General features: G+C 39.4%; 1 long non-coding RNA gene across 9 annotated transcripts; it reads right to left on the minus strand.

Moving 5' to 3' along the window:
• Nucleotides 1-1,712: 1,712 nt before the first annotated feature.
• LOC131903789 (uncharacterized) lies at nucleotides 1,713-100,799 on the minus strand. 9 transcript variants are annotated; one of them, XR_009377601.1, is made up of 8 exons: nucleotides 100,546-100,799; nucleotides 98,487-98,627; nucleotides 76,499-76,654; nucleotides 54,619-54,761; nucleotides 54,168-54,307; nucleotides 38,866-39,020; nucleotides 37,740-37,890; nucleotides 33,725-34,057 (listed from the first exon to the last, which is right to left on the minus strand). It is a non-coding gene; the product is annotated as an uncharacterized LOC131903789 (long non-coding RNA). The 9 variants fall into 9 exon arrangements; XR_009377603.1 differs by lacking the exon at nucleotides 100,546-100,799 and adding an exon at nucleotides 100,035-100,159; XR_009377607.1 differs by lacking the exons at nucleotides 76,499-76,654; nucleotides 98,487-98,627 and adding an exon at nucleotides 38,318-38,372.
• Between the last annotated feature and the right edge of the window lie 43,380 nt (nucleotides 100,800-144,179).

A 144,179-nucleotide genomic window follows, 5' to 3' on the forward strand; every position in this document is an offset into this window, starting at 1 on the left:
TGAGAAGGAAAGGTGAACAAGGCCAGAGAACAAGCCAGTAAGCAGCTTTCCACCAAGGTCTCTGCTTTAGTTCCTGTGTCCAGGGTCCTGCCTTGAGTTCTGGATTTGGCTTCCCCCGATGATGGGAACATGTAAGCCAAATAAACTCTTTCCTCCCCAAAGCTGCTTTTGGTCAATGTTTTATCACAGCAACTCTAGAGAAGCCAATTATAAGAGTGACTAATACTTTGTGACTTTTGTTACTAAAACCTCAGTAAAAGAATCAGTATTTTGTAAGTACAGAGACTCAGACAACAAATACTACACACATATCTATTTATAATTTCCTTGGCTTTTTGATATTGTGGTAAGTTGCTGGCTTAATTACTCCTCACATGATTTCTTTCTTCTGAAGATCCCTGGAAGTCTGTGTCACTATTACTGCTCCTGTTCATATGAAAAATGACAACCGTGTTAAGCCAGCATTTAGTATACGGGAAATTAAAACCAAAAAAAAAAAAAAAATGTTGGATTTTTCTATAGCATGTTCTCCCACTTAGTTGGGTGATTTTTTTTTCATATCTTTTCTTCCCCAGCTCTTCCCTGTAGTAAAGGCTGCCTTGTTATAGAACCCCAGTAACTTAATTTAAATATAATTTACTCAACCATTCTCTTTACAAGAAATGTGAATATGTACCATAGTGAAACGCATGGATCATTGAAAGTCTGAAAACAAATATACATAATTTTGAGTTACATTAGTATTAGAGGTAAGACAATCTGTTGTAGTCAATAAAACAAATACCGCACCGTGAACAACAGAAATTTCTTACAATTCTGGAATCTGACATCATGGTATTGGCATGTTGGGGTCCTCCTAAGGCTGTTGTGGATGCTCCCACCTTCATCCTCACTCTGTGTATCTCCTACTACTTGTCTAAGGACATCACTCATTTAGACAAGAGCTTCACACTTAGGACCTTACTTCACCTTACTTTTCTTTCTAACAGTCCTTTCTTTAAATACAGTTACAGTGGAAGTCAAAACTGTCACATAAGTTTCTAAGAGACATAAGTTATTCCCTCAAATCCTTAGGAATCACTCTAGGAAGACATACAACTTAAGGCAAAACCTGCCATCTCTATAACATCAACGAATAGCTGATATTATTGGTGATGCTACATTTGTGCCTCTCTTCTCCTGCTGACTGATGAAAGATCTAGAATGGTCCAAGTTTATTTGTGAATTTATCCACTGTCATAAAAGCTGAAACAGTCCCTGAGTATCAAGTGTATTGATATTGAAATATGATCTGAGTATGAATGCTTATTAGGATACTGTCAGCTGTATGAGTTTGTTCCAATTATTGAGTATCTTAGAACATCAGGTCATTCATCTTTAAAATTAGAAAAATAATGCCTATTTTATAGAGTTGGGTCAAAGTATCAAAGAAATGATGTGTGAGTCATATAAAGCATCACTTTCTTATTGTTACTGCTACCTGGTTACCACAGTCTAAGTATCTTGAGGCATCATTCATTCTTTTGTGGATCTAGAAATCAGAAACTTGAGTTGATTCTTCTGGAGTAAAAATAAAGCGATTGATAAGACTTTCACTTCTGCATCTCTGAAAAATAATTCATTTCTGGCCTTAGTTAGCTCCCTGAAATGCTAACAGTCCTTGGCTCACAGTCAATGTTTCTATTTCAAGGCCTCTCCTTTCTGACATCTCACCTCTGTCTTATGAAGATCCTGGTTATTATGTTCTGGCCACCTGGATGATCCTGGATTTCCTTGTATCTTCATGGGGTCTGGAAAATATGACATAGTTATATGTTTGGGCCATTGTTCAACCTACTATTTGTGGCTTATTGTGGATTGGAATGAATATTAGTTGAGTCTGCCTGCAAAATATTCCCTTTAATTTATGAATGGAAATATGGCTATTTGGGTTATAGCTCCTGCTCCTCCTTTTCTCCTTTACTAGAAGCATGTAGCCAGGCTTTTGACATATCCAGAATAGAAGGAAGATTCTCTTTAGCTCACTGATGCTTGACTTGGTCATGTGATGCTCTTGAAACAAGGTTTTAAATGAGTATCATTATCTTTTCTCTTGAGAAAAGGATGCACTAGGTATCTTGTATGTCTAACCCATATTCTGAGCTTGAACTGCCCTGGACAGTGATTGGCAAATATAAAGTGTTTGTTATGCTAAGCACCTAAAATATGTCTCTTATTTGTGACCATTGTAGGAATAGTTCACTAATTAAAGTATCTAATTTTTCCTTTGGGTAATCCTTATAGATTGGGTTCCTCAGAAGCAGACCTTCTCCTAAGGACTCATGGAAACATGATTTATGAGAACATACTTCCCAGGCCAATCTATAAGAGTGTGGCTAAATACAACCAGGAACGATACAATGTCATAGTCCAAGTAGATTAATTTAGTGCACCTCTGCAAATGGGTGTTCTGGGGATACTTTAGATTACACTTCAGAGAACTGTCTCCATCAAGAGAATGAAGCAGGGCTATTTATATCTTGCTCCTACCATCTCTCATAATGGTTGTTCTTAGGAAATGTAAGTTTTCTGGCTCTACATAAATACATGCCAAGCATGCTCTGGTATCCTGAATCAGCACAGAGCAGTCAAATGTTGTTTGTAATCCTGAGAAATAGGAGCAGAATATTAATGACATCTACTAGCCTACACTTCTTAACTCTCCATCCATGAATTCTGGTCAAGTGGATTCTACTCCCACATTCAGGGTAGATGTATTGTCCTAATCTGGGCCAATCAGGTTATTCCATGCCCCAGTTTGACCCATCAGCATATTCCATCCCCCTAGCTTCCTTTGTAGATCAAGGGTGAGTTCATCTTTTAATTAACTCTTTAAAAAACACCATGGGAAATTTCATGGGTTGGCTAGAAGAAAGTAACTGTCCCGGTGCAAAGTAGCTGTGGTAGTAGTTGTATGACTCTCTTTGCCTAGAAACAGAGACAACCAGAAATTGTTAGCAGAGAAGGCCCAGGAGCAAAGCCTGCTGGGAGTCTCTGGGCTCAACAATAACTGAATCATGTACTAGTCACTGTAAGTGTACGCCAAATCATCCACTATTTGTCCAATTTATAGGGTATTTCCTAGAGACCTCGGAAATCTTGATAAAGGCAGATTCTTTCAGCCATTAAAGTTTGGTAATCTAAAACCCAGACTATTCAGTCTCTTTACAAACTGAATTTTCTGAGACAAATAAATATTGGGTATTAATAACTACCATTTGGTAAAAAGAATGTAAAGTAATCCCACTTCATAGTCGATAAATCTGGGACTCAAGAGTCCAGACTGCCTAATCTGGGAGTCTGTTTGGCTGAGTTTTAAATCCATATCTGCCTGGCTCAACATCCATTCACTTTCTACAGATAGCATTTTGATTGTTTTACCTAAAATAACTAGGGAGGTCAAGTATGACCAAGTATTACTCGCTGTAGGACCCTATGAACATCTTCAATACTACTTTTAGAAACTGTACTCATCTTTGAAGACACTGCTCAAATTATGTTACCTTAAAAATAGTTTTGAAAAATTAAATAACATAAGATATAAGGATGTTTCTACCACAAATTCTGCAGTGTATTATGTGAATAATAAATATTTACATCTACTTGTAGATTATTAAAAGTAAACAAGTAGCCCAGTGGTGGCGGCACACTCCTTTAATCCTGGCACTCAGGAGGCAGAGGCAGGCATATCTCTGTGAGTTCACGGCCAGGATGGTCTACAGATTGAGTTCCAGAACAGACAGGGCTGTTACACAGAAAAACCCCATCTCGAAAAACAAAACAAAAGTAAAATAATTGTAAATTTGTCTTTACAAGCTCATTTCCAGATTATTCCAGTGAATTATATATTTCAACATGAGCATTCTCGGCTTATCTTCCTTACCTGTATAAGCAAGGGTGAAGAAAATCAGCAGCATTGCTTCACCCCTTTCTAGCCCAACAGTTAATCTAGAGACTCAAAAGCACTTACTGGCAAGTATGGATGGAAGGAGAACATTTACTGTGTGCCTACTATGTGTTAAGCACAAGATTCAGCATTATGTAAATATTAACTCATTTAACCGTCACAATTGTCCTCCTTGAGAATACTATTAACTTTACCCATCAGATGAAAAAATTAAGATTCAGAAACAATAAATAAATTGCCCAAAATAACGCAAAAGAACTTTTAGATGGTAGGTGAAAGGAACAAAAAATCCTTTCAGTTGTTGGTTATCTGGATTTGGGCCATTAATTTTACATTTTCATGAAAAGTGGCTAAAATGTCTATGAAAACTCCATTTGTGGTAGCTATTACCACAAATTATCAGGCTGGCCTCGAACTCACATAGATCTGCCTGCTTCTGCCTCTTGAGTGATGGGATTACAGGTGTGCACCACTACCACCTGGCTACTTGTTTGGTTTTAAAAATCTACAAGTAGATGTAAATATTTATTACACAGATAGTATATTGCAGAACTTTTGGTAGTGTATTAGTGACCTTCTTTCTCCTGTACAGGAATGCCACTGACTTGATCACAGTTCTGTCTGATTCAAAAAGCTATACTCTTTGCCCCTCTAGTCTCCTTGCAACTAGGAGAAGCTGACTTGTCCAAGTTTGAGCATGCATTTGTTCACAGTGCAGGGCTAAAACTAGACTATTTATTGATTGGTTAGTTAGTATATAAATGACTTCCTAAATGCATCTCATCTACTAAAGATTCAATTGAAATTATTATCCTATAAGCATTTATAAATATATGGCATATGCAGCGCTAATAGAAACAAATTAACCTTGCTTCTGTTTGATACTGCACAGGGCACTGAGAGTCACGTCTCATGTAATGCATCTCTTCTGTGGTTGCAATCGTAACAACTGTACCAAATGACTCCTTTTGTGCCTGTGATAACATCATAATGGAAAACTAAATCGATAGCATATTTTCCAACCTAATTATATGCCTTGCATTTCTAAACCCATCCTAATGAAATACAATAAGTGGTGGTGTGGGAATTAGAAATGGCTGAAAAAACAATAGCAGCTTCAAATTGTACTGTTAGTGACAGGGATAAAAGTCTGAACTCTGCCTCTGTGTGTGAACAATGGCTCCCACAGTGGCTATGCCATCAAAAGCCAAGGGGAGGGGCCTTATCCAAACATACCACCATTCTCAGAAACAAGAATTTTTACAGAACAAGCCATGATTACATGAATTCAGAACCTTATGACGAGCAAAAGTCAACTACGCAGAAACCTTTCATTTCTCAAGTCACAGGCCACCACCTCACAAACGTGGTGAGACTTTTACACAACATCTAAATTGCTCCTTTCTCTGTTTTGTAGAATGATTCATGTTTGTTAGAGCAACCTTGGGATGTGTCAGATGATACAAAGGAAAAAACTACAGTAACTCCAAACCTCACACCCAGACATGACAAACATTTTCATACATTTCCTTAAAATCGACACCCGCGTTACAAACTTGAAGCAATGGAATAATTTGATTGGATGCATAGTCAAATAGTTTGGAATAATAAATATCCCACAAATAGTAACATGAAAAATTGTTATTTTTAGAAATTCTGAGTTCTTTTTCTGTTTTTACCATAGCAAGGTGCCACAGATGGTGTGGCCCTAACACAGGAATCTATCTTTCTGGAGACTGTAACTTTAAGACCAAAGAAAACAGCAGACTTGTTTTCTCCTGAGTTCCTTTCCTTTGACATGTAGAAGGCTGTCTTCTCCCTCTACCTTCAAGTCATCTTCCATTTGCATGTATCTTTGGCTAAATAGCCTTTTCTTTTTTCATTCTTTAGAAACGTATGTGTGTGTTTGCCTACACGTTTAGATGTATACCATGTACATGCCTGGTGCCTGCAAAGGATAGCAGGGGATCCCTGGAACTGGAGTTGCAGACAGTTGCGAGCCTCCATGTGAGTTCTGGAGCCAAATGGGGCCTCTGCAGGCGCATCAAGTGCTCTTAATAACTGAGCCATGTTTCTAGGCTCACATTTTCTCTTTTTATATGGAAACCTGCTATATTGGCTGAGTACCCAGAATAACAACATGATTTCTAATTCAGCATCTATTTGAATACCATGCTTATAAATAGAGTCATAATTTGAATTTAGAATTTCAAAATAACAATCAGAGGAGGATAAAATTCAAGCCTTATCTATCTACAGCTATGTGTAGCAACACAAATCTGCTATACATGTATATGTGTGTGTGTGTGTGTCTAGTAACATAAATATATTCCAAAAATAAAGCCCAAAGTATTTATACTTTCAGCAGGGTCATTCTTTTTATATATCTTGATCATAAGGTCTTTCATTTACCAATAGTAAAATAGTGTGCAAAAGAAATATCATTTAGTAAGTAATTAATTTATTATTTTGGGGAAATTCATCAATGCTCACTTTATACCACACAGCAAAATAAATTCAAATTCAAAAATAATAAACGTGAGGAGGAGGAGTAGGGGAAGTAAAAAGGAGGGTTAAGGGGACATTCAAGAAGAAAAAATTAGGAAATGAAAGTGAGTTTTATCTGTCTGACCTGTGAATGGGGTAGGTAGTTTGCCTTTAATTTAGTCATAGTTTTAATAAACATTCCTTGACCAGCTATCACATGCTAAGTGTTGTACAGCATGGAACATTTTTGTTAGTGCTTATGCACCACAGGAGTTCCTCAGATTGCTAAAATGTAAATATAAATTCCCAACACTAGTGCCCTGTTCTATATTGTCCCCATCTATGTGCATCAGCATCGCGAGCTGAGCTGCGTGCAGTAAATAGGTCCTCGCATAAGTTATTTTCAAAGCACTCTTGTACATCAGATCCTATTAGAAATGCACAAAGAGGCTGGCTGTTAAGAAGCCCTGAGGGAACCCTGTGTAAGAAACATCCCTAAACAAAGGGAAGGCTGCTGCCTTGATTGCAGCGCTGTACCTGTGTCCTGGCTTGCAGGTTATGCCTGAGCGCTCATCTGTGCTCACACTGTCTGTCCTGCTGCCTGGGACTGCAAACCCCTGGAGGTTGGTGCACCACATCTGTTCCCTTCATTGTGACCAGTGCAGCAATGAAACACTCATAAAGAGATTCAAGCAAGTGCTTTTAGAAGATAATGATGCAGAAAAGGAGCTCAGCAGGCAGGATCTGTGGGGCCATTGAGAAGACGCCCTGTGTGTGCATCCTGCCTCTGATCAGTCGGGTCCTGTGTCACACATGCAGCACGGCACGTGCAGGCAACAGGACCCACTATCCTTTGGACCAATTTGTGTTCCAAAGAGAAAAGAGAAATCCTTTGATGAATAACAAAAAAAGATGATGAGAGAGTTTGAGACTTCGCGGGACACTTCAGGTAGCTGGGACTGGACAGTATTTGGGTTTTCCCCATTGACTGCCTGAAGAAGGTGACTTTTGCTTCTAAGACAGAGTTCTCTCCAATAGGCACTGACTGGTGTCAATAGCCCATCGCGTCACAGCACACTCTTAGAATCCAGCTATCTTCCCAAAAGAAGTAGAATATCTTGCTTTTATCTTGAGACTTAAATATCTTAGCCAAAACTTGTTTTTCTAATAAGAAAACTTGTAACACTATTGACAGTAAATGAGTAGTATAATTCCCAGATCAACTATTGCTGATTTCAATCAAAATATCTTGATCCCCAAATTCTATTAATTTAATTTTCATAAATATTAACATTGCCTCAGAATTATACTAAAACTATGGACTGTCCCCCAAAGGGGAGATATATATATATATATATATATATATATATATATATATATATATATATATATATATATATCTTTAGTGCAAGTAAGTCATTTGATTCATGTGACTAATTTCTATTTAGCAGAATTTTTTAATTTTTTACTTCTAACTTACTAAAATTATTTTCATGATTATCTCACTGCTTCCCTGGAATACCATACATGAAATCTTTCATTTATTGACTTTAATTTAACTCCAGGTCAGATAAGAATTACTTTTCACATTATGATCTTTCTTTGGAGGCCATTATCAACACTAAGTCTGGTTGTCTGATTTTATTTTGAATTTATAATTTTTATCAAAAATCACTTCAGTCAATCAATATTTATCAATACTTTTTAACATGTTGAATTTTTATTTTTTGTTTTTATTAGGTTAGCTCCTCCAAAAATGACTAACTTCCAAGGCATTTTTGCCTTTTTTAACTTTATGATTTTTCACCTCTTATTTAGTCAAGTGAAAATTTAGCCATTGTTAACTTATTATTTACAATAAAATCCTCTGTCGCTTAAAGGGCCTACACCCATGCTTTCCTGAAAGTGAGAACTGAGGTGTTCTTTTTCCAGCCATCTGGCCACTGAAGTGTAACTAGGTCCTGGAGCCATCCAGTCTCTTCTCTTTCCTTCAGCTCTGATGACATGGCTTGAAAAGTGAAGATGTTGAAATGAAAAAAATGCACTAGGATCACAAGGGAGGGGCTGGAATAATCATGAAGGTTTTGAATGCCATGTTCATGGGTTTGGCTCTACTCTGGAACTGCTGAGAGGAATGTGTGGCCCTACTTGGGGAACTGCATGTTCAGATTTGAAATTCAGAATAATGCATCACGTTGACAAAAGGTTAATAGTTCTAATTATTATTATTATTGTTGTTGTTATTATTATTATTTTGTCCACATGACGTGGACAAGAATCACTTCTAAAGAAGGAACCTCACCTGAGGAATTTCCTTCATCAAATTAGTCGATGGACATGTCTGTTGGGCATTTTCTTGATTAATGAATGATGTGGGTTGTGCCACCTCTGGACAGGTAGCCCTAGGCTGTATAAGAAAGCAGGCTGAGAAGGCCATGAAAAGCAAGCCAGTAAGCTATATTCTTCCTTGATCTCTGCTCTGGTTCTTACCTCTAGGTTCCTACTTCAAGTTCCTGCCTTGGCTTCTATCAGTAACGGGCTATAAATTGTAAGATGAAATAAATACTTTATTCCCCTAACTTGCTTTTGGTTAGAGTTTTATTGCAGCAGTCACAAAGCAAGTGAGGACAGAAATTGGTGCCAGAGACTGGGATATTGTGACGGACCTGACCATGTTGACTTTGGAGAAGATTCATGGTAGGATTTGAGGAGTTTGGGCTAGAAAAACCCATTGAGTGTTCATATCCTAATGAGCTATTGTGAGAGTGTACTGTGGATGGCAGAGCAGCAGAAGTTGAGCTGCCCAAGCTCTTTGGAGCCGAGATGAGTGCATTCTGATGACAGTACTTCTGGATGTTGATTTTACTTGGATTAGATTGTAGCTGTGCTCGGGTTCTTCTTGGAATAAGACAGTATCTAATTTATTTTGGACTTTACAGGAACCTGCAATTCAGATACTCTTGGTATTTTAAAAGGATATAGAACTTTTAATGTGATGAAAATTTTAAAAGACTCTGATACTTCTAAAATTATGTGTTTTGTATTATGACAGTAACATCAGATCCTGGGGATAAACAAGAAAAGGCAGGCTATGCTTTAATATTGATTAATGCCAACTCTTGCATCTACCCAGTGCTCTCGCTCTGCTTTTGCTGGGTTCCTCTCTAGTTTCCAAAATTTCCATACTTCTGGACTGAAGAAACTCCATATTCAAATTCTCTACCTAATCAGATCCAGCATATAAAAATATTTATATGAAATAAACAGAAATAATTCATAATAATAAGACTTTTATTTATTAAGAATGTGCTTTAGACCAGGCATGGTGACACACACCTCTGAACCAAGCATTTGGGAGGCTGAGGCAGGCACATCTCTGTGATTTTTGAGACCATCCTGGTCTATATAAAGGGTTTATTTCATCATATACACTCCTGTTCATCACTGAAAGATTCCAAGGTAAGAACTAGTGCAGAGACTATGCGGAAATACTGTTTAGTGGCTGGCTTTCCACGGCTTGTTCAGTTTGCTTCCTTAGACAATTCAGAACCTGGTAGATACTCAGGGATGGCACTTTCCACAGGCTGAGCCCTCCCACATAAATCACTAATACTAAATAAGTGCTCCGTTGACATGCCCACAGACCAGTCTTGGGAAAAGCAATTCCTTAATTAAGGTTCCCTCTTTCTGGGTTACTTTAGTTTGTGTCAAGTTGACAAAAAGTAACCAACAGAATGTGCTTAATACAATTTCCTTCCTCTAACCCCACCAGATAATGAAGTTGAGGTCTAGGTTTTCTATTTGCTTGTTCAATCTTCCCCAACTAGTAAATAGTAAATTCTTAATTTGAATTCAGATTGGTATTAGAGTCCCAGTGTCCTAATTAGATTTACTACTATAACAGAGTACATGAGACTCAATGATTTATGAAACACAAAAAAAGCAGGTTGGGTTGAGCTATTAGAAAAGCCCAGGAGCATGGTACTGACATCTGCTTGGCTTCTGGTTAGAGCCTTGTTCTACTTCAACTCATGGAACAAAAGGACAGCATGAGCAATCACATGGTTCCTTTCACCATCAAGCCAATTGAAAGGTAAAGATTTGGGCACTAGCAGCTTTACTGAACCGCTATATTTAATTTTGAAATATGTCCCTTGGATATTCCTGCAATTGTAAATGGATTGCTTGACAGAGAAAAAAAAGTGATCATACTTGGACTCCATTCCACCAACAAAAGGCTCCTATGTACATTTTGAAAGAAGCAATTCAGTATGGCTGTGACCAATGGTCTAAAAAGCCTGATGCCCAATGGCCACATTCCCAGTGAGAGCTTACTGGGATAAAAGGGAGAAGGTAACATGGAGACTGCTTCACTTTAACTCTCTTGCTCTTTGCTATTTGCAGCTTTCTCCAGTGCTGAGCACATCGCATGAGCATCATACACTCTTACATCTAGAGTACAACCAAGCACAAGTGGGTTTTTAACAGATGTCCTGAAGGCCTTCACCATGACTGCTCCTCACTAGCCCGTCTCTTCTGCATGGTGTGCCTGCTATCTCCTGTTCCACTTCTTCTCTAGGGCCAATTATGAGACAGAATACACTTTCCTCAGGAAAACGCAACAGGAAAATTACCTAGAGGTGCTTCATTAGACCTTTACATCATCCTATATGTGTATTTGGGGGTAAGTGATTGAAAAAAAAGAGAGAAAGATAATGAGTTTATTAATATGTGCATTATAAAGAACAGTATGGAGATTTCTACAAATATAACACATACACAACACATACACTCATGCACACACATGCATACATGCACACATGAACACATGTATACACACATACATACATGCATATACATATAAAACTTTCAGTTTTACTAATCTTTCTACCTTTTGCTATAGTTTGAGTAAAGGCACTATTTCCCATTGGTCCATATGTATATGCCTACAGTTTTTTGGTTTTTGGGGTTTTTTTTGTTTTTTGTTTTTTTTTTTGTTTTTGTTTTGTGGGTTTTTTTTTTTTTTTGCAACAGGATCTCATTATGTAGCTTTATCTGGAACTCTATATGGAGCAAGCTGAACTCGAACTCACAGAGATCCACCTGCTTCTCCCTTCCAAATGTTGGGACTGAAGAAGGGCACTGCCATGCCCAGCTTAGAGGTTTCATTCTTGACCCTGAACTTTCCATAGCTCCACTTTTCCTACAGAATTTGCCACTTGGAAGGGACTGTTTTGTTGGATGTTAACACTGGCTTTTATTTCAGTGATGAGCTACTTTTCTTAGTTAAACAAAGTTGTGAGGTTACCATTCAAGGCTAGCAGTAAAGTTCCATATTTTGCTCACTGTCACAGGCTCCCTTGGTCATTCATTTTCTATTATTCTGAATAAAGGAAAATCTCTTGAGGATGATCAGGATGTAAACTTTCCATCACCATTTAATATTTTTTTGCTTCGTTTTAATCTATTCCTAAGGTTTCAGCAATTAGAGACTCTTTTTCCATCCTCTATAACATGTAGCTTCCTGGCAAACATATAACACAAAACAGTGGTTTGTTTCTTAGCATAAGATAGTTTCAGGACTACCAGATTTACAGACTTATGGGGTTTGAATGAGATGTTCCCCACATGTCTCAGGCATTTGAATACTTGGTCCCCAGTTGGTAGCTGTTTGAAGAGGACTAGGAGGTGTATGCAGCCTTGCAGAAGGAAGTTCATCACTGGGAGCTAGCTTTGAAGTTTCAAAATACTCTTACAGTTTTGAGTTAGCTCTCTCTGTCTCTTGCTTGTGGACCAAGATGTGAGTTCTCAGCTTCTGCTCCTGCTGCCTGATACCATGTCTTCACTCTGCCATCATAAACACTATCCCTCTGGAACAGTAAACCAAGTTAAACTCTTTTGTTATATATATTATAAGTTGTCTTGGTCATTGAGTTTTAATAGAGCAATACAAAAGTAAATGATATCAAGCTGGTAAATGCTGTGTTTTCAATGACACAGGAAAGAATGGAAGAGCATTTGAAGACAAATTGATGGAAAATCTGGGTGTCTCAGGGAAGGGAGTGGTTTTTATGGGTACAAAGGCAAAACAAGCTATATTGACATCAATGTAAAGGATTTCTTTGAAAGGATGCAGTAGGATGTTAGGTAACTGAGACATTCCCTTGTTCATATTCATAGGGCCTCTTAGCCCCTAGAATATTATCCTAATATGGAAGACCTCGCCATGTCTCTAATGACACTATATATATATATATATATATATATATATATATATATATATATATATATATATAATTGAAATCTGGTAAGCTATGACTACTATCAAACCTGTATACCTTAACAATTATGAATGGGAAATACGGTAATATGGTTCACTCATAACACTAGACTTCTTCCAGTGACCAAACAAGCCAATAAAATACCACATTTCTGCCCTCTTCATAGGCTTGTCCCCAAATGTGTTATGCCTGTGAGTTTGAGGGTGTTTTTTAATTCCATATATTAACAAAATGAGGATTTCATGATTACATATAACACTAGCCATTGCAACAAGCAAGTTATAAAATATAAAAACTCAAATGTAATAATAAGAATAATTTAAAAAAGCCATCTCTTTCAGATATACTCTACACAAGTATCTTATTTTCCAAAATATGGCATTATTGGTGGTGGATTCACTTTAAAATATATATCAGGGGTCCAGGTCTCCTCTATCTCATGTCTTTACCACTTTCAATGTGTGGTTTCCATAATTCCTGTGTTTGTTTCCCATAAGCCAATAAAAAGAGGAAACAATGTGGAAGAACATGGATAAGACACATGGTATATCCTCTAACATTCATCCTGGCTAGGATTCCATCAAACATCCATACTTAGAAGCTGGTGTGTCTAGGGAATGTAGCCTGTCTCGGGCCCATAAAGAAGAATAAATGGGTTTAATGAAAGATTTTCCATGTCTACCAAAATGCCCACTCTGTTTCAGGTGACAGATGGCTGTTCACATAGGCATAGCATTCCCTTAGGGGACGAAGGTTCTGGGAAAGATAAAAAAGCTAAACAACTGGTTACGCCTGTAACCATGGTAATATTACACAGTGCAACTTAAGGAAGGCAATTGTGACCATGACCACAATGTCGAGGACAAGGAATAGCTCTGATGAGCATTATTGACACAGATTTTAAGAAGCTAAGAACTAAATAATCAACAAGAAAAGATAGGAATTAACCAAGTTGTGTGTGTGTGTGTGTGTGTGTGTGTGTGTGTGTTATTTAAAGAAAGAGTTCAATAGTATGAGAAGAACATAAATGCAGGCCCTGCCATTTGTTCAATTGTTCTCCTAGTACTCTGAGTGCCTACTATATGACAGAGATTCAGCCTGTCTCCATGGAAAATTACAAAGTGGAGGAGCCATAATTCTTTTGTCTGTTGCATTAAAGAACTTAGTTGGATGAATCAAGGACTTCTCACAAATAACCTCATTTATTTGGAATAATTTCAAGTATGGAAGGAAGAGGGCCTTTATGCCATCAGGCAGTTTTCCTTCATCTACCTACTAAGCAAATTATTGACCCACAGCCACAATATCAGTACCACACTCTTACTGCTGAGCTCAAGCTCCAGCAATGGCACAGTAGGCTGAACATTCAAATGTGTGTGCCGTACTTATGGGCCCCTCTGAGAAGAGCAGCATGAGACTGGCATGTGTGGTCCTTCTGTGCTAATCATCATGCTACTTTCTTGCTGGACACACCCTGCTCAGATCAGACTCAGGTGGGCACAAAGACTCCAAGGGAAAACAGCAGGAAAACTCTAATTTTCTTCCATTTAGGCTAGTTATATCTTAATAGAGACATTAAAATAACAGTTGGTACTAATGATCTGGTATCAAATCTACTTGAGCAGATTCTATAGTCTAGAGGTATAATAAAAGATAGATTCTTGTCTTTTAGAATGAAACACAAAGGTTATTATTCATAAAAATAAGAACTTTATAAACAGTGATGCTCCCTGTATTGCTCTAGATGGGTAAAGAATTCATGAAAAACACAGAGCTCGCCTCCTAAAGTCTCACACATTTAGAGTCATGATTAATGAAATGGGTCTGCTGGGATCAAAGCATGAAATAACAAGTAGTGATTCCCCGTGGGAAGGGGGGCCCATGGTGTTTGAGACTACAAGACTAGAAGTAACTCAACTCCCATTTGAAGTTGTTTCCTGCTCTCTTATAGTCCCTGTAGCCATGTCTACATACATATACAGACATACATGTAATCTTTCTGCTTTTGGTGATGCTTTGACATGTAGAAAGAATACTGTCAGTGAGAGGCCAATGGACAGAAGCAAGCCCCTTCGGTCCTCAGAAGGGCACTGGCCTGCCCACTCAAGACAGATCAAGGCTGTTAGATATTCTGTTTCATCATGATATTAACAAGTGACTTAGAGGAGCCATTGGCTCCCACTACCATCAAATCTGACTTATCCTGACAGTCATGATTGGGAGATATGATGAATTGGCTCATTCCTTACACTGAACCTCCACTGGCCAAACAAGCCAGGACAATACACCAACTCATCAGCTTGTTCCCAAATGTGTATACAGTGCTGAGTTTCTGTGTGTTGCTTTGTTTTCTTTTCTGTAAGAAAAGAAACTGAATCTTGAAAAGAACCATAAAGCTTTTCTGTAGTTACCTGGAAACCTTTCCATTTCATAGACAAGGCAACTTACAGTGAAAATTCAGTGCTGCTGAACAGGGTTTGGAGGTTTTTTTTTTTGTTTTTTTTTTTGTTTTTTTTTTTTTTAATCCTTTGTTCCTTTGCTCTCTGAAATCAGTGTGATTTGGAGTGATATTTAAATGTGTTATTATGGAAGAGGTAGTGACTGTTTTTTTTAATGGTTACAGAATGGACTTGCAACCCTGGCCCAGCTGCTGTGCCCACTGGGCCACAAGCAGACTTGCAGCATCTTGTCCAAGGCACACATCAGTGCTCCTGGCTGCTGCCTCCCTCCCTCCCAGTGGACAAGCCACCACCTGCTGTTGGCACAGTGCCGGCCCTTCAGGGAACAAATGTTCTCTTGCTGCTGGGGAATAGGACAGGACAGACAACGGAATTCAAGAGAACAAGGGGAAGCCACTGGCCGGCTAGCTGCCCATTCTCCTCCACCCATCTGCCTCCCTGTCTAGCGAAGGCTGCAGTAATGGAAGCTACAGGAAAGTGGATGTTTGCTTCAGACTGGGGTCTAGATTGTTCTGTCTCCTTTGCTCTCTAGCCTTCCTCGGGGCTATTGTTACCACTTATTTATTCAGTCCACAAGCATTTATTGAGCCTCTGTTATACGCCAGGCAATTTGCTAAGTGCTAAGACTGTAGACTTAAACATTTCATTCTTTGTCCTTGAGAAGGTCATAATTTAATAGGAGGTACAAAAGATACATCAACTAATAAATTATGATACAACACCAAGATTTAATAGCAGACTGAAAAACAAAATGCAGACGAGAAGAACGTTAAAGTATCACCCAGGCATGAGACTCAGACTTTGAAAGCTGTCAGCCTCGGTAGAAACCCCTGCCTTTCCTCATACTACTTGATTGATTTACCTTTAATAATCTACCTAATATCACTAATCCCCAGTGATCCATCAGGACAGGACTACATGAGATAACGTAATGAAGCTCTTTAATACGGCATATAATGAATATTTAGTAAATACTGGCCATTGGTACCAAGTAAAAAAATATGTATTTAAATGCATCTACTAGAGATGATGCCGAGCCCAACCACTGTCAAAATGTAAGCCAGATGAGATGGAAGAATGTGATCAGCTAGTGGCCATCATAGCTTGCAACCACAAAAGAATGGAACTACCCATGTCTAAGATGCTATGCTAGAGGCAAGACCTAGTAAAACCTCTACCTAGGGTACCAGACAGGACAGGTGGGTCTGAATCAGAGTGGGGGTGGGGATCTGGGACAATAGATCAGAAATTGACAGTATGAGGAAAATTCCATTCATCAAGGAGCATGGAGTACAGAAGTGGAAGTCTGAGGCAGTGACCATTTCACAGTACAGAGGAAAAAAAAAATCTCAAAGGAGGTTTTGTTCTGTGTGCATCATGCAAAGTGACTAGGAGCTTACTAAGAGTAAAAGTTATGGGAAGTTCTCGTTGAAGGGCAGGCAGCATGAACTTTTGCACAACTACATTCTGGGAAAGAGCAGGGATGTGGCAGTGGCTGGAGGGTGGGATGAAGTGGAAGGAGCCGGGGCAGAAAGAGGACAGGAGCTAACGCATAGAGGGGTGGACAGCTGACTGAGGGAGACTAAAACCTGTTCTCTAAACCAGCACGGTCACAGGCGCTTGTCAAGTGAGAAGCAACGCTCAGGCCATATCACCAAGAGTTCTGCATTGAACTGATCTGGGCGAAGGTCTCCCCATAAGTGTGTTTTCAAGCTCTCCAAGCAATTCTAGTATGCAGCAAGGGTGGCAAGTCAGTGCTACAAGGCGATCAAAAGTCAATGGTCATTTTCCAGGTAAGGCTACAATTCTGGGGAGCTAAGAGAAGATATGCACTTAATTTCAGCAAACGTTATCAGCACCAACTTGGTACCCGGTCTTGTGCTGGGGTAAGGAGATAAGTGACACAGGGTCCACTCCACTGCTTTCTATTTACTTTGAGTAATGATGAATCACTTTCACCTTCACTGTCTTACCAGAGGGACTGCGGTTGCAGCCTTTCCAGGGAGGCAGCCTACATAATCACCTCAGTCATCAGGAGGCCTATCCTGAGGTCTGGTGCAGGGCTGCAGTGGAGAAAATGAATTGAGCAATCTTTTATAGCGCAAAATCAATAGCATCAGAACAGCAAGCACACCAGCAGCTAGGGATGGTGGGAGGAAGGGGGAGAGAAGGGTAAAGAGAGATCAGGAATAACATAAGGGCTCAGCAACAGAGACAAAAGAACAGAGGTGCGTGGAGGCAGGAAGGTAAAGAGAGCCATGAAGACAGGGTAGGAGTGAAGTGGTAGCTTCTGGAAGTTTGGATACTGTCTCTAACCTTTTCTTTAGTCCCCCACTGCCTGCTCTGAGTCCCAGATGCAAGGTGAGGCAAGAAGCTCTGAGGGAGAAGCTAGCACTTGGTACATTCCTGTCTCTGTGCTAGATGTTTTACATAAACTAATGTTAAATAATCCTCCCTGCTTGTTAATTTCACAAATGAAGAACCTGAACTCCTAAAAGATCCAAGTTTCCAAGCATGTGTGTAGTGGAGTCATTTAGCCCTCCTTAAAAAATGCATCACTCGGTGGCTTTGAAAAGGAAGGAGCACTTAAGAAATATTTTGCTACCCCCCCCAGCCCACATGTAAGCACCCTGTGACAGCATCTCACAGGTCTTCAGAGTGGTTCTAAGCAGGGCTTGCATGCAGCCCAAGGGAGATTTCCTACTCCCTTTACACAGGGAGTCCATGGAAAGGGGGAGCATGCCCTCATCAGGCACCACATTTTCAGGCACCTTAATCTTGGAAGAGAACTTCCAGATCTACCAGAAATAAATTTCTGCTCTTTGAAAGTTACACAGTCAAAGGTCTCAACAGTGTTGGGCCATCAGACTTCAGGAATAGGTGGTTATAATTGGGCTTTGAGCAGTTGAAATCTGGGATATATTTGTAAACATTTGCCTCATCTCTTGTCAGTACTGTTTTTATTTATTATTTATTCAAAATTCCTTTCAAACAGTGTATGGTGATCCCTCCCCCCAACTCCCAGATCCTCTCCACATCCTTGCCCACCCAACTTCATGTTCTCTCTTAAGACAAAACTCCACAAAAAAAGCGAAAATCAAAACAAACAAAAAACCTTGTTCTCCTGGTGTCCTCCATCCCCTCTGGGCCTTACACTCTTTCCACCTCCTCTTCTAAGGGGTTCCCTGAATTCTGTGGGGAGGGATTTGACAGAGATATCCCATTTAGAGCGGAGTGTTCTAAGCTTTCTCTCTCTCTCTCTCTCTCTCTCTCTCTCTCTCTCTCTCTCTCTCTCTCCTCTCTTCTCTCTGTCTATCTTTATCTCTCTGCATATTGTCTCACTGTGAGTCTCTTTATTTGTTCTCATCTTCTGTAGGAGGAAGTTTCTCTTACAATGACTGAATAGTGAAGTGATCTACGAGTACAGCAAAGTATCATTAGGAGTCATTTTATTGTTATGTATTTTTAGACCAATAATATTTGGTTTTACCCCAGGTCTCTGAGCTATCTGTTTCTCTGGTTCTTGGTCACCCAAGCGGTGTTGGGTATGGGTTCCATCTCATGGAATGGGCCTTAAGTCAAATCACACTTTTTTTTTTTTTTAGTTTCTCCCACAAGTTTTGTTCCACCATTGCCCTAGAATATTTTGCAGACAGGACAGATTGTAGATCAAAGGTTTTAGGGCTGAGTTTCTTTGTTCACAACCTGCAGAATATCTTCCCCTACCAAAGACAGTGTAAGAGAGGGGTGAAAGTTCTATGATGCAGGCACCATTTCAACTTCTTCCTGTTCAATGACTTCTGTGGGTTTGTTTTCAGCAACAGGGCCTTGTGTCTATTTGTAGTAAGCAACCTATTATTTTGGCAACCAACTGGACTGTTTGGGAATTTCCATGGGACTCCTTTGGCCCACAACTCGATTGAATGTAACCCATTCCTGGTACTGAAAACTTCATTTGGTGACAAGAGATGCCCTATTGGGACCCCATCTCTCTCAGTATTTGGAGACTTTATTAGAATGGTCTTCATATATTTTAGGAAGTTTCCACTGGACTAGGTTTCCATACCACTTCCCAAGTATGTCTCTCAAATCTAGCTGTCTCTACTCACATTTCTTCCCTGAACCCTGTCTCCCTCTAAATCAACTGAGCAAAGCTCATAGAAACTCACAGAAACTGAAGCAGAAAGCACAGGGCCTATAGATAGGCAGATAGATAGATAGATAGATAGATAGATAGATAGATAGATAGATAGATATCCTCTGCATATATATTATTGCATTCAGATTAGTATTTTTATGGGGCTCCTGATGTGTTTACAAGTATGTCTCTGATTCTAGTGCCTTCTCTTGGGGCTCTTTCCTTCTGTTGGTTTGCTTTGTCCAACTTCTATGTGATGGTTTTCTTTTATATTTTATTTTGTTAAAAATAATAATAAAGAAATAATCATGTGAATAACTTAAAAAATAAGACAAAAATTGACAAATAAACACCCCCAAAAAACAAGCAAACAGAAAGCAGAATTCCTTTCATCATGGCCATCTACTCCTGGGCATGGGCCTGCTCTGGAGTATAGTTGATATACCAAGTGAAATTTCACTGAAGAAAATTGATTTTTCCCTTCCCAGCAGGGATCAATTACACATAGATTCTTGGTTAGGGGTGGAATTTTGTGTCCACATCTTTTCAGAGCTGGGATATTGTCTGGGTTGAACCTATGCAGATCTTGTGTGTGCTGCCATAGCCTCTGTGAACTCAAATGCACATCAATCTATGTCTGGAAAACACTGTTTCCTTGGAGTCATCTACCATGTCTGACTCTAATGATCTTTCTACCTCCTATTTCTCATAGATCACTAAACCTTGATAAAGACATACCATTTAGGAATGAATGCTGCAAACCTCTCATTCTCTTCACATTGTCTGGCTGTGAGTCTCTGTTAATTCTCATCTACTTCAAGAAGAAGCTTCCCTAATGAGGTTGAGTGATACACTGATTAAAGAGTATATCAATATGTCATTAGGAGTCCTCATTATGTTCCTTTATCAGAATATAAAACAGATTTGTAATAGTAGTATGTTTTCCCTGGGCCCATGACATATATAATCTCATGCTCTTGGTCATTTTTAGCAATGTCAGGTATGGGTTACATCTCATGGAGGAAAATAAAAACTTTTTTTAAAATGTTGTTGGTTAGTCCAATAACATTTGTGCCACTATTATACCACTATCTTGTAGACATGCCACTGTTTTAGGTAACAGTGTTTATAATAGGGCAGAGTATCTTCCAGAACCATGAATGCTGGTTAATAGGAATAAAGCTTTCAGCTGAGTATCAGTGTGGCTTCTCCAGTTTGAAAGATATGAATGTTTTTTCCTCAGCAGTAGGACACTACTATCTGGTTGTGGAAAACAACTAATAGCTTGGGCAATACCCTGTGATGGTTAGGGCGCCCATGGAACCTCTTTGAACAACAACTCGACAAGATGTAACCAATTCCTAGTACTGAGGGTTCACATACAGAAAAGGCCTTTGACAGAGTCCCTTCATGATAACAGTCCTGGAAAGACTAGGGATTCAAAGGACATACCTCAACATAATTAAGGCAATATAAAGCAAATCCACAGTCAGCATCAACCAACAGAAAGAAACTCAAAGTATTCCCACTATAATCAGGAAAAAGACAGGGTTGTCCATTCTCTCCATATCTATTCAATACAGTACTTCAGAATCTTAGCTAGACTAACAACAGCTGGAGGAGAACAAGAGGGTACAAATAGGAAGGAAGTCAGACTACTATCTTCATTTTCAGATGAAATGATTTTATGCATAAAAGATCCTAAAGACTCTACCAGGAAACTTCTGGAGCTGATAAACACTTTAAGCAAAATAGCAGGATGCCAAATTAACACTCAAAATTGAGAAGCCTTCCTATATCCAATGACAAACATAGAAGACAATCAGGGAATGGTACCTTTTGCAATAGCCTCAAAAAATATCTATGGATAGCTAACCAAGCAAGTGAAACTCTTGTATAATAAACTCTTTAAGACATTGAAGAAGACCACAGAAGATGGACAGATCTACTGTGTTCATGATCAGTACCATGATCGGTAGGATTTGTATTTTGAAAACAACAATCCCACCAAACACTATCTACAAATTCAGTGAAATTCCTATCAAAATTCCAATATAATTCTTCACAGAAATTGACAAAACAGTTTTCAAATCTTCAACTTCATATAGAAACAGAGAGAGAGAGAGAGAGAGAGAGAGAGAGAGAGAGAGAGAGAGAGAGACAGGATAGCTAAACACAACTCTGAATAATAAAAGAACTTCTGGAGGCACCACCATCTCAGATTTCAAGCTGAATTAAAGAGCTATACTAAGAAACATAGCATAATATTGCCGTAAAACAGACACATTAATCAAGGGAATGGAATTGAAAACACAGACATAATTCCACACACTTAAGAACACCTGATTTATGACAAAGAAGCCAAAAATTCACACTGGAAAAAAAGACAGCATCTTCAGAATATGGTGCTGGTCAAACTGGATGGCTGCATGTAGAAGAATAAAAATAAATCTATAAACATAAAAACACAGCATAAGCCCAGATACCCTGAATCTGATTGAAGAAAAAGTGGAGAATAGCCTAGAAATCATTGACAAAGGTAAAGACTTTCTGAAGAGAACACTGGTAGCACAGGCACTAAAGACAACAATTAATAAATGGGACCTCATGAAGCTGAAAAACTTCTGTATAGCAAAGGACACCATCTGTTAGCATTCAGGTGTTTACACTGGCCTGTTCTCGAAGACCTAGCAGGACATGTCAGCAGCAGCAGCCAAGATGTGACACTGTAGCTACTACAGCCACTAAGTAGAGCACTCTCCCTATGCGTGTGTGCTATATCCCTTTATAAAAGGCAAGCCCTTCTCACCCCCCCCTCTCTCTTTTCTTCTTCTCTTGCTCAGAGGCTGCCTCTGCACCTCCCCCCAATAAATTTCCCATGTGAGCTCTGTTGCATAGTGACTTTGTGGTGCCCCTTCGCTCCAACCCACTAAGGTTGCTTTCTGCCACTAAACTATTATACCATCACCTACAAAATGGGAAAAAATATTTACCAGTTGTATATCCAATAAAAGATGAGTACTCATAATATATAAAGAACTAAAGAAAAAAACTGAACATCAAGGGAACAAATAATCCAGTTGAAAATGGAGTACAAATGTAAACAAGAAAATCTCAAACAATGGAACAAAATGGTTGAGAAACAGTTAAAAATAATCCAACATCTTTTGTCATCAGGGAAATGCAAATGAAAACTACCTTGCAATTTCATCATACCCCAGTAAGAATGGCCAAGGTCCCTCCTCTTTCCTGGGGCTCCATACTCCCACCCACAACCCCAGCAGTTTTATTGGAGGCCAGACTGGTCCTAGGGACCCCAGGTAAGACACTGCCCACTGTTCCACTAACAGTCCTTAAAGCCTACCCAACAAACCCAGACTGCATTCCTCCCCTGGGCTGCATATTCTGGTCTACAACTTTGGAAGAAGACTTCAGCTTTCCCTGAGGCCAGGCTGGATCTAGGAATCCCAGTCATGACAGAAAACTTATGCTACAGTGGAGGTCATGTGTCACTAGGAACCCCAGAAGCCAAGCAGGTACACAGATCCCACAGGCCACACAGTTACTTGGAATTACAGACGCAATATTGGCACCCAAAACCCCTTGAATACAGGAATCAGCTCCATTCCACTTTCTGGTGCTCCTTTTCTTGGCAAATATTTTTTCTTTGCTCAGCTTGTGCCTTTTCATCATATATCTTCATTAGAGTTAACACTAGTAACCACACAACAGAGTCTATATTAGGCTGTTTTGATATTTCCTTGGCCTCAGGAATTAATCCAAAACTCTTCATTTTAGCCTCATGCAAAACTTTCGGACAAGGACAAAAAGTAGCCACATCTTCACCAAAATATCACAAGAATGATTTCTAGGCAACATACTAAAATTCTTCTCCTCCAAAACCTCTTGAGCCAGCCCCTGACAGGTCAAATCACTCTTAACACCACAGTCTTCCATGCTCCTACTCATATGGCCTATCAAGTAGTGTTTAAAGCATTCCACAGCTTTCCTAAGCCAAAGTACCAAAGTCCAAATTGTCCTAACAAAAGAATGGTCAGGCCTTTTACAGCAATAGCCTGTCCCTGGTACCAACTCTGTCTTAGGGTATCTATTGTTGTGAAGAGACAACATGACCATAGCAAATCTTATAAAGAAAAACACTTAATTGTGGTGGCTTACAGTTTCAGAGGTTTAGTTAATTATTATCATGGAAGCAAGGCAGCATACAGGCAGGCATGGTGCTAGAGCTGAGTATCCTTACATCTTTTTTTTTTAACTTTTATTTTGCAATACAATTCAGTTCTACATATCAGCCATGGATTCCCTTGTCCTCCCCCCTCCCGCCCCCCATTCCCATCTCCTCCAGGGCAAAGCCTTCCCTGCAGACTGAGATCAACCTGGTAGACTCAGTCCAGGTAGGTCCAGTCCCCTCCTCCCAGGCCGAGCCAAGCAACCCTGCATAGACCCCAGGTTTCAAACAGCGGACTCATGCAATGAGCGCAGGACCTAATCCAAAGGTAACAGGAAGTAATCTAAGACACCGTGTGGCTTGAGCATATATGAGACCTCAAAGCCCAACTCCACAGTAACACACTTTCTTCAACAAGACTATACTTACTCCGAAAAAGCCATATTTCCTAATAGTGCCACTCCCTGTGAGTTATGGGGGCCAATTACACTCAAACTACATTAGCAGATGATATGATGGTATACATAAGCAACCCCAAAAATACAAGTAGGGAACTCCTATAGCCAATAAACACCTTTAGTCAAGCAGCTAGATAGAAGATTAATTAAAAAAAAAAACAGTAGCCCTCCTATATATAAATGATACATGGGCTGATAAGGAATCAGGGAATAACTGGACTTCTGGAGCTCAGCCTGATGCTTGACTGTGGATCTCTGCATCTGCTTCCATCAGTTACTGGATGAAGGCTCTATAATGACAGTAAGGATATTCACCAATCTGATTACTGGGTTAAGCAAGCTCAAGCACCCTCTCCACTACTGCTAGTAGTATAAGGTGAGGTCATCCTTATGGATTCCTGGGAACTTCCCTAGCACCCAGTTTCTTCCTATTCCCGTGATGTCTCCTTCTATCAAGGTATCTCTTTCATTGCTCTCCCACTTCACCCCTGTCCCAGATTGACTATGCCCTTCCCTTATGTTCTCATCCCCCATCCCCTACCCTCTTTTGCCCCTTCTTATTACTCCCAGTTTACTCAGGAGATCTCACCTATTTCCCTTTCCCAGGGTGATCCATGTGTCTCTCTTAGGGTCCTCCTTGTTACCTAGCTTCTCTGGAGCTGCAGTTTGCAGTCTGGTTATCCTTTGCTTTATATCTAGTATCCACTTATGAGTGAGTACATACCATGTTTGTCCTTCTGAGTTTAGGTTACCTCACTCAGGATGATATTTTCTAGTTCCATTTATTTGCCTGCAAATTTCATGATGTCATTGTTTTTTACTACTGAGTAGTACTTTATAGTGTATATGGACCACATTTTCTTTATTCATTCTACAGTTGAGGGGCATCTAGGTTGTTTCAAGGAGTCCAGTCAAAGAGAGGGAGGAGAGATTCTATGGGCAAGGGGCATCAAAATCATGATGGGGAGACCTACAGAGACAACCAAACCAAGCTAGTGGGAACTCATGAAAGTTAGACCAACAGCTGTGGAGCCTCCATGGACTGGACTAGGCTGTCTGCATACGTGAGACAGTTGTTTAGCTTGATCTTCTTAAGGGGCTCCCTGGCAGTAGGATCAGGATCCATCCCTGGTGCATGAGCTGGTTTTTTTGGAGCCCATTACCTGTGATGGGACACTTTGCACAGCCTTGATGCAGTGGGGAGGACTTGGACCTGCCTCAACTGAATATACCAGGTTTTGCTGATTCCCCATGGCTTTACCTTTTCAGAGGAGGGAATAAGGAGTGAGTTAGGGGGGAAGGGAAGGAGGAGAAGGGGGATGGAAGAGAGGGAGATCTGTGGTTGGTATGTAAAATGAATAAAATTTTTTTAATAAAGATAAAAAAAGACCCCCCCAAAAAAAGAAATCAGAAAATCAATACCCTTCACAATTGCTTCAAATAATATAAAATATCTTGGAGTAATTCTAACCAAGCAAGTAGAAGACCTGTATGACAAGAACTTCAAATTGTTGAAGAAAGAAATTGGAGAAGACATCAGAAGATAGAAAGATGGAAATATCTTGATTCTCATGGATCAATAGGATTAACATAGTAAGAATGGACATCTTACTAAAAGCATTCTACAGATTCAGTGCAATCCCCATTAAAATCCCAACACAATTCTTTAGAGACCTTGAACAATACTCAACTCCATATGAAAACAAAACAAAACAAACAAACAACAACAACAAAAAGGATAGCTAAAACAATTCTGTACAACAAAAGAATTTCTGGAGGCATCATCATCACTGAATTCAAACTATACTACAGAGCTATAGTAATAAAAACCACATGGTATTGGCACATAGACAGGTGAACCAATGGAATCTGTATACCTATAAACACCTGGTTTTCTACAAAGAAGGCAAAATTATACAATGGAAAAAAGCATCTTCAACAAATGATGCTGGTATAGCTGAATGTGGGCATGTAGAAGAACACAAATAGATCCATATCTACCACCCTGCACAAAACTCTAGTTCAAGTGGCTAAAAAAACCTCAACATAAATCCAGATACACTAAACCTGATAAAAGAGAAACTGGGAAATAGCCATAAACACATTGAACAGGAGACAACTTCTTGAACAAAACACCAATAGCATAGACACTAAGATCAACAATTAATCAATGGAACCTCATGAAAGTGAAAAGCTTCTGTAAGGCAAAGAACACTGTCAGTAGGACAAAATTGCAGCCTACAGAATTTGAAAAGATGTTTACTGACCCTACCTCTGACAGAGGGCTGATTTTTAAATATATAAATGACTCAAGAAACTAGACATCAAAATACCAAATAATCTAATTAAAAAATGAGGTACAGATCTAAATAGAGAATTCTCAACAAAAGAATCTCAGATAGCTGAGAAACACTTAAAGAAATGTTCATCATCCGGAGCCATCAGGGAAATGCAAATCAAAATGACTCTGAGATTCCATAGTATACTTGAAGGAATGGTTAAGGTCAAAAATCACAAGTGACAGCTCATGCTGGAGTGGATGTGGAGCAAGAGGAACATTCCTCCATTGCTGGTTGGAGTGCAAACTTGTATAGCCACTTTGGAAATCAATATGGAGTTTTCTCAGAAAACTGGGAATTAATCAACCTCAAGACCCAGCTATACCACTCTTGGGCATATACCCAAAGGATGCTCAATCATAACACAAGGACACTTGCTCAACTATATTTATAGCAGCATTATTTGTAATAGCCAGAACCTGGAAACAACCTAGATGCCCATCAACTGAAGAATGGATAAAGAAAATGTGGTACATATACATATGGAATACTACTCAGCAGAGAAAAACAATGACATCATGAAATTTGCAGGCAAATAGATGGAGCTGGGAAAAAATCATTTTGAGTGAGATAACCCAAACCAGAAAAACTAACATGGCATATACTCACTCATAAGTGGATATTTGCTATACAATTAAAGGATAAATGTGTTATAATCCACAGACCCAGAGAGACTAGGTAACAAGGATTCAAAGGGGGACACCCATATTTCCCTGGAAAGTGAAAATAGAAGGATTTTATGAGTGGACTGAGTATTGGTGGGCATGGGAATATCAACAATCAGGTTGGAGGTTTTTGGGGAGAGCTCTGAAAGAGACAACTGGTAAGGGACCACATTTTCAGGTTAGGTAGAAAGGTGGCATAAGAGAATCTCTCAGGAATCTGTAAGGATGACCCCAGCTAAGACTCCTGGCAATAGTGGATATGCACCTGAACTAGCCATCTCTTGTGACCAAGAAAGACGTCGAGTAGAAGGATTGGGACACTAACCCAGCCACATAATCTTTAACCTACAGTCTGTCCTACCTATAAAATGTGCTGCTGTCAGGGTGGCACACAGATTGAGGGAGTGGCCAACCAATGACTTATCTAGCCTAAAACCCATACCAGGAGAGTAAACCCACCCCTGACACTGCCTGCAACACCAGGACTCATGGGCTAGATGACCCAGAGACCTAGAATAGAAGCAAACATGACTTGAGAAAAAAATGCCACTGTATTGGTGCCTAATGATGTTCTGCTATACTCGTAGACTGGTGCCTCGCCCAACTGTCATCAGAGAGGCCTCGTCCAGTAGCTGTTGGAAATGGATGGAGACCCACAACCAACCTTTAAACAGAAATATGGGAATTGCTGTGGGATGGTCCTTGATGTACCTATCATTAGGTAATGTTTCATCCTTCTGGAGTCTTTGATGAAGTTGAAGACTAGATAGTCATAGTTATAATTTTTCTTAACTATGTTAAAAGGTAAATTAAATACAAAACTTTAAACTCACCAAAATAAGATAGATATTTAAATATTTTCTCTGATTTTGTCTAATACAAATAGACTAAATATTATAACTGCAATTCTTGCTTGATAACTGTTTTGTTGTATGTAATTTTACTATGTTAAATTAAAACCTTCCTGTTTGATTAGACAGAAAGGGGAAAATGCTGTGGGATGGTCCTTCTGTACACTGTGAATATGTATTCCCTTCATTGGTTAATATTAAAGTTGTTTTGGCCTATGGCAAGACAGGATAAGGTTAGGCAGAAGAATCAAACTAGGACTCAGAAGAAGAGGGATGGATTGACACAGACATGAGCCAATCACCCAAAAAGCAGGATGCTGGAGAATCAATAAGCCATAGACCATGTGGCAATAAATAGATTGATAGGAATGGGTTAATTTAAATGTAAGAGCTAACTAGTAATAAGCCTGAGCCATCAGCCAAACATTTATAATTAATATAAGCCTCTGTTTGGTAATTTGGAAAGCAGTTGCTGGATATTTGGGACCCATAGGGGAGGACCCTGCAATTACAGGGAGTCCTGCAAAAGAGGGGGAGGAAGGATTTTAGGAGCCAGAGGGGTCAAAGACACCACAAGAGAACCCCAATAATCAACTAACCTGGGCTCATAGAAGCTCACAGAAACTGAATCAAGGAGCCTGCCTGGGACTGACCTAGGCCCTCTGCATATATATGACAGTTGTGTAGCTTGGTCTTCTTATGGGACTCCTAACAGTGAGAGTATGGCCTGTCTCTGAATCTTTTTCTGGCTTTAGGGACCCTATTCCTCATACTGGGCTGCTTTGTCCAGCACTAATACATAGCGAGGTGCTAAGCCTTACTGCAAAATGTTATGCCATATTTTGTTGATATTTATGGGAGGCCTACACTTTCCTGAACAAAAATAGAGGAGGAGTGAATTGGGAGGGTTGGGGGTGGGGAAAAAAGGGTGAGGGAGAGGGTCTGAGAGGAAATGGTAGAGGGGAAACTGCAACCAGGAAGTAAAATGAATGAATGAATGAATGAATGAATGAATGAATAAATAAATAAATAAATAAATAAATAAATAAATAAATAAATAAATAAATAAAACAAATGATAGCACATGCTGGTGAGGATGCAGGTAAAGAGGACCACTTATACATTGCCAATGGGAGTACAAATTGGTACAGCCACTGTGGAAATTAGTGTGGTAGTTCTTCAGGAAGCTGAAGAGCTGAAAAGCTATGTCATTCTTGGGCATGAATCCAAAAGCCTTACTAAAGAGGTATCTTACTATAGAGATACTTGCTTCTCCATGTTCATTGCTATTCTCTTCATAATAGACAGAAATTGGAAACAGTCTAGATGTCTGTCAGCTGATAATGAAAATGTATATTTGCACAAGGGAATATTATTCAGCTGTTAAGAAAAATGAAATTTGCAGGTAAATAGATGGAGCTAAAACATCCATCCTGAATGAGGTAACACAGACCCCAAAAGACAAAAGTTATATGTCTTCTCTTATAAGTGAATGTTAGAGCTTTCAATATAATCCAAATAACCTCAGACGTTAGGTATTGATTAAGGGACTAGAAGGGCAGCAGGGGATCTAACAGGTAAGGAAAAATAGGATGTACTGTTATGAAAAGATAAAGGGAAACTAGAACAGAAGGATTAAATTGCGAGGGGAAAGGAAGAGCAGAATAAATGAGGGAACATAGGAAGGAACAACTAATACCAAAGACCTTTTGATAAGCCATATGGAGATCTACTACTGTGGAGGCTTCCTAAAATTTATATACCTATATGAAATGAACTTAAATTGATTTATCATATAACAAGGGAGACAATGCCCCACTAGACAGTTTATGCCACTGTGTACACTTGTGTTGTTTTTCTGTTAGCTTAGTGGCCACACCTGAATCCACTGATATTTTAGCACCATCTGTACCCCGTGGCCCCGCAGTCAGCACCCCACCATTCAGAATTTCCTGTCCCACCAGCACCTACTCATTGGCAGCCTCCAAATGTAGGTTTTTAACTAAGTCTCTATAATTCTATTGACCAATAAAGACTCAGGAATCAGATGTTGGTGTGAAAACCTGCTAGGTTAGAGAAGCCAAGAAACAACCAGATGACCTTCCTTTTTGGCCCAACAAGAGAAGTGTCTCTCCACCCATCTCAAACCAAAAAGACCATTAATCTCTTGAGTCCCTCCATATTCCTTCTTGTATGTGCATCTCTCTATCTATCTTTCTGGGTCCTCCATACTCTCTACAGCTTATTCTTGTCAACTAGTCACTGGCTCCAAATCCTGATCCAAGGCAAATTTTATAAACACTGCCTCAGAATTTCACAGTGAGATCAAATACCCCACAATATTGCCCCCTTTTTCTCTAAATAAAAAGGAAAGGTTTTAATTCCTATAATACAGTAAAACTATAAATAATAAGAACAATTGTCAAGTAAGAATTACATTCACAATGTCCAGTCCATTTGTATTGGTCAAATTCAGAGAAAATACTCTGTTACATACCTATCTTGGTGAGTCCAAAGTTTTATACCTAAACCATTTTCCATCATAACTTGTATTACTAGACTAAAAATATCCTTTTAGACATTAAAACTTTTTTTAGAGAAACAACTTGAGCTTTTATGTCTTTCAATCTTGTAAACTGTACATCTTTTTTGTAATTTTCCTTTCTGAATTTGGTAACAAAGAAAACGGTATAACTATCTAGTCTTTAACTCCCATCATAGACCCATGAAGGATAATATATTATCCTGAATAAACAGGAAGTGCAAAGCAAACAAGTTCCAAAACTATAGGAATGACAGAGACAGCTGACTGCCTGAACAGTCACCTAAGGATCCTCCTTAAGGTTGGAGCATCCATCTTTGACCTACAAGCCTAGAATATCTGACAGACTTTTCTATGAAGTAGGAATTTTGAAGAATTGGCCTACCTTGTCTTGGCAAAGTTAGGCAGTCGACTTCCTTTGTGTCCTGCTTGTCCAATTTGGACAGTATACTGTCAGCAGTGAAGGCAAAGGGAAGTATCTTGCCCAGTGGCTTGCTTTGCCACACTGAAAGAAAACTCCATAAGGAGGTTCTTCATGCCCCTCATCCTTTTTTGAAATACATTGGTACTGGCAAGAACAAACATGTCTCACTGTCATGAAAAGTCTTACATTATTAAAGCATCTTAAATGTCATATTCTGTAGATCTATGAAGTATTTGAAGACCATCTATCTATCTAAAATGTGTGAGGCTAAATAAAGCTTATTTCTGTCTACATCTAAACCCTTACTACAAGTTTGAGTGTTATCTTAATTATCCTAAACAGTTTGTAATAGTAGCTTTTATGGGTTAGAATTTTATATTAGAATTTTAAATGAATTGCATAGGTACAATACCTTACAGTATGTTGTAATAAAAATAACCCTTGGGTTTTGCTGTTGAATTCTAGAATCTTTTCTCCTTCAAGTTAGAAAACTTGTGTCCATCAGCTGTGCCTGAGCCTCATGTTACACAGACTCTACCTCTAGGAAACTAACTTTAGTTCCACCACTACAATTTGAGAACTGTAACACGAATTGCTAAACAGTCTTATTAAAAAAAATCTGGAGCCAGATATTGGGGTGAAAGCTGAAAGATCAGAGGAATAGCAAAACCCAGCCACAAGTTCTTACCACTAGGAATTCAGCCCAAGAGAGCTACTTTCTGTATACTTATAAATTATATACCTTTCTGTGCCCTGCCATCTCACTTTCTCTCTCTGCCCAGCTACATCACTTCCTCTTTCTGCCTAGCTCTATCACTTCCTGTCTGTCTGTACAGACCTACAGACCTCTATGGTTAACTAGTGCTGGGATAAAAGGCATATGCCACAATGCCTGGTTCTGTTCCCAGTGTGGCCTTGAACTCACAGAGATCCAGATGAATCTCTGCCTCCTGAATGCCAGGATTAAAGGCATGTGCTACCACTGCCTGACCTCTATGTTTAATATAGTGGCTAGTTTTTTCCTCTGATCCCAAGGCAAGCTTTACTTGTTAGAACACAAATAAAATATCACTACAGAGAACTCCAGAGAAGGCTTCTGTAGAGGAGTCTGTTTAGTCATTTTGGAGTGATATTCATTCCTGCAACCAATTTGCAGTGTTCAGAGAAACAAAATCATAGTTGGCAACATGGTAAACCCATCTGTGTCTGTACCAATGAAGAGGAAAAATGATTTCAGAAGTTTGGAGGGAAATGAGATCTTACACTATGTGTCACCAACATGAAGAAAACCCATCAACATCAGCAGACCAAGTTACCAGTGGTGGGGAGGTTCAAAGCATATTATCTACATGCAAAAACTCTGTGCATCACAGAAAAAATGGTAAGGCTTACTCCATAACCACAAAGTACTCACCACAGCAAAGTGGTAGATTGTCACTTTCTTTTCCTTGTTGGGAATAAAGGTATAGTTACCAGTCCAGAGATGGTCACATGACTGACCTCTGACAAATGATATATGGGTAGATCATTTTCAGACCTTCTCCATGCCATCCTGCAGAAGCATGTCCTGTTGCTGTGAGGAGGGATGTAACAGACATCCATGCAAACTGGAAAAGACATGTGTTTAAGGTTGCATAGCTATAGATGGGATGACTGGCTCCTTGAGTCACTGTAAGGAAGAGTCAAACTAACCACAAGCATGCCTACTGTTGTCTTAGATTAGCAAGAGAACAATAACCCTAAGGTGGCAAACACTACAATTTAGAAATTTTGTTTCTTACATTTGTAATGGTCTGCCTTTGTTCATATAGTTCATAAAAGTTCATTAATTTGAATTAACTGCATTTCTATCCATGCCTGTGGCAAACTTGCTAGATGACCTTGAGAAATTGACTTTTCTTCTCTGAGTCTTCTCTTCAATTACATCTATAGTGAAGGATTTTTTCCTTAATGAATAAAGATAATGCATATGAACAAATGTGAATGCTGAATTGCTTTACAACTTCAGGATAGAATATTAAGATGTGTCTCTGGCTTGCCATTTCTGAAGTATGCCAAGATTTGATTTTAGTGGCTTAGAAACCTTTTGAGTTTATCATCCAGTCTCCTACTAATAAAGAATGCAATATAAGTTATACGAATATAATTTCCCAATAGAGCCCAGTAGTTATTTTTACTTTGGATTCTTTAAATAAGTGGTACTTAAACATTTTTATTTTCTAAATTAGCACTAGACAAAAATAGCCTGCTCACCACTCATGGTGTCAAGTTGCTTTTATATCTTAAAAAACCCAAGATGGAATTAGTGAGGAATTTACCACTTTGCCCTTAGTAAATGAACAGTTCCAACCTTGAACCTGTAAATTAACTTCTGACTCCAAGTTAGCATTTCTACCCCACCTTGTAATACCTCTCTACTAGAGTAATAAAACTCCTACAGCCAGTGTGGGGCTCAAGGGAGCTAAGGCCTGGGCTTCATCTCAACCTCACTGCAAACCTTGCAGAAAGACTCAAGTAACCTGTTACATCAACAATTTTCAATCTATGCACTTCCCAGCTCCATAGCAGCCATTTTGTTTGAGTTGTTGCCAGAATACCTCAACTCCTGGATTAACCAGAGCAGTAAGATTTTATTTGTTTTAAATATACATATTGAGTTTATGAATAAGACATCCTTGAACAAAGAGTTCTCTGTTTTTGGCTTTTCTTTGCTATATTTTTTGAGATGAGCTCTCAATATATATATATATATATATATATATATATATATATATATATATATATATATATATATATCTGTCCATCCTGGAACTCTAGATTTTCCTACCTCAGCCTCTTGTCTGCCAGAATTACAAGTGTGTGTTACCATAGCGTACAGAAATTCCTAATCCAAAACAAACAAATAAATAAATAAACAAATAAATAAATAATTGGAAGCCATTGAATAAGATTGTCCTTGTTAATTTCTCACTGTTTTATTTTTGTCTTGCAATTCCAGTGGGGTACACTCCATCATGCAGGGAAAGATGAGGGAATAGGCATGGTGACAAGACCAGGAGGCTGGCTGATCACATTATATCCACACTCAGGAAGCAGAGACCAAATAGGAAGCCTTGGGTTCATCCCCAGTGGTCCATTTCCACCAGCAATTCTCCTCCTCCTGAAAGTTCCACAACCTTCCCAAACAGTGGTATCATCTTGGTACCAAGTATTCAAACATCTAAATCCATGCAGGACAGTTCACACTTGACCATAGCCAGGTGAATTTTGGACTCATACTAGGATGACAAAGAGAGAAAATAATCAGTTTATAATGCCATATATTATTTTTATGACTTTAAACGAGTCTCTTCAAATCCTCAACTTCCTTGTTTCTAAAATGGGAAGTTGAAGACTTGGAAATGAAGATCAGGAAGGAGAAAAAGACTAACTATGTAGGGAGCAGTAAAATCCCAGAGAAAGAGATTTTAAGTTTATTTTAAAATAACATTGAGCTATAACTATGTGATCAGTAATTGTGCAAATATGACATGGAGCCAAATAGCTGTGGTGCTGGTATCAGAAACTTGTCTGAGAGTGAGTTATGTCCATTAGAAAGGCAACAAGGGACTATCAGGAAGCAGAGAAATACAGCAGCTGAAGGACCAAATGGTTCTTGGTTTCTTTGGAGTTATTCCTTCCCCCAAAAAAAACATAAAATCATTGTCTTCATAGAATCCTTTCTATCTTTATCCCTTCAACCAATGGTAGGGGTTAGAGTCAAGGCCTTCCTTCCCCTATGCATTGCCTTTCATTTGTCATTGAACGGAAGTACTTTCCAAATACCTCTTGCATCACATACTGTATGCCAGGCACTAAGAATTCAGAGATGAATTGACTTTGACACCAGCTCTCAGGGTGCTCATAATCTGTCCAGGAGATTTAAAGCACTTGCAACACAATGCACTAAGAGTATGATAGAGGGATGCAGGAGCAAAAGATGAGGAATCTTCAGTGGTCTCTTTACTCATAAGATGCCAGATTCCTTTTTCCCTGACTTCCTCACCTCTCTGCACCTCACCTCTGCCTTTCGGATGCACCCTCTTGTGCTGAATCAACAAGATCAGGTGCAGACATCCAGAGTGCGGGAATAATGAGGGCAACAGAAGGTCAGTGCAAATAGAAGGCAGTCATGTTGCCTCGTGATTTAAAGTACTAAATGGTACATTTATTTCCATTAACTGCAATGAGATGGTGTCCACGTGGCTGGTAACAATGAGATTTCACTGCATCACTTTAGCATACCTGGGACAGCGCTGACTGTATCTTGAGTATTGAATGTTCTTGAAACACTAAGAAATAAAGATCATCATGTGTTTTATCTTCCTTGCTCCCCTCTACCTGATCATTTGTAGCTACAGACCAAATCTTCATTTTCCAATCTTCTAGTTAAACAATGCTTGCGGAGCCTTGGTTCATTCAAGCCACTGTCACTTTTACAGACATATAAGTTCCCTGATTTCAAAGTCCTAAGAATCTCATGAGGGAAACAACCATAATTATTAAATCCATGTGATTGGTGCTACATCAAAGGCAAGGCTACTGTGAGTGAGGCATGCCAGGGATGGACACCCCTTCAGATACCATTCCCAAAAGGCTTCCTACAAGAAAAATCAAATATAATTCAAAAGAGAAAAGCCATGGCTAGTCAAAAAGACAGATTAGAAGATGTGTCTACAGAAATCAGTTTGTTCTCCTAAGCACATTGCCTGGAGGAAATGCCCAAAGTGAGTGTACTAAGGATGACCAGGAACTTAGTATGCCCTGTGCACTCTGGAATGGGAGAGATGGTGTCCCTAATGTTGCTTTGTTCCTTCCTTATTGTCAGATAGGGTTATGTATTGTTTATAGTCTATCACAAGAACTTTCTCACCAATGGCATCAGGGTAGGGAGGATGTCTATGGGGCACAGGGTGGGGACCAGAGAAGAGGATCTTGAGTGAGTCTCTGCAGGACTAAAAGTTTACTACACAGCCAGGCAGTGGTGGTGCACACCTTTAATGCCAGCACTGGGGAGGCAGAGGCAGATGGATCTCTGTGAGTTCAAGGCCAATCTGGGCTACAGAGTGAGTTCCAGGAAAGGCGCAAAGCTACACAGACAAACCCTGTCTTGAAAAACCCAAAAAAAAAAAAAAAGTTTACTACACTAATAGTACAAAGTGTTTGTCTCCCATTTTGCCCCCTATAGCCATGCCACCACCACCTCAGAGTATATCCAACTTGAGACTATGGAGATCTCCCTGACTTCCAGTGTAGCAAAGCAATGGAGGGCACATTACGAGGTCATAAAGAAGGAAAACTGTGGTCAGCCCCCTTGCTTGCCATAACCTCAAGTTGCTGTGTCCTTGACAGAAGGTCAGAAGTCCTACCAGAGATCTTACATCCCTTTTTCTGTTTATCAGACTGTGTAATCTGCTCCTTCCCTTTCTCTCTGTCACACAATGGTAAACACTGCCAGCTGTTCCTAGCCCCTCCCTCTGGGCACTGAACTACCTTTGTTTGTACTTCATTCAATCTAATGACCCAGTTTTGTGTGCCCTCTTCCCTGGCCGAAGTCCTACAAAGGGATCCAGGAGGATATGTTAGACACATATTACTATGTGTGTAGACATGGAAAATAAGTAAAGGGTAGGGAAAAAAAAAAACATTCTTCTAAGCAAAAATTCACACTGTTGACAACAGAATGAAAAGTTAAACCATCTGAGGTCTAAACAAGGGAAAGAGGAGATGGCTTTCCCTACATTTCTCTTTCCACTAAGCTGAGCAAAGAACAGGCTTTATCTTTACTCTGTCCATCTTATGTTGAGCTCAGAAACTGGAATACAAAATATATATGCCACATGTGTTTTGATTGGATTTCCAAAGTAGAAGAGAAGAGGAACATGTCAATAAGCTGAATGGGTAGAATGGGAAAAAATGAGATAAGAAAAATTAAATTACAAATCTGTTTTTGCCACTACCTCTTTACTCACAGCTGGGCTTCTTTTTTAGCACTTAAAGAAAAATTCACTGTGTGGTTATAATCTCAGTTAAAATAGCATGGGTCTGTAGGGCCACAGGGCAAACTCTTCCTCACTTTGTGGGATCAGGATCACAAACTACAATAGGATAGAAGCTCCGTCACTAGTCAGAAGCCCAGCACTGGGTGGTAGTTTAGATCTTGGCAGCCCAGCTCTGCCTGCTCCTGAAGACAGTTAATGATGGGACAGAGACCCCAGTTTCTGGCTTCAGATCTCTTAGTGCTTACTCATCCCTTATAGATATGGACTCCCTGAATCAGACTTAAAATCTGCCTTGCCGAATTCATCTCTAAGAACCCTAAGGTAACTACTTCTTACAGATTCTCTGACTTCTCAGAATAGAGGCAGTATTTGGCTGAGAAATGTGTCTTGGATGAGATCAGGAGGATCCTTTGCCTGGGAAAAAACTTTGGGCCCTGCTCCCACACCAAGCTACCAAGGTGACACCCATTGTAATCACAGCTGTGATGAAGACTGTATTCAAGTTGTTTAAGAAAAGAACTGTCTCCTCTTCCCAAAATGAATAACTGAGAGGCTAGAGGAATGTCAAAGGAGGCAGTGTCTCATAGAACAAGAAGATGCCCAGCAGTCACAGAAGGTATGTTAAACCAGGGTGGTTGTGTAAAGGCATGTACCAGGGGAAAGGTTCTAGCCTATCAGGTGATGCTTGGGTCTGAGAGATGTTAGAAAGCCTTTGATGTCAGTAAGGCCATGGGCCAAGGAGAAAGCAAGGTGCAGTTTCACCACCTCCAGCAATGACCTTGGAGGAGTCACTGCCCCCTCCTTGAAATGAGGAAGTAGGAGGGCCACCTCATTTCTAAAGGTCTTCATGTTCTATAAATCACCAATTCCAAAACACCTCACATTTCTGTAGCTCTTCACAGCTCATAAAGTACATTACCTCATTTCATGCTGCAGCACTAAAGGCAGAACTTGGCAGAGTTCAGAGCTGACCTTACTCTTCCTAGTGACTTGTCAATGGGAATGCAGAACTCAGGGCATCTCTGTGGTTTTGTTTCTCAACACTTTCTCAAGTAGCTCATTCTCCCCCACTAAGAGATAGAGAGATGGGAAGAGATTCTTAAAAATAAAATAATTTCTTTTTAAGAGTTATTTTCAAAAAGTAAGCCACTGTCCCAGCCCATCTTTAACCCCATAGTATCTAGAAAATAGGCATCCAGGAAGGGTTTGGTAATACATATAACATTTCCGACCACAGAATCTGAATCTAGAGTACAGAGAAAGGGATTGCTGATGGGGATAGTCTGAGAGAATGGAGCCCAAGAATACTTAGCTTCCTCAACCTGGAATTTGAGTTGATTTTACAGTTGATTCCAAAGGGCCTTGGAGACACTGGAAAGCTAATGTTTTAGATTTTAGCTTTGCTTGGCTGAATGACCCAGAAAAGTTAATGAATATCTTTGAGTCTCTACACCCTTATTTATAGCATTGAGTTGGTTTAGATGATCAATAAAATACCTTCAGCTTATTATTTCTTCATTCACTGTCAACTGGTTGATCATCTAGCCTGTATCTGATAATGTATAAGACAGAGGGAGATGACAAAAATTGTTATTTAAAATTAAGTGTGTGCATACCCTTAGAATCCCAAGAATATGAAGCTAAAGAAAGAGACTCATGCCGGGCAGTGGTGGTGCATGCCTTTAATCTCAGCACTCGGGAGGCAGAGGCAGGCGGATCTCTATGAGTTCGAGGCCAGGCTGGTCTACAAAGTGAGTTCTAGGAAAGGTGCAAAGCTACACAAAGAAACCCCGTCTTGAAAAACCAAAAAAAGAAAGAAAGAAAGAAAGAAAGAAAGAAAGAAAGAAAGAAAGAAAGAAAGAAAGAGAAAGAAAGAAAGAAAGAAAGAAAGAAAGAAAGAAAGAAAGAAAGAAAGAAAGAAAGAAAGAAAGAAAAAGAAAGAAAGAAAGAAAGAGACTCATGAATTCCTGGCTAGTTTTAGCCACATCTTAGATAAAAATTGAAATATGTGCATTCACACATGTGAACACATTTTCAGAGCTCACCTTTAAGTGGAGAAACAGACAGACACATCAACAGCATATATGGCAAAGAATGTTGCTCAGCAATCGACTATGTTGAGTAAGCACAAGGTAGGCAATTCTTCCTGATAGAGGAATCGAAGAATCTACAGCATGAATGCATAATGTTTACACCAGATCTGAAAGAAATAAACATGGGATGGCATTTCATCAGCAGGGAGAGAGCAAATAGAAACAGGCTTAAGGGCTCAGAATTAATTTGAATCTCTTAGAACACAGAAAGATGAGAAGGATGCAAAGCAGCTAGAGATGGAGACAGGAGTCAGACCATGGAAAACAAAATTAGCTTGGTCAACACAATGAAGGCTTGTGATCAGGAACTAGTCTAAATTCAGTAAATGTCACTCTGGTTGCCATAAGGACTGCAGACAGGAAGGAACAAGACTCGAGGCAAAGAGTCACTATGAACATGAAAATGTCTACACTATTGTGGAGATTGGACCAGCATTAAGGGTGTGACCATGGAGATCTAGAGGAAGGTGTGATTTTAATAGCTTTATTGGAATGCTACACTCAATTCATTAATTTAGCCAATATTTATATAGTTTTCCTATGTACCAGGTACTGTTCTGAACACTTAGAAATATTTAATTATCACATTAAATCTGTGAGTCCAAGACTACTATGACCCCATATAACAAATGCAGTAAATGATACCTAGAGCGGTTTGAATCACTCGGCAAAGCTCTTATAGCTAGTGAACAGGTTTTCTCCCCTCCTCAAGCCATGTCCAGAACCCCCTGAAACTGCACTGACAAGCATGACTTCAAGAGTACTAGCTTAAGTCATGCCATTTATACTGGAAATAGAATAGATTAGGAGAAAGAATAGAGATTATTGGAGAGCATGCTAATCCAGCTTCCTGTGGTACCATAGTAGACAATTCTATCAAGAACTGGGCAGATGGGTATGGAGTAAAGGACAGAGTCATAACTGGAAACAGAGACTTGAAAACCAGCCAACTGTGTAAATGGCAATGGTCACTAAAAGAGTGGCCAGGAGAGCCCACCACTGTCACTGACTAGCACAGCACATATGGAATGACAAGACGGTGTTCTCATTGCACATCTGGTTTTCGTTGCAGGTTAAGAACTGTTCCTCATTTCCTATGGAACATTTGTGATTCCATGGTTGTGAACTAGCTCTCATCAGTGTCCCGAAATACACAGGAAGATTCAAATGGGTTACCGACAGGAAATGAGACTTTGATAGAAAACGTACAATAAAGAATTGAAGAAGTTGAAACCTCTTGCAACCTTTCAAAAGCCTGCTTAATATGAATAACCATCTTTAATATTTTAGAACCTAATTGTTACAAGACACTGGACCTGTAATATGGTCACACCCATGTATTTACATTCCTTTTATTAAAATTTAGTAGAAATGAATAATTGAAAAAACATAGCTTAAAGTGGTTTTGCAACTAAAAGTTAAACCTTGAAAACTGATCTACAAATAATGACTATATCCACTTAGAATTTAAAGAGTGTTTTATATTTTAGAGCCCAACAAATCACAAATGACTTTATAAAAAGCAAAATGAATGTTCATGCTGGCTGTGGGCATGCTACCTTATTGATATGCAGTCCTTTCTAACCTATGCTCATAACAAATAAATGTAGTAAACCTGTTTCTCTGTACAAGACATTGGCCTGTGTGCCTTCTATCCATTGTGAGTTCATAATGCCAGGCAAGGAAAAGTTACATTCTTCTTTTTAAGGATGATGAAACCATATTTCAGAGAATACTCATTTCCTCAACCTCATACAGTGAAGACACGGCAAGCTGAAAACTTCTCAGTACAACTCATTCTTGAGTTGGGCAGTGAGCAGTTTCTCATGCTCCAGATCCCAGCCATGTCCTCAACATCAGAACTGTCTCAGGTGCTCTTTAGAATACCTGAAAAGTACTTTGTAACAACCTGCTCTGATCTTTGCTTCCAGACACATCAAGCCCTCACACCACCTCCACCATCAAACAGCTGGAGATGGCATTGACATCTTTTTTACCCCTTCCTGATTTGGCTGCACCATCTACAGTGTTATTTGGAGCTATGGAAGACCCTATGAATTCTATATTTCCAACAACACCACAAGGTCTTTTCAGCCTAGAATTACAACACTTCGTGATATGGGCCTCTCTTCAGTTGTTTAATATTATCAAATTAACTCAGAAGTGCTCTGGGAAATGATGGGACCCATGATAAATAGCATCTCTGTTGTCCTCTTGGGTCCTGGACAAGTAAGATAACAAACAGAACAGTGGAAGTTAAGGGTCAAGAGTCATTTGTTTTAAATATACCTACTTGTTTTCAATAGACACTCTGGTTGTTCTAAATAACACTAGTACTGCCTGAATGATCCATCCCAACCTTTGACATCTCAGATCTTTGAATCATTCTTGGAGAGTGATTTTCTCATCCAGGTTAACCTTTCTTATATTGCCTCTAACTTTAATTTTTACCTGGGACTTTTATTCCTTTAACAAAACACCCAAGTACTACACTTTATGGTCACTTGATCAGTTTTCATCTTCTCTCACTAATAGTTCCTCCAGTTCATAGGCCACTCTGCTTTCCACCATCAAGTTTCTCTTTAAGTCCTTCCCTACCCAGCCCAAGTTTCTAGACTCCGGCATCAACATTTACTTGAGTCTACAATTACCAATGCATCATCCTCACCAGCCTGGTATGCCGCTTATCTATCCTAATTGTCTTTACCTTCCCTGTAATAAGGTAAGGATTTATTTTTCATTCATTCATGTTTAATTGAAACAGAGTAACTGTTCTTGTCTGTGGGATAAAGTGTGATGACCTGGTGCATGTGTACAAGTGTGGTGTTAAGTCAGGGTGAGGACTATTTCCATCTCCTTAAATGTTTAGTATTTGTGTTTAATGCATACAGATTCCTCTCCTATGGTTCTCATTCCACAATTTCATGCGCGCGCGCGCACACACACACACACACACACACACACACACACACACACAGTGTTTTCAGATTATTCTCACAGCTTACACTCTTAACCCCCACACCTGTGTCCACCACACCTTTTCTTTCTGAACCCCTTTCATGTGTTCATGTCTTTCTGTTTTCTTTTGTGACATGCCCCCTCCCCACCTCAGGACCTAAACCAAAGCCATCTGAATGGCCATGGGTTTAGAATCATCCATTGGAATTTGGTGGACACCATCAGAAGCACAGTTGGATACTATGTAACTCTCTCTTTCCTATCATAAATTGCTTACCATAAACAAGTTTGTCAGTAAATGGCAGAACCCCATGAGCCCTTCCCTCCATAACTGACTAATGTCTTAGCCAGTCTTGTGTAGGCCCAGTGTCAGTAACCACATGTACTATGAGTTCACAATTGCAATGGCTGTATAATACCTAGAAGGTGGCATTTTCAGCCTTTCTCCTAACCCTTTAGCTCTCCCATTCTCTCTTTCACAATATTTTTTGAGCTTAGAATTTATGGTATGAAGTTAGCCTTTATTACTAAGCATTCAACCTTCTTTTTTTTTTTTTTTTTTTTTTTTTTTTTTTTTTGTACCTTAAGCAGCTGTGAGCCTCTGCATTCACCACTGGTCACTGCAAAAAAGTCTTTTCTGCTGAGTGGTGATGGCACATGCCTATAATACCAGCACTCGGGAGGCAGAGCCAGGTGGATCTCTGTGAGTTCGAGGCCAGCCTGGGCTACAGAGTGAGTTCCAGGAAAGGCGCGAAGCTACACAGAGAAACCCTGTCTCGAAAAACCAAAAACCAAAACCAAACAAACAAAAAGTCTTTTTTGATTAAAGCTGAGAGTAACAAATTTTTTTGTTTGTTTTTCAAGACAGGGTTTCTCTGTGTAACTAAGTAGCTGTCCTGGAACTAGCTCTATAGACCAGGCTGGCCTCAAACTCACAGAGTTGCCTGTCTCTGTCTCCCAAGTGCTGGGACTAAAGGTGTGAGCCACTACTGCCCAGCCTGAGAATAGCATTTTTTCTATGAGTATAAGCATAGGTGTTTAGAAGGCAGTTTGATGTCTGCCAGTTTAACTAAGTAGCAAAAATAAGTATGCAACTTAGTCTGAAGATTTCTCAAAACTAGAAATAGAATTAACATATGATCTAGCTATACCACTCTTGGGCATATACCCAAAGATACTGTACATCCATGTTCATTGCTGTTCTATTTACAACAGCAAGTAAATAAAATAAGCCTAGATATCCATCAACTTGTGAATGGATAATAAAACCTTGGTACATACACAATGGAGTTTTATTAGTATGTAAAGAATAATGAAATTATAAAATATGCAGAAAAATGGATGAAGCTGGAAAAAAATTATACTGAATAAGTTAAGCTGGACACAGAAAGACAAACACCACATGACCTCACTCATGTGTAGATTCTACCTTCAAATCTTTATTTTTGTGTGTTCAACTTGGAACACCTGTAAAAATCAGGAAGCTAGAAAGAGATAATGCAGGTGGACATTAAGAGATGTAGATTAGTAGAACATGTATGAAATGAAAGCAGAAAGGAGGGATACCAGAAGTAGAAAACTTGAAGCAGGGGAGAGAATGAAAGATGGAGGAGATGAGGAAGTGGGAGACATAGTTAACAAAAATGATAGGTATGTAAAAAATACTACCTTTTAACCCAAATAAAATTCATAATTAAGCTTGAACATGGAATGTGCCTTTAATCCCAGCACTAGGGAGGCAGAAGCAGATGAATTCCTGTGAGTTTTAGGCTAGCCTAGTCTACAAAGCAAGTTCCAGAACAGGCAAGACTGTCTTGAAAAACCAATAAAATGTTAATTAGTTAATTAATTAGAATTTATAATAAAAATATTACAAGAGAAATATTCTGCATGACTCCATGTTGGTGCTCCTATAAGCTATGAATTTCTAGACAAAAAACTCAAGTCCCAGACGTGGAATACCTTCATATCTCTGTATGACTTGCTTGGGGAGGTCCTGGGCTCTTGCTCACCAGAGTAGATGATGAGACCTCATCGCTGAAGACACCACATACCTTTGCAATACAGAAAGAAATCAAGTGGTTTACAATACTGAAAAGTGCAAAGCTGACTTGTGCAGAAGAAAAGATACCAATCCACAGTTTCACCCAGCAGTAAATCCTATGAACTACAACATCAACAAGCCCATAAAGATAGCCACATTTATACAATAGTGGTACAATTGTTATCAAGGTAACCAACTACTCTCAGACTGTATTTGTGCCCATCCCACAGGACAGAATCCATGTCTGGTACCTTAAACTTGTTCAGAATCACGTGGCTGAAAAAGTCATAGGCTTTAAGGATTTATTTAGTTATCTATAAAATATATTACATTTTAAACTACAATCATCTTTCTGTACTAAAGAACACTAGAATTCCTATAAAAAATAATTTAAAGATAAAGTCAATTTTAATACCTGTATTGATAAGTTGGAGAATAAACACTAACATAAGCGCCAAATACACAATACCAAAATCAAGAACCCAGTAATTTAGGCTCAGTTACAGCAGGTTTAGCTAGGGAAATTGTGTCCCGGTGGCAGCTGATATTGCTAAGTAGAGGAGAAATGAACTACAGTACAAAGGCCCTGCTCCTTCCCACAAAGAAAGAGAACAAACTCTCACCTAATATTTCATAAAGCCTTGCCCACCAAAACAGACTTAGAATAAACAGAGGACAAGGCATTCCTTTTCTAACAATATAAGTAATTAACCACATATCCACCCCATTCTACATTCATTGAGTACATGTCAATAAAGAAGAATACCATCTTCCAAAAAACTCTTAAGAGTACCTGGGGGGCAGACCACAAAAATTCTCCACCATGACACCAAGAGGCATTTGCTGTACACGAAAAATTCTGTTTCAGCTCCTTACAATCCCCACATGTTTAACCATTGGCTCAATTACAACTTATTTTGAATAAAATTTCCAAAGTTACCCATGAAATGAATGATAGAGGACTCAGTTCTATTTTTGTTTATTTGTTTGTTTTTATGTTTGTTTTGGTTTTGCTTTGTTTTGCTTAAAAGAGAGAAAGAATATGAAATATGAAGTGGAGTGAGATGGGAGAGGAGTCTGGAGGAGTTTGGGGAAGGGAAAGAATATGACCAAAATATATTGTATGAAAAAAATTAGTAGGAAAAATGTAAAAAGAGGGTATTTAACTAGAATAATATTCATTTTAACATCCTTTCCCTAATATTGATGATGATTAGAGTTTTATCCCCAGGGAACATTGTTGTTCAATCTTTCTTAGGAGTATGTTAAAATTCATTTTACTGACGTTTTCTGCAGTTGGCCTTGATTATCCAAGTTCAAAACACTATGTTAATTCATGGTAAACTCATCAATGGAGAGCTACAGTCAAAAGCAATAAAAATATGGACTTGGGAGAAGAAGACATGTTAAATTCTGGCTCTGTTAATCCTGCCAATGGGTATGAAATTCCTTGTTTTTCAGTTACCACATCTTTAAAAGGGAAGCCTAGCCTAATTGTGAAGCTGTGGCCACTAAGAGGGAACTCAGTAGATCTGAACACCCTCTGGCTCATTTCTCCACAATTTCAGTACATGGGTTTCTGGAGAAACTGAGTGTCTCTCCCAACTAAATCTTTCAATCTTTATACTACTGAAAATTTTCATCAGAATTTTGCCTCTGTCTTCTCTCAATAATCCCAGTGATGCTCAACCAGATGTCTATCTAGAATCTCCTGGCAGCATCTTATACTAGCACATTTATAATGCTGGTTCTAAGCATTTACCCTATATCCTTTGAATAATAATGTCCATGGTGTAAGGGTGTGTATGGGATTAAAAACACCTCAAAATTATTCTCCTAGGCACCTCTAAGTATTGTTAATCTAAAGTGCTTGTTAATAATATGGCTTGTGTTATATCAAAACCCATAAAACATGTACATCGTTTAGTTCAGAAATGTTCACTTCTAGGGAATGGTCCCTTGGGAAATGATCATGAACAACTACAAATACCTGTTTATGAAGACATTAAATGCACCTTTCTTTGTAAGTGGAAAACCAAGGAAGACAGAGAGGAGAACATGAGTTGGGGAAGAGATAGGAAATGAAGGGGGAGGTGTTCCAACAACAAGACACTGAGCACCAGGAAAAAAATGAAAATATGATAATCAGTATAAGAAGTCCTAAAACAGGGTGCTTCATTTTAGTGATGTTTATAAAAGAGTATGAGAAGTGGCCTGGTGGTATCTCTAAATTGGTAGAGTTTTTGCCTAAGATGCAGATAGTATCCCCTGTGAAGATAGTATCCCCTGGATATTATCCCTAGTGCCATATGAAATCAGGATAGTGATGCATGCCTAGGATACAGGAATTCAGGAAGTAGATGTAGGAAATTTAGGAGCTTATATTCATTCTTGACTATATAACAAGTTCAAGAGCAACCTCAGTTACATGATACCTTGTTTCTAGAAAAAAGTAAGAATATACAAAGAATGTTCATGATAATGCTTTTGTCATTTGAAGAGGTAACTGTGAGGGGTATGTGCAGGACATTAACAGTATCTTTAACTGAATATTGACACCAGATTTTGTTTCAGTTCATTTCATACTATCTTCCTTCATCTTTTACTAAACACATCACTTTTATATCACACCTCAAAAATAATCTCTTTTAGCATGATTTAGACCCAAACTATAATCATAATCTGAAACTCGCCAGATTATAGTCCCCCATTAATGGACATTGCTTGAACATTATCATCCAACTGTTTCGGAGGAAATGTCTGTCTGTGGAGAGTAGTAGGCTGGAAAGGTACTGTCTAGATGGTCTCATGGACGTCCTTTCAGATGTTCTTCACAACAATCAAGGTGATGTAGCATAAGAATAATCTCATTATCCCTATGAAGATAATGTGATTTAACTATAGTAAGTGGCCAGAAGTAAAAAAAAAAAAACAGATATGAAAACAACTGAGAACAAATGAACGGTTGGACTCTCCATGGATTTCTGTATTGTTTCTTTCCTGTTATTTTTAGATCATTTGCTGCAGAGTTAAAGTTGGCCTTGAACTCACTATGTAGTCCAGGCTGACCTTGAAAATAGCAATCCTCATGTCACAGCTCCCCGCCCTCAAAGTAACCGAATTATAGATATGTGTCACCATACCCGTGTCTCTATATTGTCTTAAAACTGCATGTGAACCTATAACAATTTCCAAAAGTTTAATTAAAAGTAAAAAAAAAAAAAAACCCACAAATACTTGGTAACAGGGATTCACACTTAATGCTGCTGCTGGCTCTAGTTACACCTTCTCAGCAGCATTAGTGCTAAATTGGCTCCAAGAAGCTGCTGCTTGGCCTTTCTTCCCTGACCTTGCCCTTCCAGGCTCCTGAGTGACTTTACTGGAACTCTGCGAAGCGCAGTCTACAGTCATCTGCTGCAAAATTGTTGAAACCACTCCTGAAGACCATTTGCTAGGTCTGCCAGGAGCAGCAAAGGGCAGCCTACTGGTTTCCTTGCCAAAGAGTAGCAAAGGAAAGAAGGTAAGAGTCAATGGGCACTTTGCCTACCGAGAACTCTGGGAATGGATGCTCCATAGATATGCAAATTGAACTCTGTGTAATTTGTGCTTTTCAATAACCCCAGCATGTGTTGGATGTGTACAAAAAGAATTATAAAATAAAATCTCAGACAAAGGGGAGAGTCAGAACACAGAAAGGAAAAGAATTGGTTTATTCCACAAGCCAAACAACAGGTCATCATAAATTCGCCAGCCATTAGCTCTTCAGTTGCTTGGAACAAAGAGATTGAAATGAAATGGTTGGGGGGGGGGGGCATGTGGCAGAAGCACAGTTAACTGTGAGGTGGCTGGCCTGTTTCCATTTGGCCAACCAGACAGATCAGAAATGAGCCAAGGGGACTGCCTTGTGACATGTGCCATCTCACTGGGATAGCCCCCATCAGTTTGCAAACTAGCCACAGCTCTTCCATATGTTCAGGAAGCTACTGGGAAATTTTCTTTTAAGTAAATCATGGGGTTAAAAAAATATCCAACTGAGGTGTAGGATAATAGCTCAGTGGTAGTGTACTTATCTCACATATGTCAACCCTGGGTTTGATCTCCAGTCAATTGAAAACATACAAACAAACAAACAAACAAACAAACAAACCTACTGTGTTTTAAGTAGCTACCAGCTAATCCGTAGTTACAAGTCCCCCTAAAGAACAGTAAGAGAAACAAGGTACAAAATGGAGATTTGAAATAAAAACAAACGAACAAACAGAAAACCCCAAAGGGGCATGAAGAAAGAAGCTGAAAGAGAAGATACTGCTAGAGATTACAGCCGCCAGAGCTGTGAATGTCCTGCCACCATTGGTCTGTCATTCCCACCAGCAGCCCCATCATCAGGTTTCCTTCAAATCCAAAAGCAGCTGTCTGCCGTCTGCCCAAGAACAGAGCCCTAGTGGCCAGCCACAAATTCCTAGGGAGTGTGAAGACGGTTGTGAAATTGTCTCCTACTCAGACAAATGTCTTTCTCAGTCACCTTGCTTATATTTTTATATTTTTATTTTTAGTTGTCATTTATTTTGCCCATCCTAACAAAGTCTAAAGTCTTTAACAGTGGAAAGTAGAGTTCAGCAATGGATCCCAAATGCTAAGCATTGGACCTGATCCATGAGAACTACTCTGATGATGTTTACAAATGACTGGGTGAGTTTTGGATGTACGTATGTATGTATGTTTGTATGGATGGATGGATGGATAGATGGATGAATGGACAGATGGATGGATGGATGAATGAATGCTTGAATGAAAACCAGGCATGCTACTTCTCACACTTGTTATATGGTTTAACACTTACTTTGCATGTGAAAGAAGGAATAACCAAGGAAGAAACTAGTCTGACTTTTTACCTTGTAAAATATCATCTCGTAACAGTGATGTTCAGCCTCAAGAGCAGAAGGAAACAAAGACTTGGAGGAGTTTGAGCGGTAAACAAATGAAAAGAGAAGAAAACAGAAGACAGAAAGATTGGGAAGAAGTTGATGCAAAGCTAAAGCACTTGTGCTTGGCAAGAACAAGGCTTCAGCTTTATTTGAAAAGTGAGTAAAGGTCTAGTGTGAGCATAAGCCAGAAACTCATGATGTCATATTAGCATTGAATGTATACTTTAAGATGGACTCTTAAATCCTATTTGGCTCTGACTGCAGGTAGAGACTGGAGTTGGGGATTTGCAAACTGGCCAAAGTCATCTCTGGTAGTCCTAATGCAAAGGAAGCTCTATAGAGATTTGATAAATAACAGACAAGCTCAGAGATTTTGCTGTCTGCATCAGAAAAAGGAAAGGGTCTAGACAGTTTTGCTTAAGTGAAGTAAAACAATCTCCCTCTTAAAGACATAAGTCCCATGGACTCTGCCTGCCATAATTTTCAGAGTAATACGATTTTTGACAAATTCATTAAGCAATAAGACATGACAGACTGTAAATTGCTCTCCTGCTAATTTATGTCCACCCTATTGTTAGGCATCCAGCCAAAGCTTCATCCTATCTGAGAGCAGAGATATAAATCGCCATTGTGTAGCTACAGTTTAGAATACTTGCAAAGATCAGAGAGTGACCAAACTGTAGAATTCCTCCACTCAGAGAACAAAAATTCAATCCTGTATGCAGGCATTAATTTTACCAAGTGCCCACTCAAAACAGTTGCTGCCCTTGAAGACTGTTTAGCAGGGTTTAGAAATGCACATGTCACACACTTTGTGATAATCCTTATGTTCAAAGTAAGAAGCCATTTCTAACACGTACAGAAAAGGGAATTATTGTTTCTAGCCACAGACTTGAAGGGGGAGTTCCAGGGAAGCTTCTAGAAAAGAAAGGATCTTTGAACTTTCCATGAAGACAGATACAGACATTGTGAAGCGAAGAGCTGTTGGTGTGGGAGCTGCAGGAAGATCTGGGGACGTGGGGAGCTATGGTATCTTCATAGCATTTAAGCCAATTGTGGGTATGAAGAAGGTTACAAGGCAAGATAATAAGTTTTGGTAGTTATGAAGCCCTTATCTCTAGCAGACATGTGGAAGTGTTTTCACTGGGTACCACCTATTCATCTCCGTTGCCATTGCGGTTTCAGTAATTACTACAACATAGGAATACTGGAGACTAGTCAATCGCAATAGCTAACAAGGAGGTTATACATCCTGAGCAGGCATGCTATTCTCATCATTAAGGCAATAAACAATACTTTTTTTTAAGGGACCAAGATATACCAATGGCCATGGTCAGAGTCACTCTTTGAGATATTCTGCTCAGCCTGCAGTACTGGACCAGAGTGTGGTTTCTCAGAGGCTATTGTTAGCGAGAAATGTTTACAAGCCTATTGTCTTATAAACAGCTTTGATGAAATCCCTCCCACACACCCACACACTCATTCAGGAAGCAGGATTCCTCCTTCTGTTTCCAAAAAGCAGAGGTAAGGAAAGTGAAAGAAAGATAAATAATTGAAGAAACCAATTCCTAACCTGGAGCAGTAGAATCAGGAACCTGACATCCCACAGGACCCAGAACACATCAGCACCATGGCCATGAACAAAGACATCTTCCTCTTCTATGTTGCGTAGATGTTGCTGAGAAGATGCATGTGAAATATCTGGCACAGGGTGGGTCCTTTGCAGGCTCTGTTGAAACTGCATGGCTGTCAGTCATGAGAAACAAGCAAAGTCCAACAGGAAATGCCTAATATGTTGGAGAAGAGTTTCAGTCCCAAAGAATAAGTGCCATAAAAATCATAAATATGGTCTCTTGGTGTTGTGAGATTGTTGGGAATTTGGGTGGTGTCATTTTGTTGTTGATTTTTACTTGGTCCAGTTATCTTCAACCTCTGGAGATCTCTTGTGAGGTTCTGTCCTACACCAATACTGTTGGTGAAGCTGGAAGGCTTTATTAATCTTCTTCAGTCTACAGAGAGAGGCAGGTCCCAGGAATTTTGTTGCATGTGGATCTAGCACTGGGGGAAGTAAGAGTACACTCCTAGGGGATTTATGACAAGATTCAGACATTCTTTCTGCCCACTGGAGAAGCCTAGCATGGAAAGCTCCCTGTTGCCTCACTAACTAATAGGAATAAAAAAAGGAGTGGGAAGAATATTGGTGTTGGCCTCAGGAGGTCTGAGTTTGGAGCTCATCCCGGTCACCTTGGAGGCCTTTGGCACATTAACTTCACTGAGGCTCAGTGTGCTTATCTAAAATGTAAATAATGGGGCCAGGTACTTATTATTATTTTCACTAAGTGATATAACTAGAGAGAAAGCACTTCACAAACTGTAAAATACCACCAAATGTGGGTGAGTACTAAAACACTCACCATCATTAATTACAGTGACAGAGTATATGAGACTTGCTGCCAGTTAATCCCTGTATGTCACAACTGTCCCGTGACTACTGTCCTTGTCCTTCGGGATACACAATTCATTCTTCAATGGTTCAAATAAGGAGACATTAATAAGCCCCTACTTAGATCTGTGTGGGTTCATTTAAGGAAATTAACAGGGGATGGTGAGTTTCCAAAATGCCAGAAACAGCTAGAAGGAGTTATTGTTTCTACTAGAGTTCAATAAAGACTGAAACCTTGTGGAAGAAGAAGTCAGCCAGAGGGCTACAGCCATTACCAGGTATATGTCACTGAAACACAGACTTCTAATTTCTACACAACAATCTCTCATTGGTAGAACCCACTTCTAAAACAGTCATCAAGGGACCAGAATGAAGCAATTCACAAGATCAAATCTTCACAGATGAATGTGGTCTTCTTTTATTCCCTATATCCAACTCTTCCTAATGTTTTGTGACTGGTTGCCATTAGACAGGATTCTGAGTCATCCAAGACCATCTTCAAATCTGTCACATCCTAGCTGTGTGGTCTTAGTGATTGACTAAACCTCTCAGAAGCTTAGTTTTCTCATCTGGAAAAGGGGACCTTTAAGAAGTCAATTCTACCTCTCTGTTCTTGATCTAGCTGGGATCTCCCACTCCCCTAAGCTCTACTTCCCTCGACCCTTGCCCTTCATTACTCCACCTCACGTCCAGTTTGCTCATGTAGATCTCATCCATTTCTCTGTCGTTGGGTGATGCCTGTGTCTTTCTTAGGGTTCTCTTTTCTAGGTAGTCTCCTTGGAGTTGTGAGTAGCAGTCTAGTCATCCTTTGTTTTACATCTAAGATCCACCTATGAGTGAGCACATACCATGTTTGTCTTTCTGAGTCTGGGTTACCTCACTAAGGATGATTTTTTTCTAGATCCATCCATTTGCCTGCAAACCTCATGATGTCATTGTTTTTCTCTGCTGAGTAGTACTCCATTGTGTATATGTACCATATTTTATTTATCCATTCTTCAGTTGAAGGGCATCTAGGTTGTTTCCAGGTTCTGGCTATTACAAACAATGCTGCTAGAAACATAGCTGAGCATGTGCCCTTGTGATATGATTGAGCATTCCTTGAGTATATGCTCAAGAGTGGTATAGCTGGGTATTGGGGGACATTGATTCCCAATTTTCTAAGAAAGCACCATATTGATTTCCAAAGTAGCTATACAAGCTTGCATTCCCACCAACAGTGTAGGAGTGTTCCCTTTGCTCCACATCCTCTCCAGCATAAGCTGTCTTCAGTGTTTTTGATCTTAGCCATTCTGACAGGTGTAAAGTGGTATCTCAGAGTTGTTTTGATTTGCATTTCCCTGATGATTAGGGATGTTGAGCAATTCCTTAAATGTCTTTCAGCCATTTGAGCTTCCTCTGTTGAGAATTCTCTGTTTAGCTCTATAGCCCATTTCTTAATTGGACTGTTGGGCATTTTTGATGTCTAATTTCTTGAGTTCTTTATATATTCGGATATCAGCCCTCTGTCAGATGTGGGGTTGGTGAAGATCTTTTCCCATTCTGTAGGCTGTTGCTTTGTCTTGTTGATTGTGTCCTTTACTCTACAAAAGCATCTCAGTTTCAAGAGGTCCCATTTATTAATTGTTTCTCTCAGTGTCTGTGCTACTGGTATTATATTTAGGAAGTGATCTCCTGTGCCAATGCATTCAAGACTACTGCCTACTTTCTCTTCTATCAGGTTCAGAGTAACTAGATGACCATGATAAATGAAGACCCCATGGGAATAGGAAGAAGCAAAGTGCTAGAGAGGTCCCTAGAAATCCACAAAGATACTTCCACAATAGACTACTGGCAATGGTCAAGAGAAAGCCCAAACTGACCTACTCTGGTGATTCGATAGCCAAACACCCTAACTGTTGTGCTAAAGCTCTCATCCGATGACTGATGGAAGCGGATGCAGAGATCCATGGCCAGACCCCAGGTGGAGCTTCTGGTGTCCAATTGGCGAGAAAAAGGAGGGATTGTATGAGTGAGAATTGTTGAGACCATGATTGGAAAAAGCACAGAGACAAATAGCCAAACTAGTGGAAACACATAAACTATGAACCAATAGCTGAGGAGTCCCCAACTGGATCAGGCCCTCTGGATATGTGAGAGCTGATTAACTTGAACTGTTTGGGAGGCCCCCAGGCAGTGGGTCTGGGACCTGTCCTTAGTGCATGAGGTGGCTGTTTGGAACCTGGGGCCTATGCAGGTATACTTTGCTCAGCCTGGGTGAAGGGAGGAGGGGACTCGACCTGCCTTGACTGAATATACCAGGCTGAGCTGAATCCCCAGGGGAATCTTGTCCTGCAGGAGATGGGAATGGTGGGTGGCCTGGGGAGAGGGCGGGGGGGGGGGAGGTTGGACAGGGGAATCCGTGGCTGATATGTAAAATTAAATTAAACTATAAAATAAAAAAAGAAGTCAATACTATAAACTAGTATAAGTTTCCAACTCAGGAATCTCAGTCAATACAACACCTCCCAAGGCAAGCACCCCATGGTAGGGATGATGTTTTTCTCAGACCCTGTCATTACTGCTTTTCTTTCCTCTGCTTCTCAGCACCAGAAACAATTGATGGAAACCTCATCCTCCTCTATCTTTGAGCTACTTGCTAATTTCACTTTCTTTTTCTGCATCTTCTATCTCTTTTGTACTAGACTCCTTGGTGGCATTTATAGCATTTCTCATTGCTACCTTCAAAAGAAGTTTTCTTCCCTCGACTTCAGTGTTATTACTGCAGTGTTTGGATAGAACGTGTCAAAACCATTTATATTCTTTGTTTTCAAAAATATGCCCCTTTACTCTTACCTTAAATATATGCACATGACCCATTTTTTTTAAATCTGAAAAATCTTACCTCTTTCTTAACTCTTGCATTCAATGAACCATGGAGTCATGTATATTAAACATCCAAAATACAGCTGGAATCCACCTGCTTTCCTCTGTGTCTAGCAGTACCAGTTCTCTGTGAGTCATCAACACCTCTCGTCAACTTCACTGTAATAAATTCCCATGTGGGGTTACTGCCTCTTGTCTCTCTCTACCCCTTCTCCACACTATAGTTAGAATTTTTGTTCTAAAGAAAACATTTTGTCATGTCTCCTTTCAGTAAAATCTCCCCAGTGACTCCTGTTACTTGTATTAGAAAGACCATGCTCTTAATTCCTAGCAAGACTCCTTATGTCCTAACTAATGCCACTAGCTGGATACTCATCTAGGGAGCCCCTTTCTCTTAGCCCCACAACTCCCAAAACCCCTCAACTTTTGCTTTCCTATGGGTGGTGTATGTCCTAGCCAGGACCCTTTACCTTCAAGTTGCACTTGGCTTTGCGATTCTCTTTCCATTTCCACCTCTAGCTGGATACCATGTCCTCCATGTTCTGAACACTAAAATCTGATGTAGTTGGCATCCATCTTCCTGTTATGTTTCTTCAGCTTTGAATTTTTGAGTCTATGAAGACAGGAATCACACTGATCTTTGATCATATTTCTAACATTTTGTCTAGTCTCTGACACTTTTCAATAAGAAATTTTAGCCCAGATAGTTTCCATCTTATTTCCATTTTCCAATTTCATCTAGGAGTCTAAAATTGTCTCCCAATTACACAGAAAATCTATGGATTTGCAGATGACTTTGATCTTATAGTAGTTAAAGTGGAGACACAGCTCTAACTTACAAATGCAATGCTAGAGCTCCAATCTACAAAGAACCTTGGGATTCTACATACAGGTCAACAAGCATGAAATGTAACAGCCCACATTTTCAGAGCACTTTGGAGAAGGTAAGCACAAACTTGATTTTGAAGTAAGATGAGCAATACAGCATTTGTCTTGTTGCACATTATAGTTTCTCATTTATGGAAAGTCCTTTAGGCTGTTCAAACATATATCCATAACACAAATGAATTGTCTTACTGTTCTTGGACACACTTGTTACTATTCCCTTCTTTTTATATGCATGGGATTTGTCATTCGACCAAATCGTAAATGTTCACATTTCTATAAATATTACAACTCAGTCAGAAAGACCTGGACAGGATGTGTTGATATTACCTTTCATGGTCTTGGTTTTTAATCTTTCCTCCTAGCTAGGATTCCTTATTCCATAAAAATTAATTTGACTATATGAAGTTTGTTCATACACAAAGAATATATGTTTTAATAATTAAAGGTCTTGGATTATAGAGTTAGGGTTTGACAAGTGTTTCTCAAACTAGTCAGAACAAAAGAAGTGAGTTTATCTTTAAGACCCAGCATAGTAGTTCATGGAGAGGTTGGACCTGATATAGTCTAAAGGAAGCATGGCTATGCTCTAGTTGCTGCTAGTGAGTTGTTAAAAGAAGTTCCATTTTCTACTCCAAAAGTCCAGGCTGATTCCCATCCTCTACACTGTTTTATAAAACATGAGCAAAGAAGCATTAAGCTTTTCTATAATCATAAAGCAAACAAACAAGTTTGTAGTTGTCAAAAACTGTTAAAGACTGTACAACCCAGTATGTAATACAAGTGAAAATGCTGGAAGACTTCCTGGAAATTTGGAGAAGGGGAATGCAAGGAAAACAGATGTGTTTCCCAAACAAGAGAAATGTCTTAACATGGTAACAGAGGTATGAACAAGCACAATATATCCACAAGAAGTAATACAAATATATGGAATGAAAAACAGTGGGAAATAAACATGTAGAGATGATCAACACTTGGAAAGAAAATATAATATTAAAAATTTAGCTTGTGCTGGTCATGGTGGTGCATGATTGTAACTCTAACAGTCAGCAGGTGGAAGTACCATAATCAGGAATTCAAGATCATCCTTAGAAGCACAGTGAGTTTGAGGCCAGCCTGGGATACAAGACCATATATGTACATATGCAGATTTATGTGTGTTTGTGTGTTCTACATATAACTTAGTGGCCTGCTTTTGAAGGAATCTGCCTTTAATTAGATTAAGTTGTATTGAGGAAAAATGCACTGCATGGATATTGATTATTAATTTTTAATGCAGAGAACTAAGTAAAAAGGTTTGAAGAGTATTTATTGCTCATTTTCTGTGAGCACCCAGAACAGCAAATGCTTTGTCTACACAATTCCACAGAGCCTACATAATAACTCTCTTGGTAGATGCAACTCTGCTTCCCTTTTCACGGTGGAGAAACTCAGGCCAAAAAGGTTCAAACATATTTCCAAGTGACAGGGTACTGTCACTATAGGTATAGGTCAATCTAGGTCTTTCAAAATTGAGAACCTGAGCCTTTGTCATTCACAGCATGCAGCTTCTCACGAAACTTCAAGGATGATAACAGTAGTGAATTGAGCTAGAATTTGTTTCTTAAGTTTTAAAATTCACCTCCTCTCATCTTGAGAAATCCTTACCAACCAAGCTGTTCATAAAAGGAAAAAAATCACCAAGTAACTAATTGTCAAAGTTATGGTTACTTTAATAAATAGAAATAAAGCCCATGGCTGAAGCTAGAAGGTTAATACTTCATCACTTTTTCTGACTGCTTACAATATGGCCCAATGTATAATATGGACAGACCCATCAAGACAATGAAAGAGACAACCATCCATCCTCAGGTCCAGACCCTAATAGGAAGTTATGGCTATCTAACAGCCAAGAACGCAAAGCAGCAAGTAAAGATGGAAGCATTTGTCTCAAGAAAGCCAAAATTCTTCCCACTAAGGCTATAGACATAGACCATTAGAAAATGCTCCTCCATCGAGGGATAAGGAGCTACAGACTACTGAGAGAGGGAGAGTCAGTCTTCTTCAGAAACAAGACCCTTGATAAGTAATTCAATCCTAAGTGCTCAGCCTTAAACACAGCAGATAATAAATGGATATATATGTATATATGTATATGAATATGTTATATTATAAAGATAATTGAAGAAGAGGCCAGTAATTTGAGAGAGAGTGGGGAGAGCATGGGAAGAGTTAGAGGGGAAGAGAGAGAAAAAAATTATGTAAAAACAGTATTCACATATGATATTTTAAAATTTTTAAAGTAAATTGAAAAATAAAATGTTCCTCTACTCAACACAGTGGGATTTCAGAAGAGCAGATGACACACGACAGGGTATTGCTTTTCCTGCAGACAAGAGTAGAAACATGGGCAACAAATAACACCATTTTATCCTATACAAATACACTTTAGAACAGAGCTATGCATTCAAATACTTCCTGTAGTTCCCAAAGCACTTTAGCATTCAATACTGTACTTGAACTTCACTGCAGCCCTTGAGGTCAAAAGCAAAAGTACAAAAAGGTTAAATGATTTCCCCCAAATCAGATGGCTAGTAAGCTGACCATCTAGCCTTGCAAAGCTTCCAACCTTGTTTTTCTAAAGTCATAAGGACAAGTCTTATCCAACTACTTCATGAAGAGGGTACAGAGGTCAGACATAGAGAAGGACCTTGAGAACAGTGTGGCTAGCCTCTTACATCCCACTGTTGAGCATTTTCCCTGAGTTCCATCTGAAAGATTAGATGATTACAAGAAGAAAACAAACATTTTATACATCATCATTCGGACCTGTTCATGTTATGTCTTTCTTCATGTTTTAAAAAGAAGGAGGGAAGAAAGGAAGGCAGAGAAGGAGAGAGAGAGGGGGAAAGAAAACAGATCAGCCCTAATTTTTAAAAAACCTAGTTATTCTGGTCATTGACATCAATACAGGTACAATTATTCATGTAAAAATAGCTAGTTCTCACAGTTGTTAAGAAGGCCTTTCTCAGAGCCACTGTACTGTGCAAGTGATACCCATAAGGCCTGTTTAGAGAATACCCTAGATGGTCTCTAGACTACATTTTTCTGCCTATTCACACCACACTGCCTCAGTCTCCACACCTGAATACTGTGAATCACAAGGCAGTATGCTATACATAAGCTTATTTTAAGAAAAAATGTTAAGCATGTTTTATTGCAAGTATACTGCTCCATTCTAGTCATGCACAAAGCTAGTATTAATATGGGTTTCTCCCACCAGGATGTGCTGGTTGCCTGTGCTTTTCTTGTCAAATAAAAATAAAAATAATACCGACCATTATCTAAGAGTTTATTCTCTATATCTTCTCCTAGACTTTTACAATCCCGGGTTTTATATATAAGTTTTTAAATATATTTTGAGCTTCTTATACATGAAAAAGTTTCAATTTCATTCTTTAGCATTTGACTATCCAGTTTTCCTAGTACCATCTAGTCAAGAAATGATTCTTTCTCACTGTACACTATTGGGGTTGGAACTTCCAGACCAAAGCTGGAATGACTACCCACTACAGTACACTCTTGGTTCTAATGTAAAGATTAGTCAACTGTATATGTGTAGCTGCTTTTTGAAGCATTGATTGTCAACTGCTTTTAGTCAGTACTATACTATTTTTATTTCTGTAGCTTCATAATATATTCAGAAATCAGGAAGTGTGGTGGTTGTGTGTGTTTATTTCTGGGTTAAACTTGTTGTTTAGGGTCTTTTCAGATTTCCTATAAATTTCAGGATTTTTCTTACATTTGTACTAAATATGTGGGACTATATAAAACTAACCTGTGTTTGTATATCAAGTAAATCAACAAAAGGAAAATATAACCTACAGAACAGGAGAAAATATCTGTAAGCCATATACCTGATAAAGATACAGCTCAACACAAACAACCCAATTTTAAAATTTTCAAAGACATTAGCAGACATGGTTCTAAAGATGAAATTCATATGGAAAATTAAAGTATGCTCAATGCCAGTAAAACTATCAGGAAGTTCAAGTCAAAGGTATGTAGAAACTCCTATTACACCTATTAGGATAGATATTACAAATATGTGTTTGTAAAGACATAGAGAGAAGGCACCTCTTGAATACTTTCAGTGGGAATATAAAATGACGTAGCCATTATGGTAAACAATATGGAAGTGCCAAAAATACTAACAAGGGAGCTAACATTCAAGCTAACAAAACTATTCCCAGGTTTACATCCAAAGGAAATGAAACTAGTGTCTTCAAGAAACATCTATATTCCCCATATTCATTGAGGTTGGATGAGGTTGGATTCATAGTCACCAAAAATTAGAAAAAGCCTAAGTGTCCTTTGATGGATACATGAATAAAGAAACTTATATGTAAAGAAATAGTATTTGACTTTTAAAAAGAAAGTATTGTCAGGTGTGACTAAGTAAATGAACTCTGAGAACAGTATGTTAAGAGACATAAGTCAGACACAGAAAGATAAATATTGTATGATAATTCTTCTGAAATATAGATGAAGTTGAACTTAAAGAAACAGAGTATGGGCTGGGCTGGAAAGATAAGTTTAACAATTAAGAGCACATACTGATAATGAAGTAGATCCACCTTTGAACAATAGTACCCAGCACAAGTACTTCACACATCAGCCATGCAAAGCAAGTGTCATTATTAAAACTACTTTATAGACCAGAAAATGAGTGTACAGAGTGGCAAAGCTAGCTAGCAGATCCTGAACCTCTTCAAGGCGGCACTGGGCTCTAAGATAAGCAGTCATCTTCCAGACCCACTGGATCTAATCACTACTCAATATTACTACTACAGGGATAAATATAAAGCATACAGCAACGAACAAGAGATCATTGAATTCAATCTAAGTAAGTATTTGAGAATGACGTTCATTTCCCGTTCTGACAAAGTAATTCTGTGTCATTTCTGTGTCAATACTAAAGAAAGTATTCAGGCATGGTCTCTAGTGTCTGCTCCAGAAGCAGAGCTGTACATAAGAGCCACAAGATGACTCTCTATCACCATGCCTTTGTATAAGCCAGCTGGGCCTCAGGAAACTGACAAAAATTATGGTTGAGAGTGGAGCTTGGGAGATACCACCTCTTCCTAAGGTGCATTGGTAATTAATGGCTATTGGTAGGGCACATCGTCAAATAATGGCTATGGGAGATGATTAATCATTATCCACAGTGGTGTACCCACTGGTTGGTTTACATTGACACTCTCACACTCGTGTTTATGCAAGTAGCCCTACTTAAAGTCAATGGGTCACAAAAAATGGCATGAAAGTTTGAAAGAACTTGTTGGAAAGAAGAGTTTCAGCAAGAGAGCAAGGTGAATATAGATAATGATAGGAGCACATAACCAAAATGCATCATGTGCATGTATGAAATTTTCAAAGAAAAAAATTTCAAAATAGCATTTCACATAGGAAATCTCTCTCTTTTTTTAATTAAGAGAATTTTTACTCATTTCACATACCAACCACAGATTTCCCCTCTCTTCTTTCCTCCCACCCCACCTCGCGCCTTCCCCTCCCACCCATACACTCCCCATTCCCTCCTGGAACAAGGAACATGGAGAGTCAGCAGAGCCTAGTACACTCAGTTGAGGCAGGTCCAAGCCCTCCCCTTGCATCAAGACTGTGCAAGGTGTCCCACCATAGACAGTGGGCTCCAAAAAGCCAGCTCATGCACCAGGGATGGATCCTGATCCTACTGCCAGGGGGCCCTTAAGCAGATCAACTATCTCGCTTATGCAGAGGGCCTAGTCCAGTCCCATGGAGGCTCCACAGGTGTTGATCTAAATTTCATGAGTTCCCATAGTTTGGTTTGGTTGTCTCTGTAGGTTTCTCCATCATGATCTTGATGCCCCTTGCTCATAGAATCCCTCTTTGTTCTCTTCAACTGGACTCCTGGAGCTTGGCCTGGTGCTTGGCCATGAATCTTTGCATCTACTTCCATCAGTTACTAGAGAAAGGCTCTATGATGACAGTTAGGGTATTCACCAATCTGATTACTGGGGTAAGCCAGTTCAGGCACCCTCTCCACTATTACTAGTAGTCTAAGATGGGGTTATCCTTGTGGATTCCTAGAAACTTCCCTAGCACCAGATTTCTCCCTATCCCCATGATGTCTCCCTCAATCATGGTATCTCTTTCATTGCTCTCCCACTCCATCTCTGTTCTAGCTTGACCATCCTGTTCCCTTATATTCTCATTCCCCATGCCCTACCCTCTATTGCCACCATTACCATCAGTTTACTCATGAATATCTGATCTATTTCTGCTTCCCAGGGTGACCCATGTATCCCTCTCAGGTCCTCCTTGCTACCTAGCTTCTCTGGAGCTATGGGTTATAGTCTAGTTATCCTTTGCTTTATATCTAGTATCCACTTATATGTGAGTACATAGCATGTTTTTCCTTCTGAGTCTGGGTTACCTCATTTAAGATGATATTTTCTAGTTCCATCCATTTGCCTGCAAATTTCATAATATCATTGTTTTTTACTGCTGAGTAGTATTCCATTATGTATATGATTTTCTTTATCCATTCTTCGGTTGAGAGGCATCTAAGTTGTTTCCAGGTTCTGGTTATTATGAATAATGCCGCTATGAACATAGTTGAGCAAATGTCCTTGTGGTATGCTTGAGCATTCCTTGGGTATATGTCCAAGGGTGGTATAACTGGGTTTGGAGATTGGTTCCCAATTTTATGAGAAACAGCCATTTCTGAAAAATCCGATTTCCAAAGTGGCTGTACAAATTTGCACTCCCACCAACAGTGGAGGAGTATTCCCCTTGCTCTGTATCCTCTCCAATATAAGCTGTCATCAGTGTTTTTTATCTTAGCCATTCTGACAGGTGTAAGATGGTATCTCAGAGTCATTTCGATTTGCACTTCCCTGATGATTAGGGATGTTGAGCAATTCTTTAAATGTCTTTCAGCCATTTGAGATTATTTTGTTGAGAATTCTCTGTTTAGCTCTGTAGACCATTTTTTAATTGGATTGTTTGGTATTCCACCCCCACCCATCTCTGCCCCAGGAAATCTCTTATGAACATAAGATTTGGGACAAAAAGAAGAAAGATGAACATCAGGAGAATGATGGAAATATGGATAGAAGAAGGGGATGAATCTTCATGCTGTTCTAGTAGTCTATAAAGAGCTTGTATGGTCTGGAGAGATTTGGGAAAAACTGCCAACATTAGGCAAGGCCCCAGTGGAGTTATGTACATTACATATTTAGAAAGCATCATCTGGCACTTTTCTGAGCTAGGCTGCCCTTTTGTTTTCCCAAATGAAATGGCACATAAGCAACAAAAAAATACCCATTATCTGGTTAGCACCAGCTATGAGCTTTGTGCCAAGGGTCCCCACAAATCCTTTATATGTATTACTTCCCTCTTACAATATTATCTAGGAAATTGCTTACATTTTTCTAGCACTTAAACAAATATGTCTCAGAATATGCCCAAAATCATTCTTCTAAGCCTGAAATGAGAATTTGAATACACTGACTCCACCAAAGCCCTTTTTACACTCACAATCCCCTCTAAAAAATGTAGGCCTCTGATTAGACATTACTTAAACCCTGAGCTAGTGATCACAATTCCCAGGAGAAGAGGAAGTAACCATGTCTTATTTACCATTTAACCTCAACCCCTGGGGAAGCAGAGTTGATGCAAAGGAACTCTTTAGTAATTGTCAACAGAAATATCAATCTGAACAACTATTCACAATGAAAATAGCTTCACTCAAATGAAGAAAATCAGGTGAGAGACCACAGTGTCTAGGGATTGCATAATAAGAAACGATGTACTGAAGAAGATATAGAAGACATTTTTAACATTTCCAATATCACCAAACCACTAGACAAACTTGTGAAGTGGAATGGCAGTAAAGCACAGGGAGATATTCTGTCCTCTGAGGGAAAAAGAGGAAAGTGAACTTTGAACACTGCCTTAGAACCCCCCCCCCCACGTCAGTGCACCAATAGAAACCCAACACAAGCCAAATCTCCATGGTCTCTGCCTAAAGAAAAGTACCCACAGGCTGAGTCTCTGGACCTGCCCCATTATGCCACCAGAAGCTACAGCCACTAGGAGATGGAATCAAGTTCTGACCTACAGCACACTGCTGAGTAAAGAGGAGTTGGGAAAAGAATAACTCATGGTGTTAGGAAAACTCTGAGTTAGCAGCTTAGATTTCAGCCTAGTTTTTCAAGAGACTTAACAGTTAATGGATTCTAGCCCAGGATAGTACCTACCATGGTTGCACTAGCTTTAAAGGGCACTCTGGAATTGCAAAAACCGAAGCAATCATAAACCTAAGTTCCACATCAAAACACTTGCTTAGAATTTCAGGCTGGGCATGCTGTTGTAGGACCACTTAAGATAAATGAAAACAGAAAGAGTTATAGCAAAAGCTTCCTTCTTCAATGGCCAGACATTACAAATGGATGGAAAGAATTTAGAGAAAGATGATGTTGCAGTAAGTGTCCTGAAAGAAATGGAAATATCCAAACTTTGATAAGGAGTTAGAAACAGTTGACATGACAATGTTCACGGGAACATTTCACAAGACTCCACCCCTAAATGAAGAGCTGACAGCAAACAATGATTGCTGAGGAAAGGAGAACCAGTCTTCTCTAGAGACAAGCCCCCAGACTGGTCATCCAGTACCAGTGGCCAGCCCTAAAAACATATACATATGAACAACACTAGTTGGATTCAGTATGTTGTATTTAGTCACCTATATACATACACACATATGTATGTGTGTATGTATGTATGTGTGTGTAACAATAATTAAAGAAAAAGAGGCCATGAATTTGAGAGGAAGTGGGAAGTTGGAACACTAGAGGAGATGGAGAGAGGAAGTGGGGTATATTATAAATATAGTACACATATATGACATTGAAAGAGAATATTTAAAAAACTGACAAACAGCCATTTTAGAGAGGCCAGCAATTTAAAAACAGACAAATAATTCCAAAACATAGCAGCAAGTTTAATGGAGAGATTCAAGTAATTTAATCAATTGAACAGAAATCAATCAGATGAAAAATACAATGTGTAAAATGAAACATGGAACAGCATCAATGGCAGGGTCAATCAAATGAGTAAAAAAAGAAATCTGTGAATTCAAAGACAAACTACTTCAGAGGGACAAACCAGAGTTAAATGAAGAAAAATATGGCACAAAAATCATGAAAGCAAAAGTTCAGGTCATTGAAATTTAAAGAGAAAGAAGTAAAAAATTTATTGAAAAAAAAAAAGTAATAGCCAGAAAACTTCACAAGTTTGGAGAAAGACACAACTATCCATATCTATCTATCTATCTATCTATCTACCTATCTATCTATCTGTCTGTCTGTTTGTCTGTGTGTGTGTGTGTGTGTGTGTGTGTGTATCCAGATGTTTTCAATCAGATACAAATAAAATAGTTCACAGGATGTTATAGTCAAACTATCAAATATCAAGACAAAGCAGCTAGAGGGAAGAGACAGAGTAAGCAGACAGGAGTGTCAAGATACCAGGCGGTAGAAGCCCATGGGACAGCAGAGAGGGAATTAACGCAAAGGTCTAAAGGGAAAAACCACCAACTACCACGACTGCACCCAACAGCGCTCCCCTCAGAAATGAAGAAAAGGTGTAGCCTCCCAGAAAAGCAAAGCTGAAATAGTATACCCTACACGAAATGCTGATGAAGTTTTCAAACCTAAAGGAAAGAATGCAAAAGAGTTCAATGAAGTATTTAACGCTAGAAAACTTCTTGGCAAGAGTATGCCAAAAAATTCAGAATATTCTAATGTTATCATGATCATGCGCAAATTACTTGTGTCTTTAGCATGAAGGTCAGAAAACAGAACTGGTGAAAATAATAATAATAATAATAATGACTTGTTCAGGGTTATATAATATAAAATGTGAGATGTAAAATCGTTCAGGCATTGTGACACTCCTGCATAACTGCAGGACTTGACAGGTGAGAGGCCAGTTTGGGTTATATAGAGAGAAAGAGCAGAAGGGGAGGGGGAGAAGAGGGGAGAGCTAATGGAAATGGGAAAAGAAAGATGGGGAAGGAGAAGAGAGGAGAGTGACAGTAAAATGGACGAGGGAGAGAGGAAAGGAAGGAATTGTGAAATACAGATTTCGAAATGAGGAAAGGAGTTAAAAGGTAGAGAGGTTTTACTGTTTTTGCACTCAAATTTAAGCTTTTATCAACTTAAAATAATCTACTATAAGATTATTTTTGTAAATGCCATGTTAACCATCCAGCAAAAAAACCTTTAATAATAATAATAATAATAATAATAATAATAATAATAATAATAAATACACAAGTATAACCTGCTCAGTCTGTATAATGTTATTTGTATGGATGTTTTCAGGGCCAAATATTTGCTATTTGATAACTAATTATACTTTTCTTTGGAGAAGACTAATTCTCCAGCTCTTATTATTCCTTAAGTTGCCTGTAGTTCTCTGTAGGGTTGAGGCCTCATGGGCTTTCCCCCTTCCACATTAAAAAGTCAATTGTTGTCATCCTCATTCAGCTCATGTTTAGGCAGTCAAGTTTAGTTGGTGAAACTTTATGGGCTTCTGACATTACTAGGAGACACAGTCTCATAGCCAACTCTCTAGTCTTCTGGCTCTGATGATCATTCTGCTCCCTCTTCTACAATGATCCCTGAACCTTAGGTGAAGAAGTTTTCTTATAGATATATCTATTAGGACTGTGCTCCACAATTCTGCATTTTGATTGGTTGTGGTTTTCTAAAACTGGTTCCATCTGAGAAATTCTCTTGATGAGAGGTGAGGACTGTACTTACCTGTGGGCATAAAGACAACTATTTATAGTGTGGGTAGGGATTATGCTAGTAAAGTGGTGGTTGTAGGTTCTCCTCCAAGATCCATGGATTCACTAACTCTGGGTAGCTGACTAGGTTTCTGGTACCTGTCACTGTTTCCTTCTTATTGAATAGGTCTTAAGTCCAACTAGAGAACTGGTGGTTACTGCCAAGCTATGTGTGCCACTACTGTGTCCTTACCACAGTATATGCTTGCATTCACTTTGTCAATAGTGTGTTAGCTGCTGCAAGTTTGGGCAATTGTGAATAAAGCTGATACAAACATGTGTGCAGGCTTTTGTGGGAGCTTAATAATTTTCAACTCATTTGAGTATCAGTAAGTACAGTGATGGATCAGGAACTAAGAAGGTATTTTATTTTACAGAAAGCTGACTCACTGTCTTCCTTGGTGGCTGTACCATTTGTTGCTGAGAGTTTCTATTTTAGCACATTTAAATGAGTGCTGTGTTTTGAATCTTGAACATTGTGAAATGTGGCTTACTCATATATTTTCAATAAATCAATTTTTAGATTCATAAATTAAGTTGAAATAAAATTCTAAGTCATAAAATATCAGAGCTCAAATATCTGTTATTCCTACTATGATTCTAAAGACTGGGAGTAGGTAAAGGAAGATCCCCCTACAATCCACCTCTTACACCCACTTTCAAAGAATTCCACCTGGCTAATGGTACTGTGCATGCCAGGAAAAGTCATTCAGCGTTCTCTCTCCTTTCTCTCTCTCTCTCTCTCTCTCTCTCTCTCTCTCTCTCTCTCTCTCTCTCTCTCTCTCTCTCTCTGTGTGTGGGGGGGGGGGTAATGCACGCATGCATGCACCTGTGTGTGTTTGTGCGTTTGTGTGTACGTATTCCAGAGAAGAGAAAATTACAGCAAGAATGTACTTTGAAATCTTAGTCAAAGATCCTCCTCAATGTTTCATTTTCTTCTCTAGCTATGTTGTTCTGTTCTTCATGTTGAAGCAAATGTGGCCACTTCCCTCTCATCAATATAATGAATTGCAGTCTAGCCCACTAATGAGTATCCCAGTCTGCATATTAATATAATACTTCTATGTAAAAGCCTTCCATATATTAAACCCAAAAAGGCTACAATAATTCTAGAAATGTCAAATATTTTAATAATGCAAAACTAAAGGAACAGTGGAATATATATTATTTCAACAAACTAGATAAATGGGAAGATTTTCAAAGAATTATGCAAAGCTCTGAAACTTTAATTAAATCAATCATGTATCCTATGCAAACAAAACATTTACAAATGGTTAAAAATAATCACTGACAAAAACTGGAACCAAATTTTCAATACATATCACTTTATAGAGGTTTTTTTCTGAATACATTAAGTGTACTCTGTGGTCAATGAGAGAAAATATCACTAACTCAGTGGGAAATTACAGGTACATAGTTTAAGGGAAAATACAAGTATGTCTTTAGGACAAGAAATAGTAGAACTTAAGTCATGATGAAAAAAACACACTGAGATGCTATTTGTGTCTTAAAAGCTGACAGTAATCCAAGTTCTAAAAATACACTCACATGGTAAGTGTGGCAGAACCTAGCATTCACAGATGCTGTGGAATAATGCTTTTGTATACTGGTTTAATAAAACACTGATTGGCCAGTAGCCAGCAGGAAGTATAGACAGAATAAGCAGACAAAGAGAATTCTGGGAAGAGGAAAGCTGAGTGAGATGCCACCCCGCCGTCCAGGGAGCAGCATGTAATAACACATAGGTAAAGCCAGGGACATACAGATTAACAAAAATGGACTGAATTTAAGTGTAAGAGCTAGTCAATAATAAGCCTGAACAAATGGCCAATCAGTTATAATTAATATAAGCCTCTGTGTGTTTACTTGGGGGATGCAAATGGGAGAGATTTGTCCCGACTGCTGGCAGGCTGAGACACAGGAAATCTTCAGACTACACACAGATATTGGTAGAATTGAACATTACTATCATGCAATTATAAAAAGGCTAATTACATTTTTATGGCTTATATTTTATGTGATATGAGATATATATATATAAATTTTAAAAGCTATAATTTTATATTAAAAGTGTACAATGTTTCCAGTTTGTATGGTTCACACCTGCCTTGGAAGAAAGAGACAAAAAGATTGTCAGTTTGATGGTTGGCCTAGGCTACCTACTGTAGTTAAGGCCAGCCTCTATCACAGTCTGTTCCTCAGACAGTAACATGTAGTTCAATCATCTGCTCCTCTAAAAAATGTGTCCCATTTAAACAGGGTCTGAAACACAGGCAAAGCCATCTCACTTATCAGATAAAAAACACAAAATTTAACTTTATTCCTAAAAGTCTAGAAATTCTTATGTAGTAATTAATTTCTAGCTCTAAGAATCAAGTGACTTTTAAAAAATATTTTTGCAGAGTTTTAAATTGATCATAAAGATGCTCATGATAACTGGTGACTTTTTTATAAATTAGAGACTGTTTATGATCTTCATAAGATTAGAAGAACATTTCCAAGCAAAGGGGACACGTATGAAAAGAGTATCATGGATACTATTAGAGGTTGGGTTTCCAGCAAGAGACAGACTTAGGCTTCATTTCTACCCCTTGGAACACTCTAAGAATATCACTTCATTTTACCCAATCCCATCAGCTCATATATAAAGGAAAATATACACTGAGAAGCTATGCTTATCCATACCTTAGGCCAGAATACCTGTGGGTATTACCCTCATTGCCACCAAGAGAGGTGTCTCAAGAGACAGGACAGCATAGAGATGACCTGGGCTCTGGACACAGGCTTATCTTTTATGCTACACTGACTTTGACATCGATCATATGCCTTTAGTCAAGTATTGTAATTGTTCCAGGTTTCCTCCACTATAAACTGAGAATAATTGCAAATTTCAAAAAGGCATGTGAATGTCTAGCGTGCTGACAGACACAGAAAACAATGACCACTCATGACACCCTAGCTCTTTACCATACATTGTGCTATGAGCTGGTGAACAAAACTGCATTTTATATCACCTTTCATGTCTTTAAAGTCAGGTCCCATGTTCCTGTATGTCATACCTAGCATAGTTGCTTTTCAATTCCTTAACCACATCCCTCTCATTATTGGTCATAGCTAAATGATCCCTGGCTTGTCATACCCCTTCAATATATAATATCCATGCTAGAAAGACATTATCCAGTCATAATATAATTAATCTGGAGTGCCATAGTTTGAGAACTTAATTTTGACCATAACTCTGTATTTCACATGACTCAACCAACTTTTCTATAAGCTTCTCAACTCTTGCAACAGAAACAGAGGAAGTCACAAGGGCTACTGAACTCACTGGTGCACTGCATAACTGAAGAATCATAACTCTCTTGATACTACAATTGAAATGATATCCACAAAGGACTGGGGTGAGGGTTTGGAGACAAAATTTTATCAATTTTTCTTCTCTTTTATGGATGAAAGATTACACTCTGATGGCCAGAGGAAGACTTACAGGGGGAAGAGCTAGTGTATCTCTTTCATTGCATAGGCAATCAAGAATCTCAATTCCCACCACTGAAAAGAAGGCTATTTCCATTGTGGGGGCAGAGCATCAAGTGACTAAGGACTTAACTGAGAAGATACAGCCCAAAGTATAATTTAAGGGGAAACTTCAAAATAAAATTGAGAGGATCTTTGCTACTGATGGCAGGAATCCTTGTATTTTAAGTTCCTACCACAGGAGGACAATGGATTGAAAGATGATTTATACTCTCATGAAGTCAGAGTCTTCTACTGATGCCTCCAAACAACCCAACGGGTCATTGCAAGCTGCAGCTTTGACCATCAACGGGTAGTTGATTCAAGCCCAGAACAGAGGCAACCTTCTTTCTCAATGAGAATAAAGAGTCCTCAGATACAGACTGCATACTCAGAACATTCATGAGGACAGGTTTCTGCTCTTTGATTTATGTGCCTAGGTCCGAGAGTCAGAGTTCTGAGAAATCACAGCTGGATTAAAGAGATGAGCTGTGCATGGAAGTCAAATTTTGTTCTATGAAAGAAACTCAAGCATCAGGGTTTGAATGGCTGGGCACCTCTTTAATCAGAGAAGAGCTGCTCAGTGGAGGCTTTGTAAGTGAGCTAATTAGTAATGTGCTGCAGCCTTACCTGGTTAATCGAATGATTAATCATTCAGTAGACTTCAGTCCTCTTGTTTCCTGGCTGTCTTTGGCTCCTCTATTTGGTTTCTTTATATTTTTAATTAGCATTTTAATAGGTGGCAGTCACCATTTGGGGTAAAAAGAGAGTGGCATTATCCTATTTTAACCATTTTTTGTGTGAATGAAAATGAGACAGAGGTAGATTTTCTATAGGATTGATTATGGCTTGCCCAAAACATGCTGTATTCAGAGGGAATAAGGCCATGGGTAGAGGAGGGATTTGAAGCTCTGCAGAAGGTCTGAGTACTCCCTTACAAATGTGAGCCTGGCTAGAGAAAGGATCACTAAACGCTGAACCTACAAGTCAGCTGACAGATGTTCACAGATGTCACTATTTAATTTACCATTTAGCATAGCCCTAATATGGAGAATAAAAACATTTTATAGTTTTATTGAATCAACTTTAAAGTCTACTTTAAGTCTCTCTTCAATGTTTTCTGATATAAAAAGAAAAAATATTTAAGTGTTTCTGGTACAAAGTACATACATATTAAAAAGAAAAACATTTATCTGGAATATTCTAGCTCCAGTCATTTCCAGATTAATGATGAACCTGAGATTAGATACCAAAAATGCTAAGGAATTCAATTATTTTGAAAATAATTTTATATTATGTCTCTATTTTAATTTAATATCTTAAAATGGTTGTCACTCATGAAAACATGTCAATGGCTAAGAACTACAACATAGTTACCAGTTACCAGGAAGTTCCTCATTATATCACTATAATAACCCAAGACAGTCTGTCCCCCTACCCTGTGTTGTGTTCATCAGCCCATCCTTCATCTTCATGCACCATGAGAAAGCATCCTTTGATGGTCTTAATGGTGTTTTAAATGCATAACAATATAATAACAATTACCAATTTGTTACAGTAATTCCCCTTTATAGTTTGTTCCTGTGTTTGATTCTAATTAAAGTATCTTCTATTGCTGTATGTGTAGAATTTCTATGTGTGAGAGTAGAAAGCAATTGCATGAACACAAGGCTTTTCTGAAGGCTAGTATAGCTGGATCTTGAAAGTATGTGTAATACAGTACAATGGCTAGTTGACCTCCATCTTATAAACTTTGTGATTCTCAGCCCTCTGAGAAACAGCAGCATTTGTACTTGTATTTTTCAAAGTACATGACTTACTCCTTTAAATCCCTTACCTTGTTCTGTGATAAACTACTGTTTCTGATTAGAGTGGACCAGGCATTTGAGGGTTAATATAGGAAGTGTGTGTGTGTGTGTGTGTGTGTGTGTGTGTGTGTGTGTGTGTGTGTGTGTGTGTAGTGGAAAGCTAATCAGTGTCAGTGTACAGTTAAAAGCAAAAAGCAGTTTCAAGTAAGCAAGTGTCCCTAAAATAATTTTGGGGTGAAATGGAACAAACATGTGGGAGAAACACGAAGTAAGGAATCCAGCTGTGGAGATTACCTTTCATTCATCATTTCCTTTTTAACTACTGTCCAGGAATGGATACATCTTCTGGAAGCCTCTAACACATCCAGAAGTGGTTCTTGGAACAGAACTTGATTATCAAGAAGACTCATAAAATGAGGATACATCTACAAATCCCTTTGGTAACCAGAAAAGAGTTATTATAGAGATCTCAAGCTAAAGGCTAAGTTCTAATGATTCCCAGACAGTCAATGCATGATGGAGAGACAGGCACTGATTCTGGGCTAATAATAAGCTGTGGCGAGAAGCAAACCTAGAAATATAAGAAATATTCCATCAATTACCAGTCTCCTTATGTAAAGCTTACCCTCTTCAATCAAGAATCTGCCAGCCGGGCAGTGGTAATGCACGCCTTTAATCCCAGCACTCGGGAGGCAGATACAGGTGGATCTCTGTGAGTTCAAGCCCAGCCTGGTCTACAGAGTGAGTTCCAAGACAGGCTCCAAAAGCTGCACAGAGAAACCCTGTCTCAAAGGGGAAAAAAAGAATCTGCCAGTCTCCAGATCCCAATATTATCTTCATGATAATTTCAAGATGCTTTGGACTTGTATCTAAGTTGTCCGGAATCTTTCCCTCCTGTCCTACCAGCCTTGACTCCATCACTCCCTCCCTATATGTTTCTTCTAGATCACGTCAGCTTGGACTTTCAAAAAAACAAAAACAAACAAACAAAAAAAAAACAGTGGCACTCCAGCCATCTTCTAGATTTCTCCTCCAAGTAACTTCTGGACTTCCCTGGGTGAAAGCCTATTCCTAAACACGTCCACTCCTGAAGGTCATTGATCCTGGATATGGCATTATGGTGCTCTATGCTTCCATGATACCTAACCAAACCCTGGCCCTGGCTCTAGGGTCAAAAAAGGCTTTTATATGGATGCAGAATATACTTGCAATCTGACAGACCCAGGTTCAGATAGAAACCAAGCAAGATTATTCCATCAAAAGTGAAAAAAGAGTCAAGTATGGTCGTGCATGTGTTTAATCCCAGCATTCAAGGTCAGGGATCAAAATCAGAAGGATCTCTGTGAATATTTAGCAAGACTGGTCTACTAGTGCATTCAAGACCAGTCAAGACTACATAGTAAGACTGTTTCAGAAAACAAACATTGGGGAAGATTGGATTTTTAAAGTGTTAACAATGGAGTGAAGTGGGAGTTCCGGGTCTGAACAATTTCTAGTTGTTGATTTGCACAAGTTTAGATTTGTGTTGTTGATATATTAAGCTATACATATTGGTTGCCAGGAGATATCACAGATTATTATCAATAAGTAATAACTTTTTGAGACAGTCAGCCAGTCAACAGAGGTCCCCCAATTAGAAACTTTGACAATCGCTTCTTCAAAATAATATTCATTATAGAAGTAAAGGTTGAATAACTAGTCTCTGGTTCAAACAGTAGCCTTTTCACTGTGGTGTATAAATATCATGGGGAAATCCTGCTGTATGTCCTAACCACATAGAAGCCACCATAACTTTTATTTCCATATCTTGTGGCTTTTCAACATCTCTCTGCTCCACCAAGCTTCACATCCCATGAAGCAGAGGGTTCAGTGTGCCAAAGATTTTAAAAGTGGTGAGACTGAAAATTAAGGTTATCTCTATGTCTTTCTGGTAAGTCCCTCAGAATATGGGATGTACAAAATGCAAGCATTTTACCCCAAAGTTTGCAAAAATTTATGTATGGCAACTCTGCTCTCTAAGATCTACCCTTCAAACATATATAAGGTAGGCGTGAAGGCAAATTAAAATGGCATCCAGAGTACAAGGTTTTCCCTTGGGAGTCTTCCTAGAGCTTACATGAAGAAACATCAAGATTTCTCTCACAGAAAGGTCCTCAATATTTCCTCCAAACCAGGTTCCATCAAGCCTGAATCTTGAGATTTTCAATATAGATAAGACATGCCTAGACTTTCAAGCAGATGTGGCTTGTGCTGAAACCATACCTGGCCTCACCCTTAACTCACAGATTAGATAGAATAAAGTGTCTACAAAGAAAAGTACTTAAGACACATTTAAAGAAAGAGTGGAATTGTGCAAAACACACAGCAATGGTCCATGAAGAGGAAGCATGACCAAAAAAGTCATCACGAAATCCAAGTACAAAAGGAACTATTTTAACCAAATTTTAAGATGTTCAGAGAAGTATTCAATGAAATTCACTTAGATAATACTGAGTCATCATTACAACTCAATATATATCATTTGAATGAGTGAGTGGGTGGTTGCTTCATTTTAATTTAAATTTTGCTATAACCACTCCCCATTACCCCATTAGCTGAAAACAGGAGGTATTCAATTTTAGTCCTTTTTAAAGGATATTTCCTTTCTCCATAGGACTTTGAAAACAATTTTAGCAGTTCATGTGGTATCCAAACAAGAGATTTATCCATAGTGTATCTCTATCCTTACACCTGCCTGTTCTGTGTCTGCCACTAATGGGCAAATAGGTCTTTAAGCATCAGTAGAAAGCACAGCAAGAGCCTCAAACATGCTCTCCAGGCAGCATCAATTCAAGGCAGACACAGCACAGAGCCTGTGGCTGTACCACATGTCTCAGTACGAACAAGAGGAATCTACAATTCTCTCAAACAAACATCCAATATTTGATGCCTTGTAGATTCAAGGCATAGATCTCTCTCTGCCAGTCATGGACACATGGAAAACACATACAGCCCTGCCTTATCCAGAGTAAAAAGAAGCCCTTCCCTTCATTCAGCATGGATCCTCTATATTTCTCTGAAGTAGATGACTCTCAGGCTATACACCTAGGTAGAATTATGTGTTTCTCTCCATGTGAGTCACAGTCTCCATTTTTAGCCCTGACACATAAAAACTATCACCAAAATCTTAGACAAGTGACTATAAGTCAGAATAGGAGTATCTGCTTCTTTGTTGTGTTAAAGTAAAAGGAAATGCTATTTGCCCCGTCAAGTGCCCCCATTTAATGTTATATTATTTTGCCCTCATCATCATACTAATCCTCATATTGTGGATAGTAGTGGCCAAGACAATGCTCACATTGAACTGGGAATGAAAAGGCTCCACCATCCTGAACCTTCTTCAACTCATCGTGACCCCATTTTTCTCATGGAAACCCTGTCCTATGGACATCTTAAGACCACTAAATGAGAAATAAAGAGTGTATATTTTTTCACTAATTGCTAAATGATCTTTAATAAAAATCTAGGATCCAGATATTGGAGTAAATGCTGAAAGATCAGAGAGACAAAGGATCAAGCCACTGCCATCTTTCACCTCGCCAACTCCACAAATCCTCCAACTTAATGCCTCTGAGTCCTCAGCCGAAAGGCTTCCTCAGTTGAAAAGGGCTTCCAGCCAAAAAAGCTTTCTTTCCTGTAGCTAGAGTTTTTCTGGTCCTGCCTGGCCCACAGTCAGGACAGGACAAATCTTTCTCACCTGCCAGTCCCGCAGTAGCTCATACCCAACCAAGTAAACACAGAGACTTATATTGCTTACAGACTGTATGGCCATGGCAGGCTTCTTGCTAACTGTTCTTATATCTTATATTAATCCATTTCTATAAATCTATACCTTGCCACGTAGCTCGTGGCTTACCAGCATCTTCACATGCTGCTTGTCATGGCAGTTGCTGGGAATGACTCCCTTCCTCAGCCTTCTGCTTCCCAGAATTCTCTTCTCTGCTTGTCCCACCTATACTTCCTGCCTGGCCACTGGCCAATCAGTGTTTTATTTATACAGAACAATATCCACAGCACATTCCTGTCTCCTCATGCCTTATATACCTTTCTCTGCCCAGCCATATTACTTCCTTCCTAGTGCTGGGATTAAAGGTGTTTGTGCTTCCCAAATACTGGTAGCAAAGGCATGAGATCTCAAGTACTGGGATTAAAGATGTGTGTCACCACTGCATGGCTCTGTTTCTCTCCTAGACTGAATCAATCTCATGCAATCCAGGGTGGCTTTGAATTCACAGAGATCCAGACAGATCTCTACCTCCCAAGTGCCAAGATTAAAGTTGTGTGTGCCACCACTGCCTGGCCTCTGTGTTTAATCTAGTGGCTTTTTTTGTCCTCTGATCTTCAGGCAAATTTTATTAGGGCACACAATATATCACCACCGTAGTTGTTGTAGAATATTATTTTAAGGTGTGTTACTTTTGTTTATGTTGCATTTATTTAACTCTGTGAAGCTGTGTTACTGTGCCTGTCTAAAGCACCTGTTGGTCTAATAAAGAACTAGCCAATAGTAAGGCAGGAGAAAGGATAGATGGGACTGGCAGGCAGAGAGTATATATAGAAGAAGAAAAGAAATGGAGAAGGGTAGAAGGAGCCAGAGAAGGAGTCAGAAAAGGAGAAGGACTCCAGGGGCCAGCTACACAACCAGCAAGCCACGGAGTAAGAGTAAGATTTACAGAACTAAGAGAATGAGAAAAGCTCAGAGGCAAAAGGTAGATGGAATAAGTTAAGGACAGCTAGCAAGAAAGAAACCAAGCTAAGGCCAGGCATTCATAAGTAAGAATAAGCCTCTGTGTGATTTATTTGGGAACTGGGTGATGGGCCCCCCAAAAGAGTAAAAGCCAACAGCAATGTAGTGTGTTGTATGTAGTGTGTGTCTGTGTTTCTGTGTGTGTCTGTGTGTGTGGTGCATGAACAGTTACATATATGTGCATGAATTACCAGTGTTTGATTGTATATAAAAGTAAAAGATCAGAATCAGGTGTCTGCTTCCTTATTTTTTGAGCCAGTTCCTCACTAAAACTACAACTCAACAATTGACTATACTAACTAGCTGATGGGCACCAATGATCTTCCTGTCTTTGCCTGTCCTACATTAGAGTTACAGGTACGACCCACCGTGCACGACTTTTTGCAGGATCTTGCCTTAAACACTTTACCAACTTAACTGTCCCTGAAGATCTGAGAAAATAAATTTTATCAGTCCAAAAAGATGGGCAGAGGACTTACCAGTATTGCCCATACCATGTCAGTAGAAATCTAAATTTTCTGTGCCTGTTCACTTCTGGCTCTGGAAGAATCCTCAGAATAACCAATTGAGCCTCAAAACATGTGTCTCATCTTTTCCTGTTTTGGGTCTGCTGTTGTTATCTTCATCCCACAATCCTGTGACAAAAATGAGCCCTAATAGTAACTCATAAGAAATACCAGGCAAAAATGCTCAAGGCACTGTGGGCAATAAAGCAGATCAATCACCTGCACAGCATTTACCATGGGCCCAGAGCCTGAAAGGCTGCTTTGTTCATCCACCAGGTGAACTGCAAGAGGAAGGTGCCTCTCAGCCACCACCACCCAGAGCTGCACAAAGCACTCATTCAGTGCCTGGGTCCTGATCATCCTCTCATACTGATTCTGACTTATTGGGTTGCCTGTGCGAGATCATTTCCCCATCTGTGCCTCCTTGGCCCTGACCCTGTTCCTGCACAATGCCACTCTGAGGGTGTGGTAGAATATTACATTCCAGAGAGGAAAGGCTGTGCTCAGGCTAAAGACACCAGGCAGACTTGAGGACACTCCCTGCTAGCCACAGAGCTCTCAGTGTCCCTGCAGACAATAGGCCTCTGTGTAGCCCATCTCTTGCTGCAATGGCTGTTTACATGTTTTCTTCTTTGGAAACTTCAAACTGCTCAGTACCTAGGAGCAGCTGCACAGGGAATTGTCTGTCTAGGAAGAAAGAGGGTGAAGTTTGGCCCTCCAGAACAACTTACCAGCAAGCTTTTCTACTCCTATGCCAATGCCATAGTTTTCATTCATTTAAACAATGATTATTATCTATTGATTATTAACTACATGCTGGGCATCTTATTAAGAAGCCTACTGAGCCTACTGAGAGATATTTAACCTGATAAGAAACATGAAACCAGACTGCCTACCAGTATTTGGGTGATGTTGAAGTGTATGAAAAGTTTGTCATTAATTTTCTGCTGGGCAGCTTTTTTCCCATTCACTTCTATGCATAGCATTGTGTCATGGTTCTTGAATTCTTTCTCATTCATCACCACATAAGAATAAAGCCAAAATGTTAGCTTTCCCAGGCAATCTCTTACTGGTGACAAAGCAAAATGACAGAAGACCTGTGGAGAATACTGTGACAAAATATTTAAAATCATATTTACATACTCTTCAATCCAGCAATGTCATTCCCAAGAGTTTACTTTGAATATATTCCTCTAATTGTGTGAAACTATATGCATTAAGGTTTTTAGAGTGGCAATATTTTTTCTTGTGAAACATTGAAAACTACTACATATGCAAAACTATGAAGTTGATTGAGTAAGCCATGGCAATTGTGCATTATAGAGTAGTGTGCTGCTACAGAAAACAGTAATGACCTCTAAACACTGATGCAGAGTGCTTTACAGAGATACTGTGTTAAGTGGCAAGAGCAATATGCCAAATAAAAAATATCATTTGCTACCTTTATATAAAATAAGGAGTAGGAAGACTTGCAATTCTCTGTTCCCTTTATCCTTTTGCCTTAAGAACAAGAAAGAAGACCATGATGATGTTTGAATTATTTTTAAAAAGGAAATGCAACTCAGTGAAGAAAATTTGAAGTTAAATGTAATCATCATTCAAATATGTTCAAAGTGACTTACATGACCTCAGTAAAGGGAGAAAATCTTTAAAGTGACTCGAGTAAAATCAACATTGCATTTTACTACATAGACATATAGCTAGATGACATATGATACAGATGTAGATAATATAGAGCTAAGAATATGCTCAATTTTAGGCAGAGTAGACAGAAAGAAATAAATTTTGATCTTTCATTTTGACTTTTATCTTGGGTGAAGCAATTCTAAAACTATTTTAGGAACATTTGAAGGTGATAAAGCAACTGTTTTAAAGTTGTTTGGAGGTAGGGCTCTCATTGTGAAAGAAGAAACGTCTAGGTATATAATGGAAGAAATAATATTGTATGGTGTTAGATTAGAGCTAAAGGTTGTTGGTATGGAGTTTGGATTTTTAACAAATGTGCATGTAAGTCCTAGAAGCAAAGGTAGTCTTGCTGCATAGTTTGTGCCCAAAGTTGGTCTCTAGTGTCATTTCTCTCTGAAAAGAACTGGGCTATCACAGAGAAATAAATGGCTGATTTCAGAGGAAGGGCAAGGTGTGTACAGTGTGATCCTGGAAAACCATGCTATGCCAAAAAGTAAGGTGATGCTGAGCAAATGATTAGTCACTATGAGAACAGGGGGAAACCAGCATGAAGGATCTCTCACTGACCAGGCATAGGGGGTTGATTATGTAATTAATTAAAGACAGTGAAGAATTTGAGAACATTTAGAAACAGAAATCCATGGGTCTATTTTGATAATAGATGACTGATTAGATAAACACAACACAAAATGAAAGGTAAATGATAGATAAATAGGTAATAGATATATACATGGTAGAGATTTATAGATACATAGATAGATGATACATAATAGGTAGGTAGGTAGGTAGATAGATAGATAGATAGATAGATAGATAGATAGATAGATAGATGATTCATAGATGATAGATGACAAATAGAGATTGAGAGACACTTAGATAAATGATAGATGATAAATAATATGTAGATAGATAGATAGATAGATAGATAGATAGATAGATAGATAGATAGATAGTAGATAGATAGTAGATAGATAGTAGATAGATAGATAGATAGATAGATAGATAGATAGATAGATAGATAGATAGTAGATAGATAGATAGATAGATAGATAGATAGATAGATAGATAGATGATAGATAGTAGATAGATGATGACAGACAGATGAGATAGGTAACAGATAGGTAGGTAGGTACATGATAGATGATAGATTGATACTATAGATATAGATAAGTAGATGATAGATAGATGATAGATACATAGGAAGGAAATCTGATTTGTTGAGTGTAAACTGGTAAAATATGGAGGGAATCCTAAAGCCGGAAAATTAGCCATTTGTAACTATTATAGAGTTAATTCAGGCAAATAATCACCACTGGATGCTGAAACAGTAGGGACATTTTGATAAGTACAATAGATATTCTCATGGTCTTAAAAATATCTCCTTATATTTTGCTAATTAACATAAAGAGTAGAGAAATCAGATACTACCACAAATGAGGGACTGATGTTCCCATCACCAGTAAGGAAAAAATGGACAATGCAGTGTGCTGGAAAGGACACTGCATCCCTGACATACAGAGCTGACCTGTAATGCAGAAGCTGAAATCACTTTTGAAGACTATACAGTCAACCATCTCCCAGATAGGTGTATTCTGTTTTAGGGGTTGAGTTCCAAATTACTTTTCATGTCAGTAATCATAAAAAAGCAAGGAAAACTTATGGGAGTGTTTCAGATTTGAAGCTATGAAAGAACCTGGGGACTGAATGCAATATGTGACCTTATATCAGAACTCATGAGGAAGGTGCAAAAAAATGCGACAAAGGATATTATTGGGTCAATTACCAAAACTGCTATCATCAATCCTACTGAAGTATGACAGCAGCATTTGCTGAAGCTGATGATCAGTTTGAGGTTATATAAGAAGACAACACCAACATGTTCTCAAACGGCTGGAGGAAGCTAATGAAGCAGTGGGAAACAAGTGTCTATATTTAGCCATTGTTTTGTCACTGTTCCTGTTTTGTGGTTTTTCTTTTTTTTTTTAGTTATTTTCATCTTTTTTTTTAAGTGAGGTTTTTTTTTTTTTTAATGTTGAGTTTTCCAGTAGTGTTTTAAAACAGAACCGTGAACCTGATTTCCTCAGAGGATGCTCTGGTGAATATCAGCACTTTTAAACACAGCAGCTCTTGACCTAGACAAGAATTTTTGCAAAGCCATTTTCTCAAAACTCTGACAAGTAAATAACGTATTCTGGGTGCACTCCTCCTGACTGCTGAGAGTGAGGAAATGTAAGTTAAGGGGACTCCTGGTTTGACCCAATTGGTACCCGAGTCACTTGCTTCGTTTGGAATAACAAGCACATTATGTACATAGTTATACCAAGAGTTTTACATATTATCTCATGTGATCCACTCACAGCATTGAGAAGGGCATGATAGTGCTCTTAAGAGAGAAGTTGGCCTAGGAGGGTTAAGCTCTAAGAGCTCAAGAGCCCAAACTGTAGTTCAGATTGCCTAGTCCTTTAATCTCTATATTTTGCCCCCTTAAAGTTAGAAAAATGGGTCCAGCTGGAAAATCATATACAACTTCCATCCTACACACCTCACTCAAGTGTTGTGTCCTTATAAGCCAAATCCACGAGATACTAATGCTGCTTTGGTATTCATTGCTACCAAAACACAAGGAATATAAGAGGGTTAAGAGAAAGTAATGGGGGTTGGCTTGGGACATAGGAAACTTTAAAGATTTCAAAATTACCAAACACACACATATGCAATATATATCCCTGCTGTTTTATTACTTACATACAACATATATAAGTATATAGAATATACTCATATAATATAATATATTAATTATATATCATATAATATACATATTAATATAATTAATTCTTTATATAAAATTAAATGTGTAATTAATATTAACAAAATAGTATATATTAATATATAAGTATATATATATATATATATATATATTCCTGCTATTCCATTACTTTTGTATGATTTCTTTATTTTCTAGACTTTGACTTACTTGAGAATAGAAGTTATTTTTTAGTAGTTTTTATTAATCTTTTTGACAGTTTATAATTTCCAAATTCCAGCCTACACTACCTTCTCTTAGCCCTGCCCCACTCTTGACTTTGGCAAAAGGAACACCCTTACTTCAGAGGAGTAAAAGACATGGTTTATTCCGGGGCTACACATGAGTGACTAGAGAACAGATTCAAGTTTCCATATACTCTCATCTTCCAACAAGGAAACAAGTTCATGAACGTTTTATAGCAAAGAAAGTCACAGAATAACACACGTTCAAATACACTGGTGGGTGTATCAGGTAGACCAGTTGCAAGAAGGTGGGAAAAGTTCAAGCCTCAGGAGCTAACAGACAGCATTCTTATCCCTTTGCTTGGTTGGTTGGAAAGTGGGGGGGTCTCTGAATCCCAAAGAATTATACAAATATGTTAGCAAGCATACAGAAGCAAACTTTTGTTGTCATTTGTTTTATTGACAATAATCATTTGTGAAAGTATCTCAAAGCAGTTTTAAGTTGTGTTTTCCTGTTGGCTATGAATGTTGAAGGCTTTCTTAAGTGTTTCCTAGTCTTGTGTGCTCTTTCTCTTGAGAACATTTTGCTCAATTCTGTAGCCCATTTTTTAAGTGGATCATTAATCTTCTTGCTGTTTAAATTTGCTTTTTGTTTCTTTTGTTTTTGTTGTTCTTTTGTTCTAGACATTAATCCTCTGTCAAATGCAGGACTAGCAAAGGTTTTCTTCCATTCTGTAGGCTTGATTGACCTCTTCTTTATGCTACAAAATTTTAAAAAACTCGTAAGTTTCCATTTTTTCAGGTCTTTGCCTTATTTCCTAAGCAACAATAATGTCCATACCTACTCCTATATCTTGTTGCACTCATAACTTTTTATTCTGACCATTCAAGATTTAAGTCTCATAATAGTGTTGATTCCTATACAGACTTGGAAAGATGAATGTGGTTTCATTCTTCTGTTTGTAGATATCCAGTTTTCCATGCCCCATCTACTGAGGATGCTTTCTTTTACTTAATATGTATTTTTGGCATTATTTTTCAAAAATCAAGTGTCTGTAATTTTATGGTTTTATATGTGGGTCTCATCTTCTATTCCATTGATCTATATGTCTGCTTTTGTGCCAGTGTTGAGCTATTTTTCTTAGTCTTACTCTGTAGTACAACTTGAAATTGGGTATACTGATGCCACAAACATGTTTATTTTTGCTCAGGAGTCCTTTGACTATCTAGGATTTTGTGCTTCTATATGAATTTTAAGATTACCTTCTTTGTTTCCTGAAGGATAAGTATATTCAAGTTACAGGGAAAAGTAAATGATGCTAAAGCACTTGTTAAACAAAGATACAAACACCACAAAAAATTCAACGAAATAACAAATTAATAAAACACATCTTTTAATAATAACTTCAAACATTAATAGTCTCAGTTCCCTAATCAAAACACATAAGCAATATGATTAGGTTCGAAACTATGGTCTATCTTCTTACTATTAGGAACATCCCTTACCTTCTAGGATAGACCCAACCTTAAAAGAAAAGGATGGAAAAAGATATTCCAAGCCAAAGAAAACAAATGGGTATCATTATGCTAACACATGACAAAATAGTCTTTAAACAAAACCAAATCAGAAAACTATTTCATTTTGATCAAGGGAGCAACCCATCAAGAGGGTACTATAATTCTAAATGTATATGCATCAAACTCATGTGCCCCCAGTTACATAAAATGTATCCTACAGGGCATTAAGCCACACATTAACCCCAGTACAATAATAATAGGCAACTTTAATATTCCACCAATAAATGGAGAAACATAGGAGTTAAATAACATTATAGATCTAAAAGACAACCACAGAATATTCACCCCAAGAACTATGGAGCTTATCTATGATAAGCCTATGAGAGCTTATCCCATGTTGGGACACAAAATCTCAACAAGTACAGGGAAATTGAAACAACTCCTTGTATTCTATGTGACCACAATATCTTTTCTCCTTTATATTCAGTGTCTGTCTTTTTTTTTTTTTTTTTTTTTTTTTTTTGGTTTTTCGAGACAGGGTTTCTCTGTGTAGCTTTGCACCTTTCCTGGAACTCACTCTGTAGTCCAGGCTGGCCTCGAACTCACAGAGATCTGCCTGCCTCTGCCTCTCAAGTTCTGGGATTAAAGGTGTGCACCACCACCGCCTGGCTTCACTTCTTATCTATACAGAAATTGCAACTTGAGACCTGAGTCAACAACTTGATAATGTTTTTTTATAAAAACTGATCTCATTAATAGAAGAATTATACATAGAAAAATGTAATAGACATCATGATCTATTGCAGAGGACTAGCCAAGCTAATTACAGTTGAGCTCTACATTCACATACAGGTAGACAAAGGTAAACTGATTGGAGTCAGACAGAAGATCAAGTGCAGATAATGCTATGGGAATGAAGATGAGAGAAACTAAAGAGAGCTCAGGAAATTTTACACAGCTCTTTCTAAACTCCGTAGTACATTCACCTTTTCTAGCTGAGTACCCAAAAATAAACTTTAGCTAATGGAAAGTCACAGAGAGGATTCAGGTTTTATATAATAAAAACATAATCTTGGACTGCTATCTAAAAAGAGAATGAATTATTTCCAGTAACTGAGCTCTATAGAAATGGAGTCTATAGAAAATAGAGGCACCCTGTGACACCAGTGAAAATCGGAGACATAAGCCCACCCTGCACTGATTGAGAACAGATTGGACCAAGAGCCCAGATTAGACCAAAAGCTCCCATTAGACCAAGAGTATCAACCAGACCAAAAGAGGCTTCCTCAGACACAGACAGCACTTGCACAGAGTGGAGGAAGAGATAGGTAGATGCCAGTGCAAAAATTCAGTCGACAACATAAAGACCAATATGGCACAATTAGAACCTAGTGGTGCTCTATCAGTAAGACCTAACATTCCAAAGTAGAAGTAGCAGAAGAAATAGACCTTAAAAATGACTTTAAGAAGATGATAGAAGCTTTTGAAGAGGAAATGAAAACTACCCTTAAAGAATTCGAAGAAAAGACAAACAAAAAATTGGAAGAAATCAATAAATCCCTTAAAGAAAGTCAAGAAAAAGCAATTAAACAGGTGAACAAAAAAGTCCAAGATTTGAAAACTGAAATAGAGACAATAAAGAAGATACAAACTGAGGGAAGGCTGAAAATGGAAAATCTGAGTAAACCAACAGGAACTACAGGTGTAAGCATAGCCAACAGAATGCAAGAGATGGAAGAGAGAATCTCTGGTGTTGAAGATACAATAGAGGAAACAGATTCATCAGTCAAAGAAAACACTAAAGCCAAAAAAGTCATAACACAAAATGTCCAGGAAATTTGGGACACCATGAAAAGACCAAACCTAAGAATAATATGGATAGAAGATGGAGAATACCAACTTAAAGGCATAGAAAATATATTCAACAAAATCATATAAGAAAACTTTCCCAACTTAAAGAAGAAAATGCCTAAGAAGGTACAAGAAGCTTACAAAACACCAAATAGACTGGATCCAGAAAAAGACCTCTTGCCATATAATAACCAAACCATTAAATATATAGAATAAAGAAAAAATATTAAGAGCTGCAAAGAAAAAAGTCCAAGTAACATATAAAGGCAGACCCATAAGAATAACACCTGACTTCTCAATGGAGACTATGAAAGCCAGAAGGTCCTGGACAGATGTTATGCAGACACTAAGAGACCATGGATGCCAACCCAGACTATTATATCCAGCAAAACTCGATTGCCATAAATGGAATAAGCAAAATAATCCATGATAAAAACAGATTTAAACAATACCTATCCACAAATCCAGCCCTACGGAAAGCACTAGAAGGAAAAATCCAACCTAAGGAAGTTAGATACAACCATGAAAATACAGGCAATAGATAATCCCACACCAACAAATACCAAGGAAGAGAAACACACAACATACCAACAAAAAATAACAGGAATTAACAATCACTGGTCATTAATATCCATTAATATCTCAATTCACCTATAAAAAGACACAGGCTGACAGAATGAATATGAAAACAGGATCCATCCTTCTGCTACATACAAGAAACACACCTCAACTTTAAAGACAGACACTACCTCAGAGTAAAAGGCTGGGGAAAGACTTTCCAATCAAATGGACTTAAGAAGCAAGCTGGTGTAGCTATCCTAATATCTAATAAAATAGACTTCAAGCTAAGATCGATGAAAAGAGATCGGGAAGGACATTACATACTTATCACAGGGAAAATCCACCAAGATGAAGTCTCAATTCTGAACATTTATGCCCCAAATATAAGGGCATCCACATTTGTAAAATAATCATACTAAAGCTTAAATCGCACATCAAACCTCATACACTAGTAGTGGGAGATTTCAACACCCCACTCTCACCACTGGATAGATCTGCCAGACTGAAACTTAACAGAGAAATAAGGGACCTAACAAAAGTTACGACTCAAATGGACTTAATAGATATCTACAGAACATTCCACCCTAACAAAAAAGAATATACCTTCTTCCCAGCACCCCATGGAACCCTCTCTAAAATCAACCACATGCTTGGTCACAAAACAAATATCAACAGATACAAAAAAATTGAAATAACCTCCTGTGTTTTATTGGACCACCATGGCTTAAAGTTAGATTTCAGCAACAACAAAATTTACAGAAAGCCTACAATCTCATGGAAAATTAACAATGCCCAAATGAATCACCAATGAGTAAAGGAAGAAATAAAGAAAGAAATTAAAGATTTCCTAGAATTCAATGAAAATGAAAGTACAACATACCAAAACTTATGGGACACTATGAAAGCAGTGCTAAGAGGAAAATTCATAGCACTAAATATCCACATAAAGAAGATGGAGAAATCTCACACTAGTGACTTAACAGCACACCTGAAAGCTCTAGAACAAAAAGAAGCAGTCTCACCCAGGAGGAATCAATGCCAGGAAATAATCAAATTGAGGGCTAAAATCAATGAAATAGTAACAAATAGAACAATACAAAGAATCAATAAAACAAAGAGTTGGTTCTTCGAGAAAATCAACAAGATATACAAACCCTTATCCAAATTAACTAAAAGGCAGAGAGAGAGAGCATCCAAATCAACAAAATCAGAAATGAAAAGGGAGACATAACAACAGACAATGAGGAAATCCAGAGAATCATCAGGTCATACTTCAAAAACCTGTACTCCACAAAATTGGAAAATCTGAAAGAAATGCACAATTTTCTGGATAGGTACTACATACAAAAATTAAATCCAGACCAGATAAACTATTTAAATTGGCCAATAACCACTAAGGAAATAAAAACAGTCATTAAAAGTCTCCCAACCAAAAAAAGCCCAGAACCAGATGGTTGCAGCACAGAATTCTACCAGAATTTCAAAGAAGAACTAATACCAATACTCTTTAAATTGTTCCACACAATAGAAACAGAAGGAACATTACCAAACTCTTTTTATAAGGCTACAGTTACCCTGATACCCAAAGCACACAAAGATGCAACAAAGAACGAGAATTACAGACCAATCTCCCTCATGAACATTGCTGCAAAAATACTCAATAAAATATTGGCAAACTGAATCCAAGAACACATCAAAAAAGTATCCACCATAATCAAGTAGGCTTCATCCCAGGGAGCAAGGATGGCTCAACATATGAAAATCTGTCAATGTAATACACCATATAAACAAACTGAAAGAAAAAAACCACATGATCATCTCATTAGACCCTGAAAAAGCCTTTGACAAAACCTAACATCCCTTCATGATAAAGATCCTAGAGAGATCAGGAATACAAGGAACATACCTAAACATAATAAAGGCAATTTACAACAAGCTGACAGCCAACATCAAATTAAATGGAAAGAAGCTCAAAGCGATTCCACTAAAATCAGGAACAAGATAAGGCTGTCCAATCTCCCCATATTTATTCAATATAGTACTTGAAGTTCTAGCTAGAGCAATAAAACAACAAAAGGAGACCAAAGGGATAGAAATTGGAAAGGAAGAGGTCAAACTTTCACTATTTGCAGACGATATGATAGTGTACATAAGTGACCCCAAAAATTCTACCAGGGAACTCCTACAGCTGATAAACTCCTTCAGTAATGTGGCAGGACACAAGATTAACTCAAAAAAATCAGTTTCCCTCCTATATACAAATGATAAAAGGGCTGAGAAAGAAATCAGAGAAACATCACCCTTTACAATAGCCACAAATGACATAAAATATTTTGGGGTAACTCTAACTAAGCAAGTGAAGGACCTGTATGACAAGAACTTTAAGTCTCTGAAGAAAGAAATTGAAGAAGAGATCAGAAAATGGAAAGATCTCCCATGCTCATGGATAGATAGGATTAACATAGTAAAATTGGCAATCTTACCAAAAGCAATCTACAGATTCAATGCAATCCCCATTAAAATCTCAACACAATTCTTCACAGACCTGGAAAGAACAATACTCAACTTCATATGGGGAAAAAAAAAAACAGGATAGCTAAAAGAATCTTGTACAATAAAGCAACCTCTGGAGGCATCATGATCCCTGACTTCAAGCTCTACTATAGAGCTACAGTAATAAAAACCACTTGATACTGGCATAAAAACTGACATGTGGACCAATGAAATCAAATTGAAGACCCTGACATTAATCCACACATGTATAAACACCTAATTTTTGACAAAGAAGCCAAAACTGTACAATGGAAAAAAGAAAGCATCTTCAACAAATGGTGCTGGCATAACTGGATGTCAACATGTAGAAGATTGCAAATAGATCCATATCTGTCACCATGCACAAAACTTAAGTCCAAGTAGATCAAAGGCCTCAATATAAATCCAGTTACTCTGAACCTGATAGAAGAGAAAGTAGGAAGTAGTCTTGAACACATTGGCACCAGAGATCACTTCCTAAATATAACACCAGTAGCATAGACACTGAGAGCAGCAATTAATAAATGGGACCTCTTGAAACTGTGAAGCTTTTGTAGGGCAAAGGACAAAGTCAATAAGACAAAGTGACAGCCTATAAAATGGGAAAAGATCTTCACCAACCCCACATCTGACAGAGGGCTGATCTCCAGAATGTATAAAGAACTCAAGAAACTAGACTTCAAAATACCTAACAGTCTAATTAAAAAATGGTCTATAGAGCTAAACAGAGAATTATCAACAGAAGAATCTCAAATAGCTGAAAGACGTTTAAGGAATTGCTCGACATCCTTAGTCATCAGGAAAATGCAAATCAAAATGACTCTGAGATACCATCTTACACCTTTCAGAATGGCTAAGATCAAAAACACTGAAGACAGCTTATGTTTGAGAGGATGTGGAGCAAGGGGAACACTCCTACACTGTTGGTGGGAATGAAAACTTGTACAGCCACTTTGGAAATCAGTATAGTGGTTTCTCAGAAAATTGGGAATCAATCTTCTTCAAGGCCCAGCTATACCACTCTTGGCCATATACCCAAGGAATGCTCAATCATACCACAAGGACACATGCTCAACTATTATTTGTAATAGCCAGAACCTGGAAACAAACTAGATGCTACTCAACTGAAGAATGGATAGTGAAAATATGGTACATATACACAATGGAGTACTACTCAGCCGAGAAAAACAATGACATCATGAAATTTGCAGACAAATGGATGAAACCAGAAAATATAATCCTGAGTGAGGTAACCCAGACCCAGAAGGACAAATATGACAAGTGCTCACTCATAAGTGGATACTAGATATAAAGCAAAGGATAACCAGACTGCAACCCACAGCTGCAGGGAGGCTAGCTAGTAAGGAGGACCCTAGGAAGGGCACATGGATCACCCAGCCTAGGAGAAATGGATGACATCTACATGAGCAAACTGGGGGTGGGTTGAGGGGATGGAGGGCAAGGGACAAGGGATGAGAGCTTAGAGGAGTGGGAGGTTCAAGCTTAAATGGAAACAGAGTGGGAGAGCAAGGAAAGAGATACCATGATAAATGAAGACACCATGGGAATAGGGAGAAGCAGAGTGCTAGGAAGGTTCCCAGGAATCCACAAGGATGACTCCACCATAGACTACTGGCAATAGTCGAGAGGGTGCCTGAGCTGGCATACTCTGGTAATCAGATGGCTGAATACCCTAACTGTCATCATAGAACCTTCATCCAGTGACTGATGGAAGCAGATGCAGAGATCCACGGCTGCATCTCAGGTGGAGCTCCAGGAGTCCAATCGATGAGAGAGAAGAGGGATTCTATGAACAAGGGATATTGAGACCATGACTGGAAAAAGTACAGAGACAACTAGACAAACTAGTGGAAACACATGAACTGTGGACCAATAGCTGAGGAGCACCCATGGTACTGGACTAGGCCCTCTGGATAAGCAAGACAGTTGTTGAGCTTGAACTGTATAGGGTGTCCCTAGGCAGTGGGATTGGGACCTGTCCCTAGTGCATGAGCCAGCTTTTTGGAGCCTAGTGCCTATGGTGAGATACTTTGCACAGCCTTGGTGCAGGGAAGAGGGGCTTGGACCTGCCTCAACTGAATGTACCAGGCTCTGCTGATTCCCCATGGGAGATCTGGCCTTGGAGGAGATGGGAATTGGGGGTCAGTTGAGGGGGAAGACTGGGGGGTGGGAGGGGGGAGGATGGGGGAATCTGTGGTTGGTATATAAAATGAATAGAAAATCTCTTATAATAAAAAAAGAAAGAAAATGGAGGCAATGAATGAAAGACCATGTGTAAAGAATGCTGATGGAGCATCACCTAACCTGGGCTTGTAGGGGCTCATGGAGACTGAACTGACAATCAGGGAGCCTGCATGGGTCTGAACTAGGCCCTCTGCATGCATCTTATGGTTGCATAGCTTGGTTTACTTGTGGGATTCCTATCAGTGAGAATGGGGGCCGCCTCTGACTCTTTTGCCTGCTTTGGGGAAACATTTCCTCCTACTGGGTTTCCTTGTCCAGCCTTAATATGAGGGGAGGTGCCTAAACTTATTGCAACTTGATATGCCATGTTTGGTTGATATCCCTGAGAGGCTTGTCCTATTCTGAAGGCAAATAGAGGAGGAGTAGATGGAGAAAGTAAGGAGGAAGGGACTAGAAGGGGAGGATGGAGGAGAAACTGTGGTTGGGATGCAACATATGAGAGAAGAATAAATTTTAAAGAATTTTTAAAAAGAATGCTGATGGGGGAGTCATGCTACAACAAGTGCAGGAACATCTAGGTTTGTGGATTCAAAATACCTACCTTCATCCAGCGTAAAGCTAACATTGACCCACAACAAAATAAGGGAAACTAAAGACAAACTAACAAAGTTTTCACTCTGCTGGGTTAATACAGTTTGAAGGGTTACCTCTCCTTATCAAATTGTGTTTTTGTGTGCGTGTGTTTCAAATTTCACTGTTCTGATTGATGGGAATGATGGTAATTGCTTCAGTGGTGGTGGTTTTCTGTTTTATTTTGGTTTTTTGCCCCTGATTTGGCAAAAGCATATCAGCTGGGAAGTCTGTGTTGGTTGCCAAGGTATATTTAAAAATCACAGTGGCCTATGGCATTCATGTCCATGGAGCAGACCAACATTGATGTCTGTGGTGATATTTTATTTGTGCTGAAATGTGATGATATTTTATTTGTATGTTAATAAATAAAGTTTGCCTGGAGATCAGAGGTCATAGCCAGCCATAAACAGAAGTCAGGTGGTGGTAGCACATGCCCTTAATCTGATCACATGGCAGGCAGAGTCTCTGTATATTCAAGGACACAGCCAAGCATGGTGACACATGCCTTTAATCCCAGTACCAACCATAGAGACTTGGAGGTCTGTATAGACAGGCAGTGACAAGGAAGTGAGGTGGCTGGGTTAAGAGCCAATGAGAAGGCAGAACAGCAAGGCAATAAAGGCACAGGTTAGATAGGAAGAAGCTGGTTTGGTTCTCTTGGGAAGCTATGGCAGTGTGGTGAGCTAAGGTTAGTTTGGTGGCTATCACTATTGCTCTGATCCCTATGGCTTGCACCCCTGTGTTTGGCTCTGTGTTTCTTATTTAATAAGATTGTTTAGAAATTCGTCTACAGATGTCTCCTCTGCCTTCAAGTTCTATACACCTCAAACCTGAGTCAACCAATCAGGCGTGGCATAAAATGTAGACTTTGGAGTCATATATGTCTGGATTCACCTAATAGGCAAGAAATCTTCAGCTAACTTTATAGCATCTTTGAACTTCAGTCTCTCCTCCTTAAAAAGAAAAAGAAAAATTAATGGCTGACCTGTAAGATCATTTATTTGGAGCCCAAACACACAGGTTTGTGGAGTATATAACAAAAGATGTGTGCAACTCTTTGCACTTCATCTAACAAGGGGTGGAGTGTATGTCTCCATCCTTTACTGCCCCGGCCAGCAGGGTCTCAACGGGGGCGACCCACCTGTGGGAGAGAATGAAAGGGACGGGAGACACGAAGGAAGACAGCAAGTCAGAATGAATGAATGAGTATTGCTTTATATAAATATATGTGCAGTTGAGGGGAGACATGCAGGTGAAGGAGGACTTGCAAGTTGTGAGGCTGCAGGATGTTGTGCTAGGTGGTAAGGTCACTGGTCAGGGCCCATTATTCTGTTGCTAAGCTACCTGACCACGGGATGTTCTTTATCTTTGAGGGCATCTGGTTTAGGGCCTGTGGCTTGTTCTCTGGACTAGCTAGTACTTTTCCGTGGTTCATGTTTGGTCCCTGACACTTTACACCTAGATCAGACATGTACTGCTCTGACTGAGGAATGTAGCAGAAAGCAAAATTCTGAGTCTGGATCTCAAGTGTCTGACCACATTTTCTAATTTCTACTGGTCATAGAATGCTTCCCGTACACCTTGTGATCACTTGCTGCTAGATGAAAAGGTCCAGCCATTGCTACTGTGCTGTGGGATGGTCTGTATGTCAAATTGCTCTGATTGGTCAATAAATAAAACACTGATTGGCCAGTGACCAGGCAGGAAGTATAGGTGGGACTAACAGAGAGGAGAAAGGAGAGAACAGGAAGGCGGAGGGGGACACAGACAGCCACTGCCATGACAAGCAGCATGTGAAGACACCGGTAAGCCACGAGCCATGTGGCAAGGTATAGATTTAATGAAATGGATTAATTTAAGATGTAAGAACTAGATAGCTAGAAGCCTGAGCCATTAAGCCAAACCGTTTAAATAATATAATCACCTGTGTGTTTATTTTATAAGTGGGCTGTCGGACTGCCGGGATTTGGTGGGACCTGGAGAGAAAACTCTCCAGCTACACTACTGTTGCAGTCAATAGCCAACCAAGAGGTATGGCTGTTCAAGACCAGACACTTTGCCAGTTCTCTTTATCTGGTCCTGGATGTAGGAGCAAGCCCAAATGACTTCAGCCAAGTCTGACCTAGCTCATCAGAAACATTCAACTGACCCTTAGGAAAGGAGAAGTAAAAAATGTGCCTCAATGTAGAATAGGAGACCCCAAAGTAGAAGAGAGGCATGAAGATTTTAAGAGCCAGAGGACCAGGATGCCTGCTGTGAGAAGGTATCACCTAGACATGGCAGGGAAGCTGCCCTCATGAAACATCAACATGATTGCCTAAACAATCTAATTATGCCTTAACCTGCATAATGACCATACCAGTCAAAATACCATCATGGATGGGGGAAATTTCACAAGACCCCATGCCTAGATGAAGAGCTATAGGCAATCAAAAGCTGCTGAGAGGAAAATCAGTTTTCTCCGGGTATGAGCCCCAATAGGTTATCCAATCCCAAATGGTTAGCCATAACTCATATACATACGACAAACACTAAATGGACCCAGTGGGGTGTGTGTGTGTGTGTGTGTGTAACAATAATACTAGCAAGAGGTCATGAATTTGAGGGGAACACATATAGATGTCCAGGTGTGCTCTACAGTGGCAAGAAAACAGAAGGGTGAGGGCAAGAGAGCACTTAGGAAGTTCATGGAGTGGAGCAGTGACCAACTCTTCATTCTTCAAAGGTTTGATTTGCAGAAGGTATAATTAAGTATTTTTGAATTCACAGCCCCCAGAGTGAAGGGTATATAATTGGTGGGGAATCTCTAAACCTGCCTATACATTATCCAAATCTAGCATATCAAATATACAGGACAGATGCTCAGCTTCTGGCAGCAAAGCCTGGGGCCAGAAGGACTGGCTCTGTGGAGGAAATCCACTGTAAGTACACTGGGGCGAATTTGCCTGGCCTGCATTTCCTGGGATGCAGGATGAAAGGAGGCTTTAAGGCTGCCTAGCAACACTGTGTTTATGCAGCAGTCCCTGAGACTTGGAGGGAAAAAGAGAAAGAAAACAAAAACCTGTTTCTGGGGGCTGCCTGGGAGCAGGATAAGAGGTGGGAGTGGGAGCCTGGGAGCAAGCCCACCGCTGCCAAGCAGGTCATGTGATCCCCAGATTCCAGGGCTGCTCGCTGATGTGGGAAATGGGCCTGGTGGCTTCCCGACTGCCCCTAGCCCCACACTAATCACAGCTCTCCTCCGCTGCGCTATTGTTTTCACAGCTGTTCAGCTGCTCCTTCTTGGGAGGAGGACAGACAGGCTGACTCCAAATCATGGAGAAAAACAGCCAGAGTGTACCCCCCCCAAAAAAAAATCGTATGGGGTGGGGTAGAGGGAAGATGGGAAGGATAGAAAACTCTTAACTCTTTACTTGGCTGGATTAAATACAGTGGCTCGTTTTTATGCCACGTGAGAGTTTAGAGACAAAAACTATTCTGCATCTCCGAGGTTTGTCGAGGACTGGATTTTTGCACCTGACATTCTTTCTGCCCATAAAAATCACAGCAGAAATTGTGTCCAGGAAGCAGGAGTGCCTGGATCAGGGTGTAAAGAGGTGAGGGAAAGGGCAATAGTCTAAAAAGAAAGTGTAGCAAGCATTTACAAGCCGCTCTCTGGGTACTCAGGACGATGTAAGCCTCATTTCACAAGTCCCCACACAATCCATGAAGTAAGTAAAATCTCCTCACTTTAAAAAAGGAGTTGAAGTAGTGACTTGCCTGCAATGATGGGGCTGTGCAGAAGCAGGCCATGACTCTAAGTGAGGCACTGTGACCCACAATCAAGGTTCTTGTCACCAGGTGCCCTGCTTCCTTTTAATGGCTGACCCTTACCGGGTTGCCATGAATGCTGGACCAAGTCATAGAAATGACTCAAACAAATGGCGGCTCCAACATGAACTTGTTAACCAGCTGTCTGGAGGTCAGAAGTCAGATACTAGTTTCACTGAACTAAAATCAAGATGCTCCTTCTAGACACTCGAGGGGAGAATCTGTCTCCTTTCCTTTCCAGACTTTAGAACCTGCCAACATTTCTTGGCTTCTTGCCCCTTCCTCTGTCTTCAAACCAGCAGCATGGCTTATTTTTCTCCCTTCCTCCTAAGTCCTCCTCTACCTAGAGGTACCTCGCCCACTGTTGGGTCAGGTTAATTCTATCCATCCCTTGAGACTTGGGATGAGGCTACCTTCTCCAAAGAAGATTCTGCTGATATGCTCAGAGGTACGTGTGTGCAAACATTCATGCATGTGTATATGCATCACACACACTCCTAAGAGCTAGAGGAAAATGGATATGGCTCACAAGAGCTCATGGTGACCATTTTTCCCCCTCAAATCTTCATTCGGTAACATCTTTATTGCTAGCTATGGCAGGAATATTTACACCACAAAAACAGGAAGCTGTTATGCAATATTTCCATTTTACCTACACACACCCCCACTGCCTTAGTTCCTCACTTTGAGCTTTTGTATCTGAAGCCCCTTCTTAGCTCTACCCCATTCTTATCGTCTTGCCCTTGCTAACTATGGTGAGATGCTCACCAATGCAGACATACTGTCTCCTTTCTCTACCTCTAGCATATATCAATGTTTCTGACAAATTCAAGATGGCCATTTAAATATCCAAGGACAAACAATAACAGTCATAAAAATCATGAGTACTTTCCAAATTCCTACAACTAAGTGCACCTACTCAAGGGTGAGTGAGGCTGTTTTTGTTTTATATACTAGAGATCAGAGCCAAAGCTCCATGCATGCATGCAAGTTCTATATCTGAGCTACAACTCCAGCCAAAGACAGTTTGACTTCTCCTGATAACATCAACTGCTTCAAGTATCAGTGCCACCATCATGTCCTGGTGGAGGAGTAGAGTGAGACAAGGTAGAGAGGGTTCTCTGATACGTTAAAATAACCAGGTAGCCACTCAACAATATTAGCCACATTCAGCAATATGTGAATGAATCCAACTATTCTTGTCTCAAGTTCATTTCAGGTAAAACTTCTCAACCCATCATTGGGATTCAACCCTCCCATCCCTGCATCTACTGTCTGGTAGCTATGAGGACCACTAAAACAAGAGGGGCAGAGGCTGTGCTCAGCTTTGACCATTCATTTTACAGCCATGTGCTGCTTGTCTCTCCTTCATGCCTTGTGCTAACATGGGGTAGAGTGAGTAGGGAAGCAATCTCTGTCCCAGGAGAATGTGAGGGGTACACTAGCAGCTGGAAAACCATTACTGTGTCACTTCCATTCCCTAGCATTGTGACAAAAATAATTAGAAATAAATACTTCAGCGGCATGGGTCTGGCCCTTAGCGGGTGACCCACAAAACACTAGAGAACATCTTCAGTCTTAACCCAGTTTGTATTCTCTAGTATTAACACTAGTCTCTAGTGACCTCCACTTTGTACCTACCCTCCCAAAAGACAGGATTTTCCACCATTTCTTGAGAACTTACCATAATAAATAGAATAGTCTTTGCACTTTTCCATGGTTTTACACACTTTGTCTCTAAATTCCAAGGTTCAAAAGATGTCTTAAATCTAACAGACATCTATATGAAGAATGAGTGACTGATTTTCCCTTCTGACAGGAGCCCCAGGAGAAGGAAAAGAAGGCTAAATAACACTCTCCACAAAACTCATTCTCCAAAGTGCTTCCTACTCTTTCCCACCACACAACGGAGGAGGGTTGTCAGAAAGTGGTTTTGGAGCCATGCTCTGCAAACATCCCTGAACTAAGGCTGTTCATTGACAACAGCTGTTCCTTTAACCTAAGAAGACAAAGCAGTAGCAGATAGCCTTCCCAGGTGGGAGTTGCCCCCAGACAATTTACTTCCCTCTAGCATATTTATGTGCATACCCAGAACCTATGATAACCATTTTTAAATGTATATAACAATAACGATCAGATCCTTTTAGAGTGGGGACATTGATATTATCCATGGCTGATTCATTTTCTTGGCATCACACAGTAGGTTCCAAAGTAAAATTCAAGGACAAGCTGATTTACCTAAAGAGAAAAAAGCGTGGCTTCTTTGACACTATTGTTTTTCTTTCCTTATCTCAGACCAAATTTCCCCAGACTGCCTGCATCTATGGGGTCATCTCTTTCTTTCTATAATTAATTCTCGCTTGGATTTAATTAACAATTATTATTTCAAATACATACCACTACCCAAAAGGAAAATATTTTTAGTTCTTTCTATTATAAGGGATTTTTTACTGCTCATCACTAGCAGGGAGTAGACAGGAGTCATCATTGAAACAGTAATGAAAGCCGTTAAAAAATGCTAAGATATGTTACCAAGCCCTTGTAGGGTTCCTCTAGTCTAGTTAAGGTAGTAAATATGTCCAATGGGGCTCTTCCTTGATCTCAAAGCCCTCAAACACATCTCCCTCCAAAATTCACATCCTATTATACACAAATTTATAAACCACTAAGTTTGATTACTACTGTGCATCTGTGCATGAGTGTGGAGCCATCCACAGAGGCAATATGTAATCTACCAGTTGCCACCTCTCCAAAGGAAAATGTCTCTCCCTCCCTGCAACAGCCACTAACTCCCCAGCTAAGAGTGTGGCCTCAGTAGCCACTTCCTTATTCGTGCTGGAATTTTTAACTGGTCTGATCTTATACAGGCCTTGTGCAGGTGACCAGAGCTGCTATGAATTCATATGTGTAATGTGCAAGTCGTGTCCAGAAACCAACATTTCACAGCCCTCCTCTGTGGTGATATTGTGTTCCCCAAAATATTGTGCACCCTAATAAACTTATCTGGGGTCAGAGAACAGGACAACCACAATATTAAACATAGAGGATAGGCAGTGGTAGCACATGCCTTTAATCCTAGCATTCCAGAGGCAGAAATCCATGTGTTTAAGGATACAGCCAGGTATGAAGACACATGCCTTTAATCCCAGAAAGTGAGCCTTTAATCCCAGGGAGTGACAGTAGAAAGGAAAGGTATATAATATATGAGGACCAGAAACTAGAAGCATTTGGCTGGTTAAGCATTTGGCTGGTTAAGCTTTTGGGTTTTGAGCAGCACAGTTCAGCTGAAAGCCATTCAGATATGAGGACACAGAGGCTTCCAGTCTGAGGAAACAAGATTAGATGAGAAGTTGGCCAGGTGAGGTTAGCTGTGGCTTGTTCTGTCTCTCTGATCTTCCAGTGTTCACCCCAATAACTGGCCTCAGGTTTGATTTTATTAATAAGACCTGTTAAGATTCATACAACACTCCTCCAGCTCTTTCATTCCCTTGGCCCCATTTCTGTCAACATTCTTGGGGCTGGAAGAGGTAGAATATTAGTTTGAACGCCCCATCTTTGGCTGAGCATTTATAGTCACTTGTTCCCAGCATTTTGAACAGTTATGATTCTCTGAATTAACTACCACCCACTGCAAAAAGATGCTTCTTGGATGAGTGTTGAGAGCACCACTAATCTAGGAGTGTAAACACAAATATTTAAAAGGCAATTGGACAACACCGTGGCTCAGGAAGCCATAGATACTGAAGAGAGGAAGGAGCAGCTGCTGTTACTGTCTCTTCTAAAAATGAAGAACAACCTCAAAGAAGCAGCACAGGAGTTTTGGGGTTTTTTTTTTCTCACTCATAAGAATATCAGATTACAAAAGTTCTAGAAAAATTTTCTGAAAAGGAATCAGTGAAAAAGCAAAATCAGCCCTTCAACCACTTCTTTGCTTTGCTTTGCTTGAATTGAATCAATTGTAAGGTCGCGCCCAACATCTCTACTCTACTCAGCCTGTTCAGCACTGAAAGTTCAGCTCCAAGACCTAAATGCATAAAAATGTAAACAACCATCCTAAACCAAGAAACAAAAGCTGCAAGTCAGAATGAATGAATGAGTATTGCTTTATATAAATATATGTAAATATGTAAATATAACATATTTCAATTATTGCTACAGTTCATGGTATACAGGTACTCACAAGGACACAAATCGGAACTGAAGTTGCATTTGAATGGCTTTGAAATGGGTAGAAAAGCTTTTCTAGGATCCTAGAGTTCCCCATGGCTAGCTCCATGGCCCACAGTGTACCACTGATCAAAAACAGCATATATCTCCTCCCCTGGAATGAAGGGGAAAAGAGGCAAGATTCACCTGGGTGGTGGGTTGCTGGACACTACTTATCCCATCTGCTTGTATCCCACCCCACAGGAAGGCCTACCCCAAAGCTCTTTCCATAGTGAGATAATCTCTCTGTCTCTGTCTCCCTAGATTCCATCTGAGACCTTCCCATAATTGCAAACCTCACTTATTTCCAGTAAACAACCTGTAGTAGTCACCTTTCTGCAACTGTAGCAAAAGGCCTGAGATAATAGCCCTGGGAAGTGCAAAAATTAGCTTGGGTTCACAATTCCAGGGCTTCTATTCTATGTCCATGGCCCCAATGCTTTGAGAAGCAGCCATGTGGCAAGAGAAGTGCCAAGCATTGTTATAAAGACTCTGCAGGTAGGCCATTACGTTATGACAAAAGTTTTTTAAATAAAACTTTGCCAGAGAGAATAAATAACCTGCCGTGGTCTCACAGACAGAATGTAATTAAACAGGACATGAGTGAGACAGTCATTCATGGACTCCTCATATTTAAATAGCCTTTAGAAATTCTAAGTTTCATTTTTTTAATTATTCGAGAGCTGCTTTGTAGCAAATATTACCTGCATAAAAGTCATGGCTTTCACCGTGACCTTTTCACACAGCACACTGTGAATGTCAGTCATATTCACACCGTCTTGTTCCCCTCCCGTTCCTGCTCCCTGAACACCAATAGACACCTTTCTTCTTTAAGAATTATGTTTTAATACTTTAGTCTGTGACCAGATCTTCTGTGTGAGATCAGCTCTCGGCGTCAGCTTAGTGAGAAAGCACTTACTTGCCTGACGTTTACAAGGCTGTGGTTTTGATCCCCAGAACTTCAGGAAAATAAAATGACAGCATTTATTTTCCAACTATATACAAGGAAAGGGGCTCACTGAGGCCCTGAGCTTTTCCCCATCAACCTTTTGTAAGCCAGAGGAATTATAAAGGGGAAAAACACATGTGCAAATAATACCACGTTATTTCCAGAACTATAAACTATGGAACAGATTGCATTTGCAATATCTGCTTGAAATAAGCCTGTAGTATGTTAGACCCAAGGGACGAGTCAAACTAACCTGTCACAAATACCCAGAGCAAGATATTGGATGCTCTGATATAATCTGTGTATTTACAGGAGGCCTCCCTTCAAAGGTAGCTCCGATCCGGATCCCAAGACCTTTATTTGAACTCTCAACTGCGGCATAATTGACAGGGAGAATTAAAGGGGATATGAAGACCTGGGCCTGAACTTTTTCAACAGTCTCAGCTCGGCTCACATTGCTCATGATATTAGAGGCTGCCGTGATGATATTAAATGATGCCGCACTGACAGAGATTAACAGACTATGCAATTAGATTTAAATGCTGTAATTGGAACATGCTGTTAAGTGCCTACCATCAGTCCTGGGCTCCCTTATGACAAGTGAGTCTCTCCTTGGGCTGCTTTGTAAATTTAACACTGTCCTCACCAGCCACAAATCCACTACCATTTGCACAGAGGCAGAGAACAGCTCAGTGTTATTAAGGGATTTCCATGTACTCTACTGCATACACCTACAGTATTGTGTGCACACAATATGCTTCAGGTCCTTGGAGCTTTATGACAAGTCTGTATGTGAGTAGAGGGCACCCACCCCAGGGTTGCATCATAGGTTCAGCAGCAGAGAGAATGCCTGCCCACTCCTAAGATGCTCTGTGCCTGTGCTCTGAATCTAAACTAGGTCTCAGACTCTAGATTCTCTGCACTCTCCATCCTACAGTTCATGCCTAGGTGTAATTTAGAACTAAATTTTGCCAACTGAGCAGCTTATCTCAAGAGTCGAAGAGACCCAGGCCCCAACAAGATAAGCAACCACTTTTTGTTACCCATTACCTTCCTCACCATAGGTCTCTACCAGTGATATTACCTTGATTAATCACTGACTGTGCCACAGACCAAACGAATCCATCACCACCTGCTTATGGAACACCATCCACTGCCTGGTCATTGATAAGCACAGATGAAATTAGATCTTCAGTCTCACTGACTATTTCTATCTGTCAGCTCAATTTTCTCTCTTACAAAATATAAAAATTAATAGCTAACATTTGCCAAGATAATCACCATGTGTCCTGACTTTTATAGATGTCTATACATACTAGCTCTGATTTTAATGTTGATTTCCTGTCACCGTGGTAACAGAATTCCACAGTCAGGTTCCAAAGGTCATCACGAAGCAGGAAGAGTTAATGAACCTCTGAAACCACTTCCCAACCCTCACATTGAAAATGAAACAGATTTGCGGGGCTCCTCATTAATAAATTTTTAGATAATGAGTTATTAAAATAATTTATGTGTTATCTACAGTTTAAACTTTGAAAAGTTAATTGAATGCAAAAATCATCCTTCTGTTCAAATCCTCTGGCCACTCAGGATATGCTTCTTTAAAAGAAAACACAAAACAATGAAAATATCCATGGATATTATTCAGAAGTGCCCTTTCACAGATTTAGTAATGACTTCAGAAGCAAACTTAAGTGTCTACCATTCAATTTTCCTTCTTTCCTGCATGCACATGCATACAGGTTTTACGTCTACCTTAAGTTTTCAATTCAAATGAAACTTCAAGATCTTCTTGCAGCAAGTCCTAAGGCACTTCCATAGCATGGTTCTATGTGACTAGGCCCTGGATAATGAATAGTGTACTGGCTGGTTTTGTGTGTCAACTTGACACAAGGTAGAGTCATCAGAAAGGAAGGAGCCTCAGTTGAGGAAATGCCTCCAGGAGATCCAGCAGTAAGGCATTTTCTCAATTAGTGATCAATCAGGGAGGCCCCAGCCCATGGTGGGTGGTACCATCCCTGGGCTGGTGGTCCTAGTTCTGTAAGAAAGCACCCAGTAATCAGATTGGTGAATGCCCTAACTATCATCATAGAGCTTTCATCCAGTAACTGATGGAAGCAGACACAGAGATCCATAGCCAAGCGCCAGGCTGAGCTCCAGGAGTCCAGTCAAAGAGAGGGAAGAGGGATTCTATGATCAAGGGAGGTTAAGATCATGATGAGGAAACTTACAATGACACCTGAACCAAGCTAGTAGGAACTCAGGAACTTTAGACCCACAGCTGTGGAGCCTGCATGAGACTGGACTAGACCCTCTGCATAAATGAGACAGTTGTGTAGCTTGGTCTGTTTAAGAGGCCCCTGGCAGTGGGAGCAGGATCTATCCCTGGTGCATGAGCTGAACTTTGGAGCCCATTACCTCTGATGGGACACCTTGCAAAGTCTTGATGCAAGGGGGGAAGGGCTTGGACCTGCCTCAACTGAATATACCAGGCTTTGTTGACTCCCCACAGGAGGCCTTACCTTTTCTAAGAATGGGATGAGGAGAGAGGTGGGGGCCAGGGGACAGAATCTGTGGTTAGAATGTAAAATGAATAAAATATTTCTTAATTAAAAAAAATAAAAGAAATCAGGCTGAACAAGCCAAGGGAAGCAAGCCAGTAAGCAGCTCCCCTCCATGGCCTCTGCATCACCTGCTGGCTCCAGGTTCTTGCCCTTGTTCCTGTCCTGACTTCCTTCAGGGATGAAGAACAATGTTGAAGTGTAAGCCAAATAAATTCTTTCCTCCCCAACTTCTTTTTGGCCATGGTGTTTTGTTGCAGCAATAGAAACCCTAATGAAGATATCTGGCTAGTTATTTCCAACCATTTTCTGAAAAGAATAGTATTGAAAATGCCATTTGACACACAGGTAAACACAGCTAGAGTATAAATTTCTAGAAACAAAATTGTAAGATCAAAGCAAAGATATATTCACAATTTTGTTCACTACTGTTTATTTGAATTGTACTAATTTACCTCATCCCTGCAGTATAACCATGTTTTCATGGTCTTGGCACCATTAGAGCTCATCAAACATTTCAATATTTGCCAATTTGATAGGTGAAAATAATATATGAGCATAACTGTAATTGTTAGTTCTCCTGGTATGCAGTCAAGGGGCTGTCAGGTTTGTGGATCTCTAGTTTGGGATTTTCCCTTTCTCTTAACTGTCGGTGTACATGTTTTGCCAATTTTTCCAGTAGGTGGATGATCTTTTCCATGTTAGTTTGAAGGCACTCTTTACATACTAGAGATACTGGGTTTTGGTTGTGGTAAGTTGCACTTATTTTGTTCAAGGTCATTTGTCATTTTATTTTGTTCATGGTATTTTATATGGGCATACTTCGAATATATAATGTAAGATTTATCAATTTTTCTCTTCTGGCTTGGTACTTTGAAAAATAGTTAAAATTTTCCTCATTGCTACATAATAAACCTGACACATTTTCTACTACTTTGTGATTTTGTTGTATAGTTACATTAATATTATGGGGGTTCTCGCATACCACAATGCACTTATGGAGGTCAGAGAACAACTAAGAAGGGTCAGTTATCACCTCCCACCAAGCAAGTCCTATTTCTTGAACTCAGGTAACCAGGCTTGGCTATAGGAGTCTTTACCACATGAGTTATCTTGCCGGCCCTATGATGTCACTTTTACTATTTGATTCATTTCAAATTAATTTTGATGTATAGTATGAAAAGGAATCTAAAATTATTTCCCAAATGGATATCTGACAATTGCTGTAATAAATATCTGTCACCAAATACCTCAGTTCACACACATGTACAGTGGTGTGAACTAAGCAGTTTATCTGAAATATCAATTCCCATGCATGTGTAAGTTCCATAGGTGGACTTTCTACTCTGTTCCTTTGGTTTCACTTTTCATCCAATATTCTACTATTTATTAAAGATGCAGAATATATTTTAATATTTCCTAAAAAAGAGTACTTTTCACACCTATGATTCTGGTTATTCTCATTTGTTTTTCCATAAGGATTATTAAAAATATTACTTGGCATAGTGTTAGGATTATATGTGATTTAAAGACTAATGTAAAGAAAACTTCCATTTACCTTAGAATGAGTCTTCCTGTCAGTGAACTTGGTATATACCTGTTTACTCAGCCCGGCTTTCATATATTTTCAGGAATGTTAATGTATATGTACACTGTACACATGTGCATATATGTATAGCTGCACATCTACATTTATATAGTGTGTTATTTAAATGCATTATATATAATGTTGCATTAAATAGTTTCCTTTTTCTACTGGAAAGTGATTACATAAATAAATGGATTAATACAAAGAACTGTATTCATATATGAATGTATATTTATTCATTATATTCCTGAAATTTCTCCTTTTCATTATAGTGGAGAATTCTTCAGTTTGTTGCTGTTTTTGTCTAGCTGATCCCTCATCGGAGTTTCAAATCTTGACTACAAGAATTTTTTAAGACAGGCATCATTGACTTCACTGGATATTTCTACCATCCACTGAGCAAAATTAAACAGACATTGTGGCAACAATTAAGTGTTACAAAGTTTAGTGCTGAAAATAGGAGAAGGTGAGCATAATAGTTCTTTATTCTCTGTGATAATTACATCTAACACAAATCTGGTATGTGGTATTTGTTAAATGGATAGCTAGAAAACTAAATATTCAGTGGGTGTTAAGAAGTATCTGACACACACAGGATGCAGTGCTGACTTAGGCAGTCAAAGAGACTGACATGAAGGGATAGAAGGAAGATAGATTGTAGTGAGTCTTTCTCTGTCCCATCAGCTAGCTCCTAATTAATAACATAGAGATTTCTTATTAATTATGAGAGTATGGCCTTAGTTAGGTTAGGCTTGTTTCTAACTAGCTCTTATAACTTAAATTAACCCATTTCTATTAAAATACATGCTGCCATATGGCTAATGGCTTCTACCTCTCCTCCTACATGTCCTGTTTCATCTGCATCCAGCTGGTGAATCCACCTTTCTTCTTTCTAGTGCTGTCTGTCTGGAAGTCCCATCTATACCTCCTGCCTAGCTATTGACTGTTTAGCTTTTTATTAAACCAATCACAATAACATATCTTTACACAGTGTGATCAAATATCTCACAACATTTCCCCCTTTTTGTTTAAATAAAGAAGAAAGCACTTTAACTCTAACATAGTAAAACTATATACAATAAGAACAATGATCAGGTAAGAATTACAATATCCAGTCCATTTGTATTTGGCAAATTTGGAGAAATTACTCTATTATCAATCTTATCTTAATGAGTTCAAAGTTTCATATCTAAACCATTTTTATCATAACTTGTATTACCAACCCAAAACTATCTTTTTAGACCTCAAAATATTTTCTTAGATAAACAATTTAATCTTTTATGTCTCTCAACCTATACACTTTACACCTCTTCTGTGAGGTTTTTTTTTATAAATTTGGTAACAAGTAAAACTGCAACTATAACTTTCTCATCTTCAACTCCATTAGAGACCTGAGAAGAATATAATATTACCTGAGCAGTCAAAAAGTATAGAGCAAACAAATTCCAAAACTATAGAAATGACAGAAACATCTGGCTGCCTAGACAGTCACCCAAGGTTCCTCTGCAACATTGGTGCATCCATCTTTGACTTACAGGCCTAGAATATCTGACAGAATTTTCTATAAAGCAGGAGTTTTGAATGACTACCATACCTGTTCCTGGCAAATTCCAGCAGTCATTTTCTTTTGTATCCTACTTGTCCAGTTTGGACAGTATACTGTCAGCAGTTGAGGCAAGGGCAGTTTCTTTGCCCAGTGGCTCACTTTGCCACAATAAAAGGAAACTCCATATGGAGGTTCTTCAATGACCATCATCCTTTTTTGAAGTAGATTGGTGCTTCCAGAAGTAGACATCTCTCACTGTCATGAAAAGCCTAATGTTATTAAAACATTTTAAATGACATATTATGCAGGTCTTTGCAGTGTTTGAAGATCACCTATCTAAAATATATCTCTGTATGACCTTGAAAATAAACCTAACATGACTACAAGTTTGATTGCTTTGATGACAAACTGCTAACCTGTATTTCTTTATTATCGGAAATAGATTTCAAGGACTAGAACTTTATATTGCACTGTTAAATGAGGTACACAGGTACAAAATAAGATTAGAAACATATATACAGTATAACAAAAATAATCTTAAATTTGTATCAGCATACAAAAATACCACTATAAAATATTTGAGACTAGTGGTTGTTCAAAGGTAGACTCAACAATTTACCCTTTATTCCATTATTTCTATACTGTGTCTCCCCCTTTTTCCCTTCAGAAAGAAATTCCTGAATCTAATCTCCTTTGTTCAGCTTTTTTCCTGACCATGACCAATAACAACTGTATTCAACCCAAAATGACCACAAACATGCATAACCCACCCACACTACCTCTTGAGAATGTGGGCGTTGTGTTCTTTAGACTTCTTCCTGTTGTCTGAAAACACTGTCATCTTTAGGGGACCCTGAGAAAATTAGATAATGGTCAAGCCCTAGGAGAGTTAGCTGTATTATTTCTGTTTAGTTTCTGTGTGATGGGAAAGTGTAGATCTTATCTGAAGTCTTGGCTGGATAGTCTGTGAGGTTGGACCATCTGAACTAGTAGCTTTGAAGTTATTCTGGATGCTGAATCTCGAGAAAACTGCAACAGAGGCATTCTGAGAAGCTGGATCACTTGGGCTACTTGTTTTTATTGATATATGATCCTTTTTTTCTGAAAGCACACAAACTTTTAAAGGTAACATACATGTCTGCATTAACACAAGTATGGAATGTACAATGTATATAAGTCAGATAAAGATAGAGTTTTTTTGTTCTGTATTTGAGCAGGTAAAAGGCATCTGTTAACTTTATAAGTCTGCTTGGACTGTATATCTAAACTGTAATAGAATGAGTCATGAGGACTCTGTAACTAACAAGATTTATCATGTTTCATCCAGTCTCAGAGCTGTTCCCATGTGGAGGGATAAGCATATATGTCACTTGTCTTTCGTGGCTTTTTCCCTCATGTCTGTAGGCAAGATTTTTAAGAGTTCTCCCCCAATCAAATCTGGTCTTCATTAATTTTGAAGAGAATCATAACTTTTTGTTTCCTGTGGAAACAAAGGCATAACCTCTCCCCCAGTGCAACATATTTTCTGATTTCCATTTTAGAGTTAAGACATTCTTAAAATGTATAGGTTGGTTTAATCATCATCCAGTGTCTCTCAGCAGCTATTGTTTTTATACATTAGCATTTAAGAACTTCAAAGTCAACCAAGCAACATACAGGATCTAGACACCTTGTGTATTTCTCATCTTTACATGGCTTATTTTTATGTTACTTTATTCTCTTTAAAGACTTTATTGTTTTTAAACTATTTTTTATGACTTTCTATATCCATTTTCTTTTCATTCTTCAGCATCTAAGCACATTTTTAAATATACGGTACATTTTTAGAGGTTTTCTGTGTCTGGGCATAGCTTTACTAAGTGCCTGCAGCATTCTCTGACCATGTAAGACAAATCTTAAAACAATCATATCAGCCATCCTAAGGCTTAGCTTAGCACATGGTGCTGGCACCTGGCTCCAGCCTGCAAGCAGTGGCCAGGAACTGCGTCTCTGTACATGGCCGAGCACCAGCCTGCCTGAGAGACTGCAGAACTAGTAAGTCATATCTGGCTCCTTGTCCAGAACTTTTCTTAGCTTTCTCAGGCCCTATCTTTGTATATTTGAGCACCACATTGGGTACTATATGTAATGAGTCTTTCACTGTCCATCAGCCAGTTCCCAAATAACTAAATGGAGACTTCTTATTGATTATGAGTGCTTGGCCTTAGCATAGGCTTGTTTCAAACTAGCTCTTATGACTTAAATTAACCCATTTTTATTAATCTATGTGCTGTCATGTGGCTCATGGCTTTTACCTCTCTTCTTGCAGGGCCTGTTCCCTCTGCATCCTGCTGGCAAATCCCTCTTTCTGCTTTCCAGAGTGCTCTCTGTCCAGAAATCCTGCCTATATCTCCTGTGTAGCTATTGGCTGTTTAGCTTTTTATTAAACCAATCACAGTGACATATCTTTACACAGTATAATCAAATATCTCCCAAGAGTAGACTGTGTTATAAACTCACTTGTAATCTAATCCATCTCTGCTCCCCTAGTTGATACACACATCTTAAGATGTAATACTTAATAAATTTCTTAATCTTTAAAATAGAATTATTATAGCATTCGGTTTACAGTGAGTCTTAACTGAAGAATTCTATGTAACTAACACACAAGCATATTGCTTGGTATGCATCATATTATTTTTAAAGTTACTTTCCTCTCCTCCTCCCCTCTTCTTTCATCTCTTGCCTTTATTAAGAAAAGATACTTATCAAAGAAAGATACTTTAGTATAGAGAATAACACACACATACACACACACACACACACACACACACACACACACACACACATTTTTTAAATAGCCTTGGACTGTGGTAGGAGCTTAGATTCAGAGTCTAACCCCAGGTCAGCCTTTGACTACCTGTGTGACCATGGCTATATTCTTTAAATCACTAAATATTCAGGTTTTTGTCTGTAAAATGGAAGTGATAATACTATTTCATGAGTCCATTTGCAGATGGTGACAATATATATGAAGCATCTGGGACAAAGCAGAGACAATATCCCCAGTGTCCTTGCTCCTTCCTAACAGTTGCACAGTGACAGCTGATATTTGGATTACCCACTGGTTGCCAAGAATGTTCCTTTTCAGTCAGGCCCACTGTCATAGAGGGCGAACTTCTAGCTGTCTGGTCAGGAGATATGACAACAGGAAGCCCCATCCCACTCTCCCTGGCCTCCAATTCTCTGGTCATGTGAACCCCTCATTGTAGAACTTAATCACATGCTGTCGTGTATGATTACTCAGCTTGCTGTGTTCTACCCACCAAAGCACCTTGTCTCACACTGTTCTTTTATCTCACAAAGTGCCTCTTGTTGGATTGAACCCAACATCAGCAAGCAATTAAATGCTGTAAATCATATAATTTTAGGGTTGGAAGGTTACTAAGCGGCGTGATATATGAGTCCCCTCAACTACAGTTGATTGAACTGTTTGAAAAACTCCACTGAAAGATTTCCTTTTCGACCCCATCCTGTCCCGCTGGGAAGTCCCTCATCCAGAGCCTGCATTTGCTTCTTTCTCATCCTGAAATATGACTCCCCATCCTTCCCATGTCTCAGCCGTACTGCTATAATACCTGACGAGTGACTTGCTGACCTCCAGGCCATTTTAGTGCCTCCTTGAAGTGCACCAAGATAGCCTCTCCATTCTCCCATCACTGCCCTCATCACATTCAGTATTTGCCAACTTTTGTGATGGTTTAAAAAGTAAGTGTCTCATTCATGAGTCTATAAACTCCAAGACCTAGGAGTAAGTCAATCTGTTTCTGCTGTTAGTATCACTAGCATCATCCCTGACTCTACACCTTGTCGATAACTCAGAGTTTGGTTTTAATACTAATATGTTGAACTAATCCATGCGTGGATAAAGTACTGCAAGTACTTCTGACTGTGGCTGCATTTTACTCTCTAACTAAATGGAGTCTCACCTCAGCCCAGTCACAGAGTAAGTTCATCCTTTCTCTGCCTTGCAGCTTTCTCTCCCTTCACACCAACAGGCTACCTCTAAGCACCTACCTGTGATCCACCATCTGGAAGAAATACAACTTTTCCTTTTCTTGAAGGCAAGTTATCTGGCCAACTCACTCCTACCCTACTACTGACATGCAAACTGGACACACACATGACGTTCAGAATCCTAGTCAACAGGCTCTATGTGTAGTTTCTGTACAATGTTTTCTCTCTCTCTCTCTCTCTCTCTCTCTCTCTCTCTCTCTCTCTCTCTCTCTCTCACACACACACACACACACACACACACACACACACACACACACGATTATAGATTGGTAAGGAAAATAGATTAGATAAACATATATAGACAGCTAGTTCAGGTCAATAGATAAACAGATAGATGAATAGATAGGTAGGCAGATGAATGTACAGGAAGAGATAAGATTTCAGAAAGGAATTCAATTCCCTTCATTTGTGTCCCCTGACAGAACAGAACTGAAACAGGGACACATGCCAGAAACTTGTTGAGCAGCTAATCTAGGGTGCAAGAGAGAAATTTGGAAGAGGTGAGAAGCAAAAGCAAAATGTATTCTTAATTCTCTCTCCCACCCTTTCAGGCATCCTTGCTCTCACTCATTAAATACTTAGAAAAGCATGGACTAGGTGCTGGGCAGTATCTTTATAGATGCAGGAGAACTCAAAGGCGGCCTCTTCTCAAGGCTGCACTTACCTCTGAGGTTTGTCTTGTCACACTGGACATATTTCCTTTATGGCACTTCCAACTAGCTGTGTGGTCTGGCATAAGGCTTCCCAGCTACTCTCCCACCCTGTTGCAGCCATTCCACAATACCTGGGCTTCTCATGTATAAAAATTTCTCAGCATTTTTTTATAGCATCTTCTTGGAATTTTCTTTAAAATCTAAGTAATTTGGGTTTTCTTATCACAAATAGTCATGTTATCTCCCACATAGGCAAAGCTTAATAGCAGCATGAAGCTGTGGAGAGTCCTCCACTTTCACTTTCAATACTGTCTGTGTATATAAGGCTCTCTTTAGCCAGAAATAATTACCTCAAAGTGAGCGGGGTGTCCATTGTCCTTAACCCTGCACGTAGTAATTCAGAAGGATCTGCAGCCTACAGAAAACACCGTGAAAATAATGTATGTTCAAGCCAAGAAGGAGAATTTCACTGGTCCCTCTGACCACTGACACCCAGACTTCTGCCCAGTATTTCCCAAGAGAATAAGCACAGGCAAGTTCAACTAGAAAAAGAGGCTTGCTGTAAATACTGACTCAGCCTCCAAGTCCCTAGGAACCTTGGCTAGGGCACTTCACTTCTCCATATCTGTGCTCCTTGTGCCAAAAACAGCTAGCGCCCAGCTCCGAGGTGAATATTCTGGTGCTTCTGCAGCAGAAATGCGAGTGTGTGGAAGCCCATTGGTCCCACTGTAAGACAGAAGTGTTGTGAGGGCTCTAAAGTGAAGAGGGAAAACACTCAGAACTCAGTGTCTTCCTGACAAGATGCTACCAGAGAGTTCTCTGGAAATGGATTTTGTGAAGGCCATGCCTTTAGGGACAGCAAACAGCCATGAGCACCAGTCATTTCTGTTGGCTACCCAGTGAGGATCTTGTTAGAGGAGAAAATTGTTTATCTTTGGGAGTTATATGAGCAGGATACTTGCTCTCCTTGGTCATTTGCATCTAAAGCACAGACCTGGACCAGGATCATATCCTTCCTCTTTCCTCCCACCACCTTCCTTTCTCTCTCTCTCTCTCTCTCTCTCTCTCTCTCTCTCTCTCTCTCTCTCTCTCTCTCTCTCTCTCTCTCGTGTCAAAGCCTGACAGCAGTTGGACTGTGTTGGGAGTTCAGACAGAACTTTCCCAGGTCCCCCTAAAATGGAACCTCACACCTGCTCAGCAGTAGTGTGAAAACTCTGTATGCTGCCTGGTGTTGTTACACTCTGTCCCTGTTTTATCAGCCTAAGATCCTTTCTGGGACTCACAGACACAAACCCTTTGAAACCCAGACCACAGATGAGGGTGAGGGGAAAGGGTTAAAATGGGTATATTTCTCCACCTTCTTATGTTCCTTTCAAGAAAGAGTAGAAAACTATCCAACATGCTACTACAAAATACAAAAGCTAAATCCTTCAGTGAACAGTCTTCTGACATTGATCCTCTGCATTAATGTTGTGGGAACAGCCAAGCAGTAACAGTGGCTTCTCCCACCCAGAAATTTGGGAAATCTAAGTCAGATGTTCCGAGAAACCATTGTTCACCTGGGGGACTCTTTAAGGAGGAATCCAGGTGGCTTTCAGAACAAAAGCCAAGTTGTTGACAAAGTCCAAGAGTTTCGGGATGTATCCTTGACACCACCCCATACTGCTTTAACAGGATTCAGTCACATTAAACTTGATAGTCCCTCCAAAACTGTTAATCTGCTTGTGGCTACTTCTGTTGTTTAGAATTGACTGGGCAACTATCCCAAGAACAGTCCAAGGTGGGAAAAATGTTCTCCTGTGTTAGTTAAACAAATTTTGTCAAGGAAATAAAGTCCCAGTCAGGGAATTGAAGCTTTAGGAAATGGTCATATCCTGGACTTACTTGCCAATTTCTATTTTTTTTTAACCTTGTAATTTCCTATCTATGAAATGGGGGGAATAATACTATATGATTCAGAAAATTCTCATGGAGGTGTGTATGTGTGTGTGTGTGTCTGTCTGTCTGTCTTTGTGAAGCCTAAAATAATGTATGTATCCACATCAATAAATCTTAGCTGATATTATTAGTTCTACATCAGAATTGCCATAATGAGAAGAGAATGTGGCACAGAGGCTGGGGAAAGCCTGTGGGCATCAAATAATAGAAGTTTCTGTGATTGGCAGAAAGAGGGCATTGGAGTCCAAGCCATGTGACTTCAAGCAGTCAGTTTCGAGCTTCTGAAACTCTGCCTTCCTATCTGTAGCAGCACAGGCATTAATTAGTGAGCATTATATGATATAAATACAAAAGTCCCGAGAGCTGTTCATAGCACAGATTTACTATAGGATCTCCATTTCGTCTGCACATTAAAGTATGAGGTCCTTCTTGTTATGGAAAAGAACACTCAGGGTCAGGAGCATGGCCAATAGGTCAAGTGAACAGCCACTTATTTCTACAAGGAAAGTTTAATGGAACACTGCCACTACCATCTGCCTACTCTTCTCTATGACTCCTTTAGTTATTGCAGACATTACACAGGCTGAAAAGCCTCTTATGTTTACTCGCTGGTACTTTATACAAAGACTTGGCTGACCTTTGTTCTAAGCTCTAATCAAATCTAACCTCTATATTCACGGTTCTCAAAATGTAAAAATCAATATAATAAAACAATTTGCCTAAGGCCCAAAGGATACTTAGCAAAAAAAAACAAAACAAAGAATGTCCTCTATTGGGCAGCAATGGAGACATAATGCAATATGATTATCAGCCCAGAGAACCTGATTAGAATCTCAGTGCTGCTGGTTGTCAACCACATATCCAACTATGAGTTGCAAGCTTGCTTTCCAAAATGACTGCAGTGCTAACATTTTTCAGTGAGATCCTTGACAAACTACATTCACTTTATCAGTGTCTCTAGTTTCAGTCTAATGACTTGTAATGAGAATATACATAAACAAGATATAAAAAGTAAACTTTTGAGACTAGTGTGGTAGCAAAAAATATAACTACCTACTTACTTGACAGAGGAGCTAATCTTAAAGAATGCCAAGGGGGAATACTCTGAGTTGTAACCACCTGTGGAGAACTCAGTATGATTTGCTGTGTACAAATGCTAAAGAAGTAAGTCTTCGGTCTATAGCTGATGCTGTGGAGTCCAGATTAGAACATATCTCACAGCCCACTACCTTCTCTTATCAGGCTTTCTATCATTCCCTCATACTTTTTGAAGAGAAATTCCTTTCTGTATTTAGATGCCAAGGACCCTACTTGCTAGCAGGAGATAATGTCACCTTAATCATAACATATTACCATGAAGCAAAGTCATATTCATTTTGTTTGGTTGGTTGTTTTTTGGTTATTTTATTTTCTTGAGACAGGGTTTCTCGGTGTAGTTTTGGTGCCTGTCCTGGGTCTCGCTCTGTAGACCAGGCTGGCCTCGAACTCATAGAGATCTGCCTGGCTCTGCCTCCCGAGTGCTGGGATTAAAGGCGTGCACCACCACTGCCCAGCTTCAAAGTTATATTCTTGATATTAAAATGTCATTCTCTTACAAAAGCAATAAGATGATGATTTTAAGGCCAGCTTGAGCTATATTGTGAGACAAGCCTCCAAAACATGTCAATGTCATTCTCTGCATGTTGACCAGTTATGTTAATTGTTATCTACTACAAGAAGAAGCTTCTCTGGGGAGGGTTGAGCAAGGCATTGATTTATAGTTTAAGCAATGTCATTAGGCATTGTTTTATTGCTATGTTCACTTAGCAAAATAATAGTAGTAGATTTTCCCCTAAGGACTCATGACCTACTTAGCCTCATGTTAATATCTAGAATATACAAAGAACTAAAAGAACTAAATATCAAGGGGGAGGGAAAGAGGACCAACTGAGAAGAGATGTTCTGATTGCACAGTGAAAGAAAAACCTAAAAACTAATCCTAGAAAGATAACCAAGACATGACACCAGAGGGCAAATTTCAGAGCCAGGTCCATATGTACCATTGTAGGCATTTAGCAGACAAGTTGGAAGAAGTCAGGCATAAAATCTTCTGTGTGTCTGGCACCTGCTCAAAGTTTATGGTCCAAGGTGATGGGCAGTGTAACCCATATGTTGATACAACCTATAGAAAAATTATAGAAGCAAATGAGATATCTGTATCACACCCCTACACTCAAAGTTCAGGGTTCTATGTGATAGAGAGGGTAGAAGAGCCAGCCATAAAGGATGAGTTCAAGAAGGAAACATCATTTTCCAGACACAACAGGGCAAATGAACACATGAACTCACAGAGACTGTGATATCATGCATAATACTTTCATGAGCTCAAGCCATACAAAATCATGAGGGAAGGAAAGTGGGTATGAAGTCTCACTTCTAGCCAAAAAGCTATGTACAAACACTACTCAAAGAACTAAAATGAGTTTTCTTCAGTGTAGTGATACTGGGTATATAAACCACACTCCAGGGTAGGCCCCATGCTCAGAAGTCATCAGCCAACACAAGTTATCTTCATAGCTGTGGGCTTTTTATTTTGTTTTGGTTTTTGAAGAAAGAATATGAAGTTGAGTGGGTAGAGAGCTGGAGAGGTCTGAGGGGACTTGGGGGAAGGGAAAGAATATATTAAATTCTTAAAGAATAAAAAAAAATGTTAAATATGTAATTCCCAAATTTAGGGCCAGTGTAATCAAGTATGACCAGATTTTGGTTGGAAACAAGAACCAAGTATCAATGTCCCAGCACTTCAGTGCTGGTTAGTGTTTTATTTTGTCTTGCTAAAGTACCTTCAAACAAAATCCCCTGACTAAGAATCCCAAAAGGTTGCTTACACAGATGTTGTAAAAAGATAAATGTAAAACAGTGATAGTATTATGTGTGTTCCTTGCATAGATAAGCCTTGTCTTCCTTCATGCAGAAGGTTAGAGTTGAGTATTAAAAATAAAATCTATTAATCTATGTGTTTTCTAGTTGCCAGTTCAGGAAAAGGTAAATGCTTTTCTTAAGGGTAATAGAGCATTTGACCACAAAGTCTAATAAAAGCACCTTTGGGTAAGGGAATCCAAGAGTTATTAGAATATTTGAAAAATTATCCTGAAATTGAATTAAGGATGCCATTCGTTTCTTCAACCTTTCCAGAATATTCAGAAGATAGAAGCAGAGCAGTTTTTGAGGTTTTCATAGTATCTCACAGAGTGTTTAAAATAATAATTCTGATTAAATGTTTGTAGCAATCAAAGAAAATGCTTTTTATTTAATTGGCAGGCACAGGGGCCCTGGTTTTGATGCCCATCACCAGAAACAAATTGTATCCACTGAACATAAGAAAGTTCAATTCTTTTCATTTAAGCATTATTCAAGTGAATTATTTTTTCTGTCCTACCATCATGTTGAGTGTTTGATGACAATCCAAATCTTCCAAAGTAAAATTGTACTATTTCGATAATTAAGATATTAAGAGACATATAAATAAAATATTGGAAGAACTGTGAGAATACAGATAGAATACAGAGGGTTTCTTCCAAGAAATGAAAATTACAAAACTTACATAAACCCAAGTCTGTTGATAGTTGGCCAAAAATTGTGCTTTTGAAATTGATAGATCTCAGAACCCCAAACTGACAGTTACCTGCCTTTAAATACAGCACCCTTGGCAAGTATACAACTTGAAGAAACCATATGTTTAGACATAAACTGAGATCTTAGACTGGAAGAAATCTAGATAGTGAAGGAAGCTTACCTCATTTTGTTGATCACCTAGAACTAAATTTGCCCATGTGGATTAGGTCTGGTGAGAAACACAAACCCATCACTCTATGAGGCTGGTTTATAAAACAAGCCTATAGGACCTATGAGACAGTGGGGAAGGGTGAGAGGACAAGTGAGAAGAAAGAAGGGGAGGTAGGGAGGTAAGAAAAGGGAGAGGAGAGAAAGAAGAAAGGAAGAGGTGAAGAGAGGAGAAGTGGAGAGGACAGGGGAGGGGAAGGAAGAGGAGGGGAGAAGAGAAGAGAAGAGAAGAGAAGAGAAGAGAAGAGAAGAGAAGAGAAGAGAAGAGAAGAGAAGAGAACTACTTGAGAAGAGATGTCCCTAGGAACTAATCCTAGAAAGATAAACAAGAAATGGCACCAGAGGGCAAATTTCAGAGCCAGGTCCATATGTACCATTGTAGGCATTTAGCCAACAAGTGGGAAGAAATCAGGCATAAAAGCTTCTGTATGTCCAGTACCTGCTCAAAGTTTATGGTCCAAGGTGATGGGCAGTGTAACCCATATGTTGATACAACCTATGGAAAAACCACAGAAGTAAATGAGCACTGTCCAGATCATACAAGCAGCTGCTGCTTATTTAGATTGTGGTAGCAAGAGCCAGCTCTCACCTGGCAGAGACACAAAAGTGGACAGTAAAGCAGACATCTTTACAGGAAAAGCAAGAAAGTCTTGAGGTGTGCACAGCTTGTCAGGTGGAGAAGCCTAAGACAGGCTCTATAAGAAGGCATCTTATGTCACTGGTTTGGAAAGCATACTTAACTTTCATTCATTGTTCTGGGGTTGGAAATGGAGCCATCAAATAGTAAGTGGCAGTTAGTGATCAAGTCCTGAGCCAATTACTGCAGAGCTATAGCTTGGCTTCTACTTGTCGTGTAGCTTATAGGTCTGAGCACTACTCTCATGTGTTATCTGTACCTTGTCTATTTACACATTCAGTTTCTCAGTCCCTGAATTTTCTACTTCATTTTCTGCTAATTATTTCTGTTTTTCACATTTTAATTGAAAAACTTGACACAATCTAAATACTGAACACTAGACAGTGATAGGTGGCTATTTTAATTGTACCTTCTAATCACCTAAGAGAAGTCATGGACAGTCTTTTTTGTTTGTTTGTTTTTTAAGACAGGGTTTCTCTGTGTAGTTTTGGTGCCTGTCCTGGATCTTGCTCTGTAGACCAGGCTGGCCTCAAACTCACAGAGATCCGCCTGCCTCTGCCTCCCAAGTGCTGGGATTACAGGGGTGCACCACCACCACCACCCAGCAGCCATGGACAATCTTGATCAGTAGTTTCAAATAAAGAAGGGAATGATTACAGGAATTCTTGTGGTCACAACTAGGCTGGCTCTGGATTATGCAAAGTCTAACTTTAGACAACCCAAGTGTCTTCAGCACCACAAGGCAATGGAAAAGAAAGACAGCTAGAAATAAATGGAATCCAGATGGGGGGGGGACAATGGTTAGCAATAGCTAATATTTTTAAGTCATTGAGTTTCCTTAACATTATTAACAATATTATGTTATAGATGAAGAAACTGAAAAAAAGCTAACTTGCTACCCAAGTTATGTAACTGGTAATCAAGTTGGATGGAAGCTCATGCTGGCCAACCTCATAAACCTCATGTTTTCAGCTAATATAAATAGGGAAGCTACAGCTATGTGTAAGTGCAGACAGACCACTCTGTGGTGGTGAAGACAACTGGACTCACATCATCCTGATACAGCACACACTGACAGTGCAGCCCTGCATTTCCTAACCCACCTCAGTTCTAAGTTCTTCATCTATATCAAGGAATTACAAACACAAGCTGGGTGAAGTCTGTCAGGCCTAACACACGGTTATTTATGATGTGTCAAAACATCACTCAATATGAAATGAAATGAAATAGAAGAGAGTATTTCCCAGAAGCTCTTTCACAGAGTGGAGAATATCTAGCCAGAGGGGATATTTTAATCAACTTCTGGGAGGACAGTATTAAAGATACTGTTGCTAAACTCTTCTAAGGACAGCTGTGTCTGGTTAATAATAGGGCTTTTGTTTCTCACCACGTGTATAAAATCTTAGTCCTCAGCTTAATTGACTTGTAAAATGCCTGGCATGGTCAACATCCACTCTTTATCTACTTCTTCCAAACTTTCTCAGATCCACTCCATGAGATGAAACCCACACCTCTCAGCCTTCATCAGAGAAGATTCTTCTTACATTAGATGAGAATTAAAACAGAGACCCACAACTGAAAAACATGCAAATAGTGAGAGATTTTGGAGTTCTCCTAAATGGAATGTCTCCATTAAACACCTCCTCCCAAGGAGAGATCTATGTGGAAAAGGAAGCAGAAAGAGTTTAATAAACAGAAGTGATGGATGACTCCAAGAAAACAGTCTCTTCCAGACACAAGACTGAAGTACATATGAACTCACAGAGACCGTAGCAGCATGCACAACACCAGCACAGGATCAAGCCAGTCCAAACTGAGCTCTGAAAAGGGGAAGTAGACATAGAGTCCCACTCCTGATCAATAAACTATTTGTATTTGATACTTGCTGAAAAAAAAAGAAAATCAATTATCTCCAGTGGAGTGTTACTGAGTATTCTGTAGCTGGAGAGTTTTCTCTCCAGTCCCACCAAGCCCCAGCAGTCCGACAGCCCACTTACAAAATAAACACACAGACGCTTATATTATTTACAAACTGTATGGCCTAATGGCTCAGGCTTCTTGTTAACTGTTCTTATATCTTAAATTAACCCATTTCTATAAATCTATACCTTGCCACGTGGGTTGTGGCTTACCGGCATCTTCACATGCTGCTTGTCATGGTGGCGGCTGGCAGTGTCTCCCTCCGCCTTCCTGTTCTCTCAATTCTCCTCTCTGTTAGTCCTGCCTATACTTCCTGTCTGGCTACTGGCCAATCAGTGTTTTATTTATTGACCAATCAGCAACACATTTGACATACAGACCACCCGACAGCAGTATTCCAACCACACTCCAGGGCAGTAGTTGATTAATACAAAACAAATTCCTTTTTTAAGAAGGAGCTTTTTGTTTCATTTTTGTTTGTTTGGACATATTTTTCATCTTAATCTCACTGGATTTTTGTTTGATTTTCTTTTTTTGTTTTTGTTTGTCTGTTGAGAAAGAGAGAGAGAGAGAGAGAGAGAGAGAGAGAGAGAGAGAATGAAGTTGTGAAGTGAAGGAGTTCGGGGGAGGGGAAATATGATCAAAGAAAAAAACTAATTTAAAAAAAGCTAAAGTTGTTCCTAAATTCTGGGGAGTGTGCTCATGTGGTGCTGGAACCTTCTAGAGCTTTTAATAAGCTGCTCTCACACTGGGCATTTCACTGAAGCCTCACAACCACTGCAAGAAGGTGATGTTATTATGAGCCAAGAAAACGGAACTCAACTAGAGGTACTTCTCCACAGTCATGTGCATCTGGGGGTCAGAAGCAATGTACAAAACCATAGTCTTTGGCCTCCAAATTCAGAAGCCTAATTCACATCAAAGGCAATAAAAACATTGAACCAAGATTTATTTACTCAAACCAAAGAAAAACACTTCAATTATCTAAATGAATTGTAAATACATGTATATCCTAAAAAGCTAGTTGTTTAGACACAAGGCAGTAATGGATTAGGTCTTCAACAGGCAGAGACGTTAAACTTAGGGATGTGTTGCCTCACTTGTTTAAGGGCCCATGGACCTCAGACAAACTACACCTTTATTGGAACTATGCATGCCTCTGAGAGCCACAGAAGGCGTGTGGTTCAATCACTTCTATTAGTAGTTCCACTGTTGTTTTCTTCCACATCTGTATCTCTGAGAAGAGTCACCAGAAAGTTAACATTTTCCAAGTACTCCCTCCCAAATGACCAGACTGGCCAGATCTTAAAGAATCTGATGTTCTTCTGAGTGACATATTTTGGGGTACATCAAGATATTTGCTGCATATCTCTTTTGAACAGCACAGGTCTCTGGTCATGAAGGAACAGAAGTGTGAGAGAGGCAGAGATACAGATGAGATGAGATTCCAGAGAGATAACAGCAGTGTGCAGCTCAATTACTTACCTGTTATCATTAAAAACATATTTACAATGATGTGATAGTATGTGAATTTTCCTTAGATCAACCATTCTTAAGCTCTAGGCCTTTATACCCAAATGTCTGCTCAAAAATTGTTCTCAGGTATTTCACTGGGCTCACAGCCCCAGGGCCAAAGCTAAACTCAAGACATCCCCCTCCATTTTCTGCCTTCTGCATATTTCTGTCTACTTAAAATCTTCACACCAAATCTACCTCAATATTCTCATCAAACTTGGAGTCTTAAAAATTAATAGAGGAGGATAATAATATCAACTTCTTGTCTTTTTAAACTGGCAATTGAGGGTGGATTTGTGTCTATTCATCACCAGTGGCAAGGAGAGACAAGTCTGTGTGGTTGATGTTTCTTACACCTGACTGCCAGAGACTGTCTCTTGGGGCCTGTATGCTCTCAGGGATCAGGCTGTGCATCTTCATATTGTCTAATATAGGCAATAACACTATATCAATAACTGCAGTGGAGAATGTCATCCTATGGGTCACAACTCATAATGTCTTACTCTTTTATCACAGGGCAGAAACTAACCAAAACTAACTCCTCAAAATTAGCAAGTTCCTTGGAATCATTAATCCAATCATAGGAATGATTCCAGGTAGGTGAGAAAGGCCTCACTGCAATACACAAGATTGAGATTTGAAATACTTACTTCATGTTGTAATAGACCGTGCCCCAGAATTGCTCTTGTTTGAGACCTGGAACTCCTAGATGTCAGGACCATGTCTAAGCTGTGTCTGTAGTTCCTAAAGAACCTCATCATGTATGCTCAGAAAACATTTATTGAGTCACTAGACACCTAGCTTCCTGTAGATTTTTTTTCATTTATTTCACTTCCTTTATTTAAAAAAAAAAGACTTTTACTGAGTTAAGGGTCTCAGATTTCACTCCAATATTTCCAGTAATCACATATCAATTTCTGCCTTTTATTAAACAGCATATTAGAGTTGATTTTGATGAATAGTTCAACACATTAGTAGAGAATATATGTGCAGGTTGCTCACATTTTTAATAATCAGCTTTTGAGTAAAGAATTTAAGGCCAAAAGGTAGCATAGAATTGTGGTCCAACCAGAGTGAGAGCATGCACTCATTCTGAGATATGTAACCACTGATCTGAGAGGAGAAAGAGGGGCTATGCTGTGACATGCATGGGAACCCTGGCTCTCCCATGTATCCTGCACTCCTCTAACATGGGGCACATGTGTGGAAGGGATAAAGCCACAACAAAAGCACAGTGACTATAGCAGCAGTGTCTGGGGTTGAACTGGGATGGTGCTGTCTCTTGTACAGTACTGGAATCAACTTCGAACCGCTCCCCTTTGCTTCCAGTGCCTATGCACCTGTTTCATATTTGACATCTCATAGCAATCCCATTAGCTTAAGAAACACAAAGAAGTATAGGCATGGAAGGGCTATGGGCTGTGTTGTTTTGTTTTTCATTTTAAGTAAAATCTGAATGTATGGGAAATTGATGTTAGAAGAGAATCGTAAAAACCATCACTACCTAAGATATTTACAGTCTCCATAGACAGTACAACCTTGCTCTGAAGAAGTTCCCTGGGACTGAACAGTGTTATAGAGTGGCTACCAAACCTATTAACAAGGACCTTTTGTCTGGCTCTCCAGTCCAGATTACTGGGGACTCTTGAAAGCAATGGATCTGCCTTTACATCACAAACCAAGCATCGGCTAAGGAGATTCCTCCACTGGGGACTGCATCTTCTAACTACTTCCTGTTTTCTGCAGCTCACACACCCCGCTTTTCTGATCTAATTCATTATATTTTGTGGATTAAATTTTATTTTAACAGCTCTATCTTCACTTCCAATTTGACCTCCCAGTGTATCCATCTGCTTGACATTGAGATGTGACTGTTCTCTACAAAGTTCACACCTATACAATTGAATTACAAAATGCAAACAAGAAAATCTCATGATATTTCAAGTACATTTACAACTTTTTGTTGGCCCCACTCACAGCCATCCTGGGGTTCATGTGTCCTGTAAGCCACAGGTGTCCTTTTGTAACAGAACATTGGTTGCTCTGACCCTGACAATTGCTCCACTTATTGACACTGGCATCCCAAGGCAACTGATCCCAACTCCCCAGGCCTAGACCTTCTGCCCCCTCTCTAGGAACAACCATTGCCAGTTTGGTACAGAAAAGGTCTGGACACATATCAAACCCTTACAGATTCACTCTGATAAGGGAGCCCCCAAAGCTTGGAGATACAAAAAAAAATGGAAAATTAAATGGAAGGAAGTATCTGAAATAGGCTATAGAATGAGTAAAGATGAATCAAGAGTTTAAAATCTATCCACTGTTTTACCGAACTTACTAGTACTCGGAAAGCAGGTAAAGCCCATCTATATGCACTGCTTTCACTAGTTTATTATTGCTATTGTTATTGTTATTGTTATTATCATTATCATTATTTTGACCAACTTATTTTCAACTGAATAACATGAAACCTCTCCAAAATACACACATTTCATTTACTGAATAAGAGAAAAAGAGTAAACAGTTTTATCTAAAAAGTAAGTAGGTATAGTCTACACGTCCATTGGGGAAGGAAAGACGCAGAGGAGAAGCAGAGGTTAAAAGACCTGTTGTGGGTTATTAGCCATTCTGCAACTACTTCCATTCTCCTTTGAGGTGAGAAAACATGGATATAAGACTTCAGTGCCATTCACAGAGACAAAGAACCATATGTACGAAATTTTTCTTCTCCAAATTTACATAATTAAAATACAGCAGAGTGAGTCAGTTCCTTCCAAGTACTTTGAGATAGGTATCTTTAGAGTTAATACTCAGTAACTGCTTGGTTCATTACTTAACATCCTGCTCTATAAGACAAAATTAAGGCAGCCTTAGCACAATAACTTCCAGAGAAGAAAGATGTAAGTAATCACAGCAGATCATTGCAAGAAAAGCCCTGTCCTTTAGATGAACCACCTACAGAGTCAAATTTCAGAGACAAAATGAAACAGTCAGTTTCCAATAACATTATATAGTTTACTAAAGAACTATACTCTTGGGTACTGTGAACTTCATCTTAAGAAATCCTTTTCAAATACCTACTGTGTGCCAAATATTTGATCTCTTTCTGGGACTCAGAGATTGATCAAAACAATCCCTAATCTTAAGATTCCACTTTCAGAAATGAGATTAGACGTACCTGGTGTACAGCTGACTTCATGAGAGCAAATGTGGACTGTGAAGCAACCATACAAGGGAACGGGTTTCAGTATAATGCAAGTAGATGTGTGGAGTCTTTATTGGAACTGAGAGCATATGGGCATGGCCTTGCATTCTGACTAGGTCTACAGCAGGAATACACACACAAGTGCAGACAGGCAAACAAAGGAAACAAACTGAGAACTCAAGCAAGATAACACTGTTTGCCTCTGGGAAATCATAAGAGGTCTGCTCCAGGGAATCCAAAAGGGGAAATCTGGAGCCTGAGCTAGACCAGGAAGAAAGTAATCCAGAGCTATAACAACAACAACAAAAAAATCTAGATCATCAAAAGCAGCATGAAATTCAGGAAGCAGACATTGTTGATTCCCATCTACATCTTTGGATGTAAGCCAGCCCAGCCTCCCACTGCTACTACCTAGGTATCCCATAACTCCCCAAAAAATCTTAGTCTGCATTCTAGGTAGGCAATGTACTAGCCACTACTGTCTCTGCTCCTGCTTCCCCAAGCAAAGATTAATGGTGAAGAAACAGTCTCTTACCAGCATTGGGAAGCTCTAAGCCTGGTGCCCCACAGCGTAGTTAGGTTTCTGCTGCTCACATTATCAATTGTGGTGCTTTGAATGTAATCGGCCCCCATAAGCCTCACTGAAAGTGGCACTATTAGGAGCTGTGGCTTTGTTGGAGTAGTTGTGGCCTTGTTGGAGGAAGTGTACCACTGTGGAGGCAGGCTTTCAGGTCTCATATATGCTCAAGCCATGCCTACACTTCCTATTGCCTATGGATCAAGATGTAGCAGCTACTTCTCCAGCACTATGTCTGGCTGCATGCTGCCATGCTTCCTGTCACAATGATAATGGACTATACCTCTGAAACTGTAAGCTGCCACCTCAATTAAATGTTTTCCTTTATAAAAGTTGCTATGGCCTTGGTGTCTCTTCACAGCAATGGAAAACCTAACTAAGACAACTGTTGATAATTAATTTTTGTTGGACCTTCCATGATGAATATTATTTCTCTACTCTCCTTCTAATGTTTTTTAGGATTACCTCCAAAACCACCATTTACACTTAACTAACATTCCTAGAGTCTGCCTCTGTGAAGAAGTCAAACTGAGATGCTACCAAGATTTATCATTACCAACAAGGTATCTAATTATTATCAAAATTGAACTAACAGTCAGGTTTGATGATCAAAATGGGGAAAGACAAGCCAGTAAATGGGCATTGAGAAAAAGTGGGAGACACTGATTAAGAAAGGAGCAGGAATGGGCTTCAGCAGGACCAGGGCTTCAGAACAAACACTATGAGAATAAGGTTAGATTTGTCCCTTACTTGACTCAAGGGTAAGGATTAATGGGTTCTTAACCATTTTGATTCTTGTTACTCTTTGAGAAACTGATGAAAGCTTTGCATCTTCTAAGTAGAAAAACAAAAAGTACATACAAATAATTTTGTCTGGAACTTCAAGGGATTCACCAACCCTAGATTAAGAACCTCTGATTAAAGGCTCTGTATGGGTTGGACTTGGAGCCCTGATTGCCTGCAAAGAGCTTTGGCATTCATTCCACAGGCACCAGGGAACCAGTAAATGTTTCTGCTATCACAATTCCCAAGTGGTTATAGTTTTCCACTCTAAATGGAACCCTAGAAGTCTAAATGTTTTTAACAGATTGAAAGAGATTGGTGAAAACCTACATAGGCAATAGAGCTCCTGGTTGGCCAAAAAATGTTTTCAACCAAATGCACCATAGGCCTTCAAAGAGCACTGACTGCAGATCAGATGCACTTCAGTGATGCCCTACAGGTTGTTGCCACAGCCAAATGTGTTAGCCTCAGACATTCATGGAGCAGGCTGGAAACAGAACATAAACAGAGTTGAGAGCTAGCTCAGGGAAGACACAATTTGCATCTATTCGCATCTAAAAGTCAGAAATGAAAAGCCTCTGGTGTACAGTACAGGGGAAATAGACAGCAATAACAAAATAATCCACTTGGGAAAGACATAGACCTGAGAAGATATAGAGAAGGACTTCCTATATATGGGATTGTAGGAAACAAGCTGATTTGAGAACAAATGAAGAAAATGTTAAGATGGGGAAAGAGATGGGAGCTGGGCTGAGTAAACCAGGGGCTCAAACAGAAAAGCTGAGAAGGTTAAGTGATGGGCTGTTTGGGTTTTGTTTTTACAAGTGAATTTAAAGAGTGGCTCTCATTTCTGAGTACCTAGTCTGCAAGAACATGCAACATCACCCTGTATAATAATACTCTAAATAAAATATTATCCACTGTATTATAGGTAAGTACATGTTAGATACTGATTTAGTTTGCCACCAAGGGTTCATATGTTAAATGGTAGGAACCATTAAGAGGTAGGGCCCAGAGGAAGATCATTAGGTCATTAGGGGTGCTACCCGCAGACAGAAGAGGTTAAGGTACTTCTCGTGGGACCACAGCTAGTTTTCATAACTATAGTCTGCCTCTCATTAACTGTTCTCTACCTTTTGCAAACGTATCTACCATGATGTTATTTGTTGTGTCTCTTGAGAGCCAGTAGCATACTGTTTTGAATTTTACCCTCTGAAGCTTGAGCTAAGAAATATTTTCATGAGTAATACAGTCTCAGGTATTTCATTATAGCAACAGAACATGAACTAACCCAGCAGACAGCTGCACACATCTCCCAAATGAGCAACAGAAGACCTGGAGTTTGGGCCAGATCTATCTGACTTGAAGTTATGTGCGTGAACTATAACTCTTGTCTTTATCATAGATCACAGCCAAAGTGAAGATAAAGTATACATCTGAGTTCCCAAATCACTGGAGAGCAATTGTAAATGCCTGTATGTTTATGTACTAAAGTGACAGGAAGATAGGATATTGTTATTGTTGGGTACTCTGACCATACACATGATGATCTCTGAAGCATCCTTATATCACTGTAGTCAGGACAGGACCTGTAGGAAGATGGGAAACCTTGGTTGTCCAGGAGTAGAAGGACTGATGATTAGGTCATTCAGATAGATATCCTCACATTTCTGGAGTGGCCTCAAATGGATGCTGAAGCAGTTATAAGAGGTTGACTCGTGTCCAGCTGTATGCTCAACAACCACCTTAAGTTTCGAATGCTCAGCTTCTTCAGTGACATAGATTAAACCACCTTTCCTCAGAGTCAATGCAGCAATGATAGAAAGCACAAACTCTAAAACTAGCAATTTGCATTCCAAAATTCCTTACTCTTTTTCCCCTGTTTGGATCTCTTTTTTTGATACGAGCAAACCCTCTACCAAGATCTTTCAGCCCTCTGGTTGGGGTTGAGTCCTTCATTTCCCCTCAGTACACAAATATTTAGTAACAAAAAAAAGAACAGAGTTTCTTAGAATTTTGAAACTTAGAACTCTTCACTTCTGCTATAACATCTCTCTTCACCATGAACCTGGAAGTGAAAGCTTTACCTTTCTGTTACTTATTTGGGAAAAGGCTTAGGATTACAAGTGTTAAATTACAGTTGCCCAGGAAGTGAGGGCTGAAAGGAGCAGGACAGTGGACTAGGTGCCTTAGGCCAGTTGTTTTCAGAACTCATTTTCTTATCTTTTAAGAATGCTATTTTAATGCTGTAGCCAGACCCTTTCCTGCTCTATTATTCAAGAAGTCTACTCCAATTCTGTGTTATGATTACCCAGCAGGAGCCTACTGGTTGCTTATTGGTTGTCTGGGTGTTGAGCATCTCCCCAAAGTTCATGTGCTAAAGCCTTAGTCCCCATGGTTGGAGGCAACAGAATGTTTAGGAGGTAACTGGGGCTGTAGTCTTAAAGGGGACTCTGGATCATAAAGTGATCTGCTTTCTCTGTCATTCACTCACCATGATTGCCATCTGGCATGACTTCCAGATACTTAAAAGCAATGACTTTTTCATGGGCTGGAAACTGAACAACTGGGAGCCACAATGAGCCTTTCGTAAGTTATTTATCTCAGATATTTGGCTATAGTGATGGAAAGTTGACTAGTGCACTGGTCTACGAACCCCTCCTAATGTTTTGATTCCATCTGCCTCGTAGGAAAGAACATTGAATTTCCATATTCTTATTTTTAGTCAACAGACATTTGTGATGAGTACCGACTATGTGTTCATTATAATGTGTCAATATGATGCTGAGTACATAATTTTACACAAGAAAAAAAATTTCTAGAAGCTCAAAGACCAATTTGGAAACAAAAAGAAAGCAGACAGTCACAGTTCTTTTTTTTCTAATTTCTTTTTTTTTTAATTTAATATTTGTGGTGGTTTTCTTAACCTTTTGGTCCAAATCTGCTCACTGCTAGGCTTTGGTTCTATCTAGAAGCAATGGGATAATGGAAGGGGTGAATGTTTTTTTTCCTCATTTGAACTAATAACCAGATGCCACGTATTTGTCATCACCCATGCTTATGATTTATTCTCAGGGTCCCGGGAAAGGCCACTTGTCCCAGCAAATTCAACAGATAACTTAATCTCAAAGGGTCATTTCTTCGGTCATATCAATGCTTGTCAGGTTAATATACACATCAAGGCAGGCCCACCTCTAGCGCTGCTCCATGTGGCTCCTCAGTCTTCTTTCTGCCATCACCACTCTTCAGACTTACCTCTGTCAGTCGGGTTTTGGTTTGTAGTCCACCCCCCATTCCCACCTCTTCCAAGGCAAGGACTCCCCTGGGGATTCAGCTCAGCCTGGTAGATTTAGTTGAGGCAGGTCCAGTCCCCTCCTCCCTTCACCTAGGCTGAGCAAAGTGTCCCAGCATAGGCCCTAGGTTCCAAAAAGCCAGCTCATGCATTAAGGGCAGGTCCTGGTCCTACTGCCTGGGGGCCTCCTAAATAGTTCAAGCTACTCGACTGTCTCACTTATCCAGAGGGCCTGATCCAGTTCCGTGGGGGCTCCTCAGCTATTGGTTCATAGTTCATGTGTTTCCACTAGTTTGGCTATTTGTCCCTGTGCTTTTTCCAATCATGGTCTCAATATCTCTTGCTCATATAATCCCTCCTCTCTCTGGCTGATTAGACTCCTGGAGCTCCAGCAGAGGCCTGGCCATGGATCTCTGCATCTGCTTCCATTAGTCATTGGATAAGAGTTCTATCATGACAGTTAGGGTGTTTGGCCATCCGATTACCAGAGTAGGTCAGTTCCGGCTTTCTCTCAACCATTGCCAGTAGTCTATTGTGGAGGTATCTTTGTGGATTTCTGGGGCATTTTGCTTCTTCCTATTCCCATGGGGTCTTCATTTATCATGGTCTCTTTTTCCTTGTTCTCCCTCTCTGTTCTTGATCCAGCTGGCATCTTCTGCTCCCCTAAGCTCTCTTTCCCCCGACCCTTGCCCTTCATTACCCTACCTCACGTCCAGTTTGCTCATGTAGATCTCACCCATTTCTCTGTCATTGGGCGATCCCTGTGTCTTTCTTAGGGTCCTCTTTACTAGGTAGCCTCCCTGGAGTTGTGAGTAGCAGTCTAGTCATCCTTTGCTTTACATCTAGTAATGGCGCAATCGGCTAGCGCACGGTATTTATATGGCAGTCACAGTTCTTATTGGTTGTAAATAGTACAAATACAAAACCTATTTGAAAAAAAAAGACTTGTCTGTAGAGTGAGGTTTTAGTCTCTGGTACAGTTTCAAAGTAGAAGTCCTTGAAGAACGACTTGTGCAGTGTCTCAATGATGTTATCAAAACTGAACTTCTGTCCATTCCCAGTACATTAGCATTTCAATGTTAGCTCCTTTCTGAAGACAACAATGGCTGTGTCAAAGTTCAAAAGACAAAGAAGAGAAAGCAGAGGAAATGAACTTTTCCCAAAAGCTCTCAGAGATTTCTCCCAGCCCACTGATCATGACTGTGCTACATGCCCATCCCTCAGCCAGTGAGTAGAAGTGGGCATGCCGCAGTCACCGACAGCCATGAGTTAGTCCTAGGGTTGAGATGCGGTTGCTTCTTCTGAGTTTCTTAGAAAAGAGATAGGCAGTTGAACCAAATCAAGGTCATATGGCAAAGAGAAGGCTGTTGTGTCGGCAACTAGCAACACCTGCAGTACACAGTCCACCCCATTAAGGACGAGAAGAGAAGAAAGTGCAGGTTGCATCAGAAAAACTCCTAAGACGGCTTTATGGGAACTGTGTTAAATTCAGAAAGGCATAATGCCAATAAGCTAGACTTTGAAATGAGCTTCAAGGCAGAACCAGAAATGTGACTGCCTTGGCATAGAGTGGTGGGATCTGCAGACTTCTTTCTGTATCTCTGGTGGCAGCTGACACTAGCAGGAAAAAACCAACCCCCTGCTGTGTTCTCCAAACCAAGGCTCAGGCCCAAGGGAGCCAGGCCACCATAAGAGACTGGAGATTGCCAGATGGACAAGCAAAGGCCACTTCTGATATCATTAGACCCTATTCAAGATTTATTGTGCTGTGCTGAAACAGCATAGTTTCTGAGACCAAACAACCTTAAGTTCAAATCCAATCCCTGTCATTGTCTACAAGACAAGAGAACCTCCTGTGGAGAGCTGAGGAAGCTCTGAGTGAATGAAGTCTTGAGTGAATGTGTGCTTTTAACATGGGCATGGCCATGTCAAGGAGCCTAGCCTCAGCCACATGGGAATGGCAAAGGCTCCCCGAATCCAGCATGAGGCTCAGAGGAATAGCAAAGTCTTCTCCTCCAAATGTGGATATTGATACTGTGTGTAAAAAATGTCCATGATAGCTTTCACCTCTCAGTTGTTTGTGGCCCAAGAACTGCACCCCTAGAGACCACTCCTACTAAGATTAGCTAAACTTGTTTCCTTGATCCGACTGTCTACCATAAACTCCGCCTCCTTGTTTAGCTGTGTGCAAAAATCTGCCTCGTATTCAATTGTATATAATAAATGTGCTGAACTTCCAGGATGCTGCGGTTTCTCCATCAGAGAACTCACTACACCTGACTCCTACTTGTCTGTGTGTCTACATGTCTGTGTCTCTTGGTTCTTTCTTCGTTCCCTCACTATCCTAATCAGGCTTGTCCAGGGAGCTATGCAAGAACACAGCAATCTCCTAACTGGTAGAAATTAAAAACAATACATGCAAAGCAATAACAGATTGTCTGGAACAGAGAATTGGGTCTATTGCTAGTTGGAACAAAGGAATGAAGAAAATGGAAGTGAATTAGAAATGGATGGGATGAAAGAAATAAACCAACTGTGAGCCATGAATCCAGAACTCACAATCAAAAGTTAAGTCTTTTCATTGCTTTTTATGTACATCTTTATGATGTACAAAGCCCTATTCTTCCCGTTGTCCCTATGGGCTCCTCATGGTCAACATATTATCAGGATTCTGTCTTTTCACCTGCCAAAACTATGTTTATCTGAGATTCTGTCCAGAGCACACAGTGGAAAATCCACTCCTGCCTCACCATCAGCTCTGTCCCTCTCAACAGCATGGCACTGCTGCCCTAACAAATCACTGAGCATGCCAAGCAGGATCACAGGAGGAGTCAGTATCAGAGATGCTACCAGCACTGCAACTGGGGTCTGGAGATGCTGGGGTTCGTAAAGGGCCATGCGTTTATTTCCATAGAAAAATCTTAATGCCTACACATTACTTTTCCAGGTACCAGGATCCCATGACAAACCCATTCCCCTCCTCAGAACGTTTCAGTTTAGCAGTAAAAGCTATCAAACTGTTAAAGAATTTCAGTATCATCTGTAAGTTTAAAACACAGCATAGGTGCTCGTGTTAGCCTGGGGGTCTTTAGAGACTTAAAGGAAATGTTGATTCTAAACAACAGCAGTGCATGGGTAGGAAAAGCAAAGGTGAACAGTGCAAATGGGGATTTCAGAGAACACTGGATGAACTTGAATGTAACTATATTCAAAATAATGGGTCACATGACTTACTAAAATATTATTTGCTGGTCATCTAAACTTTAAACTTCACTGGACAGAAGCCTAAAGTTGAAGTAAGAAAACACAACACACTTTGCAAACTAAAAGAAACTGCAGTCCAAAGAAAGTAGCCACACATTATGACAGAAGAAATCCCTCAGGGGTGTGTTTGCTCAGGGAACCCAAGCTCCAAGAGAGGCACAGCTGCAGTTAGAAAGTCAGAACCAGAGAGGTGTAAGAGCAAGCCACTGTTGAATCACTAACTGTAAATCTCCTTAAAGACTCCTCACAGAACACATTTCTTTTTAAAGTATTTATTTATTTATTTGTTTGTTTGTTTGTTTGTTTATTTGCCCCACCACTGTTTCCCCTTCTTCCTCTCCTCTCAGCCCCTTCTCCATCTCTCCATCTGTCCTCCCATCCACTCCTCCTCCATTTCTATTCAGAGAAGGACAAGCCTCCCATGCATACCAACCAAACATGGCATATCAAGTTGAAGGCTGGATGAGGCAATCCAGTATGAAGATAAGGGTCCCACCAGCTGGCAAAAGAGTCAGAGACAGCCCCTGTTCCCACTGGTAGGAGTCCCGCAAGAAGACCAATCTACACGACTTTAACATATATGCAGAGGGCCTAGGGGTCAGTCCCATGCAGGCTCCCTGGTTGTTAGTTCAGGCTCTGTGAGCCCCTATGAGCCCAGGTTAGTTGATTCTGTGGGTTTTCTTGTGGTGTCCTCAAGCCCTCCGGATCCTATAATCATTTCTCCTCCTCTTTTGCAGGATTCCCAGACATCTGCTTAATGTTTGGCTGTGGGTCTCTGCATCTGTTTCCATCAGTTGTTGGATGAAGCCTCTCTGATGACAATTGGGCTAGGTACCAATCTACAAGTATAGCAGAATATCATTAGGAATTGCTTCATTGATTTTTTTCCCCAGTCGTGTTTGGCTCTATCCTAGGTCTCTGGGCTATCCAACCACTGGGTCATGCCTCTCCAGGAAGTGTCAGGGGTGGGCTCACTCTCATTGTAAGGATCTCAAGCTGGACCAGTCATTGGCTGATGAATCCCACAATTTCTGTGCTACCTGTACCCCAGAACATCTTGTAGGCAGGAAAAATTGTGGGTTGAAGGTTATGTGGCTAGATTAGTATCCCAATCCCTTCCACTGGAAGTCTTGCCTGGCTATAGTGAGATGGCCTAGCAATCTCACATTGCTAGGAGTCTTAGCTAGGGTCAACTGTTGATACAAATGTAAACTATTTTTATATTCCTGTTTAAGATAATTTGTATATTGATACAAATACAGAACTATATTTGCTATAATGTACATATATTTCTACTCTTATTTGAAATATTTGTATATTGATGCAAATTTAAATTTATATCTGTCATACTTTATGTATGTTCTACTTCTGTTTAGGATATTCTGTATATTGATATATATTTGAGATTATTGTCATATTGCATATTGCACTATATATTCCTACCTCTGTTATAAATATCTTATGTATTGTCACAATTTTAAAGTCATTGTTCTTTACCATACATTTGCTTATAGACTGTTTACCTTGTTTACATGAAGCCTTAGTTCTTAGGTTATTTCGGTAGATAAGACTTATAGATTTATAGTCACCTATGCTTGTCATCTCTATAGTTACGTTAGTTAGGTTATCCAGATTTACAGATACATAGGTCAGATGGACAGGTAATCTTCAAACACTTCATAGACCTAAAGAATATGGCATTTAAATAACTTAGAATTCTGTTGATGTGAGACACAATTGTTCCTGGCAGCACCAATTTGATCCTGAGAGAATGTTCGGCTTCTAAGACATTTCCATTTGGAAGTTTGTCTTCTTGACACAAAATGGCCTACTGGGCAAAAAACTGCCCTTGCCTTGACTGCTGACAGTACGAATGCAATGCTGTCCTTTCTGGACAAGCGGGACACAAGAAAAGAGACCACTGTACTCTGCCAAGACAGGGTAAGATGGTCTTTCAGAATTCCTGCTTCTAAAAATTGTCTGTCAGATACTCTAGGCCTGCAGCCAATTTGAATGCACCAACAATGCTGAGAAACATTAGGTGACTGTCCAGGTTGCCAGCTGTCTCAGTCTACTCTTGCAAGATTCCCAAAAGTTGCTTGCATCCATCTACCATTTCTCAGGTACCATTATATTCCTTCTCAGGTCTTTGATGGGATTAAAGACTAACAGTTATAGTTACAACTTAGTATATATTTATTGTATATATACAACTTAGTATATATTATCTTAGTATATATTATCTTAGTATATATAGTGTATATATACAACTTAGTATATATTATCTTAGATAGAACATATTAAGTATTAGATTCAGGTTCTTTAGGATAGGACATCTTTTGAAATGATCTTTGTAACATACCATTTACCTACGCTCTAGACTTCTCTGGATTTTAGTATGTGTTTCTTGCTTGATATTGTTCACATTGATTGTAGTTCCATCTTATCTAGGTCATTATCCCTCATTACTCCTGGACAATATTTGATAACTATTCCTTTGTATACAGTCTTGTATTAAGTTAGAACCTTCTTATTTAGACAAAAGGGGAAGATGTAGTGGGTAGCCACTATAGTCAACCTTGTAGATTCCTGGGAATTTCCATTGTTCTAGGTTTCTACCTCATCCCCAAGATGCCCATCAATTCCAGTTGTCTCTCCCAGTACTCTCTCCCTCTATTCTCCCTCTATTTGATCCTTCCTGTTCCCATCCTCCCTTCCCCTCCTCCACTCAAGGTGTCTCTTCTATTTTCCATTCCTAGAAAGATTCATACATCCCCCTTGAGCTCACAGCACATTTCTAACCTGTGTCATGCACCAGAATCTCTGAGATGGATTGTGAAAGTGTAGATTTCCAGTCCTATCCCAAAATCTTGCCTTCAGTACTCCAGGCTGGGGCTTGAAAATCTGATGCTGATAATGTAGGATCATACTTTGAAAACCACTACATAAAGATAAGACCACCACTCCACTCAAACACACAGGTGATTCTGAGGTACCCCTGCTCTGTGGGAGGAATGTTGATTGTTTAATTCCATCAAGCTCCTTTTGACAAACAACCCCAGTTTACACAATTTGTGTATCTCTGCTTTTGTAGTATAAATTTAAGTAAAGACATGAAATTTTTTCCCAAGTTAAAAATCAAAGCCACAGTCTTGCGCACATTAGGCAAATGCTCTACCACTGGGCTACATATTCCACCCCATGTATCTGTTATGCATATTATTTTATAATACAAAATTTGACCATATAACAATGTATCTACAATTTCTATTTTCTTCCTACACTCCAGCGAATTGTCTTGGGCTTAGAGACCACTGGAGTGACCAGGAATTGTATAACCTATGGACCACCAAGTAGCAACAGACATATCACCTGAGCTGCTGTTAGTGGGAAATGTCTTGGCCTCTCCCCAGACCTATCAGATAAGGTCTTGAGACAAGAACGATTAATGTTTTAGAGAGTGCTCTATATAAATCTATGAACAATAAACTGAGACCCACTGGCAACTACCTCCACTAGAGAAAAAGGCATTTTGAATCTATAATAAAAACTAAAGGGACTGAAACAAAACACAATACAAAGCTGAGCTGAGAGTAAATTCAAATCTGAGCTACTGAAATTATTCATTGCAATTCAATATTTCTAATGGACAAATTTAAATCAGTGACAACTGCACTACTCCTAATAAATCTAGTGTTATTATAATACAATGACACCATGAAAGAAAATTACTGGATTCTGTGATATTCTGAAAAGTTTACTAGTTGTAGGAAAGAATGGTCCTGTTTATACAAACCTGAGGAGAATCCTAGGCACAGGACTTTATTACCACCCAAGAGGGTCTGGGAAACTAGAGACGAGTTAGTTGGTCACCTTCTTTGGAGTCCTTTACGGAGAGGTCTGATATCTCTACAGAAACATCTTCTTTCTCTGCTTATACCAACTACTGAGTCTCTTCATAAAGTGCTATGGACAGAAGAAGAGAGCCCAACTTAATGACCTAGTTCTGCAGCCACTTCATAGCTGTGCAATATAGACAGGTCAACTAATCCGTGGGGATGAAATTCCGTTACTCATCTGCAACATACAACCAAAACTCACATCCCCATACTCACATAATCATTTCTGAGGCCAAGGGAGATCGTTTTATGAAGCCACATAAACACTTCTATGAGTCACAAAAGATTATAACGAAGGCCCCTTGACATGATGAAAGGAATACATATGTTGGGACAGGCTGGTCCTAGTTTCAAACCCCGAACCAGCACTCATCCAAGCACATTATTTTATCTCCTTGAGATGATCTCTGTCCACAATAGAGAGATCCAAGTTAACGTTCTCATAGCACTTTGAGAAGATTAAAAGAAACAGTGGTTGCCAAGTACCTGGCATACACACAGCTCCAAAGTATGAGTTCCCTACTCCATGATTATAAGGCATCTGAAGACTTAATGTTTTTTTTTTTGCAGTTAATGCCATGAATAGGATCATTATACTTGTTTCCTGAAGTGAGAAGCCACAATAACACTCCTCCCTGCTCCCAGGGCTCCTTTGATGTGGCTCAGGGTATGGGGAGTGGGGTTATTTCCACATGGTAAAAACCAAGTCAGAAAAAGCTGCCCAGCTCCTACCCATGAAGTACAGTGAAGGCTTAGAGAAGCCTGAAAATCATGTGATCTTTGTCACTGGGGATGTCAGAGCTCTGGCTTCCTCCTTACTTATTCCCTCAGTAAATCTTGTATAAAGAGAACAGTCTTTTTAAGAATTATTTATTTTATTTTTTAAGATTATAATTCATATCAGTTCTCCCTTTCCTCTCTCCAAACTCTTCCATATACCCTTCCTTACTCTTTCAAATTCATGGTCTCTTTTTTCATTAATTATTATTATGTGTACGTGTGTGTGTGTGTGTGTGTGTGTGTGTGTGTGTGTATTCTAAATGCATAAGTACAATCTGCTCAGTCTGTATAATGTTACTTATATATATATATTTTCAGGGCTGACCATTTGGTATTGGATAACTAATCCATGTGCCCTTCCTTGAAGAAAACTGTCTCCTGCTCCCGATATTCCTCCATTGCCTATAATAGTTCGTACAGAGTGGAGGCCTAATGGACTTTCTGTGTGGGCATGTCTATTGTTGTCCTCGTTCAGCTCGTGTTGTTGAAACTTTATGAGCATACCTTTTGACATCACTAAGAGACATACTCTCACAGCAAACTCCCTGATCCTCTGGCCCTTACACTATTTCATCCCTCTCATCTGTGATCATCCCTGAGACTTACATGCAGTTGTTTCACAGACATTCCCATTGGGACTGGGCTCCAGAAATCTGCATTTTGATTGGTTGTGGTCTTAAGTAATTGAGTGTCTTTGATGAGGGGTGAGGACTGCACTTATCTGTAGGTATAAGGACAGATATTTATCATGTAGGGAGGAATTATGCCGGTTTAGTAAAGTGGCAGTTTACTAAACTCCAAGATCTATAACTTCACTACCCTGGGTAGTTAGCTCGGTTGCCAGTACAAGGTATGATTTTCCTCTTGTTGAGCAGGTCTTAAGTGCAATTACAGAGCTATTGGTTACCACCAAGGTATATATGCCACTACTGCACCCTCAGAGTTATTATGCCATATGAGTCACAGTTGTAGAGATAACATAGCATAGCTACATAGGACTGTTGGCTGCTTCCCTCTTTTAGAAGCTTACATGACACCTTCTGATACAATGAAAACGAGTCCTCAGGGAGGAAGCATCCAGGGAAGGGAAGGTCTAGCTCAGGGTCCTCTGAGCTTCATAGAAAAAAACTATTAAAATCAATAGCCCCCCCCCACAAGAAATCAAAGAGAAAATGCTCAACTTGTTCCAGTAGGAAAAGGAGGTCCAGCTGAATGTCTGTTTTCATGTAGGAATTGTGTAACTTTTTGTTACACATCTGATAGACTTCATTCATCTACCAATCACGTAACAGAGGCAGGAGTTTTGAGCATCTACTCTGTGTCATATAATAGACATGGTTAGAATTGACTTTGGCAGAGGTTCAGATTTATATAGCCATATAACTACAAACCAAAACCCGACTGACAGAGGTAAGTCTGAAGAGTGGTGATGGCAGAAAGAAGACTGAGGAGCCACATGGAGCAGCGCTAGAGGTGGGCCTGCCTTGATGTGTATATTAACCTGACAAGCATTGATATGACCGAAGAAATGACCCTTTGAGATTAAGTTATCTGTTGAATTTGCTGGGACAAGTGGCCTTTCCCGGGACCCTGAGAATAAATCATAAGCATGGGTGATGACAAATACGTGGCATCTGGTTATTAGTTCAAATGAGGAAAAAACACATTCACCCCTTCCATTATCCCATTGCTTCTAGATAGAACCAAAGCCTAGCAGTGAGCAGATTTGGACCAAAAGGTTAAGAAAACCACCACAAATATCACAGAGCAGCAAGAAAGAAAAGGTGTGGGTCCTTCCTTCATTATTCATAAAGCAGAATCAACAGAGCCAACAAGAGACTCACAAAACAGAGGGAGAGGCACAAAACACAAAAGCCTGTATTATCTTGGGTCTCATTTCACCAGCCATCATTTCACTCCTGTCTATTGGGTAAGTTGTTCATCTGGATGAACCCTGTATTTTTTCACAAAGCAACTGGCAATTATTCAGAACATCACGTACCTCCAAATGCAATCTACCATGGGCAGCAAGTTATCATCAGAAACTCAGCTGCTCCTCTTGAGTTCCCCTAGTAGCTTATGTCACTCAGAAGTTGCAGTAGTGGGAAATGTGACAAGTTTCCATAGAGGGAGGCCAGTGTTGCATGCTTCCTGGATCTCAGGTTCCTTCTGCTTTTCTGTCCTCCGGTTGGAGTAGCCTGAGTCCCAGATGGAAACTTCGAAGCTATCTGGGGTAGGAGAGGCTGAAGCATAACTTCCTAGCTCTCAGCCTCAATTCCATTTTCTTCAAATTCTATTCCTGGTTTTCACCTCCAATATGGTCCCCAAGTTCCTAGCCTAGCCTAAACTCTATTCCAGAAGCAGAGATTTTCATTAATTCACATGTCTATCTCCAACTAGAATAGGAGCAGCACAACATAAACAGTTATTGAATATTACAAGGGAAAGGGGAGAATGAATAACGTAACATATTCTACTATTGTCCCCCACCAAAGCGTTCCATGTAACATCCCAATCTCTGTCCCAAAGAATAAGAAGACTGTCAGTGAATACTATTGACCACCGTGTACTGTATACTGGATTCTCAAGCATGCTTACCTTTTTAGATGGCACACAAATGCAGAGTCTAATTTTTAACTCTGGCAAGATAATACAAATATACTTAAGAAATTAAGAATAAATAGATCTAGGATTTCAACCTGATCTTCTAAGGCTGACCATCTTGAAATCAGCCACTCTGACTCAGGATATAAAATATGCAGCCTTTATTTCAACATCACTTCACATAGTCACAGAGTCAAGGGCTGACTCTCCCTGTGAGCATTTCACAGCTAATGTAATGAGACGTATCTAGCTTCCTTTATGAACATCCTCTTCCCTCATCTTTGCTCTTGCCTGTGTGGTTGTGCATGGTTTCTGCGACCTTTTCTGCTTAAGAACTTTATTATAGCTCTTTTTTCAAATGCACAAGTGTCCCTTCATTGTTGTACAGACTGTCCATCACCCGCCACCTGCTCTCCGCTTGACCCATGTGTGCTGCAGTGACAACTTGAGAATTCCCCTGCTTGGTCCTTACTGCAGTCTTCGTACTAATGTAGCAAGATCCCCTGCTGAGCCCAGACGCTCAGATCCCCTCTTGGGCCTTTTCCCCATCCCTGATCTAATCCATCACCTGCAGCCCAGATGGAGAGACCACAAATCTCTAGGAATGCATCTCTAGTTGAGGACACGTGGTTGCCCCAAGGCTCACCATTCATTCCCAGACCTGGAATCTGGCAGCCTTGGAGAGAACACACGTTCTTTGGACTGAAGATGGAAAAGCCTTTTCTTATAGTCTTTGAACAGAGGCCTTTGCTGGGACCAAAATCACCTCAAAATAAATGATAACTCAAAATGCCTGGTAGAGCCCTTCCCCAGTCTTTCCCATCCCATCCCGCTTTTTGAATGAAGCCACTCTCACATGTAAAATTCCAACAGTTATCCTTCTGACGTGCTGTCTTCCTTTACCTCAGATTGTTTCACATACTAAATATTTATTATATCCACATTTTTCAGTTCTTCACATTCTTTAGCAGCATTTTCTGTATGATAACACTTAACTTCCCTTATCTAAAAGACGAAAAATGAAATTGGTAATCAAACCATAGCAATGAAAGCCAGAGGAGTCTAGTCCTTACTTTGAAAACAGAAGCTCTGTGTATGGACACCCTTTGATATGCAGTGCCACACGTGATATAGGGAATGGGTCATGGCATTTACAGATGCTGAACGAGACTGGTATGACCCACTGTGATCTTACAACCCACATTTGCCAAGTAACATGGAAAATGATCAGACAATGACAGAACAATTACTCTTTTAATGTCTGAGGTTCACCAGGAATTGTGCTATAAACAGCTCTGTTTTTAAAGCTTCACAAGACATGAGAATTAATTAAAGATAGGTGTGTGTGTGTGTGTGTGTGTGATCTGTGTGTACATGCATGTGGGGTGTGTGTGTGTGTGTGTTTGTGTGTGTGTGTGTGTTTGTGTGTGTGTGTGTGTGTGTGTGTGTAAGTATGTATGTGTAGGAACATAGGCCACAACATGCCTGTAAAGGGCAGAGGGCAACCTCAGATGTCAATTCTCACCTCCCACTCACCTTATTTGAGACAAGGTCTCTTTGCTGTTTACTGTTGTATCCTTCAGGCTAGCTGACTCCTGAGCATCCAGACTTCCTCTGTCTCCACCTCCCTTCTCACCACAAGAGCACTGGAATTACAATCACACTGTTGTGCTGGTTTTACACAGATTCTGGGGATTTATATTCAGATCCTCATGCCTGCATGGCAAGCAAATACCCACTGAGAAGTTCCTCCAGTTCGAAGAGCCACATTCTATTTGCCATGTAATTCTGTGTCTTTGGACTCTGGAAGTAATTGGCTAGTGTAAACCAACTCCCATGGCACAGAACATAAGATGTATGGAGTAATTACATAATTTACTGATTCAAACAGCTCCATTTTGAAGGTGAACATTGTATTATTGATAATTATGCTTGGTTACTGAAGAAGAGAATTGTTCCTAGAAAATCAATTGAGGCTCATCCTCACCTTTATCAAAGCCTTTTCTGTCTTCTCCGCCAGCAGTCAGGAATAGGGGGAAACAGGAAGAAACAAAAAAAAGCCACTTTCTAAATGAATGTGAAGTGCTCCACACTGTCCGTGGCCATGGGCAGTATTGGGTTGTGTCATGAAGAAACTAATACACAGGAGATGAAAATGTAAACAAGTCAAGGTTCGTAAGAAAACTTAGGAGCCAAGCTTAGTGGCACCACACAACTGAACAGTGACAAAGGTCCAGGATAAAGGGCATTTGAGTAGAGTACTAGGACACAGTTCAGTCACCACTGACATCTGAGAATCAAAATCATCAAACAGGTTAAGGAGCCTGAAAATCTTCAGGCTGTCAAAAGGCAACAGTCAACACTTCCCTGCTGTGGGATATCTTTCTGTATGTTGTGAATATGTGTGGCTCCCATTGGATAATAAATAGAGCTGTTTTGGTCTATGGCAAGAAAGCATAAACCAGGCAGGAAATCCAAGCAGAGATACAGAGAGAAGATGGGCAGAGTCAAGAGAAATGTGAGCCTGCCACCAAAGGAACAACAAGATGCCAGCAGACCAGTAATGCCACAGCCATGTGGCAATATATAGATTAATAGGAATGGGTTAATTTAAGATGAAAGAGCTAGCAAGCAAGAAGCTGGAGCCATAGGCCATACAGTTTGTAATTAATACAAGCCTCTGAGTGGTTATTTTATAAGTGTCTATGGGATCGCAGGTGGGAGAGATTTGTCCAGACTTCGGGGCCAGGCGGGACCAGAGAAATTTCCATCTATACTTCTCAGAGGCTTTTTTATTCTAGGATATAATGTCCTCCATTATAAATAGATCAGCCATCTAAAAGAGGGCCATCTGCCCTTCTTTGTGTACTGAAGGTACCAGAAGTTGAGCGTCATTTATCCAGAAATGTAGAGGGCAAAAAGTCATAGCAAATGGGAGAGCATTTTTCATCTTACTAGTTTTGTTGAATAGTCTCGAGATTCTGTTGGTGATAATGTATACAGCCTCACTTGGAGGGCAAGTAACTGAAAGCATTCTAAAATATAAAATTATAAATTATAAATAATGCCAATGCATCTTCATCTCACTAGACTTCTACTCAGATTGCTAGTACATACGAGGAATACTTTATTATTATTATTTAAATTGCCTTCCAAAACTTACTTGGCAAAGAGTAAAATAGCATGACTCTCAGATGACAGGCTCGTTGACCAGGAGTGTTTCATAGGTTATCCAATGTCTCTTTCTGGTTATTTGAGAATAAATAGCACTGTAAGAAGTAGACCCATAACTTTATGTAACACCTGGGCTATAAAGAGTGAAGGATTTGAGTTCTAGAAACATAGTCATCTCTTTAGAAAAGATGGCAGCATGAGGATTTAGGGCTTAGTTCTTATGTGTACATAAGGCAATATCTAGACACAGGAAATTCGTATAACCTAAACAAGCATAAGGATTTGATGTCAATCATACAAGCATTCCTATCTTAATTCCACTTCTTCTAACTCTAGGAATGCAAATAATGTAATAAGGGTACCATAATGAGTATTCCTATGCCTGCTTCACAACATGGCTATCAAGGAAAACACACACACACACACACACACACACACACACACACACACACACTACAATAACATATATAATTGTAAATTGCTGATCCCTTTACCTAGTGCTCAGCAGGTTTCCAGTAAGCTGGTTACCTTTCCGTCTCTGTCACATTTCCTCCTACCTTATTTACTGTCTATTCAACATAATAAATCTCTTTTATTCATGGAATAGAGATAGTCTCAAATTCTTTTGGTGTAATAATAACCTGACCATTTGTTAGAATTTCAGTTCCAGCAAAATGAGAATGAAGTTCAGGAGTCTCCATTTCAGCACAACCTTTCTTTCGCTCTTCCCTGTACTGGTATAGATATTGCACTTGGAAAAACCCAAATGGAGAAACTGTATCAATGTGCTATCTCTCAGAAACTCTGAAATTTTTCTGAGCTTCAGAATCAAACTAGGAAGAAAGAAACTACAAATTTAGGGGTCCTTTACCTCAAAAGAAAGTAGCTCATCAAGAGGTATGTGGCATGTGTGTTCAAATACTGGCCTTTCCGATACCTACCTAGAATTAGAAGCTATTCCTTTATCCTGCAAGGCTTTCACTCCCATTCATTCTGACTTTAGTGGCCAATTTGCATTCAATCATCCAAAGCTACCCTACGTAGGATGTAGATACTGTTTTTCCTGCAAGAATGGAAGGATTTTGCTATCTAGCACGCAAACCACAGACTTTTGTGCCTACAGCATTCTTCATTGGTGTCTACCACAACTCTGTTCTCTATAGTCAGTCTTCATTGTTGTTGCCTGTACAAAAGCACAGTAGGTAGATGATAACAAAGTTATTGGCTGTAAATATTCTCATCACATCATTGGGAAACTAATTTTAAAAAAAGACTCCAGAGGACTCACAGATCCCAACTTGGCTTTTAGGAAAGGTAGAAGAATAGTTAATGGGATGTTCCTTAAATAAGCATCACTGTGTCCATTTGATGTGGTTCTCCTTCCCGTACACCAAATTCAAGTAGATCCATGAACCACATGTCTGTCATATCAAACTGGCTGTGCCTATCCCTCTCATAAACTGCTGATGGCCATTTGTCTCCACAGTTCTCCCAGACCTGAAGCCCTACTCCAATTACCAGTATACTGAGTCCTCCTTTACTTATCATACTCAACTTCCTGCATGTAACTTGTGCACATGGCTTAAGATACCAAGATTTTCAGCTTTGAGTCAGAAATATCCTGTAATACTAGGCCCTCCTAACCATACCAACTCTGGTCTTTTGGGCTATCATACTAGACAATTTGAGGACTGAATTTCCATAGAATGCATGTCATCAAAAGATTACATAGGACTTCAGAAACACAATGAAGGTCATTGATGGATGCTAGAATAAACCTATAAATCCCCAGTCTAGCAGTAAACTAGCAAATGCTTCTTTTGTATTTGCATATTAATTTTTAAAGAAACTTCAGTGTTTGTATTGAACCAGAAACCAAAAATGTTGATTTCATTCCTGCTCTATAGAAATGCCTTGAAAAATAGATGGGTAGATCAATTTGTTGAAGAAGGTCACCTAGTTTGTGACATCCCTACCTTTCCAGCACATTCCTGCTCAGTTCACCACACTCTTCAATGAGGAATGATGAGCATCTCCAAGACTGGGTACACTTCTGTTTAGCTAACAATGCATGTTTAATCATTTTCCATGAATATTTATGGCTCTCTATAATCTACATCTTCAAAAAGCTCTATTGCTAAAGGCCCTCCACCTGGCAAGTCTTGAGACCTATCATTTCATTTTTAGGAATATCTCAGTAAAATCATTACAAGTCATTAAATCTTGCTGTATGTGATATAATAGGAATGATATTAAATCAGTATTTGTCCCACTCCCTTACATATCCCATCACCTTGGAAATCACATTCTCTGACAGATTTTCACCATTTATAAGTAAGAAAAATCAAGCCTGAGAGATGGAATTTACTGAGTCAAATTGATCTCTTCTGAACTGGAAATCAGTTCACCAGAGTCTTTGGCAAATCCATAGTCTCAAAAGTCAAGACTAGGAAGAAAAAAATAGTTTTTTAAAATTATGATAGCTCCATTCTCACATGCTAAAATCTGGGCTAAGTTAAGCCACAGAAAATACCATTGATCATTTTTAAGGTCAAAACCTCTTATTGATCGATTTTTATGACAGGTACTAATATGAGTTTCATAGTCATTAACTCCTTTCAGCCTTACAAAAGTTTCCATCTTGTATCCCAAGCTTCAAGAATATAAACTGCTTTAGTCAAACAATTTCAAGACCTCTGCCTTTAGCTCCTTGCACAATTTATAGGACTAGCAGCCAAACAGAAACAAATTTATATCTATAGACAGACATACATGATGTGTATACATTATTAGTGTCCATGAAATGTCTACAGCTTTTCTTTTGAGCCCATCCTAAAAATATAAGCAAAATCATAACTTTACAACAAACTTTACAAGATGTAAAATATGCTCATGCAATGTACT

The sequence above is a fragment of the Peromyscus eremicus genome, chromosome 2 (genome assembly GCF_949786415.1).
Source record: "Peromyscus eremicus chromosome 2, PerEre_H2_v1, whole genome shotgun sequence".
Taxonomy (NCBI): domain Eukaryota; kingdom Metazoa; phylum Chordata; class Mammalia; order Rodentia; family Cricetidae; genus Peromyscus; species Peromyscus eremicus.